The 144,179-nt window shown below is 42.6% G+C and overlaps 3 protein-coding genes across 3 annotated transcripts; all 3 read right to left on the bottom strand.

The window, feature by feature from the left end:
• Window positions 1-16,851: 16,851 nt before the first annotated feature.
• LOC137277894 (lactase/phlorizin hydrolase-like) lies at window positions 16,852-46,117 on the bottom strand. The gene is made up of 30 exons (XM_067809889.1): window positions 45,958-46,117; window positions 45,146-45,276; window positions 43,309-43,566; window positions 42,680-42,863; window positions 42,138-42,380; window positions 41,658-41,787; window positions 41,060-41,244; window positions 38,718-39,050; window positions 38,336-38,466; window positions 37,881-38,138; window positions 37,426-37,606; window positions 34,620-34,865; window positions 34,246-34,378; window positions 33,840-34,033; window positions 33,052-33,225; window positions 32,643-32,768; window positions 32,370-32,500; window positions 31,424-31,681; window positions 30,104-30,287; window positions 29,418-29,660; window positions 29,144-29,273; window positions 28,300-28,484; window positions 26,763-27,092; window positions 26,047-26,174; window positions 24,611-24,862; window positions 24,033-24,177; window positions 23,457-23,645; window positions 20,139-20,262; window positions 19,480-19,658; window positions 16,852-17,401 (listed from the first exon to the last, which is right to left on the bottom strand). The coding sequence occupies exons 1-30, from the start codon at window positions 46,115-46,117 to the stop codon at window positions 17,052-17,054; spliced, it is 5,895 nt and encodes a 1,964-aa protein (XP_067665990.1). The 3' UTR covers window positions 16,852-17,051.
• Window positions 46,118-48,524: 2,407 nt separating this feature from the next.
• On the bottom strand, window positions 48,525-51,652 carry LOC137277887 (acetylcholine receptor subunit beta-like). The gene is made up of 4 exons (XM_067809877.1): window positions 51,513-51,652; window positions 50,719-50,898; window positions 49,745-50,085; window positions 48,525-48,898 (listed from the first exon to the last, which is right to left on the bottom strand). Exons 1-4 carry the CDS (start codon window positions 51,650-51,652, stop codon window positions 48,525-48,527), a joined length of 1,035 nt encoding a protein of 344 aa, XP_067665978.1.
• Window positions 51,653-72,812: 21,160 nt separating this feature from the next.
• Window positions 72,813-143,289, bottom strand: LOC137277882 (lactase/phlorizin hydrolase-like). Its single transcript, XM_067809864.1, has 48 exons — window positions 143,047-143,289; window positions 142,540-142,723; window positions 142,100-142,429; window positions 141,270-141,388; window positions 140,510-140,767; window positions 139,642-139,828; window positions 137,845-138,087; window positions 131,325-131,463; window positions 127,897-128,081; window positions 112,710-112,876; window positions 111,802-111,961; window positions 111,235-111,347; window positions 110,681-110,932; window positions 110,422-110,596; window positions 109,627-109,866; window positions 108,447-108,582; window positions 107,887-108,071; window positions 105,571-105,902; window positions 101,242-101,359; window positions 98,330-98,460; window positions 97,244-97,498; window positions 96,596-96,770; window positions 95,860-96,093; window positions 94,963-95,095; window positions 94,421-94,569; window positions 93,787-94,125; window positions 93,409-93,539; window positions 92,719-92,979; window positions 90,596-90,779; window positions 90,217-90,462; window positions 89,820-89,952; window positions 88,838-89,022; window positions 86,344-86,673; window positions 85,610-85,728; window positions 84,849-85,106; window positions 83,062-83,248; window positions 81,616-81,858; window positions 80,823-80,961; window positions 80,278-80,462; window positions 78,897-79,063; window positions 78,461-78,620; window positions 77,362-77,462; window positions 76,977-77,228; window positions 76,718-76,892; window positions 75,272-75,511; window positions 74,596-74,731; window positions 74,035-74,219; window positions 72,813-73,426 (listed from the first exon to the last, which is right to left on the bottom strand). The coding sequence occupies exons 1-48, from the start codon at window positions 143,257-143,259 to the stop codon at window positions 73,113-73,115; spliced, it is 9,483 nt and encodes a 3,160-aa protein (XP_067665965.1). The 5' UTR covers window positions 143,260-143,289; the 3' UTR covers window positions 72,813-73,112.
• Between the last annotated feature and the right edge of the window lie 890 nt (window positions 143,290-144,179).

Below are 144,179 nucleotides of genomic sequence, written 5' to 3'. Positions count from 1 at the left end.
ATGGATTTGAAACCGGTTCCATTAATCTTGATGCCAAAGTTGAGAGGCTCCTGAAACAGTAACAACATCCTTGCTGAAAGCAACTGCACTATTCGGACCTGATAACAATCATACGTTTATGCTTCATGAACATATTGAGAAGACACCACGGGTTCGCGGAGGTAGGTCTCAAAGTATCTTGCTCTTGCGTGTCAGATGTTTAAAACATAAGACAAACCAAGTGCTGATTACACAATGTCAATTAGAAAGTGGTCTACTGTAACAGATGTCATATTTGGGGTACCACTTTCTCAGTAATGTACAAATTCTAGTACTTCTTAGTTGAGTCCCATCCGGGATTCGAACCCACACGCTCAGAGGCAGGCACCTAATCGCCAGAACACAAAGTCAGCCACCTAGCCCGCTCAGTGTGGAAGTCGCGGTGGCTGACCGGCTAGGCGGCTGACTCTGCGTGATGGCCATTAGGTGTCTGACTTTTGGGCTGCGGGTTCAAATCCCAGATGGGACTCAACCAAAAATGTACAAGAATTTGCACATTACGAAGAAAGTGTTATCCCAAATATGGCATCTGTTAAACCAAGTGCTGACCTGAAACAAAACACATAAAACATATGGCATTTATTGATATGGTAAACCGAATCAGATCCACTAAATATCTACATTAAAATCTCCCAAAACGGTTTTGAAAGACCCTGATGGTTGCAAAGTGTAGAAAGATCTCTGAAATCTTCGTGGAAAGAAAATGTTCGATTGTACCTCAACAGTTGCTAAAACTTGTCATGAAAGGGAACACTGACTATTGGAATGTTGTGAAGGTTGTTTTGTCAATGTGAATCTTCATGCATAGATCTTGATGAGGCAGTCTCAGTGGTCTCTTAATTTCACGTTCAGGTTGGGAAATGAGTGGAAGGGAATTGGCTATTTGACTGAAGGATATCGGATCAGCGATATAACTGAAGCTTAATTTAAACTTCTTAGCCAAATTGCCTTGTTTGGACTTTGCCTGTTGGTGCAGAAATTCCGGTTGATGCTCATAAAGAAACAGATCAGCAAGAAGGAGAAAGACTCTTTCCATAACAGCCGATACATGACGACTGGGAACATCAGGGATGAGATGGACATGTTGTAGCAATGTAGTATTAGAACTCGGGTTTTAGGAGTGTCACACCATAATCATTGTGCTTCATATTCTTACCACCATATGTGTGTCCATGCAATCATTGCACTCCCAATTCTTTTTACATTCAATTACAATCTCGATGTTGAGTCATTAATGACATTAACATTCCAATAATTTCCACACTTTACCCCGTCTTTTGTTGGCGGGCTCAAACACTAAGGTGGAATGATGTCATTCGACCTACAGTGATGTAATCTATTGATGATGGCATGTTGCATCGTGAGTGTCACGCTGTCCCTGGTTGTGTTGTTTGACTGGGTTGTTTTGGGGATGATACCGAGGACCACACTTCCGAGGACCAGTGAGAGCAGATGGCTCTGTCCCATACTTACATTCAGCGACTACATTCTATCCCCATCAAACCACGACTGGAAACAGTACATTGCGTCTCCTCACCAACACTGTACCACCTGTCACCTGTTACAGCATGCACACAGTGGGGCTGCTGGATCACATCGATGTTGGTGGATATGCTTGAGCTGGTTACAGTTGAACACGTGCTACATCTGATGCACATTGTCATCATGTAATACTATACTAGCCTCCCTCAGAGCAATTAACAATAACGATTTACACCTACCATCAGCAGCCTAAAACACGGAAATTCCATAAAAGCCAAGTGTTAAATTGCAGGTATTTTGTACCCAGAGGTTTTCGGACCACCGGGATGTAGTCGCACTTAATGTCGGTACGGGTGTCTCCGTGCTTCCTGCTAGGTCTTCAAACGGGGCAGGAAGCTGGTCGATTGCGTGAGGGTTTATCAGCTTGTGGGTTGCCAGCACGCTGCCTTGACCAACTGAACACCATGTGTTTTCTGTCTGTTCATCGTCGCGTGAAGATTATCAGTGTGGTAATGTAAAGAGAAAAGTAAATTTCTTTTCCAACTGTGAAATGTAAGCATGTTTTGTACAGGCATCAGTTATAACTCTGATGTCGGCGATGGGAATGCGATGTGATGGAAGGACGCTTGTTTTTCCAAAGAGTGTGAACATTTAACTTCATTACATCTCTGTTATGTCATAACGCTGAATACGATCTGTACATTATTGAGAAAGCGTTTTATGTGACCACCCTGGGCAATATCCAGATCAGGTCCCCTGTGGAATACATGTATGTTTTGTTGCCAAACGTGAAAGTAGGCTTCCTTTCCAAAATAATGTTCATGACACCTGGTGGTGTTTAATGAAAGCAAACTTGACTCCCCGAGACAGGAGAGTGCACAAAGTTATTGTTGAATCTTGAGTCGTGCCACTTGTGATTAAACGCCGACGTCCAATCAAATGGCTGTTGTTATGTTGAAGGTGTTTACAACTACTACAGCAGATCTTCGATCGGAGAAATGTCACGTACAAAAGAAGCAGTCATGGATATAAGGTCCTCTTGATCCTCTTTGTACACGTCACCAGATGTTGTTCTGACGATGTGTATGCTCAGTGTACTTGTGTCCTAAAAATAACAGTAAAATTCATTAACAGAGCGCCCCTTTTCAATGATCAATGGCCTCATCCACTCTTGGCCCAAGTTACCTCGTTAATTAAGTTATCATGTGAGAAGCAGAAACTGTTATAACAGCTGAGACATTTTCTAACTCACTAGCATACATTACATTACCATTATATCTTACATTACCATTTTATATTACATTACTAGTATAAATTACATTACCAGTATATATTACATTAGTAGCATATATTACGTTACCATTAATTATTACATTACTAGTATGTATTACATTACCATTATATATTACATTAGTAGTATATATTACGTTACCATTAATTATTACATTGCTAGTATGTATTACATTACCAGTATATATTACATTAGTAGCATATATTACGTTACCATTAATTATTACATTGCTAGTATGTATTACATTACCAGTATATTACATCACTAGTATGTATTACATTACCATTATATATTACATTACTAGTATATATTACATTACCAGTATATATTACATTAGTAGCATATATTACGTTACCATTAATTATTACATTGCTAGTATGTATTACATTACCAGTATATTACATCACTAGTATGTATTACATTACCATTATATATTACATTACTAGTATGCATCCGGTAATTAAACTACTTCAATGAACACTTGAATATCATCTATTGTCTTCGCTTAATTGTCGGGACAGTTTCATCGTGTAAAAAGTGACAAACGTTTGACAAACAACATGTGGGATATGAATATTCCATGTCCGGGTTTTAAGATGGCTAATGGCGCTCTCCATTCTCGCCCCAGACAGGTCACAGAGATAGTGGACCAGCGGAGCGGTAAATGAACTTGTCAATATTCATTGGTAAATGTCAATCCGGTAAGGGTCAATAGAAGCAGATGGCTGCAACTGGACAACACGTTTCCCCAACCGGAACTGGAAGCCATGACGAGGAGCTGTGTGGACAGACGACAAGTACTGTCTGCCTTCCTAGATGGCCAGGTAGCTCCGGTATGTGCGTCATTACAGATACCTCCATTACCGTCAATGCCAGGTCATACTCATATTATAATCTGGACGATACTTAATAGTCTGCATAATCTCTGTCTCACTTGTAGTCGGTAGAGTGTAGGTGAGTGAGTGAGTTTTGGTTTTACGCCGCTTTTAGCAATATTCCAGCGATATCACGGCGGGGGACACCAGAAAATGGGCCTCACACATTGTACCCATGTGGGGAATCGAACCCGGGTCGTCGGCGTGACGAGCGAACGCTTTAACCACTAGACTACCCCACCGTCCCGTAGAGTGTAGGTTGCATAGCCGCTTGTTACCAAGTCTTGGTGGCGTGTTGCACTTGAGGAGATAGGACGGCGTAGGTGTGAGTGTGTATGGTTTCACTCTTACTCCCAGTGTGTGCTGGGAATGTTGGTTTGTGACTCTGTCCCTTTGCTTTTATTTGAATCTGAATAAATGACGTATTTGAACACGTGGACCCAGCCGATGTAGATGACATTCCATCCAGTCCTCAGGTCAGAACTGTAACACAGCTGGGGCTTCACAGGGGAAAAACTGATTTGGAGAATACTTTTCGAAACTGGCCCTGACGTAAATTACAATATGGCAAGACAGGTTGGACATGGTTAACACATTATTGGAATCATTTAATCCACTGGCACCATCCTCATTTAACAAATGTGTTGATAGTTTCTCTTGTTCCCCTCATTACTGTCTTGTGTATTGGGATGTGGCCGCGCTGAAGTGGATAGTGGTCGCTCACAGCTCACGGAACTTAAAGGTCCCAATAAAGGAATTGCGATGTGATGGAGCATTTGAGCTTGAATAATACCGTCCTTTCGAACTTGAATTCCCACTTGCTGCGGTCGCTCGTTAATTGATGTTTCTAGCATAACAATTCAGTTAAAAAACTATAAACTAATTTCATTCTGGCTTCAAACGTTTGCAGCTCTGTCCCGCTGGTACAGTCACGCCACCATGGGGCTGTTTCGACGTTGACGACTGGAACTGTCGTGGACACGTCTACCACGTGCACGTGACCTCCCCACGTGACAGTAGTTTTAACTACTGATAGTGCGTCCTGGATGATGTAAAGGCTGGGTTTATGTGTCTGCTTCTGGCTGACGACTTTCGCAGGCACGTGGACCTCGCTCCATGGGTTTTACAGCGTTGTTATATTCCATATATTCCAGAAATGTGACAGCGGGACACCGGCAATGTGACAGCGGGACAACAGCGGGACACCAGCAATGTGACAGCGGGACACCAGCAATGTGACAGCGGGACACAAGAAATGGCATCAGTTTACGTATTGTATCTATGTAGGAAATCCAGCTTCAGCGCGTGAACCACCCGACTACCCTTCCTCTCCTAATCCAGTATGAGGTGGGGTAGCCTTGTGGGTACGGTGTCCGCTTCGTGCCAGGTCCTTTCAGCCATAATGCCTGGAGCCACTGTCGGGTATGTTGCCGGAGTATTGGTGTGAGCAGCCTTAACTTGAGTTTCAGAGAACGTGAAATCAAATCTGTGTAGAAAGACCACATATCTATGCAATCAGTTCTGTCACATATCTGAAAGAAGAACACATGTAAAATATACCTGGTTTGCTTTTTTTACGGATAAAACACACTCTGCAACCTGTTGACAACAGACCTGTCACCTTCTCAGCTATAATACCTGCTACGTCTGTCGCCTTCACTGTTGAGACGCTGTCAGAATGTACCACCATCTAAAATATTCCAACTCACAATGGAGGGCCACGTTGTCTGTCGTTTAAAAAAATGTACTGGATAAAACATAGAATATATGCCACTGTCCTGATTAGACTGAACGCTAGTTATTCCCCTGCTCAATATAACTTGCTGTTGTCTTACACAGTGCCAGCAATATTTAACACGAAGCATGCCAGAAGAATAAAACCTGCTGAAGGGCGGTCGGGTAGCCCAGTGGTCACAGTGTTCGCACATCACGCCGATAACTTCATATGTAAAGATTTTGTGATGCCCATTTCTGGTCTACCACGGCGAGATATTACTGAAATATTGATACAAGCAGCGTTTAACATCCTCACCCATTGTGGCGATGGGGTTCGGTCCTCACATGGGTTCAGTGTGTCAAGTCCGTTTCTGGTGTTCCCTGCTAGCGGCGTAAAACCAAACTCACTTACCTGCTTCGTCAACCTTGTGACGAAAAGAAACTAGAAATCTAATATCCCACTGATACATTCTATACGTTCTAACAGTGTTTGTTTTTCGCTTTTCGTGCAGTTGTTTTAGGAAACATGAAACCTATATCAAGTATCCTAAATACCTGCTGCAGATATTGATCTGTTGCACTTTAAAAGCCAGGAGTTACCGACACCGCCAAGTGCACCGCAAAGTGGACCCTAGAGACTCCAAGCTGAGATTAATCGATTTTCACAGTCCGTTTTATTTGTATTCCACAAAGTAACAGTTACAGTGGTTAATTCATTACTGTGGTGTAAAAGATGTTTCAAGGTACAAGAGTTGAAACTGACCTGTTTATTTTGCCATTGACAACAATTCTTGCAGAGGTTCGTGTATCAGGCAGTTGGAGGACAGCATATCCACTTGTAATTCCACATACCCCGAGTCATTGACGAAACAAACACACTGTGTTTACATCATTCAAACAAAATACCTGGTTCAACAAAGATCCACAGATTTTGCGTATTCTTTGTTTATGGATTCCTATTTGAAATAAACAATGATATTTACAGTGATTATTGAGTGTCCCCAAATGGGTTATGATTTCTGGTGACTATTATAGCGGAACGTTAGTATTCTGGGAAATCAATATATCATAACACGTCTATTGTTCTCGGAAAACAGGTAGTGAGCCATTTCCTTTCCTCTATGTGATTAAACAGCATGCAATGATCCAGTGCAATTCACCTGATTCTAAATCAGATGGAAATATTTAGGTAACTGCAGAATATGATAAGACAAAACACACTCGGCACACAATATTGTAAATGTACCATATATCTTAGGTGGTATCGTGATATCTCGAGTTCTAGCACAAAATCACGTATCTTATCCAGGCGTAATGTATGATAACGCAATATTGTGTAGTACTGCTAGATAACACCTATGTATACAAAATTAATGAATTTTGGGTGGGTGGGTGAGTGAGTGTGCTGTACTCTTTTTCGTCCACTTCTAACCGTGCATGGTTAAGACGTAAACCTGTAGGACCCAAATCGTAGTATAATATGCTTCTCATCTAAAGTTTAGATACACAAGCGTACATATGGCCACTTTCTTTAGCCAACTGTTCTAAACTAAATTTTGCAGAATATTTCATAATGTTTAAAGGTACAGGTTACACCTGAATTGATGTATTGTAAAACAAATTCAGACCATATAAACGAACGTTGAACACGAGTATCATTAAGTTCTGTGTTAGAAAATTATGATTGCGGAATTGGAATACTTGAAAACAAAAGGGTTTCATATACCTCCATACACGGACGCCTACATATATTTTCACGCTTGCAGGACATGACGCTAACACTGGTGATGCTTGGGGCTTGGATGCCCCTGAAGAGCTACAGCTGCTGCAGCTAGAACAAAAATGGAATTATCGCTTGATTCGGAGACTTTCCATTAAAATTAATCCAATTTGGAACACGCGGAGGCCAAATCTTGCACCCATGCCATCAATATGTAAATGAAAAATCTTGATTCAGTGCCCAACGATCACACCGAGAAAGGAAATCGGAGAAATACAGTCTTCTCTAGACCTTGGGGAAATGTACATTCATAACCGAAACAGTATCATAGGAAGGACCGAGAACAACGTGCTATAATTGGCCATTGCTTTGGTCAACTTGTAGTGGGTCTTCATAGCTGTCGGGACACACATGTTATTTATTAAACAGTTTGTTCTTCGAGAAGCGCTATCTTTGTGATGAGAGGGTGACGCAAGACGTAAGAGATTTAGTAACGTTTTCAATCTTCAACAGTACAAAATCACTGATTCTCTCACGCCATAATGTCCTTTTGCATCTTGAGGTTGATCGTCTGAAGGTGCGCCGACGTTAAGCCATCTGTTGCCATCGATGTAAGACTGACCAGATGACTTGTATAGTTGCTGGGTCGTATTTCACTTACATCACAACGCACCAGGAAGCCGGTGTGATGAAGAACGACTTTGATCAACTCAATACTCATGCATAAGATAGCAAGCCTGGAAGTCTAGGGCGACCGTGGAGTCCAACCCACTATCCCACTATCCTAGGCTACCTGGGCTACATAGGCCTCCGTGTTCCATCTCCATAATTCCTCTGAATACACGCGCGCTCTTTCAAAGGCAAACAAACACTAGTGTCTCTATCACTCTTCATTTCTCCTGGTGACCCTAGCACACATGACGCCCATTTCCGTTCCCCCGTCTTGTCAATGGTGGAATACTGCTAAAAGCGGCGTAAAACCAAACTCACTCACTCACTTACACTTCACATTTATATATTCAGCCATCACTGTCAATTCAAATTAAATTCGTATAATACTTATTTGGAAAAAAGCTATAGACTTATATTCTTAACTTATCAAGTAAAATAAAGTATACGCCTGAACAGCCGAGTATTTCATGTCTATTACGGCTGCAATCTAGCAGTAAAACACAGCCATAATACCTGTATGAAATACATCGACATAAAATAAGATTTCTCGTTTTGTCTCATTTCCATCCACCATCAGACCAGGAAGTATGTATGTTCTATTGGGCAGTTCAGTTCTGTTTGATGTTTTGGATGGTGCCAGGCCGGACAAGGAAACTATTAAAGTTTCTGAAACAAATGTGTCCATTTAGCATTCACGAAATCGTATTGTCCCCAAGCTCCGACAGAAGCCAATCTGTTGTGTATGAATGAGGTTTACGGTAGCTGTGTGTGCCAGGCTTATGTATGATCGCACTTGATTGACGACCTGCCGTAGAAGCAATGTAATTACCCTTCAAGGTCTATCCCAACACCACATGCCACACACACTCAGAACCAGTAGTACTTCGTCTGTGTAAAAAGTGTTATGGCCAGCTCCAAAACCAAAATGTTTTCGTGTCAGAGGGTCGGAATATTTCTCATTCCAAGGCCTCCAAATACGTCACATGTAAGCCGGATGTCGTCTGCACTAGTCGTAAAAATGGCTGTTATCGTCTGCTCGGCGATGGGGCTCAGATCTCAATTCGTTTGCTCATCAAAGCGTACAAATTGAATGAGTAATCAGTGACAACATATCACAGCGTTTCCTTTTGAATTAAGCAGGTCTACACAATGGAATGATTGAGAATTGATCGCAAGATCCCACAACGAATAGAGCCAATCTCGTCTGATCGATATCAGGACGTCTCCACCATCTTTTCCATATTCATACGCTTTGAGTGTGAGGGAGTTCGTCAGAAAGCACAGCTTTTGTCTAATACCGCTCAGCCTGCTAGAGGGATCCCGTCGAGTTATTTCCGGAGGACATCGGATTTCCCCGCTTTCTTTCAAAGACCGTTCATCTGTTGTATGACGGGACATTCCTAAACTCATTTTGATGTGATTTTGTCGATTGATTCCTAAGTGGGTTCGATGTGATTGTTCCATTAATGTCCGGAGGCATGGGTCGAGGTGACGAAACCTCAGTCTCCGGCAAAGAACGCTGTTAATAACACAAGCACGTAGCTGTCACACACAGACCGCAGGGGTCGGGACTCTATGACACAGCAAACTACACCAGATAAAGAATTTAGTGATACCCTTAGTAATAGCCCAGCATAAATTACACATTGTCTTACTCTCATGCAAGATACTTTAATTTCATTGGTCAGCGACTCTTTATCAAGTTTCCATGTTAACCCTTCCAGGAGAGTGACAACTGGAAAAATTACGGTAACGCCCAAACCCTTCACGAAGCTATATCGCTAACAATCGCATGACGTCATGATATGACGCATGCAGTGCCCGGACCTCGAAAACCGTTTGATTAGCTGTTGTTTACTTCATTATGCAGAGATGTATTTGACCGAGATTCACTGCTTTATTTAAACTATTTTATACATTGAATCGTTTGCATACTCAGCTTAAAAATAATTAACCATTTTTGATAGAAGTTTGAAGCCTGTCAGGATGTGTTTCACTGATTTTGAAAACTACTTGAGTGGCAGACGCCATTTTGTTTACATGTCATATGACCAGACCTCACTCCAGATCGCACACCTGACCGCACACCTGACCCCACACCAGACCGCACACCAGACCCCAAACTAGACCCCACACCAGACCCCACACCAGACCGCACACGAGACCGCACACCAGACCTCACAACAGACCGCACACCAGACCCCACACCAGACCCCACACCAGACCCCAACACCAGACCGCACACCAGACCGCACACCAGACCCTACACCAGACCGCACACCAGACCCCACATCAGACCGCACACCAGACCCCACACCAGACCGCACACCAGACCCCACACCAGACCCCACACCAGACCGCACACCAGACCCCACACCTGACCCCAACACCAGACCCCACACCAGACCCCACACCAGACCGCACACCAGACCGCACACCAGACCCCACACCAGACCCCAACACCAGACCGCACACCAGACCCCACACCAGACCCCAACACCAGACCGCACACCAGACCCCACACCAGACCCCACACCAGACCCACACCAGACCCCACACCAGACCCCACACCAGACCCCAACACCAGACCCCAACACCAGACCCCACACCAGACCCCAACACCAGACCCCACACCAGACCACACAAGCCGTACTGTTCCCGTGTAATGAATTAAACTGGTCTCATGGAACCACCTAGTCACCCTTCCTTCCCCGTGTTTCAACCTTTGTCAACCTCTTATGACACAGTGTGTGAGTCAAGAGTTCATCAGTTACAGCAATAAACCGGGGTTCGATTCCCACGACGGTTCACTGTTTGTAGTCCAAGCATGGGTACCGCCACGTGATATTGCAGGAAATGTGCCGGGCCTTTGAAAATGTATTCAACCATCTCAGAATACTATACCCATGAGTTCTAAAGCAAGATTCACACTTCATCAAACGAAGCTGGTGTTAAATTTCCAGATGGCGGTGAAGAATAGCAAGGGCGGGTTAAAGGTGCCCCGGTATGGCCCCAGGCAATGGTTTATTGTCTCTGGGTCTGTGGCGAACTTCACAAAGAAACCAATACTTAGTATAATTAGAACAAGTGCCTTTCTTCATGACGTCATACATGACGTCATAAAATCTGCACGACCTGATACCATCAGGCAAGACTTAGTGTTAAGTATTAAGGTACTGTAAAGAACTAATGGATCAGAGAGCTCCAGTACGATACTCAAATTAAGCTGTCTTTGTGTTTTGTCACTATCACTTTGCTATCATGTCAGCGATAAGACCGTGGTACATGATCCTATGCTGCTATACACTTGGCTCACCAGTATCAGGACCAGTAAATCGCAGACAACCATTCTCCTCATATGGCAGCACAAGTGGATGACGTAACAGTCGACGCCGTCACCTTGTCCACATCTTGTTGACTTCCTGTCTATTGCCTCATGCCTCTTGTCAGAGAAACTGCTTTTCATTCTAGGTTACTTCTACTCTCGGACTAGGGGCCTAATGTCCTGTCTATTACCTCGCGACTCTTGTCAGAGAAACTACTAATCCTTTTAGATTACTGCTTGTCTCAGACTAGGGGCCTAATGTCCTGTCTATTACCTCGCGACTCTTGTCAGAGAAACTACTAATCCTTTTAGATTACTGCTTGTCTCAGACTAGGGGCCTAATGTCCTGTCTATTACCTCGCGACTCTTGTCAGAGAAACTACTAATCCTTTTAGATTACTGCTTGTCTCAGACTAGGGGCCTAATGTCCTGTCTATTACCTCGCGACTCTTGTCAGAGAAACTACTAATCCTTTTAGATTACTGCTTGTCTCAGACTAGGGGCCTAATGTCCTGTCTATTACCTCGCGACTCTTGTCAGAGAAACTACTAATCCTTTTAGATTACTGCTTGTCTCAGACTAGGGGCCTAATGTCCTGTCTATTACCTCGCGACTCTTGTCAGAGAAACTACTAATCCTTTTAGATTACTGCTTGTCTCAGACTAGGGGCCTAATGTCCTGTCTATTACCTCGCGACTCTTGTCAGAGAAACTACTAATCCTTTTAGATTACTGCTTGTCTCAGACTAGGGGCCTAATGTCCTGTCTATTACCTCGCGACTCTTGTCAGAGAAACTACTAATCCTTTTAGATTACTGCTTGTCTCAGACTAGGGGCCTAATGTCCTGTCTATTACCTCGCGACTCTTGTCAGAGAAACTACTAATCCTTTTAGATTACTGCTTGTCTCAGACTAGGGGCCTAATGTCCTGTCTATTACCTCGCGACTCTTGTCAGAGAAACTACTAATCCTTTTAGATTACTGCTTGTCTCAGACTAGGGGCCTAATGTCCTGTCTATTACCTCGCGACTCTTGTCAGAGAAACTACTAATCCTTTTAGATTACTGCTTGTCTCAGACTAGGGGCCTAATGTCCTGTCTATTACCTCGCGACTCTTGTCAGAGAAACTACTAATCCTTTTAGATTACTGCTTGTCTCAGACTAGGGGCCTAATGTCCTGTCTATTACCTCGCGACTCTTGTCAGAGAAACTACTAATCCTTTTAGATTACTGCTTGTCTCAGACTAGGGGCCTAATGTCCTGTCTATTACCTCGCGACTCTTGTCAGAGAAACTACTAATCCTTTTAGATTACTGCTTGTCTCAGACTAGGGGCCTAATGTCCTGTCTATTACCTCGCGACTCTTGTCAGAGAAACTACTAATCCTTTTAGATTACTGCTTGTCTCAGACTAGGGGCCTAATGTCCTGTCTATTACCTCGCGACTCTTGTCAGAGAAACTACTAATCCTTTTAGATTACTGCTTGTCTCAGACTAGGGGCCTAATGTCCTGTCTATTACCTCGCGACTCTTGTCAGAGAAACTACTAATCCTTTTAGATTACTGCTTGTCTCAGACTAGGGGCCTAATGTCCTGTCTATTACCTCGCGACTCTTGTCAGAGAAACTACTAATCCTTTTAGATTACTGCTTGTCTCAGACTAGCGGCCTAATGACCTGTGGTCTATTACCTCATGCCACTTGTCAGAGAAACAGCTAGTCCCTTTACATTACTCTCGGACTAGCGGCCTAATGACCTGTGGTCTATTACCTCATGCCTCTTGTCAGAGAAACAGCTAGTCCCTTTACAGTACTTCTGCTCTCGGACTAGGGGCCTAATGACCTGTGGTCTATTACCTCATGCCTCTTGTCAGAGAAACAACAAGTCCCTTTACATTACTCTCGGACTAGGGGCCTAATGACCTGTGGTCTATTACCTCATACCTCTTGTCAGAGAAACAGTTAGTCCTTCTGGACTACTACTAGTCTCAGACTAGTGGCCTTGGACACTCACTCCCTGACCCCTTCAACACTATACCAGTTTAGCAGGATGCACGGGCTGCACTAAAAAGCCCCAGTAAAGATGGAGTTAGTCAATGAGTTTCGTTTAACGCCATACTCAGCAGTATTTCAACTATGTTGCGGAGGTCTGTAAATAATCACTACTGCACCAGACAATGCGGTGATCAACATCATGAGCATCGATTTGCGCAACTATGTTGACATGTGTCAACCAAGTCAGCGAGCCTGACCACCCGATCCGCGTTAGTTGCCTATTAGGACAGGCATGTGATACTTGAAATAAAATCTAACCTGGACCTTCATGTGTCCAGTTAAGTCGAAGGAAACCTCCATTGTGTAGCATTTGTCTAATATGTCCCAGGCTTCTACACTTAAAGGTCCCCCATTTATCATCAGAAAAGGTCAAAACAATTACCCATGTTTAATAGATATTCCCGACTTTACATTTACAATGAATGAATGCTGCCTTTTCTGCTGGTAATTAATAGCAAATTCTCACGTGTGTGTTCTACAATACCACACGCAGACAAGAGAAAATCGGGTACTTAGGATGTTTTTTGCATGGCACCGCTAAAACGTCACCACTCGAAAGGCAACGTCATGTTTCATTCCCCTACCTGGATTGTCAGCGTTTAAATATATACTCAAACAATACATAATCGTCTGTGGAACAGCTTTAATATGAGCTCAATATGATCTGTGTAATTCTCTTCATGTCTCGGGTGCTTCCATCGGGAACTTGACGAGGAATACTTTACGCTCGACAATCATTTGTCTACGATACTCCTATCCCGCTGTCAGTGACATCAAGTCATTATTTATAAAATTTACGGCGCTTGGCAATTCCCTTTGTGGGAGGTTAGATCGAGCGACGCCTACGAGGGGGCTGTGAGGAGCTCTGTGCCGCAAAACCAATCTCGTTCTTTCTCGGGAGTGTTTAATTACTGTGAAAGGAATATGGGGCAGACAAGTTTTATTACATTCGCCCTCCACAAATCCTAGTAATTGTAAGACGCCATTCTGTTGTGACGCCATTGGTGTTAAGCTGATAATCACGGGTATGTATTATGCGGATCTGATATTGAGACATATAAAAAACGACTGAATTATATTATAATTTTGGAATTATACTGACAAAACACCGCATGTCCATATATATTTCAGTATTCCATCTCGGAACGGCTGAGTGGAACATGATCCGCAGATTCATGTTCTGGCACATGTTACGGGACACCTTTAGGTTCTTTTTCGAGTTCTTACTTTCTTTATTTGTATGCATGGCACGCGCCAACCCCGGCACGCACGCACGCATGCACGCACGCACATATGGGTGTGCTTCAGAGGAACAAGGATCCACGGTATGAGGAGTCATGTTGTACTAGCACAGGGAACATCATTACATCTAATGATGTCCAGTGGAAGATAGAGGTGAAATCTGACCACAAACAACGAATTTCCGTGTCACCAAATCCAGCAGCTCTAGATAACCCCTAGGCCAATACTGCACTTGGTACCTACATTACCACGATGTCTTTCTGGACAACTGCCAAAGCTGGTACCTAGAAGTACAAACATGTAACCAGGTTATGTTGGGCACCTGGTCCTCCCTTAGCAAATGCCTCTATTCTGACAACACAATATGAGCAAGGTACAAGGTGAGCCGTTAAGTTCTTCAACTTTGACGTGACTACTTTCACTTTAACGCTAACTACTTCCACTCTTCCTCTCTGACGCTATCTACATCCACTTTTCCACTCTGACGCTAACTACATCCACTCTTCCTCTCTGACGCTAACTACATCCACTCTTCCACTCTGACGCTAACTACTTCCACTCTTCCTCTCTGATGCTAACTACATCCACTCCTCCACTCTGACGCTAACTACTTCCGCTCTGACGGTAACTACTTCCGCCCTGACGCTAACTACTTCCGCTCTTCCACTCTGACGCTAACTACTTCCACTCTTCCTCTCTGACGCTAACTACTTCCACTCTTCCGCTCTGACGCGAACTACTTCCACTCTTCCGCTCTGACGCTAACTACTTCCGCTCTGACACTAAGTACTTCCACTCTTCCGCTCTGACGCTAACTACATCCACTCTTCCCCTCTGACGCTGACTACTTCCACTCTTCCACTCTGACGCTAACTACTTCCACTCTTCCACTCTGATGCTAACTACTTCCGCTCTGACGCTAACTACTTCCGCTCTGACGCTAACTACTTCTGCTCTTCCACTCTGACGCTAACTACTTCCACTCTTCCTCTCTGACGCTAAGTACTTCCACTCTTCCTCTCTGATGGTAACTACTTCCGCTCTGACGCTAACTACTTCCACTCTTCCACTCTGACGCTAACTACATCTACTCTTCCTCTCTGACGCTAACTACTTCCGCTCTTCCGCTCTGATGCTAACTACTTCCACTCTTCCACTCTGACGCTAACTACATCCACTCTTCCACTCTGACGCTAACTACATCCACTCTTCCACTCTGACGCTAACTACATCTACTCTTCCTCTCTGACGCTAGCTACTTCCACTCTTCCACTCTGACGCTAACTACATCCACTCTTCCACTCTGATGCTAACTACTTCCGCTCTGACGCTAACTACTTCCGCTCTGACGCTAACTACTTCTGCTCTTCCACTCTGACGCTAACTACTTCCACTCTTCCTCTCTGACGCTAAGTACTTCCACTCTTCCTCTCTGATGCTAACTACTTCCGCTCTGACGCTAACTACTTCCACTCTTCCACTCTGACGCTAACTACATCCACTCTTCCACTCTGACGCTAACTACTTCCGCTCTTCCACTCTGATGCTAACTACTTCCACTCTTCCACTCTGACGCTAACTACATCCACTCTTCCACTCTGACGCTAACTACATCCACTCTTCCACTCTGACGCTAACTACTTCCACTCTTCCTCTCTGACGCTAGCTACTTCCACTCTTCCACTCTGACGCTAACTACATCCACTCTTCCACTCTGATGCTAACTACTTCCACTCTTCCACTCTGACGCTAACTACATCCGCTCTTCCACTCTGACGCTAACTACTTCCACTCTGACGCTAACTACTTCCGCTCTGACGCTAACTACTTCCACTCTGACGCTAACTACTTCCGCTCTGACGCTAACTACTTCCGCTCTGACGCTAACTACTTCCACTCTTCCCCTCTGACGCTAACTACTTCCACTCTGACGCTAACTACTTCCACTCTGACGCTAAGTACTTCCACTCTGACGCTAACTACTTCTGCTCTGACGCTAACTACTTCCGCTCTGACGCTAACTACTTCCGCTCTGACGCTAACTACTTCCACTCTTCCCCTCTGACGCTAACTACTTCCACTCTGACGCTAACTACTTCCACTCTGACGCTAAGTACTTCCACTCTGACGCTAACTACTTCCACTCTGACGCTAACTACTTCTGCTCTGACGCTAACTACTTCCACTCTGACGCTAACTACTTCCGCTCTGACGCTAACTACTTCCGCTCTGACGCTAACTACTTCCACTCTTCCCCTCTGACGCTAACTACTTCCACTCTGACGCTAACTACTTCCACTCTGACGCTAAGTACTTCCACTCTGACGCTAACTACTTCCACTCTGACGCTAACTACTTCTGCTCTGACGCTAACTACTTCCGCTCTGACGCTAACTACTTCCCCGAAGTCCGTGACTAGCAAAGATAAACCTGGACGTTTTTATAGGTAGCTTGATGTTTATATACATGTGACATTCAAACCTACATTCATTAAGAAAATTCGAACATTTTAGAACATCAAAACACAAAGGCAACATCAGGGTACAAATACTGACGATGTTAATGCAAAAAAAAAATAGATTACGAGAACAAAGTTCTGTGCTATATTTGTTGATCTGTGCAGTGAATATGAACTGGTCAGTGATATATAGAAAGGAATGCCAGAGCAAGAAGTATTGCAATGCACGTAATCCTCATTGGCAGGACACCCTCGACCGAGTTACAGGACACAGTTGGGAGTAGCGGCGCATGTGTTGCTGGCGCATGCGTAGAAGTAACTTGTGGCATATCATTTGGCTTGAAAAAGCCATTGTTCTCGATCAACATCCGGTAATGGTGGGCGGAAGTTTTTGCTGTCCTGCGGCGTTGTGGGTCAGTGAAGTTGACAGAAAATAGTCCCCATTTATCTTGGTACCCGTTCAGCTCAAAACTGTCCAGGAGTGACCGGACTGTAAACCCAGTCACGTGACATCCATCTAGTTCAATTGCTGTGGTAGAAACATAATAATAATAATCATAGTTATAATGTATCTGTTGTTATGTTGTTTTACACCACTTGTACTTACATTTTCTTCTCCATGCTGGTTCAAATCTATTTCAGTCAAAAACATATTAAAACTTCACAAAATTACAGCTAGTAAAATAGCCGGGGTCACTTCTCTAAGAGCTCTTCAAACTAGAAGTATAAGCTTAAATTGTACGTTGTGGCCGACGCTACACAGTACTGATCACCAACACTAATGAGTGCGAACGGCCTTTGTACCTCAACGTATTGCATGTTTGAACAAATGTTGACAGGCCAGTTATCATTATAATTACTTTTAAACACATGTTAACAGTAATTTCATATTTTATGCTGTTATTCATTTGTATGTTTCTCAAGCTCTGTGGTGTAAAGTTTAATCCTTTTGAGGCAATAAAATATTGTCTGTCTGTCTGTCTGTCTGTCTATACCATAATTGAAACCATGTTATATGATCAGTTACCATATCTATTTACTTGGCACATAGTCTCAGTCTGCTACTGAAACAACGACGTCAGCTCTGAATTTCATGACCAAAATGTAGACATTGAGACTAGAAAACCCCATGTTAAAAAGTTTCCGTTCACTACCTCTTGGTCAAATATATCATGCTATTTTAACACAATCTCAAAAATGAACGTTTTGTATTCAGAACAATATTGTGCACATGAAGATTTTTACTAAACTGGTTTTACACACCGATTTCCAAGAACGCTCTTATCATTCTGTGATTTGTTATGGAAATAACCGAGAAGTGAGGAATAATATACTGGTCGCCTGGTTACATACTGGTCGCCTGGTTACATACTGGTCGCCTGGTTACATACTGGTCACCTGGTTACATACTGGTCGCCTGGTTACATACTGGTCGCCTGGTTACATACTGGTCGCCTGGTTACATACTGGTCGCCTGGTTACATACTGGTCGCCTGGTTACATACTGGTCGCCTGTTTACATACTGGTCACCTGGTTACATACTGGTCGCCTGGTTACATACTGGTCGCCTGGTTACATACTGGTCACCTGGTTACATACTGGTCGCCTGGTTACATACTGGTCGCCTGGTTACATACTGGTCGCCTGGTTACATACTGGTCGCCTGGTTACATACTGGTCGCCTGGTTACATACTGGTCGCCTGGTTACATACTCAGAACTGTATAGGAGGTTTTCAAGATATGAGAAGCTAGTTTGGTGTTTTGAATACTTCACTCGCTCGTGTCGAGTAATTTGAAGCCTCGATGCTAATTTCTATGGGCCTACTGAGACCAAAGGGGGAAAATGTATATTGCAGGCATTCCTGAATTATTTCTATATGGCTGCATAGTGAACTACAAATGAGCTAACACGTTCTGGTGTTTACGCAGGCTGGAACGAAAATGAAGTGAACGGTGTTGCTTCTTCATGAACCCCTGTCACTATATGGATGAAATGTGTAAAACTAGGTGTTTGCCACCAATCACGATTTTAAAAAATATACATTAGCTGTAGGTAAGTGAGAAACCTACTGGAGAAATGTCACATTTTCTTTGAATGTCAATAACTAAACCTTCACTGCAGTGAGTACTGTACACGACGTGGATGGAAGAAATCTCTTTAATATACATAAAAAATCTCTCTGGGGAGCGTAGTTATTAGGGACTTTAGCACCTTGTTCTGATGCACGTGCAAACGTGACCTACTTGCTGGTAATGTCAGCTGAAGAATAGATTCATACAGGTCAGACGTGGGGCTTCTTTCATTGTGGCCCATATGTGGTGCCAGTGACAAAGGTGTTATTCAACATATAAACAACACTGTACAGTAGATTCACCCTTTGTGACCAAGACCCCAACCAGCTTTCTGCAGATGACCAGGCGATGGAACAACAGTTACGTACATGTGTGGTCACCTGATACAAATTACGTATTGTTTACCTTGTCACGTGACTGTTTACCTTGCAGAGATGGGCACGTTTAATGTCTTAGGCAGTATGGACTCCTTGTTAACACTGTGTTCTTTAATAAAACGATCCGATAAAGACATAGATTGTAACTGCATTACCTTTAAGTACCTCACCAGCATACATATCAATCAGCTGTGATCTAGTGGGCCCTCCCCGAGCTGTCTCCTGGTCAGATATACCCGTCTCAGTGATCAGTACTTCCGGGTTGTTGTACCTGTCCCGTATGTGACGTAGTAACTTCCGGACGCCGCTAGGATTATACAGGGATGACCGCCTCCTGGAAGTGGACACGGAGTGCGTGGGTGAAAACACATGATAGGTTAACTACTATACTACAGGTACAAATTGGTATTCAGTAACCTGTGATTGTTATGAGGCGACTGACAGGTTTGGAAGGTCGGGTTCGCTGACTTGGTTGATGCAGGATGTCGTACCTAAATTACACAGATCTATGCTGATGATGTCAACCACTTGGATGTCTTTTCCAGATACGATTATTTACAGACCAACATATAGCTTGAATACTGTCCAGTGAGGCGTTAAACTACATCAGTGTCAGTACTGGCATCGTGCTACAATCGACTTAGTACGTCAGCTAGAACCGTATCCAACCAAACGTCAGTGAGTGAGTGAGTGGGGTTTGCTCAACCTCATATCTGGCACTATTCCAGGAACTCGTCCCACTTTGGTATGGCGTAGGATGGGGCTGACACAATGACCCAGTCATGGCGAATGATCGAAGCCAGTGATGACTTACTCGGGATTCAGCAACAGCGTCAGATGTTTATCCTCTTGTATCCCACCGCCACGTGTTGTGTGGACGTCCACGTTCTGTACACGTGGTGTCACGTACACGTCTACTCCCAGGAAATCTGCCGTTCCTGGAATCACAATATCTGGCAGACACAACAACAACAATAACAACAACAACAATAACAACAACAACAACAACAACAACAATAACAATAAGTACAACTGAAATTCAGGAAAACTACTCGCGAGCCTTACACACATAACCCCGGTAAATGGACCGATGTGCACTCGATGTTCATTGCCGGTGTTCATCTGTTGGTAAGAATTAATGGTAGCAGCCACAATACCCATCCCACCGGGTACCCATTTATTGTTGTTTACAGTGTTGTTGCCCTTTCAAACACGGAAAGCGTGCTACTTCAGCCAGTTGTCATGGTCGTGTGACAGCCCACGTGGTAGATGCAACGCGGAACCCGAATTACAAACAATACTAAAAATTCCTTAAAATGTTTGGGTGAATGAATTTACAGATGGAATACAACTGGACAATATCAGGATGGTTCTGTTGTTTCGACGTTTCCACAACCATGGTCAGTTGGACTTATAGCTCCCTTATATAAACAAGGAGATTTGAATAATGAGGATAACTACAGAGGCATCACCTTAGTAAGTACAGTTAGCAAAGTGGTCACTTCGATTACCAATAATAGATTGATTGAGGGAACAATGAATAAAATAGTCCCAGGCAGGCTTTATTGATAACATGTTCATACTGTAGAGTGTTGTACAAAATATCTTAATATCCATGGAGGTAAGGTCTATACACCATTTGTTGATTTAGGAAAAATAATGAAAGATCAGACTTTGATGTAGAAACTGGCGTTAGACAAGGCTGTGCACTCAGTCCTTTCTTATTCTCCTTTTTATCAATGAACTAGCAATTGAGAACAATTATAGAACTGATATTCACTTACATTAAGATGTGTTACAACTTTTTCTCCTATTGTTTGCATATGACGTCACTCTTATTTCAGGACATTACTCTTATTTCAGGTAAAAATGTTGGTCTATAGAAGCAAATCAACGAATTGGGAAGCCATTGCGAACAGTCTAAAGTGAATGTGAAAGGAGGTAAATTATTTCGACATGAAAAATGGTATTACAAAGGCAATCAGACAGCATCAACAACCTTTCCTGGTCAACCCATGCAAAATACGCATCTGTTCAAGCACAAAAAGTGTTGATAGGTATACTGAAAAATCTAGAAACACTCAGAGATTTAAATTTAGCATCCTTTTTCAGTATATTTGATGTTAAAATTAGTCCGATTCTATTATACGGGGCTGAAACTTGGGGATCTCAGTACTTTGACCAAACAGAAAGAGTTCATGACGTTTCTTGGAGTAAAGATGGGCACCCATAGTGTAATGATTTATATGGTGAATGTGGTAGGTTTTCTCTTACTATAGATTCGGTAATTAAAGTAATCAAATATTGGTTAAGACTTTTACGTATGTCCTCACATCGTTTACCAGAGACATGTTATGAAATGATGATTGTATTTGATAGAAATGGGCACACAAATTGGATAACGAATGTAAAAAATCATTTGTTTACAACAGACTTTAGTCACATGTGGTATGAGCAATATGTTGAGTTTTCCTACACGTTTATTAGTTTATTCACACAAAGACTGAAAGATATATATCGACAAAACTGGCTTGGAAAAGTTTCCTTTTCTAGAAATTGTGATTACTACAAATCCATCAAGCCATACATTTATACTGGATATTTTCTGTCGAGTAAGTTGTTAGCACGTTTCCGCTGCTCATCACATGATTTGTGGATAGAAAGGGGTAGATATGTGAAGATAAAAAGAGAAGATAGATTATGTAAATCATGCAATACTAATGGCTTAGTTAAAACGAATATCATTTTGACTTGTATGTGCCCATTATATGATAAACTACACAAAAAGTACCTGAAATAATTCTAATATGTCCATCCATCCCTGGATACATTTTACTGCTTATTAAGCTGCAGTAACCATGATACGATTCAGCATGTTGCTATGTTTGTATATCATGCTGTGAAACTCAGATAAGAAGATTCGCCATTGAGCATCGTCTGAACGTCACAGTTGTGTAAAACATAATATCATATAATGCTTTATACATGTGTATAATTCTTCTATATGCTACTACCATATATTGTAGGATAGGCCTGTGACCTTTGAGAATTGAATAAAAGACTGAGACTTAAATACGAGCAGTAAAAGTGGCAATATTTTCAGCTGTCTGAAACGTTTGTATTTTACTGTTGAACTTTCCGTTGACAAGTCTGGTTCTCCTCCAAACGCCGCCACGTTATAACGGCTGACGGACAACTAAAGGCGATGGTTGTTTAGATACATAATGCAACTGGCCATGCCCATCCGCCAATTTGTGACAAAACGCAAACACGTTGACCTTTCACCTCGATGTCTGATTCAGATCATAAATCCCTTCGTTTTTGTTGTAGGAAAGTATGGAAGTCCTAGACTCGGGCACGCTGACCAGTACAACCACAACATGTTGTTCCATGCTACATAGGTTGTGAATGATGGCGTAGACAAGAGCAGATGTTTGTTGTGGAGATGTACATGTCACACAGCCAGTGTCACCTCACCAACTTTTGCACACTTCTGCACACACCGGCTCAAGAGGCACCAAGCCATGTTGCCGACGTCAGTGTGAAGATTTTATGTGACCTTCAGTCAGTGCTCGTGTGACCGCTTTCATGATACCTGAGGTTTATGACGTTGTTTAGCAACAAGAACGAGTAAGTTTAGTTTTACGCCGCAACCAGCAGCAATGTTCCAGCTATAAGGCGGGGGTATGTAAATAGTCTAGTCTTGACCAGATAATCTAGTGATCAACAGCATGACCATCGATCTATGGAACTGGGATACATTGACATGCGTCAACCAAGTCAGCGAGACTGACAACCCGATCCCATCAAACATGTGTTGCTTAGACCTGTTCTAGCCCTGATTCGTTTGGCAACTAGAAAAGACATACACAGCCATAAGCAAATATCTGATACCTTAAATCATTTTTGTTCCTGTAGAGAATTGAAGAACAGAACAAGTCCCCTGTGAGTAGCACACCTGGGTGCGTTCACCCTGGTAGGATTAAAGTCGAATTGATGACCGGTCTACATTCATTTCTCGAGTTAATTTTGTAAATATTCAATTATTATTTTTATTTAAAAAATATTTTAACACATTTCTGAAACATTTGGTAAGTACGTACACCAAACGTAATTGCATAAAGCGTCTCACTTCCTATCTGTCGTCGGTCGTGTTCGTTCATGCCTAGGAGGCGGTTGCTGGAATTCCCCGTGCTAAATATAGGGTCCATCATGAGACCGAGGTCAAAGTCCATGTTTCTGTCCGACGCCTCAACGTCGGCGGGGTCGCGAGGGTCGGCCGGCTCTGTCCACATCGCTGACACCGAGATGCCGACCTTTCCTACAACACAGAGTGAGTGAGTGGATCAGTGGGGTGTGGTTGGCGATTGCCGTAACGTTACTCCGATCTCAACACTCAAGGGAAAACGGATACTGAAGATGTACGGTATTTACATCGTGGAACGTCACCGCAACGTCAAAACACATGCGACACAGCAACAGTTGAACAAAGAGACACAACTCTGCATAACGAGCACGAGACTATCTGCTTCTGATACTGATAGTTAGTCATTCATTCTGACTGTCGTACCACGTGGATACCACCTTGCTATATCAGAATAATTAAAAGACAATTTTGTTTTCAGTTTGTCAGAAAGCATTGCATAACCGTGTTGTGGGACAGGGCGATTAACTGAAGTATATATACATTCCAAACACCACTCCTAACCTCTCTGTAGTGTCCTGTATCTCTCCTGGTACAGTCTGTAGGTGGCGGCGTTTGCTCGCAGCATTGTAAGCAGGGCCCTGTAGCCGTCAGCACCGTACTTAAAGGCCGCCTGATAGGGCTTGCTGAATGTTATCCACGACTTAACCTGATGGAAATTTTGAGTTTTACTGGCAGTGACAACATAGGAGATTGTGTATAGAGCGATTATTTTGTTTATACAATCTGCTTCGTATTTCATATTTTCAGAGGCTTTTGGAGTGCTAAGGAATAAGATATAAGGATGATGTCGAAGCAGGGTTAAACACAGTTTTCATGCGGGATTGCAGCCACTGAACGTGCTTCTTGTAATAAAGAAATTATTTATCTGTATATGTTATCAATACGCATATCTCATTTCTGTACTCCGACTATACGATAACAACCTGTAGTGTTTAGAATACAAACATACCCCATCAACACCGCCAAGGTCGCCTCGAGACGACCCCCGTGCACCATAACCAAACCAACATACGGCGGATGACGTCACTTCTTGAAAACAACCCTGATGACCGCCCATGAACAAGCTAGGGCGTACTCACCCTGTCTCCAAACTGTTGGAAGCACGTGGCTGCATAGTCCACATAGACGTCGGCGGTCGTGTCGTTTGTCCAGCCGCCGTTATCAGCCAGCCACAGTGGGAGGTCCCAATAATGAAGGGTAGCCACTGGGCGGATGCCGGCGTCTATCAGGGTGTCGATCAAGTCGCTGTAGTAACCCACTCCGTTGTGGTTGACGGCGCCTGACGCGGTCATGATGCGCGACCAAGACACCCCGAACACATAGTGCTGAACCTGAAACAGTCAGCACGCAATCATTGTCAAACGGCACTTCAGGCTTATGTAGCAACGGAATCTCACGTCTCATAGTAAATTCTGAACTATATAGAAATAAATATGATGTTCAGCTTGAAATGGGACGTAGAGCTTGACGTCGCCGGTTGTCATATTGTAACAAATTCTAACCTAGCGGGAAAAGTGTTCTACTTAATAATATTGCCCCGATTCTGTTCCGCTTACCCGTCGTTGCCTAAACAGTCAGTATTGTCAGTGTATATGAACATTTAGGCAGTGTATTGAGTTAAAGAACCATGAAAACAACACTTTAATACTACTTATGAAATACGCGATATACACGGCAGGTGCCAGAACAGCCTCTAGACCATTGACCTTCTCTGGGTATCCATGGTTACGTCCTCTGTGTGTCTAATGTAGAACAGTTGGCATCCTCTTTTTGTATGAAGCAGAGTAGTCTAGCCTCGGGGGCACCTACAGCCACTATGTAGTGTTATTAGGTAAACATACACCCCTAAAACCATGAGAGAATTACATCAGATTCAGTATTTAGAGTCATAACGGTTAGGCACGGTATTTAGACAGGAACTCTGCACAGAATGGCGTTTAGCCGTAGGCTATGGAAAGAGAGACAGACCACCTTCGTCCTGAAAAACACAACAGATTAATCTTACTGCAAACAACAGCAAATCAATTAAAGGAGGTGAGTCACTGAACAGTGCTGCTCAGTATTCATCAGACATAATATTCACGAGGGCAAGGTCGGATACAGGATTAAGGAATCAAAACGATCATTTGAAACCTGAGATCAAGATCAGGTCAGGCAAGAACCATATAAAAACACAGGTTTGGTGTTTGTCTTAAAATGTATGTAGGCCAGTATATGAATGTTTTGTGGTTAGTTAGGAGTCACGGTCGCCCGACCCCAAAATCCGGACTTCCTGCAACGGACCAAGCGAGTGGAGCGTTAGAGCTCCCCTGACTATGTGGGATGACCATGAGCCGTGGCGAACTGTGGTATGCTTTACTGAAGCCCAGTCGCCAGGAACGATGGAGGAACTGTGCAGTAGTCTGGCAACCTTGAGAGTACCTACACTGTCTATGTGTTTGGGGTAGAGTAGTCTCACCTTGTTGGCCTTGAGAGTAAAAAAAATGTCTATGTATTTTGGGTAGAGTAGCCTCACCTTGACGACCTTGAGAGCACCCACATCTTCAATGTATCTATGGTAACTGTCAGCCGCAACATCCCCTGTGGAGTTATCAGGGGTGTGACCCGCGTGGGAATATTCATCAATAACACTTTCTGTTCGTCCTGTAGAACCCCAAACAAACCGTGAGATACCCACTTGAGATTGTTTTCCAGAGCAAATATTTTAAACTGTTGGATTACGAGTGTTTTATACTGTGATGTGATTATGTTAAGGCAAATGGTGGTGTTTTAAGGCGTAATGTAACAAACATGGTGAAACTGGAGGTAAGGTCCAGTTAATCCTCAGGTCCGTTGACTTGTTTACTGGTGAAAACCTTCTCTCGTAAAATGAATGGCATAGGTTTGGATGTTATCTTACTACAAGACGAAACAAACGAAGACTGTTTTTACCAACTGACAACACTGAATGATCACACCATTTTTCATTCACTCTCTCATCATGTCAACCCTGCACACTACTCTCCCTCTGTCATCAACTTTCACAGCGAACCTATCCAACAAGCATTCCATAAAAATCGAGTTGAGAGACAGGGCGATTAACTGAAATGGATATAAATTCCAAACACCATTCCTAACCTTTCAGCAGTGTCCTGTATCTCCCATCCACGCACGAATACAGCTACCCCGAAATACATCCTCCATCACCCCAATCTACTAACCCCCTATTTGTACCCCCACTTCCTTACTCACCATCCTCATCCCATGCTCCTTCTATCCCAAAGGCAGAACTCGCCACACCCAACGAGAAGCCCGCAGGAAACGACCCATACAATGGCTCATTTTCAAACGGAAGGAATGGAGGCACGTTCGGATCCGTCCTTGACCCTCTCACGAAACCATTGTCCTTGATGACGTCATGGTAAAAAGCAGCTGAGGCCTTCGGCGTCCTTGATCTTGCTGGGTCTGAGAAATTCACGGAGTACAGGCCGAATTTTTCCGAATATCCCCGAGCCCACTCGAAGTTATCCATGAGGGACCAAGCTGTGTAACCTTTGACATTGACTCCGTCAAGCTGCGAGGCTATAACATAATTATAGCATATACTCTACAGTCATGTTGTGAAATCAGTCATTTCACTTCATTTCACAAAAGTGGATCACAATTTCAACAACACTTATTTGAACAGTTAAAACTATTGTGGCAGCGACTAATGCAATTCAGCTTGCCTTTGAAGCATCTACAGCCGTTTGTTTGATACCTGCTGTGACCAGAGCAGGCACACCTCACAAACCCCTGGCCGCCACATATTGATGAAATGAAATTTCATGAAATGACTGAAGTATGTTGATTGTTTTTACACAAAATGACGGGGCATGGTTGGCCCTGTTTTTTATTTCACAAAATGAATGATTTCACAACCTGACTGTAACATATCCAAGAGAAGTCGCGGTTAACACAGGTTTCAGGTTTATACAGGAATGTGGGAGTGTGGCTGTTAGTGGGCTCTGGGCTATCCATTGAGCTACCCTACCGCAGTACTGCTCTAGCTTTCTTATGGTCTCCCTTGAGTGAGTGTTAAGACAAGCACGACTGCTAATCATGGGGCGCTATCTTATAAATGGGGTCGTTCACTGGCACACTGACGTGGTACTGACATTCGTTGCGTAGAAATACGTCATGTAGGCACTGCTTACTGAAGGACACTTCATGGTTCCGTGATAAAGGATATATGTGATATAGGATATATATATGATAAAGTATAGATGTGATAAAGGATATATGTGATATAGGATATATGTGATATACTATGTATGTGATAGAGGATACATGTAATATAGTATATATGTGATATAGGATATCTGTGATATAGTAAATATGTGATACAGGATATATGTGATATAGAATGTATGTGATATAGGATATATGTGATGTAGGATATACGTGATGTAGAATATATGTGATATAGTACATATGTGATATAATCTACATGGGATATAGTATGTATGTGATATATGTGATATAGTATGTATGTGATATATGTGATATAGCATATATCAGATATAATATATACGTGATGTAGTATGTATGTGATATAGGATATATGTGATATAGTATGTATGTGATATGGTATATATCTGATATAATCTATATGTGATATAGTACGTATGTGATATAGGATATATGTGATATAGTATCTATGTGATATAGGATATACATGCGATATATGTGATGTAGGATGTATGTGATCACCACACAGTGGCACACATGGGTAATGATTTGTACGAACCTTTTAATGCCTCGTTGATATATGCCCGATAGTAAGAAATACGGTATGTGTCATCGAGGCTTCCATTTCTGTCTGACACGCCGTTTTCAGTTACATAGATCGGGACATCACCGTAGCGATTCCGGAACCAGTTCAGTGTTTTTCGCATGGCAAAGGGTGTGACCTTGAGCCAGGAGGAGCCTGATCTGAACAGGATTAGAATCATAGTACAATGCAAGGTTACACATAGCAGCATTGTAAACATAGGACAATACAAGGCTACGCATAGCAGCCCTGTAAACATAGGACAATACAAGGCTACACATAGCAGCCCTGTAAACATAGGACAATACAAGGTTACATATAGCAGCCCTGTAAACATAGGACAATACGAGGTTACATATAGCCGCCCTGTAAACATAGGACAATACAAGGTTACATATAGCAGCCCTGTAAACATAGGACAATATAAGGTTACATATAGCAGCCCTGTAAACATAGGACAATACAAGGTTACATATAGCAGCCCTGTAAACATAGGACAATATAAGGTTACATATAGCAGCCCTGTAAACATAGGACAATACAAGGTTACATATAGCAGCCCTGTAAACATAGGACAATACAAGGTTACATATAGCCGCCCTGTAAACATAGGACAATATAAGGTTACACATAGCAGCATTGTAATGCTATACATTCTAGAGCGTTGAATATTACAGTGGGTTGAACAGTACAATGTGTTGAACATAACAGTAAGTTGGACATTACAGCATTGAACACTACAAACATAATAGTATGTTGAATATTACAATATGTGATACATTACAGTATGTTGAACATTTACATAAGTGTGAATACCTACCCCAGCCAGGCGGGGTTCTTGCCCGTGTGTACAAGGCTGTCGGTGGAGAAGCTGGGAGGAGATGGGACACCGGCAGCAGGCCACGCCTCGTCTGCTGAATAGATGTTCATTCCATAGAAGTCCGCCGAACCTGGGAAAACAGTCAGGAAGATTCCGTAGCTCACCTTCATTTATCAGAGTTCCATGGCGACAAGGCCACGAGTGAACTCTCGGCAAGATTATAAACAGTTTTAGAAGTCCGTGAGACATGGTGAGAATCTGGGTTTGAGGTTACCTTTATTTTTCGAGATTTCTTCAGGTGTAAAGACGGGCAGCCTGGAAGTAGTGCGATTTTCTGCTCTGCTCAGATCTCGGATAACTGTCTTCATATACTCTGGATAATCTCCATCCCCAAATATGGGATCAGAGAACCAGCCTAGGGCGAACAACATCGCGTACTCTGACGCCTGGATGTCGCTCAGACTAAGCCGGTCACGTGGCTTCATGAAGTTTACGTTCAAGACAATACCCACGTGACCTACAAGAAGAAGCGTCAGTAGTCTAGTTTTACGCCGCAGTTTTGCAAATACAACAGATATGTTTAACATCAAACGGTCCAGAGTAATTTTGTACATACATACCCAACTACAGACGACTATTTACAGACTGCTGAAGGGATGAGCGGAGATAATCATATTTCAAAACAATTCTCTTAATATTCAACTAACCCAAATGCAAAAGCGTACACTTTCTTTCGCATGTGTGGTTTGGTTTTCAACAAGAAACATAACAATTTTACAATGGACTATCAAATAGGACATCGACATAAGAATTTAGTTTGGGGCACACACATCTGGCATGACGGTTTAAATGGTTAGTAGGAAAACATAGAGTGTATTACACTGAAGGGTGTAGTAGGAGGCTACGTGTTGGTTAGATATCATCATCCATTAGTATTTGCGGTAATAAGCTACGCATAACCTTTCTGTATTTTCCTGAAGTCGTCGTTGTAGAGGTGGTACGCCTTGGCGTGAGACTTGATGATGTTGTGGGCGACAATGTAGGGGTAGGTCGCCGGCTCCTTCAACCCGGGGGCCATTTCTCCCGAACCGTGACCCATGAATGAGACAACCCAAGGTTCATTGAACGTAATCCAGTACTTCACCTGCAACACAGACACACGGGTCATTGAATGTGAACCAGTACTTGCCCTAAAACACAGACACACGGGTCATTAAACGTGAACCAGTACTTGCCCTAGAACACAGACACACGGGTCATTGAATGTGAACCAGTACTTGCCCTAAAACACAGACACACGGGTCAATGAATGTGAACCAGTATTTGCCCTAGAACACAGACACACGGGTCATTGAATGTGAACCAGTACTTGCCCTAGAACACAGACACACGGGTCATTGAACGTGCAACAGAACTTCCCCTACAACAGAGACACACGGGTCATTGAATGTGAACCAGTACTTGCCCTAGAACACAGACACACGGGTCATTGACCGTGCAACAGAACTTCCCCTACAACAGAGACACACGGTTCATTGAATGTGGACCAGTACTTGCCCTACAACACAGACACAGGGGTCATTGAACGTGAACCAGTACTTCGCCTACAACACAGATTCGTGATTCATTGAACGTGAACCAGTACTTGCTCTACAACAGAGACATATAGTTCATTGAACGTGAACCAGTATTTCACGTACAACACAGACCCGTGATTCATTGAACGTGAGCCAGTACTTTACCTACAACACAGGCCCTTGATTCATTGAACATGAACCAGTACTTCACGTCGTACAAAACAGACACACGGGTCATTGAACCTGAGCAAGCATTTAATCGTGAGGCCTGAAGAATGAAAAGACAACGAAGACGATATGCCTCATGTAAATCTGACCAAATCTCGAGGACAAATATATTAATACGCATTTGACATTAAAATTCTCCCTTTGCAAAGTACAAAATTATATAAGGTAAGATAACACCCAAATTTTTAAAAGTAATTACACCGAGTATCTAGAAGCTGACAAAATCTTGCGTAACAACAGCCTCAAATGACATGTGGATGAATCCCTGTAGTCCACTACGAATTGTATTTCCAACTCCAAAATATATATTAGCTGGGAATTATCCATTTTATCTGAATATTTTCGATAACACATTTCTTTCTTACGAGTGACTTAGAAAAGTGATCGTGTCCACTGCATATGAACATTACTTTGATTGACAGAATCTCCCCTATTAGTGACGGAAGAAAATTATGTAAGGGAGATAACTCCATACCCTCGTTCCAAACTTCCGGAAGCACAACTCGGCATACTGTTTAAAGTGTTCAGTGATGGACTCGTTTAACCAGCCACCACGATCCTGAAGAGCTTGGGGAAGATCCCAGTGGTACATGGTGATCATCGGCGTGATGCCCACTGCCAGCAGCTCGTCAATCAGGTGGTTGTAGTAGTCGACGCCCTTCTGGTTGACGATGTCAGGCGTTCCGCGTGGTAGAACACGTGACCAGGCGATAGAAAAACGGTAGTGCGTCACCTGATGAGATTGTGAGTTAGTGAGTCAATGGGCTAAGAGGTTGGTGAGTCAACGAGTTGGTCAGTCCATGGGTCGATGGGCGGTGTGCCGTACCCAGGCTAAACTACTGAAGAGACAACTTAAATTGTGAACAATTAACCCTTAATCGAAGGTTATGAGTGTATATTGAAACATACTAAAGTTTGGAAACAGTGGATTGTGTAGTGGTTCACATATATAGGCCTGCGAACGTTCTACGGAGAACGTAAGTCCATGTGGTCGCCATGCGGCGGCTGGGGTCGCCTTGGGGCGGCGCGCTGCGGCTGAGGTCAGCTGGGATCGCCGTGCGGCGGCTGGGGTCGGCAGGGGACGTTGTGCGGCGGCTGGGGGCGGCTGTGTATCATCATACCATTCTACGGGCGCCGGAGCCTCTACGATGTGGTCAAACAGCGAAGTTTGACAAATGTTTGAAAAAATCGTAAGCTTTCGTCGGCTTTCTGTGCAATTGTAAACCGATGACATATGTCAACCAAGTCAGCGAGCCGGACCACCCGATCCCGTTAGTCGCCTCTTACGACAAGCGTGTGGGTTTATGGCAAGCATGTGTTGCTGAAGGCCTATTCTACCCCGGAACTTCACGGGAACCACTCAGTAAAGCTTGATTATGTAGTGTATTAAATATCTGCGACCAGGGCAGGTGTATATTTACCCCCAGGTGTGAAAGCATGCGGACATCGTCCTTGTATTTGTGGTAGCTGTCGCAGGAGACTCGACCAGTGTCACTGTTGTCGATGTTGCCGGGTATGCTTGTGAAGGTGTCCCAGATACTTGGTCCCTTACCTACAGCCCAGTTGACATAGCAGAGGATCAAACTGGCAGTGCGATTTATCAAAGAGTTACAAGTTGAAATGAGTGTGACTACAGTTCCGCAGATTGTACGCGTGCTTCTACCAATGCTGATTCTGCTTCCAGCACAACTCACCGTCTTCGGAGTAGGCTCCTTCAACCTGGTAACTGGCAGTGGCGGCACTCCACGCAAAGCCTTCTGGGAACGTACCGTAGAAGAACTCGTCCTCATACTCCGGTGCAGCGCCCCATCCTCCGAGTCCTCTATACCCATGTTTGAAACCATTGTCCTCTGAAGGGAGTCAAATGGAGAAAGGAGCTTCGGTGCTATTACTGTATACATACTTTGTTATGCGTGACACACAGAAAAGGAATAGTTCTACTTGTATAAAGAAAAGTCATTAACATAAATAAAGCATTCACACAGAGTGACCACCGGATTCTCAGTGTCAGTGACAGGCATGTCACATATGGTGTCCTCTAAACCATAGCTTAGATCTACCATCAACATATCTCATCACTGTCTTGGAATTTGTCGACTTTACCTACAAGCTGTGAGTACCACCTAGCCGATGTTTTGGCCTGTCTGCGAAGCTGGGGGTCGGAGAAGTTGACGCTGAAGAGACCAAACTTCAGGGAGTATCCGTATGTCCATTCGAAGTTGTCCATGAGAGTCCAGGCGGAGTAGCCTTTGACATTGCACCCATCCAAGGTCATTGCTGAAAGGGGCGATAATACATTGCGTAAACCAGTGAGTTCCATCCCAAACGCAATTCCACCAGTACCTTTTTAACTTAGTATAACAAACACCAAATCATGATACTCTGGCCCCGTGCTGGATCTCAGGTCAAATGGCGAACCATTGATGTTTGTGCTACAGTCCGTTTGATCTCATTTGAGACCGAAGAATTACTCTCTAATATAAAATCTTATAATTGAAACAAAACCACCGACCAACCCTGGCAGCTTGACAAATAATTTAGGACAACAAGAATAAAAAAAGTTGTTAAACAAATTATCATCATTTTGGTGTCACTCTTCGCTAATTTTCACGATGGTGGCGGGGGGCACTTGCTTGTAGAACAGCTAGGTAATCAACAAGTGTGTGCCGTGAAATTGCAATTGCACCCGTCCAACTCGCACACCTGTGTGACCTACGTGATGTAGTTTTGTCCTTATGCAATGCTTGAGAGCACGTATTGTGAACAATACAGGGTGTAAGCTTGGACACTGCTGATGTCTCCAGTATGCTGAAAATGATATACTAGACATATTCATTCGCAGTGACACTGCTCTTCAGTTACTTGTAAGGAGTGTTAAAGAATTTTACAACCTTTCAGTACTTCGTCGACATAGTCTCGGTGGTAGTCTACCCTGGCGTCGTCGTCGATGTCGCCTGTTGTGTCAGGGATACCGTTCTCTGTGATGTACACGGGGATATTGTTGTAGCGGTTCTTGATCCAATTCAGTATTTTGCGCATACCCAGTGGAGCCACCCGGAAGTCGGTCATGGCCTTTGTCACGGGACTGCAACAAAAACGTTTTGTAAGTGGCCAGACTGGCTGGCATTTTGTACCAGCTTTTATTAAATGAATGTTTACTATTGTGATAAATTTGGAAGTGATTATTCCTTGTCGTGCTTGGGTCCGGAGTGTGTGAGAATGGTTTCATATCGTTCATCGCGCCTTAAAGTTTACTGACGCACTCGCCTTGGCACCTTGAAGCTGACTGGTACTGACCTTGGTAGCAAGGGGTCTGCGGTAATTGTAACGTCCATGTCATTATGTTGTGTCGGGGGATCAGATGCCGGCAGGTTGCCACTGGTTACCAGTGAACTCGTGAAATGGTTGAGACCAAAAAAGTCCGAACTGCCTAGAAGAGAGAGTAGGGAAAGTTTACAGGACGCATGCATGTACAGTAATTCTGCAAATATCTCAGGATCAAGGGTACTTTTTGGATAGCCTGATTCAAAATGTACAATCTCATGTGAACCGTTGCAAAGGTTTAGCTCATATCTGAATGTGTTGTGGTTTTAGCTAAAAAATTGTACTATTATTCTCCGCTCAAACGTGTCTCTTTATGTGGTGAGGTATGAACTCTACTGTTCCGGCACCTTTGATGATGGCTTGCTCCTGCTTCGTGAACGACACAAGACGGTCACAGTTGGTGATGTTCCTCTCTCGACATCGCTTCTCTACCTGTGACATCACGACATCCGGGAACTGTCCGCTCCCGAATATGGGTTCCGCAGCTAGACCCCCCGTGAACTGCATGGCTCTGACGGCTGCATCGACGTCATCCACGTTGTCAGGTTTCACGGGTTCCATCCAGTCGAAACTGACGCTAATGCCAACTTGTCCTGAGACACAGCGTGACACAGTATGTGGTAAGATCTCAGTCAAGCACCCTCCAGCAGATCTAACATTTCAACCAATTCGGAATACATCCACACTAAGCAGCAACACCGCAACCAGCCTTCCAACCTCCAAACCATCACATCACACAATTTTCACACACCAACCAAGTCATTGTGCATGTGATGAACCGTTGTGAACATGGAGTAACTTCCTTTACGTCGCATTATCTGGCAAATATACTCATGGAAAAATTTAAGGGAACGTATGAAATAGCTGTGACTCTTAATCTTTGAATCAGTAAGAGAAACGTTCACACAGATGACAAGGCTTATGTCAAGTGATAAAAATCTATATCGGGTGTGTCCCCCGTGTCTCTGGAGAACTGCTTGGCATCGTCGTGGCATGCTGCGAATGAGTGTACGGATGGTACCAATTGGAATTCTACGCCATTCTTCCTGGAGAACCACGAAAGGTTCACCCAAATTGTTGGGTTGAACTGGTCTGTCCCGAACATTGGGGCCAAGAACATCCCAAAGATGTTCGATGGGGTTAAGGGCAGGACTTTTAGCCGGCCATTGCAGCACCCGGACACCTGCAGCCCTCAGTCTGTCCCGACAAACATGAGCGATGTGAGGGCGGGCATTGTCATGCTGGAACTCGAACATTCGACCTGCTGTACGCGCAAAGGGGATCACAACAGCGTTCAAGATCTCGTCACGATATCGTACACCTGTTATCCTGCCATCAACACGCACAAGATCTGTTTGGTGGTTAAAGGTAAACCCACCCAACACCATAACAGAGCGCCTCCATAACGATCATGCTGTTTGATGGTGCAGGCACTGTGAAATTTCCCCTACGCGTCTCCAAACTCGAATTCGACCGTCATTATGGTCTAGTGTGTACCTGCTCTTATCACATGGTGTTACTAAACATGGTGTTTCTCCATTGACGTACGGTTCTTCCTCCATGGTTCCGTGCCCACTGCAGTCTCAAGCGCTTGTGTTGCTCAGTCATGTTGATTCCACATGACGGGGGCTTTTTAGACCAGCCGATTTAAGACGATTACGCACTGTACGTGAGCAAATTCTGCCGTTTCTTTTTCCGTCCCCGCATACGCCTCATTTTGACGTCACCAGTTGGTCTATAGAGATTCCAAAGTCTGGATGTCACGCTAACAGACTTGTGAAAAGTTGTTGCAACCTGTCGTAATGAGTTTCCACAATTAACCATGCCAATTGCCTCCCATTTCTGTGCCAAAGTTAAGTACTGCCTCGCCGGTCACAGGCAACCAAAAAATCCAACATCATTAAAACACAGTTATCACTTGTTCGTGGTATATAAAATGCATTGGTGATTGTGAAAAAACAAATCTACAGAATTATAAGCGTATAATCGCAAATCAAAAGAGCAATATTTTGTACTTGTGTTTACCTTCCTCGAAACGAAGCAGCCACGATACCGAACCCAGTCACTCCTGCTGGGTGTGCAGTCAAGTGTATAACGGGGCTTTCTCATTGGCCACTGGTTCATTTGCTGATACGCTTTGCCGGCTCTTTGTTTATTGCTTGTAAGCCCGACAGGTGTTAAATTCAGATTGTAAATGGTCAGTAACTGAAGATGTGCATGGCATACTGTAAGGCAGGCAGACATATAGGTGTTAATAAACCAGACATTGTGTTTTCTCTCTGACAGAGTCCGCTTATCACAATCAATATGTTTGTTTTGTGTAACGAGTAGATTATTTACTTGTTTATGTACACAACTCCGCGAACCTACTCCCTGCGCATGCGTTATAAGCGCTGTGCAGCATAGCTGTTGAAATCAGTTTTTCCCCCAGCGCTGGGGGAAAATTAGTGATTTGTTTGAACTCAGATTTCGCGGGCTTGTTTTCATCGTGTTTTTTCAAGTTTAAAGGGTGTATTGACATTTTTGATGATTTATTTCGGTATGTGCATACCGAAAGGTATCAGAATCTGCAAAGTTGTGTTTTACGTTGCACGTGACCTTTAACCGTAGTGTTTGACAGTACACATACATGTAACGTGTAAATCGAAGTGCATGTAACTTTAGGAGCATGTAGTGCACGTGCATGGAAAGCATTATGGTGAGTTTGAGTGAACTGCTCTTCACGAAAATGGTAATACACGTGAAGTTGGTAAACAGAAATTTTGAATTACCCTAAGAAACATGTGTTCCTTTAAAGTCTTCCATGAGTATATTTACGGCTATATCCTCTCGCTCAAGTATACTTCCATATTTTGTTACTGGTATACTGTCCTGACGGGAACCTCGCGTAAGGTATAGACCAGTGTACTGCTTGTGGCATAAGAAGACTACAGTATGAGAAATGTGTTGCACTTCCTAAGAAGTTGAGTTAGCGCATGATAGTAACGTCGAGTATGTATAAGTCGTTGTATAGTCATGTAATGTAATGTTGAGAACCTGTGTTAATAGTCAACCACATGGATGCTGCTATATAATGAGTACACATGAACCTAATCTACGATCTTTATTAAACTGCACAGATGGATATATAACAAACCGTTGTGTCTGAAGTACCTTTCTGGTTGTTGAAATCAGCATTGTACATCCTGTAAGCTTTGGCGTGGGCAAGAACCAGGTTCCTGATAGCTGTGTATCCCCCAACCCCTGGCAGTGTTTTCCCAGGGGCTAGTCCACCACGCTCGTAACCATATGTAGCAAAGTTCACCGACTCACTCATCGTAATCCACATCTTCACCTGATGTAAAGTGATTGAATATCTTCTGTGCAACTGTGTATAACACTGTATAACACTGCTCCGACCAGTAAAAACACTCACACCATGGCGCATCATCTTTACTAGCGCCAGCATGGGGTTCAAACCCAGAGACACTGGTTTCTCTACACTGCCGCATGATACCAAGATCAAAGTAACAAACCTCCACTTTTTCAATATAATAAGCAATATATGCTCAATACACATTGATACCATGCAAAACTAATAAACTGGAAGTAGAATTATGAAATCTTACCCGGTCTCCAAATGTTTCAAAACAAAACCTAGCATAATCCACAAATAAATCCACAGTGGAGGTATTAAGCCAGCCGCCATGTTGTTCGAGGACTTCTGGGAGATCCCAAATGAAGAGGACGACGATTGGCTGAATTTTGTTACTATGTAGTTCGCCTATGAGGTTGTTGTAGTAGGCCACGCCCAACTGGTTCCTACTGCCCCTCCGACCGGAAGGGAGCACGCGCGTCCAGGAGATAGAAAACCTGTAGTGCGTGACCTGGTGGCCCATTAGGAAAAACAAAACGCAGTGCGTAATGACGGGTCTAATGAAGGAAATAAAAGACAAAACTTATTAACAGTAAACACCTAGGTACCGCTCAGTACTCTGCAGGAGAAGTAAAATTAATTAACACCTTGTCAGCTTTATTGAGACGAAGACTAAACAATGCTCAGTACGGCATATCGCAGACTCACTTTCAGCTCCTTCAGGATCTCAACATCGTCCTTGTATTTGTGGTAGCTGTCGGTAGCAACGTCCCCCGTCGACCCGTCGTACACGTGGCCGGGCGTGTGGCTGAACACGTCCCAGATACTCTCGGATTTGTCTTAATGAAATAGAACCGTGAGCATGAACACGACCATATTTAGCATTTCTTACCCCGTAATATGAGTTGTGACTCAGCTGTGTCGGTAATTCTACACAAATCTAATGTATGGATAAGTGTAACAATTTTTGTTCTTGATATCCTCCCAATGATGTAATGACAAGGTTTCACCAAATATAAGAGACACTGTAATGCGCATACTTAAATATCAGTTCCAAAAAACCTTCATTCTGCAATGGTACGAAACATACTATCTTCTTTGGCTCCGCCTTCTATCTCATACGCAGCAGTGGATACGGCCCATACAAAGTCATCTGGAAAAGTTCCGTACAAAAATGTATTCTCATATTCCACAGTTCCGGTTGCCTTCCCCCCTGGCAGGTGGTATCCCTTCTTAAAGCCGTTATCTGCTATGACACTGGCCAGATACCGCGCTGAGTCCTTGGGTATGCGTGGCCGAGCTGGGTCGTCGAAATCTACGTAATGTAAACCGAATTTCTCTGAATATCCACGAGCCCATTCGAAGTTGTCCATGAAGGACCAGGACGTGTGACCCTTAAGGTTACAGCCGTCAAGTCGGACAGCTGGAAAGCAAAAAAGCAGTTTGATTAAGATTTGAATGTATTCACAATGTTACGATGAGAATAATCAATAATGTGTATACATTTATATCACCAATGGCATGAATAAAGGTCAGATAATGTTTGTGTGCTTCCGGGTCAGAGTTTCGACGTAGTAGGTCAACACGCGTGAAAGTCACTTTTGTATTCCTTTTGTATAACCTACACGCATACGGCATCAATTGCCAATAAACTCGATAGAGTGATGACTTCAGTATGTCCAAAACCTTGTCGTTATCTCGAAAGAAATTATGAATGTACGAGAGTACACCAAAACAATTCCCACATTGGCTCCTGTTATTTTAACAAACCTGCCAAACACGGGAAATGATTTATGCATGGAATGGATTGTTTCCATAATGTATAGGGTGCTGTCCGAGTAACCTCAAGCCGACGCCATGTTTGGCAAGGGCACATTATCTTTAATAAATGGAGATTTACGAGGATATTATCCTACTTAAACTATTTTCAAAATATTGGTAATTCTATAAGCCAAGTGTAATGCAAAGAGTACAAACTATCCAGGTCCTACGACTGAAACTGGACCACATACGAGGGTTGGCTGAACAGTTCTCAGCCTGAGTGGTTCTTCCCCACCAGGTAGAGACAGGTGTTTGCCACCAATGAGGACAATCATTTAGTGAATCATAGACACAAGAACTACAAACGTACTAATAGTTTTATCTCAACTACAGCTCTTTTGGTAAACCTACCCTCTGAAATCATCAGAAATGGACAAAACTGAATACAGGGCAGTCATCAAGTACTTGCAAAAGAAAGGGATGTCCCCAACACAGATACATGCTGACATGGTCTCCACTCTAGGGGATGATGCTCCTTCATTTTCCACAGTAAAGAAGTGGGCTGCAGAATTTAAGCGTGGCAGACAAAGCCTTGATGATGACCCATGCTCAGGAAGGCCATCAACAGCAACCACTCCAGAAAACATCACGCGAGTGCTCGATATGTTGATGGATGATCGACGATTGACTACTCGACATATTGCTAGTGTAGTGGGCATCTCTCATGAGAGGGTTGAGCATATTATCACCAACGAATTAGGAATGACTAAAGTTTCTGCAAGATGGGTGCCAAAGCTCTTGACAGCAGAACAGAAACGTGTCAGGTTCCAGACGTCCCTTGACAATTTGCGTCGTTTTGAAGCAGATCCCGATGATTTTGTGGCACGATTTGTAACCATGGATGAGACCTGGATACATCACTTTCAACCAGAAACAAAACTACAGTCAAAACAGTGGAAGCATCCTGATTCACCAGCTCCGAAGAAAGCCAAGTCTGTTCCTTCAGCTGGAAAGGTGATGGCATCAGTCTTTTGGGATTCCAGGGGTATTCTGCTCATTGATTATCTTGAAAAAGGTCAAACTATCAACGGCAGATACTATGCTGATCTACTGAACCAGTTGCGAGAAGCAATCAAACCCAAACGACGAGGGATGATCGCTAAAGGTGTCCTCTTCCACCAAGACAATGCGCCTGTTCACAAATCGGTGGTGGCCATGTCAACAATCCGCGATTGTGGCTTTGAACTCATTGACCATCCTCCTTATTCACCTGATTTGGCTCCTTCTGACTTCCACCTGTTCCCCAAAATGAAAAAGGAACTCGCCGGTCGCCATTTTGCAAGTAATGATGACGTCATTTCCGCCGTGACTGATTTTTTTAGGGTAGCTGAAGAAGATTTCTTCCTGACCGGGATTCGGGCCTTGCAGCATCGCTGGCAAAAGTGTGTGAACTTGGAAGGGGACTATGTAGAAAAATAAATTACAAACGTGGACTTTGTAACTTTTTTTCACAGTGAGGCTTAGAACTTTTCATCCAACCCTCGTAGCTCCATTCCTGCAAAATATTGGGCTGACAATGGAATGACGTCACAAAAATATTTTAACGTTTCGATAAAGACTGTCTCCTCTTATGACATCTACTTGTCTGTTCCAGACAGATCGAGGTTCTACCTTTAAGCATTTCGTCTAAGTAGTCCCTGTAGTAGTTGATTCTGTAGAAGTCGTGAAGACTGCCGTTTCTGTCGGAAACGCCATTTTCAGTCACGTAGACGGGTATGTTTCTGTAAGTGTCCTTGATCCAGTTCAACACGTCACGTGCTCCTTTCGGCGTGTAGAACAACCAGGAGGACCCGGATCTAGAACAGGTGGAGATGGATGACGGAGGCAGATGATGTTAGATTTTTGCTATTAAAATAGAAGACAAATAAGAATGAAAAAACACCAACAACCCAAACAAAGAGAATGATGTAAGAAACATTATGTCTTGGTGTATTGTTGATAGTCCAGTGAAGTCCGTACGACCCCAGAACACCAAGAAACAGTGTAAAACACACAAGTGAAGATATGGTTACATAACTTGTAGATATTCTTCAATACCGAGTTTCTCATTTTTGTCTTGTCGCTGGACAAAGAAGCAGGGTGTTCGTGAAAGGGGTTTCTCTTGAAAGAGTGGCCGAAAAATACATTTTTTCAAACAAAGACTTTTCTAGCTTGCCTGTCGCTCTCATCAGTTTTTGCCAGCCCCGTGCTATCTAAAAGTGAGACTTACATGGGCCAAGTAGGGTCTACTGATTGCTCCACGTCCTGGTCCGTGTCGTATCTCGGTGGGTCATAGGGCTGCACTCTGGGGGTTGCCAAGACAGAGGTGTAGTAGTTCAAGCCCAGGAAGTCTGCTGTACCTACAACACACAGACAGCAGCTTCATAAGCAATCCCCAGGTGGCATATGGTCCATGACAATACGTATGTTAACACATTGCAGATGTAACACAAACACGTTGATCAACCTTCCTGCCGGTGCCGCTATTCAAGAGAATAGAAATATTAAACTTCATGACAAATACACTGAAGATAAAGGACACATATCTGGAACAGGAATTTCTGGCATATTTAGGTAATTAAGCTATTGAAATTAATTGTAATTTACCCATCCCAAATCATCTATCATCCCACTAACATCTACGTTCATGACGAGATGGCACACAGACCATCTCATGCAACTGTGTACATGTATGTGATCTGACTCCTACCTCTGTTCCGCAGTTTCTCAGCGTCAGTGAACGAGGGCAGTCTTGATCTTGTGACCCCCCCCTGCCGGCTCTTCTTATCGACCTGTGACCTCATTATGGGGGGATAATCTCCGCTCAGCACTACCGGGTGGGCAAACCACCCAAACGCAAACTGATTTGCCTTCTCCGCCGCAGCCCTGTCCCCGGGATCCTGGGGTTTCTTGGCGACATTGAAGCGGATACTTAGCGTGATACCGATAGTGCCTGTCAGTTGGGGAAAAACATTGTTACAATGTTAGTCAGGCAGGTAACTCAAGACAGGTGTCGGGTGTCTTTGGTAAACTGCTACATAACCAGAGAATCCCCCGCTACCCGCTTCACCCACTAATACGGCAAGATGAAGCCACGTCTATATCAGAATTCTCCTCTACAGGTAAAGGTTTAACTCGCAAACACACTCGCACACGCACGCGCTCTTAATGTCAAATATTGTCATGAATGTATTCAATGTACCTTTGGCGTATTTATATTCACAAAGGGACGTTTGTTGAGTCTATTCCTACCTTTCTGCGTGGGTCTGAAGGCCTTGTCGTACAGGTGGTATGCGTTTACGTGGGCTTTGATGAGGTTGTGGCCGGCGATGTAGGTGTACGTCCCAGGTCCCCATCGTCCTGGAGCCTTCTCGGAAATCCCATAACCGTGCCAGGCAACCACCCAGGGCTCGTTCAGAGTGATCCAGAACCTGACCTACAGCACCATACATGAAGAAGTATATTGAGACTGGTGGTCTCGGAGTCTGGGATCTGGGAGTCTGGGAGTGCAAGGATGATTTACTTTTTACCTTGTTAGCATTGTCATTCATTGTAGACGATGAAACACTTTCACCATTAGGGTATCTATCTGTGGTGTCTAAATCTACCAAACAAAAGGCAGTTATCTATTGCTAAAGTGTCAGATGCAGGTTTCCTATCTCTGTCTGTCACATGAAACTTGTGTTTCAGGGCCTGTTTCAGGGCCTGTTTCGGGGCGTGTTTTCAGCCAAACTAATAGCGAGACGGTTTGTAATAACTTAGTCGCATCAGTGGAGCGTACGGTTTCTTTTGCCCATCAAAACACTGACTGGATGCATCGTTTTGGGAGCGAATAGTCGCGTGCAATACATTTTACCAAAATTCACGGGTTCAAGACTTACCCTGTCCCCGAACGTCTGGAAACACAACCTGGCATACTCCGTGAACAGTTCCGCCGTGTCCTCGTTTAACCAACCACCATGTTGTTCCAGACTCTCTGGCAGGTCCCAGTGGTAGAGGGTCACCATGGGCTGGATACCGTTGGCCAGTAGCTCATCAATCAGGTTGTTGTAGTATTCCAAACCAAGGTTGTTGATGGTGTCGTTTCTCCCAGAGGGCATCACACGCGGCCACGATATAGAGAAGCGGTAGTGAGAAACCTACAACATCATTGAGCAGAGAAACGGTAGTGAGACACTTACTGTTATGAAGATGTGAATAACGTTTAGTTGTTTTGGGTCACACACATTTAAAGCGGGGAATGTGGATTTGAACCTGAACTTTGGTTGTGTCATTTCACCCGTTAACAGTGGGCTGAGAAGTTTCCTCCCTTTGATTTGTTTCCAGTTTGATTCTGGAAGCGCGGAGGAGATGGTTGTGTGGCGTAGGTTTTGTTACACTGTAAACTGTGTGACAGGTATCTGTGAGGATTTGTAGGTGATACGAACTGGGGGACGACTTTGGATTTACGCTCATCTGTCTGCCAACATCTACGTATCAAGACCGTCAACTCAAGAGACATCGTCTGCATGGAGTTTTCAACAGCTGGCAACAAACTACAATCAGTACATTTAGAAGGATCAAGACACTGGTGACAATAGACATTTTGTAAATAATCGGGATTTGTGACCCAGTTGTATTGCATCAGAAATCACTATTCTCATTCACTGTAACCTTGTTTATCTTTCCTCCGATGTATACGAGAATATTACAGATTTGTGTTTAGATTGTTTGCTGGTTTCATATCTACTCACTCGTCATGTCTAAAGGGTAGCCCTATAGCCTCATGTGCATCTTACAACAGTGGCAGTCTAGACGTCCACAAACTTAACACACATTTGGTTTTGTGTATTCATCAGTCTTTCGGACATCGCATTCTAAAAGGTCTTACAAGCACGTGATGAGGAGAAGCTGGAAGTCGTGCAGCGTTACGTATATAACTTGTCACCAAACTGAAACGTTATCATCATGAGTTGGGTTTGCAGATGTTGACGGCACCACGTGACCAGGAAGGTGCAGATATGGTGTAACTGATAAACAAGACAACATAATGTCCACTCTAAGATACAATGATCGGTTTCCTTAAGGACGCAATCAGACGACCTGACTCATGTCACTTCTGGAGGCATGTCTATTTCAAGACGTATTGCATATTGATTCTCTGGCCAGTCGTGTTTACTTTGGCTTGGAATTCAACGCCGGGTCATCTTGACCTCGACTCGACAAATACTGCACAACGAAGCACTCCTTGATTGTCCGCGATTAACGGTTGGGTACAGATATCTCCATGTTTTGTTCAGGCTAAACCGCTCTGCTGTGGGAACACTCGTGTGGAGATTTTCATTTCTCACAAATTGATAGCGTGCAACAATTAGAAATGAGGCTCTGATTCTCTGCCCCACGGACTGAAATGACATGACTATATCCATTGCACCATAGTGCGTAACGCCTTAAGTGTTGCCCCACTTACTCACTCTCACACTCAGATAATGTCGGTCTCGTCCAGTGATTTCAGCATCTACTGATTCGATCACTCAGGTTCTCAGGTGACGCTACCCACCCCCAGTGATTTCAGCATCTACTGATTCGATCACTCAGTTTCTCAGGTGACGCTACTCACCCCCAGTGATTTCAGCATCTATTGATTCGATCACTCAGTTTCTCAGGCGGCGCTACTCACCCCAGTGATTTCAGCATCTACTGATTCGATCACTCAGTTTCTCAGGCGACGCTACTCACCCCCAGTGATTTCAGCAGCTGCACATCTTCCTTGTATTTGTGGTAGCTGTCGCACGCAATGTCTCCAGTACTACTGTCGTCGATGTTGCCAGGGCGACGCACGTACATGTCCCAGATGCTCGGACCTTTCCCTGTACGAAGCATATTCAATATACAACACCGTTACTCACAGGAAACTAAAATACACATGTAGAGAAGCTTACTTTACTGTAAGTGATAAACAATACTTATGGTGGCAATCTGTTGTAATCGTAAACACACAAGTAGAGAAGCTTACTTTACTGTAAGTTATAACAAGCACTTATGGTAAGAATCTCTTATAATCAGCAAACAACTATTATATGATACACAATGGAATCTATACTGGTAGCTTGTAAATGCCGGGATTAGTTATATTTTACATCCAGCAAGTAGGCGAGACCCAAACTAATACTTCCTTGTATCCTGCTGTAACTTTAGAAACTGGAGACAAAATTAGCTTGAGAGACCTGTCCCATTACAGACACATACCAGCACATGGCTTCCATCTTGCACATAATCAGGTTTTATCCAAACACACAACCTCTATACTTATTGCACACAGTCGGTGTTGTGATGGGCAAGAAAACAGACTATCTATGAAGGAAGCCTGTCAGCAGTTCATGATCACATGTGAATATTCAAGGTGAAGATATCAAGGTCATGGATTCAGCCCAGCAATGCCACAGTCCACTAGTCGATACAACAGAATATTGTAGCCCATAGACCATCGTCCCGCCACGCCCTTTTCTGTCCAGTATTTGGTACAACAGAATATGCAATGTTTTACGTACCATCGTCTCGCCACGCCCCTTCTATCTGATAGGCTGCTGTGGCAGTGCTCCACACAAAGTCATCCGGAAACGTTCCAAAATAAAAGTCGTCTTCGTGGGGACGACTGTAGCAGCATCTACTGAGTGACATCAGTATCAACGTCACAGCAAGAGCATCCATTGCTCAACGCCTTACGATGCAAACTTTCAAAACCCCTTTTTGTAAAGCAAAAACTGTTATGTTGCACAAAACATAACAGTATTAGTATAATTTAAAAACGCAAGTCCTAATTTCGCCACTGAAGTCGGCCACACGGACTCCGTGAACGCTGTCCTTGCTGGAGCTGGAGGAAGCAGCAGGGCCCATGTGTGTGACGACCCCCACGTGAATGAGGATGTCTGTGTCGCTGTGTACACTGAGGCGGACCCCGATGTGGGGACAGCGACGCAGTAATGACCCACCTGAGGACATGCGTTACAAGGTTACCTGCTAGGTTAGCGCTGACCTGGGTTATACTGTTGGTTCTTGTCTGAAGGTATCCCTGTGGTATTCCACGTCATCAGTAGTAGAAATATTAAACTGAATAATGAGATATGAAGGTGTTTGAAGGGTGTATGGGACTGAAAGACCCTAGTAAATTCCTCAGGAAAATCGATATTAAGATATCGCTTACGGAGTAATGCATCTGTGGTTCTGTGTAAGTTATTTGAAGATCTTGAATGTATTTATTCTAATGCAACTGAGTACATCGTCATAGTTTCTTTGATATCTTAAACACGGCGATCGATACCACAAAATATCATCTTGGCATGTCAGTAACAATTTACGATATCAGTGATTCTATTTCAGATATGAATTAATCAAAGATATTATGTTCAATCTTTTTCCAATATCTTCAATGCATTATTTATATCTTCAAAAACAATAAAGATATCTATGAAACAATTGAAAACATCAGTAATTCCTTTATGGATGTGAAAACGTCTTGCTACCCGTTCTATCCGATAGTTCGTGTGGCTGAAGCTGGTGCCGCTCCAGTGCTGACGGTATGGACAATGGTGAGTTCCCCGTATTTCCATGTCCATTCGTACAACACGCGGAACCACACAACCACTTTCAACAAAAACAAACACACAAATGGGAAATGGCGATATCATTTTCATGACATCTTTTCAATGATACCATTACACATCATAGAGAAACGCCGCATAGATAGCTGGACAGATGTGGCTTATAATGGCTATTCATGATGTCCATTGTGACCTTTGCACTGCCAATCAACAGTAAACCTGCCTGGGGTATCACGGGTTACACTCAACAACAGTTCAGTTATGTTTGTCGGTTTGTAAAATTTTAGTAATCGAGTTTGGACCAGACAACTCAGTGACCAACATCATCAACAGTGATCTACGCACATGGGTATGTGAAATTAATGGTATGCAAAAATAATGGCATTTCTAATGTTTTTCACATTCTATGAAGGGTCATATATACTCTGAAAAAAAAGTAGGGCGACCTGAAATTTCCATTTGGATAAGACGTATAAGCTTTGACAAACGTTTGAAAGAGAGACATTTTATGAACGCATCATCGCAATCCTTCATTACCACCCCTAAACACAATGCATCTGAACAACGCTGAAACCCCATACACGTACATGGGACGTCATTCTTGACTTCAAGAGATTACTGTACAAAGTGCAAGTGGTGATACATTCCCAAAACATTCATTGTTGACATATCAACATTGATTCACTCCCTGATGTTTTCATTTGTAAGTTTTCCTATTTGTTTGAAGAGTTGGATATAAGTATTTAAAATAAAGGAGTGGGGGTATGATATGCCTGTTAATCGATGTTATATTCCTGTACCATAAGTAAGTTTATTCTTACTTTTTCATTTACTTCTCATGTTACAGAAAATGACAGTAATGAACCCCCATGACTCTCCATGACAGCAACCCCTACGTCAAGGTTACAACAAGTCGCACCGTCATCGGAAAGTCCTCTGAATGTTATCTATAACTGAGTGAGTCAACATTTCAGTATTCTAGTGCATTAGTTATTGTTGTCACTGTTTACAGGAAATGACACAGGAAGATTATCCATCGTCTCCCACAGGAAGATTATTCATCGTCTCCCAAAGGAAGATTATCCATCGTCTCCCACACCACAGGGAACTTATCCATCGTCTCCCATACCACAAGGAGCTTATCCATCGTCTCCCACACCACAGGGAGCTTGTCCACCGTCTAACCACACCACAGGGAGCTTGTCCATCGTCTAACCACACGACAGGGAGCTTGTCCATCGTCTAACCACACCACAGGGAGGTTGTCCATCGTCTCCCACACCACAGGGAGCTTATCCATCGTCTCCCGCAGGAAGGTTTACTATTGACTCCAGTAGGAAGGTTAGCCATCGTTTGTCGCAGGAAAGATGTCCATCGTTTCTCTCAGGAGTGTTGTTTATCGTTTCTCGCAGGAGTGTTGTTCATCGTTTCTCGCAGGAGTATTGTTCATCGTTCGTCGCAGCAAGGTCCAGCAGGAATGTTGTCCATTATTTCCCGCAAGATATCGTCTAAATGTTTCACAGAGAGATGAGCACCGCGAGGAATGACATATTGAGGCAGAACATCATTAGCATGAAGATGCGCCTAAAAATAACATCTGCTCTCAAAGCCAGCTCCTTCCAGGACATTTGCTGCATGTTCTTCCGAGAACACTGACTGCTCACGTCCACGCTCCTGCTACCAATGGCAGAGTCGTTGTCATCTTTGTCCTCTGAACTGTCGTGTTTATGCCTGTCTGCGTGGGAGGTACGACATGGACACAGCTGTAGGATGAGTGTCATTAGCCATCTTTGTTTCGGAGTGCTTTCGTCTTGGCGATAAAGGGAGGTCACTGTTGTTGCTAGGGTTACGTTCAGGGTGCACATAGTGAACATTACGACCAGGTACACAGCTGAGAAAAGAAAAGAGAGGTTTTCATATATCCATCTTAGATGTGTATATTTCCAAGATGGAACACTCTTGGCATAAAACATCATGAATGACTTTGAACAATCCACTACCATTTCATTGAAACATGGAGAGTGACAGATTCAGTGTTCAATAAGTGCAAAGAACAGTCAATAGCAACTCGCCCCTTCCCTTCATCACTAAGTCACAACAACCAACCCTCCATTCCCATTAATCACTCTCTCACCCAACAGATAACGCGTCCTCTCTCCTAGTCAATCGCTCAGAACAACAAACTCGTCCCATCCCGCAATCACTCACAACAACCAACCGGCCCAACCCCTTAATCACTAAGTCACAACAACCAACCCTCCATTCCCATTAATCACTCTCTCACGCAACAGATAACGCGTCCTCTCTCCTAGTCAATAACTCACAACCAACTCGACCACTCCCTTGATCACTCACAACAACCAACTCGTCCCCTCCCCTAATCACTCACAACAACCAACTCGTCCCCTCCCCTAATCACTCAGTCAGAAGAACCATCTCATTCACTCACTCAACCAACCAACCAACCTTCAGCCTACCATATATGTATACATCTCGAGTGTGACGTTTCGATATAGGTTCCGTGTACCGTTGTCAAGTAGTCCTTACCGTTTGTTTCCATTGCACTTCCCAACTTCGAAAATGTCACTCATAAAAGTTAACCAGACTACCAACTCCGTTACTCACTCACACAACCAGCAGCCAACGCAACAGTCAACCTGGTCACACCCTTACTCACTCAACCATCATCCAGCCCGTTCACTTCCGTGATGACTCATCACTCATCACTCTCACTCACCCATGGCAGATACCTCCTTGGATGTCTCTGGGATGTCATCAGAAACGACTGACAACAGAAGAACATATGACAGCAACATAGACAACGCGTAGCTGATCTTCTCGCCGGTGTCAGGAGGGACGTAGAAGACGAGGGTGCTCGCGAAACTGAGCAGCATGACGGGGATGATGGTGCTCACAATGTGGAACATTGGTTTCCTCGTGAGACTGAGAGTGAACACTGTCTGGTAGGTATGGGGGGTCTTCAGCTGTCGCTCCGAATCATGACCGGTGACCCACCATTCACTGTTCTCCAAAAACTCCCCCAGGTCCATCGTGTTACTTCTGACGTGTAACAATAGCCTGGGGACAGACAATGGACGTACAACACGGGGCTGGCATCCATTCCCAAATACAAGACATAGAAATCGGGAAATCTCTTGGGGAGGATTCAGTCGCATCTCTACTGAACAGCGAAACAAACGCAAGCTTCGAAGGAAAAATCATAAAAGTAAACGTCGTGTGTATGTCTTCTATTCTAAAAATTGACAAAAAGAGAGAGTTTCCTTTCTTTTGCTGCCAGTATTCCTTGATATCTACGACGTGAAGATTTTCATTTGACACTTATAATTTATATTACAAAAATTCTAATGAAGTAAAGGTGCCTGAGGTCGTATTTGAATTTACTCTAGGTTTTATTCGGGTTATTCAGATAAGAATGATTCATGTGGTATTTTATTGTGGAGATCGATTGCTGTGAGATCAGGGAGTTTTATATCGGCGATCTGTCATATCGTCACAATGAAGGTCCAGGGTACAGTGGAGACAATCCCTTAAACCTGGCAGTATTGGATGTTATCATCTTTTAGATCGGCATCAAGCCTCACTCACTCACTCACATCACTCACTTGCGTTGACTGTGACGAGACAGTGAAATTTGACAATGAATATCTGGTGGAGACAAAAGCGTACACAGCGAGCTAGAGAGACCCGTACCCTTCCTCCCAGGTGATGACGGTGATGTCGCACACTTGGTCGTCAAAGGGGTACGTCAGGATACTGACGTCACAGTATGTCATATGGACGACAGGAATTTTCCAAGTGATGTTCCCGTCGCTCGTGACGTCTAGTGGCACCGCGGGGTCATGTGTTCCCAGCACGCTCATATCCTCAACTCTGCAGAAAGTCATGTCACATGTCAAAGCACGCATGTCATGTGCCTGTAGTATTCTGTGAAGACACAACCTTTAGTGTTAAGCTGTTACTGCTAAACTGTTATTACACGGAAAAGAGAACTAGTTTAAGGTACTGTAACGATCAACAGTCAATAACAACACCACACCTGACGTGCCAAATTTGTTCAAGAACAATAAGAGGGGTGATTTTCTGACACCTACACATCCTGTCAAAGTGAACATTACTGGTCTCAGATATTACCTGCCTTTATCAAACTTCGTGCAGTTAGATCGCCACCAGCTGCAAGGTTGTGTTTCTGCAGTCAATTTAACACATTCTTTCTCGTGTTAAAATGCAAGCGTACATTTACAAGATTACCACAGAAAATAGTCAATGTGACAATAACGTTTGTCTGAATATGTATCGCCAATTTAGATTGAAACATTACCACTACCCATTCAAACAATGTATTGTTTACAAGTGCAATGGTTTCTTTCCTGTCGGGAACCAGAGTAACCTACGTTGATATACATACATTCATTGGTACACGTACATTGTTTGTGTCGTGCACGTCAGAGGCCTGTCCCGCTGGACAGACTCCTATGGAAACTCACGTGTTTTGTACAACCACTGTCGGCGTCCACACCTCCAGACTGGTCACGTGGACGGTTGACTCACCCCCATGTTCATCCGGCTGCCAAGACACCCTCTCATCCTGCCACTCCTGGTACACCCAGTAGAAATACAAGAACATCCGGTAAGAATATAAGTACAATCAGTGGGAATACATGTACAGTCAGTGGGAATACATGTACAATCAGTGGGAATACATGTACAACCAGTAGGAATACATGTACAATCAATACAAATGCAAGTACAATTAGTAGGAATACAAGAACAAGCATTATCAGTAGAAATACATGCACAACTAGTAGAAATACAAGTACAGCCAGTATAAATACAAGTACAATGATAAAAATAAAGTACAGTCAGTGGGAATACAGTTGCAAGCAGTAGGAATCCAAGTACACTGTGTAGGCTTACAATCTACAGTCAGTAAGAATAGAGGTACAGAAAGTAAGAATACAAGCAGTGTCAGAAGGAATACAACTGCAATCAGTAGGAATACAAGTACAGTAGTAATCAGGTACAAGCATTAGGAATATTAGTACGACCATTAGGAAGAGAGATAAGGAGAGAGAGTGATATACTGAGCCAAGTTGGTAACTTATGTACAAACTGGACGTGGAGCAAACGTGGCTTCAGGCTTTCATGCGTACCGTCTAAATTACACGCATTGACACAACGAATAGCGCAGCAGTGCAGGGACAAAATTCATGCAAGTGTCAGGGTCTTTCTCTCTCGAAAGGGGTTGACAGGAGACATCTATCTTAACCTTACCTCATAAATTCTGATTGGTTGAACGATCTTCTATCATTTCAATGTACCCCGCTTACAAACGACCAATACTTTCCACGATACCCGCTAGGAATACTGAATTGCTTGAATTCATTTGGTACTTCGTGTTATCTCAAATAAATTAAATCCCGAATGATCTACGGAAATTACCGATAACTGCTGGAAGGGAGATAACTCTATAAAACATTTCTTGTCTGCTACATTCTGTGTCATTTGAAAATCTAGTATTGGCCAGTTTCCTAACTCTGGTATTTCTTATGTTCCGACACCCATACTTCAAACACTTCAAAATTAACATCAATGTGTTCATTAAAACAAAGACGTTGTTCACTGGTCCACAGTAGTTCATGGATTCACGTACCCTCTATGTTGGTTTATGTTCTCCTTGACCTAGGAAACAGCAAACATCGAGAGTACATTAACCAATCTGCCCCTCTGGACCAGTAAATAGCTTAAAGTGTCTACATCAAAATGTGTCTCACATATACAAGACTATGTCTACCATATACAGAAATGGGTCTACCACATACAGAAATGGGTCTACCACATACAGTAATGGGTCTACCACATACAGAAATGGATCTACCATGTAACGGAGCGGCTACTTACGAGCGTAAACCAACCTGACGTAACAAGTGTCTGCGTGCGCATATTCTGTGTGAATACAAAGCACAAAAACCCACAATGTGTTGTTACTCATTTGCAGTGCAACTCGCAATATTGTTATCACTCTTTGAACTTTATTTGTCTTCACGATATATGACGTTAGTGTGTTTTTAAGAACTGATGGGGTTTTTTTATACATGGGGGTGCGCCATGTTACTTGTTTTTTTAGATATTTTAGATCTACTTTGTGTGTTATGACCTTAAACAGAGACCAAAGCACTAACATAATTGTAGAACTAATCATATCATTATAATAGAAACACATTCATAAATTGTCATCAGTTGACTTTAAACATTAGATAATCTTCGTGTTGTGTTATGGATTGAAGGCAAGCAGAATGTGTTACCAGCCTGTGGATGTGGAGAAGGTTGAAGCTCACGGCCACGTTAGTGACGTTTGAAGGTCTGACCAACGCGTCGTCATAGCTACCCAGGAGCGTCTTCCGCAGGCTCGACGTGGTCTCGTGGTAGCTGTTGCATGTCCCTGATACGACTGACGTGAATAAAGGAATAAATACATATACATATTAAAGAATACAGCAACAAAACATGAAGCAGTCACAAATGGAAGCAGTCACAGATGGAAGCAATCACAGATGAAGCAGTCACAGATGGAAGCAGTCAAAGATGGAAGCAGTCACAGATGGAAGCAGTCACAGATGGAAGCAGTCACAGATGGAAGCAGTCACAGATAGAAGCAATCACAGATGGAAGCAATCACAGATGGAAGCAGTCACAGATGGAAGCAATCACAGATGGCAGCAATCACAGATGAAGCAGTCACAGATGGAAGCAGTCACAGATAGAAGCAATCACAGATGGAAGCAATCACAGATGGAAGCAATCACAGATGGAAACAGTCACAGATGGAAGCAGTCACAGATGGAAGCAGTCACAGATGGAAGCAGTCACAGATAGAAGCAGTCACAGATGGAAGCAGTCAAAGATGGAAGCAGTCACAGATGGAAGCAGTCACAGATGGAAGCAGTCACAGATAGAAGCAATCACAGATGGAAGCAATCACAGATGGAAGCAGTCACAGATGGAAGCAATCACAGATGGCAGCAATCACAGATGGCAGCAATCACAGATGAAGCAGTCACAGATGGAAGCAGTCACAGATAGAAGCAATCACAGATGGAAGCAATCACAGATGGAAGCAATCAAAGATGGAAGCAATCACAGATGGAAACAGTCACAGATGGAAGCAATCACAGATGCATTCAATGAAATGACTATTGCCTTTGTTTCCTAGACAGGTAATGCCGAAACAAATATACTTTCCTCTCGTTAATGACTCGTCAATGTCATCAAAAGTCTTCCACATTTCTAGCTATACGTTTCATTAACACAACACTCACACACAAGCTTTGGAAATACATTAAAATATTAAAGTGAAGCATACAGTTACTTACAGAACGTAATGAAAACAATCAGGAACATAATTATCTTGTTGGCATGTACCAGGGTTGTTCAGTTGGACGTTGTTCAGCTGCACCTCACATGGCTATGTAATACATCTGCTATATCGATCCCCAGCTCCACATCTCCACAAGGCCGGGACAGTGTTTTACGTAAGAGTGTAGGTATTTCAAGTCTCCCTGTGTCAGGTCTTTGGCGGCTGTTGTTAATCACCATAGTCTCAGGATGGGGTGAAGCGGAGGAATCACATCACGAGGAGCCCTCAACCCATGTTAACGAATAAAATACATATGCGGAATTCCACGGTCATCGTAAGAAGCATGGGTTGACCAAACACCATCAAATAGTGATGTTGCCAGTAGCTAGACATCAAACAACCATGATCACATTAACGGGGTGTAGGGTGTGTGTGGGAAGGGTGTTGATGGGTGGACAGGTTAGTCGACAACACAATACATACTTCTGGTTTCCTGCTGTAGTTCTGCCAACTGCGATTAACCGTAGGAATTCACTTCTTCAAAAACAAAACCCTGTTATATTCGGTCTTTCGTCTGTCGATAAACAAAGCCTACATGAGAAAACGCCGTTTAGACAGTGGGCGCCACGTCCCGATCAACATCACCACATCTCATGTAACAGACTGATTAATGAATGTCAGGTAACAGGGAGAGTATAAAGAGTAGATACCGCTAATGAGCAAACAGGCTGCATTACCCATGTGTGTTTGACAACACAGACCTATCAGATAGCAGCACCGTATTCAGCTAGATTTGTTTAAAGTAAAAACAGTCATCATCACTCACGTCCTGTTTAACTTAGGATGAACATACACATTGATTTCGGAATCAATATAAAATATGATTGACCATTGTTTGAAAGCTAGTGCAATGCCACCCAAATTCGAGTACACTTTACCTGAATATGACTGGGACAAGAAAAAAAATACTTTCTCCAAAATTAACGGAAATATATGTGCTTTGTTGAAATGAAAAGAGAAACCAACAAACATAGTCTAGGTTATTAGTGCAGAGACAGCTATAACTTCTAGCAAACCGTTTAAGTCCACTGACGTAATGCATTAGGCAGCAGAGGCCATGGATAGCTCACACCATCCTTCTACAATAAGCTGTTCAGTTCCAGTCAGTGCTTAACGTGATCAACAAGCACAGCTTACTTTCTCCAGCTGTCACTGTATTTCACATATATCCACAAGATACAAGACCTGTATCATCATGGCTTTAAACGGAATGAATGACGGTTAAATTCATGCTTAGATTGGAGTTGGTTGAAATTAACGAGTAAAACGTACTGACTCTTGACATCATTCTGGTTTGACAATGGAATACACAACTAAAATGTATTATAAAGAAGCTGTCATACAGGTAAACATATTTTGTTGTCACTCATTGACTTATGAAATGCTGGTCTTAGACAGAAAGGAAAACGTGACTAATGTATCGAATGGGTGACGTAATATTGACCAGAATGGCAGGATGTCCAAGACAAACAGCAGTCAATGCTTTTCAAGAAGATTGTATGTGGACACATCCCCTTTGTCATGGGGAAACATGGCTGACATCCCCGGTGAACGATGAATGTCCTGCAGTAATAACGTTACTCGTTGTCAAATCAGCGCTTGGCGATTGTTAGTTTATGTTACTCATGCTTTGCTAAAAAAAGTTCCAAAAGTTTTTTATTTAACTCAGAACCCATGAGCTAAAATACTGAATGATAAAAACGAAAGTTACAAGGCGAACAAAGGCAAAAGGTAAATGATTAATATAAAAACAATCAAATTGTAATGTAATAATAATATCATGACCTACTTCTCGCGTCAGTCGGAAATCGACAACTCCTGTCAGTCATCTGACGCTACAGGTGCGCCGGGAACACCTGTTCTTAATCTACACAATACACACACGATGTTGATAGTCAGCTGTCTTTTGTTTGTAATTTAAGAAGTTCTGTTATAGACAGTTTTGATGACTTTTACCCCATAAATGCCGAGTGTGTTTTCATAAGGTTTGAAAAGTGAACGTTGTGCGAGAATTGCAGTGGTCCTGGATCTGCGTACAGCTATACTACACAGAAATGTCGAATATTTAACTTCCTATCCGTTAGTATAAGTATTAGTGAGACAGTAAAAAGTACAAAATGCACATTTTGCAAAGTGTTCTGGAAATATAAACTATTTTAACATGTCTTGTCTTATTTATCTATTTCGGATCAATTCATAGCACTTTAAACAATAATACAATTGTCAGTGAACAGGTTTACATTTTCACAAGTCCATGATGTATTCAAAGTCACAACTGGGTCATGGGTTGAAAGTAGTTCCTATGCAAATTAGCCAAGTTTTAATGAGGTCAGGCCTGCTCTCTTATCCTTGGTTTCCATTGGCTGAAGATGAGCAGCATGTTGACTGGATGTTGAATTTAGTTGCATTTGGAAAGTGTGAAGGTGGTTCACTTGCTGTGTTTTTCCCAACTGGGCAAGGTGGTTTGAAAGTCACGAGTAGATGATTTAGACTTTGGTGGATTTCAGGTTAGTTATAATTGATTTTATTAAAAAAGGAATAAAGTAGAAAAATATGTTTGATTGTTGAAAGGTTCATTCCGTATTTATTGCAGCTGAATGCACATATTTGGTGGAGGCATTTTTTGACTCAGGGTTTGATGTTGATGGTGTCAATAATTTCACTTACAATTGATTCAGATTACTGTTTGAGTCCAGATTTTACGGTCACTTTATTGCTGGGAATTAGCATTTCCGTGCTAATTAAGGCATGCATACTTAGGTCCTTGGATGGTGTATATTTTTGGTGCCTCACAACATGTGGTCAGTTTGATGCAAGTTCTGCCATAAATGGTAAGACACGCTTATATTCCATTATGTTTGGAAGATTGCAAATTGCACTTCTAAGAATCTCATTATGTATCTGAACCATTAATTTTGTGATGTCCATTTATCTTGAGTTCTTTTTATATGTTCAGAGGTAGTACAGCAATTGTTATCTTAACAATATGCAATGAATAGAATGTGGTAAGAAAGGTAAGTCTGATGGTGATTTATATATTCATATACACTGTTTTAGATTTGTATTATACATGCAAACCTACAGTAAATAAATCAGAACTACAGCCTCAACGGACCTAGGTCTTGTGTTGTTGAGCCATCCCCGTTACAAGACGACCTCAGCGGTTTGAGAAATAGACCCTACTAAATGTTGTGAAAAATGTTTGTATGCGCTAAAAAACGGTAAATGTTTCCGTTTTTTATCGTGCACCGATAAAAGCACTCTTCGGTGTCTTTAATCTGGCATCTTTAAGGAAAGTGTAAGCGAAGAAAGTACAGCCTGATGTCTGAACGACATAAGTGTACATGAAATGGATTCATGTGCTAATGCATGTCGTACAACATGATAGTGCATCATTTCTGCAGGAGGTCTTTTTTAAATCTCTCATATCTCTTCCCTCAAACACGCATATCGTTATGAATAGTAACACTAATACTTAACCCCCTTGCTTTGATAAAGACTGTAAGTCGGCTAAACAGATGAAATAAAAAAAAAAAACTAAACATTTTAAGAACTAGTGCTGAACACCATCATACAATTGAATTAAGAGAAGGATCTTTGTAAGGAACATTGTAAGGAAAAGAAGGCAGTCTACGAACATACGACAACCAATAAGATAACTAAATCAGCCAGTCTACGAACATACGACAACCAATAAGATAACTAAATCAGCCAGTCTACGAACATACGACAACCAATAACATAACTAAATCAGCCAGTCTACGAACATACGACAACCAATAACATAACTAAATCAGCCAGTCTACGAACATACGACAACCAATAAGATAACTAAATCAGCCAGTCTACGAACATACGACAACCAATAACATAACTAAATCAGCCAGTCTACGAACATACGACAACCAATAACATAACTAAATCAGCCAGTCTACGAACATACGACAACCAATAACATAACTAAATCAGGTATTGATAAACATTGTATATCCTTTTTGAAATTAGTTAAAAGCTTTGGCAAGGGTGGATCACATTAGGTAAATAGTATCTCACCGGTAAATAGTATCTCGTTTGGATATTTTATGGATCTTCTTAGAACGATGTATCTAACAAATCCGAGTTTGACCATGAAGTTACATCGTGTTTAGCCAGCCTTGACATACACACGTACATGTGAAGCGAGCGGTGATCGTGACGACATTCTAGGAAGTGAAGTAACGTCGGATGAAATGACATAAACTTAGAACAACACGAATCCCATAGATGGGATACTGCCAGATGCTACTGAAACCGTATTGGACGTCTTGTTGCCTTAGTTGACATTATTGTTGAGTTACATTTTAGAGAAGGGTAAATTCCCGGACGAGTGAAAATAAGTTTAATTGTCCTAATATAGAAGAAAGGAAGCTATGCTGACCCAGACAATTATCGTGGCATTAGTCTCTTGAACGTCATGGAAAAAGTGTTTACAACTATTATCGATTCGCGCCTCAAATTATGGGTCGAGCTGCAACATGATGTACTTGAATCTCCAGGTGGATTCCGTGAACATTATTCCACAACAGTTAATATGTTCATTCTCTACAGTTTAGTCAATAAATATTCAAGGCTGAAGATTTTACTGTTTGTCGACTTTTAACAGCTTTTGACTTGATTGATAGAGCGAAATTAATGTAAACAAATCGCAGGACGAATGCATTCTGTTATCAACAATATATTGTATGAAAACGATTGAAATTGATATCCTCTAACTAGCAAGTTATTGTGTGAAACTGGTACTTACTGTTTTGTTTTAAACATATTCGTGAGGAAATGATTGGGTACAAGGTATACTTATACAAGGTATAACTTAGAATACTTTCTCCGTAGTATTTACATAATGTTATTTACATTCATTATACAAGACGGACAGGCAAGAACAGAAAGATGGGAAAGACTGGGGCAATTGCAATAATTAAGAAAGTCGTTTTGATTGACAAATATATCTTTGAACAATTTTAAATATGCTTTGATTGACATGATCAGTCAGATCTGCATTGCCACGTAGTAGTAACTCAGAATTTATAGTAGCATTGGTAACACTGCGTACATTAGCCATCATGGTAGATCTCTTTTGAGTATACAGTTGACAGTCAAAGAGGCAATGGCATGAATTTTCACAAACAAATCCACAAGAACATTTTGGATTATCTATTATACCAGCAAGGAATAGATCCCAGCTCAGTTGACTACACATGTAACGTAGTTTTGTAAGGATGATATTAGTGATTCTCGGTCCAAAATCAAAGTATTGGGGAGCTGTGTTTTGTGTTACAACAATATTAGATTTAAAAGAATTCAGTGACGCTTCTTCTAACTTCAACTGGAAATTCATTCCACATTCTTCTTGTGGATGGCAAATACGAATTATATTAAAACTTTAAGCGAGATATCGTCAGAGATTCCCAACCAGTTTCATAATACAGATGTTCATGATGAGTATATTTCAGCAAACCTGTTACAAATCTTGCTGCTTCTAATTGCAGTCGTTCTAATTTATTTGCTTAGTATTGAGCACACCCATCCCATACTTCACATGCATATTCGAAACGGGGTCTTATGAGCATTACATGAATTCTATTCAATACGCAGCGCGGTTATAAAAATTTGACATTACGTAGACAAGATTTTGAAGTTGTTTTTACAATATTGTCAATGTGGTCAGATCATTTACAATCTTAAAATGTTAATCCCAAATGTTTATGATTATCAACGGTTTTGACCCGAACCACGTTGAAGTAGAGACTGAGTGCCTCAACATTCTTATGCAAAGTGAAAATAATTGCCTGAGTTATACCAGGATTAGATATTATAAGTCACCGCTTTGCCCAAGCGCGCAGCCTTTCCAAGTTGGAATTCAGTTCAATGAATAGATGATCATATGAAGATAAGCCCAGCGACAGATCATCAGCAAATAATCGCGTCAAGCACTCTAAGTCATCAGCAATGTCATTGACATAAACAAGAAATAAGATTGGACTGAGGACTGACCCTTAAAGGACACCAGCTTGTAAATACCTCGGCTTGGATGGGGCTCCATTTAAAAAAAACGCTTTGTGAACGATTACTTATGTAATCAGCTGGCCCATTTAACAATGAACCATGAAATCCGTACTTTTCTAATTTCAACAATAAACCTTTATGCCACACACGATCAAAAGCTTTTGAGACTTCACAAAAACATACAGTAGTGGTTTTTTTTATCATCTAAGGCCTCACATATTTGGTCATAAATTTCAATTAATTGATGGACATTTGAATGACCGACTTTAATCCTGATTGGCACTTATATAATAATTGATTTACATGAATATAGTTGTACAGATGTTTGCCTGTAAGAGAAAAGTATCATGTTATGAAAGAGGTAACTGTGAGAAACTCATTGCTATGATTAATGGGACAAATTAGAAACACGTATTTATTTGCTGAAGGAATGTTAATGAAACCTGTGCACAATTTTACAAGCATCTCAACCGCTTTATTTCAGTGTGCATTCCTTCTAAAACGCTCACCGTTCGACCAACTGATAAACCTTGATTTAATTCAGAACTGCGAAGGGAAGGTAGTAACAGAGAAAGAGAAAAAAGGCCAAGAAAACAAACCGTCTAGTAGATATCTTGGCTTACAAGAAACAAAGAAAAAAAATTAAATAATATGAAATGTTGTGCAAAGGATTCATGTCAGTCTTACAAACGATTTTTTACTTGATTTGTATTGCAGTAATAACAATATCTATTGGAAATTACTTCGGTTCCCGATTAAAGATTCAGGATCCGTCGCTTGTCTTCCGCTTTTGAAACATAATTATGCTGATGAAAATACAACCTTATTCACTGATATGCAAAAAGCAGATAAACTTCATCAGTGTTTTGAGTCTATCCCTAGTATTAACGAAGTAAACACTGATATGCCATTCTTTGACAAACGCACTCATTCTATTTTAGATTGTGTAACTGTTTATGTAAATGAAGTGTCTGATCAGTCATAAATGTGTTAGAACTGTAGTACATTCAATAAGTACACCACTATGCATGCTATTCAGTCAGTCATTAAAGACTAGTATATATCCAAGTGTGTGGAAGGGAGCAAATGTAATGCCCTTATTTAGAAAGGGCGGTCGCTCAGTGGCCTCTAACTATCAACCTATCCTTGATCAGTTGTGTGGGCATGGTGTTTGAGAGAGCGATGTTAAAACATTTGCACTTACTGTTAATACTAAAAAATGCAAAATCGTGGTAGACTCTCGAAGTATGAGAGATTGTGACTAAGCGGGGAAAACCTTGATAAATATCTTGGTGTAGTATTCTCTTTTCTAAGGCATGTTATACCTTAGCAAAACAGACAGATAAAGCGCTAGGCCCTATTCGTAAAAGGTACCATCGTTTTCCTGATTTATCAATGGACACTCTTTTTCAGCATGCCTGACAGTAAGACCTTACCTAGCAGAACAGTTTATTCTCGAAAAAGACCCACCTACGGTGGTACATGAGAAAACATTGTGGATGGAAATGTATCTTCAATCAAGATAGCGGATAAAACATCTCATAAATTAAAGTGCAATAACTACAATTTGAGCATGCTAGAAAGAGTATTCAAAAACTTAGAGAGATTTTTAATGTGTTTTGTTTTCTGTACTGAGAATAGTTTTTTTAGTTTGAATGCATTTGGCCATTTCTAGAAGTATTCTGGGATGTACATCACCCGCTGTTGGAGAAGAGCTTCGCATTTAAAAAAATAATGGAATCCGTCCCCAACAGACGGAGAATCACAAAGTTTGCAAAGTCTATTTTCTTTTGGAGTATTGGACCAGCGTCCTGTTTCGATGGGTAGATTATGGTTAGACAGCTTGAATTTAAGAATCGGTATACATATATTTCTTTAGGTAGAAACAGATAGTTATCAAATAATATAGTGTCTTTAACAGTTTTATAGAATTTACCTTTGGAACTGGAGGACAGTTCAAAATGCCAATATTGTAGATACCTATTGTCCTATATGGTAAAGACATTTGGGGAGTGGTTGTCAAGAAACCAGTTGAACGAGTCCATACCAGGTTTTGCAAATATATTTTAAAAGGTAGTTCGTGTCATTAAATATTGGGTAAAATTATAAGAATGCCTGAAAATAGATATGTCACACATTGTTCTGCTATGTTGAAAAACTTTGATGCTCAAGGTTCTGCAACTGACTGTCTTGTGTTCGCCACATCCTATTTTCATATGACTTAGCTTTTGCTCATGATGGCGATAAAACTGAACATTTTAATGTTGTATTTAAGCAGCGTTTGAAAGATGCGTATACAGGAATGGAATGCATTAATGACATCCGCATGAATCCGCACTGTCATTTTCTTATTGAACCTTCAAAAGCATCCTTCACTCAGAACCTTATTTACATCTCGTTATGTCTGCTAAATTACGCCATGTTTTAACTTAATTTAGCTTTGCATCAACCGATTTTAATATCTAAGCGTATAGACGCGGCGTTTCTGCTGGTTCCGAAATTCCGTTAACGGATGTAATTTGCCCCTCCTGTACTCATGGTTTTGAAGACAAATATCATATCTTGTTAGTTTGTCCTCTTTACATCAGCGAGAAGTATATACCACCTTATTACTTCACACCCCACACAAGGTTTATATTTAGAAACTGATGTCCAGCCTACATGAATCTGTATTGTTTAATACTGCCACCTATCTGACCAAAATGTTTACTCTTCGAAACTGTGAAAGGGTGCTCATGTCATGTACTGTCGACTTCCACGCCCATCATCCACGAAATAGAGTCTAAGTCTGAGGAACGCATCATAATTAAATACATTGTCTCAAATGATGAACAACATACAGACAATTGGAATCAGTCATCGTATAAACAGTTGCGAATCATCTGCTTGCTGATCATCAGGTTATATTACCCGTGGTCGGGTCAGTGCTTGCTGATCATCAGGTTATATTACCCGTGGTCGGGTCAGTGCTTGCTGATCATCAGGTTATATTACCCGTGGTCGGGTCAGTGCTTTCTGATCATCAGGTTATATTACCCGTGGTCGGGTCAGTGCTTGCTGATCATCAGGTTATATTACCCGTGGATGGATCACTGTGTGTTTGCTATTAGGTTATGTTACCCGTGGTTGAGTCCGTCCTTGCTGATCATCAGGTTATCTCATTAAGGCCGAGAGCCGCGTATATGCGGCAAATTAATTAGCTTCTCACGGCGAGAGCCACGTATTGGGGGTAATAAAAAGCACCTCTTATTCAGCGAGAGCCGCGTATTGGGGGTTTTACATTTTTTATTCGCACTGTACCTATCATTTCAATCAGTTTAGCAGTAATGATCAAAGATTAGCCTTTCTTAGGAGAGAGGTTACTTTCTGTGTTAATCAGAAGAACTATTAATGTGTTTTGATAACAATTGCTTGCAATGTCGGGGGCTTATACAGGCAAATGAACACATGTCTGCAAGAAAGGGGATTATGAGATGTTGTTGCAGGAGGTAAGTGTTTGTTATTCGTCATTGGGAGTGAATACTAAGATACTATGTTTGCACATTGATTGAATTAACGGTGACAAGCTTACAAAACGTTCTTCTAAATTAAATCTTTCATTCATTCGTTGTGATAGTTCATATAATGAATCGTAGACATAAATAGCAATACTGTATTACACTCATGTTCGTGTAGATTTGAAATAAACCAAGTTACTAATTTAGACCTAAATCATTTGCGACTACTGATTTTTAAAGTTGACAATAATACATAATCGAATATGAAGTGATACCTCTTGCATCTACTCATAATATACATATATTGTACACATAAATCATACAAGGGTAACTGGGGTATTTTGTTCAAGCTGTTTCATGCTTATATGAAATGTGATTTTTCAATGCAATTTACATGAGCATTGTGTAAGAAAGGTTTGTATTTGATCCCTGTAATTATCTTATCCTGTGTAATGATCACGTGTATCAGATCCATCGTCAATAAAAGGAGGAGAATATATCAGTTACGGAATTGATGCGTGTAATCATTCAATCAGACAACACTAAATATATGAACACCTCTTTCAACCTCAAAATAACAGCCTCTGGTTGAATGCATGTCCAGGTAAACTTTTGTCCCGTGACAAGTGTAAAACAAACTTATGCGCTGTTACATCATTGGACAAACAGTTTTGTGGAGTCACGCCCATTGCCAATCTTCTGAACCTCGTTTGCTTTCAAAACAAATATAAATATGCCCATCTTCATAAATATTTGGGGAGATTCAACTACAAGTGTATACATCACAATAAATCAGTATCGTGTTACTTTTTTGTAATTCTATAATATATGTACTTAAATTATGATATTTATTCGTAACAATGTACAGATTATATTGAAATATTCAGCAAGCCATTATGTTTGATGTACAAGTAGTGTGCGCAAAAAGTATATGCAAATATATAACATCTCTACTCAATGATTGGATTGGGTTATCTGGGGTAAAAATAATCGGATTGTAGCGCTTTGAACGCTTCAAAAAAATAAACTCGTCAAAGTGCTTGTTAGTCCTACGTGTACATTTCAGGCATCCTTACGATTATGTATGTTCACGATACACACAGTTTTTCATGATAGCTAGAGTTGATAAAGCCGAAATCTAGCATATCGATTGGTCAACGATCAAACCAATGGTCAATCTGTATCCAAGTGTATCGGTCTAGTGACCGAACGTACTCTTCAGAAATTTAGCCCACGCCCCATCACCTGTCATTTCCAATGTGACAGGTATCTCATGATACGATTGGTCATAGATAACAAATCAGGGACTATATTGAACAGTTAAGATACAAAACGTCCTAATCGGGAACTTTGATGACGCCCATCCCATGACCCTTTGTCTTATGTATGTGCAAGGAATGCATTATACAATATGCATACATGGATGTTCGTGTGATAACGTATATTTTCTGCGTTAAATCTAGATGAACCAAAGCGACAAACTGAATCTGTTATATGTAAATCACAGACTAGCTTATTAGTACTTTCCTTTAAATATTCAGTATACACTAGCAATGTATCAGCGAAAACGCTTCTTTCATAGATTATTATGCATGTGCGTAAATTCGTCTTTACTGTCATTGACATAGATGTTTTGAACAATTTAATCTCTCACAATGATATGAGAGGGCCATCATTTGGTTTAAGTATGTCTTACATACTATGAAACGGACTGGCAAACGTTGAGACATCAAATGCAGATGTTCAAGCTGTGATGTGTTTTTGTACGCTGACTGTTTAGAGGCCTACCATAAAGACTTGTTCCAAGGACGATAACGCTTTATGCACTAGTTGTGTTGTACAAATGGTACTTGGGCACAATGTGTGAAGCCCGCGCGATACTGCTGGAATATAGCTAAAATCGCCGTAAAACTAACTTCACCCATTCTCTTCAATTGTTGCTTTTCAGTCGTTATTCTTTTACATTTCCAAAATACTAAGACATGTGTGTTCACCATCTGAGAACAAATACACTCATCATAGTGTCAGTCTACTCCCATATGTCTTATGTGTTTCTTTCATACATCATTACAGTAACTGATGTTATGATTACAATACACAAATTGTTGCATGATAATTGATACAGCCGAAACACAACATATAGCAATTGGTCAACGATAAAGCCAATAATCAATCTCTACCCTATCACTTTGAGTCTCCAAACGTGCTCTTCAGAAATTTAGGCCACGCCCCATCACCTTACCCTTCCAATGTGACAAGTTCTCACGATACGATTGGTCAAAGTATCAGCCAATATAATGAGTAAGTGAGATATAATGCGTTACATTCGGGATATTTTATCCCATCACATCACGGGAAGCTTTGTTTAGCATCGAGTAATGATAAATGTTTCATGCAGTATGTATGTGTATGAATGGTGATTTATGTTTGCAGCGTTAAGTTAAAGGTCACATGCAACCAAAAAATCAAACATAATTAAAACATATTTATCACTAATTCATGACACATAATATACACTGCTGCTTTAAAAAAAACCAAATAAACAAAATTATAAGCGTACAATCGCGATTCAAAATTACGATATTTTGCACTTGGGCTTACTTCCCCCGAAACGAAGCCCTCGGGACACGGAACCCAGTCACAGCGGGTGGATATGCACTCAAGTGTAACGACGGCTTCCGATTGACTGTTTCATTTGCTGATATGCTGAGGGTTCATTGTGTGTACAGAAAGATGATCTGTTTGATGGGCATTTTAGAAGTATAGCCAGTCACAAGAAAGTAAGATTCTTTATGGATAACAACTTCTTTTTGTGTACTTGATGCGTCGTTTCAGTATGGATTCATAAACTGTTGTCAAACAAAATCATATACACTAAAAGAAGTCGTTATCCATGAAGAATGTATATAGAGATGTTGGGTTTGGAAAATACATGTTCTCTGAATTTGCGTTTGATCCAATCAAAAATCATGTCAGTAGAGATGGTAAACTACTGCGTGGCTGGAATCTGTCATTCGTCCAAGTACAAAGCAGGACTTGAAACTGACAAGAGTTTACACCAGTTTCCGACAGATTCAGTCATCCGAAAAAATTAATGTAGTTTGTTTGCAACCCACAGACATAAAAACATGTCATGTGTATCACACGTGCCTAATTACATAATGTAGCGGACACGGGACTCGGGTACACGAGTCATAAATCAACTTATTTTCTTTATGTCGTATAGTCTGATAGGTGTTAAGTTCAAATTGCACGTGGTCAATGATTGAAGCTGTGTATTGCATGTTGTCTTTAGCAGATAGGCAGACAGACATATAGGTGTGAATAAACCAGACACTGAGCTTTCTCTGTGACTGAGACTGCTTACCACAATCAACAAGTTTTTTTACGTAACGAGTAGATTATTTACTTGTTTGTGTACACAACCAAGATTAGACTACTGCTCACGACCTCAGACTCTGGGCATGCATACTGTTTCAAGCTCCGCGAACCTATTCACTGCGCATGCGTTATGGACGCAGCGCAGCACAGCTGTTGAAACCAGTTTTCCCCCCAGCGCTGGGGGGAATTTAGTTGAACTCCGATTTCGCGGGCTTTTTTTTCATCGCGTTTTTTTTCAACTTTATAGGTTGAATTGGCATTTTTTATGATTTGTTTCGGTAACTGCATACCGAAAGGTACAATAATCTGCCAAGTTGTGTTTTACGTTGCATGTGACCTTTAAGATGAACAAAGTGACAAACTATAGATCTCTATATGTTCCATGTTACTTACACAGCTATTGATACACCCTTACACACCTTTGAAATAGTCAGTAAGCACGAGCAATGTATTGGCAAAAAATATAGACGATTATAATGCAAGCCCCCCTCTTTTTAAACTGTATTATAAATAATATATTATACTTCAGTCCATACGATGACAGAGACAGGAGGAATTTGTATATTTGTTCATCTCGTACGTACAAAGACCGCGTAGGTGTTGATAATAATACGACACACACTGGCAAAGGGGTATGAGAGACACAGGCAATAAATTACATGAAATGCTGTAATATATGTATTCACATCGGCCTCTTTCCCATTTACATCTTTACGACACAATTAAATAATCAGTACTTGTTTGTGAGACTAGACAGTTTCCTGTCATATCCGAGACCTGCCAGGGAAATCAGGCATGATTAGCACTAATTAGCCTCGTCGCAGCAATCAGGCCGTCAGCGAGGGGTGCCAGGTGTTGGGCAGTGGAGCGGCTCCAGGGCTTAATGAGTTATATTACCCGCGGTCGGGTCAGTGCTTGCTGATCATCATGTTATATTACCCGTGGATGGATCACTGTGTGTTTGCTATTAGGTTATGTTACCCGTGGTTGAGTCCGTCCTTGCTGATCATCAGGTTATATTACCCGTGGATGGATCACTGTGTGTTTGCTATTAGGTTATGTTACCCGTGGTTGAGTCCGTCCTTGCTGATCATCAGGTCATATTACCCGCGGTCCTGTCAGTGTTTGTTGACCATCAGGTTATATTACCCGTGGATGGGTCCCGGCTTGCTGATCACCATTAAGTGTTACCCGCGGTTGTGTCAGTGCTTGCTGATCATCAGGTTATGCTACCCGCTGTTGTGTCAGTGCTTGCTGATCATCAGGTTATGCTACCCGCTGTTGTGTCAGTGCTTGCTGATCATCAGGTTATGCTACCCGCTGTTGTGTCAGTGCTTGCTGATCATCAAGTTGGATCTGTGCTAGGGAATACTAAGTACCCATAGATTAGTTCTAAAGGAATTGATCCCATTCCTGGGTGTAAACTTACTTTGACGAATCCGGAATTTGTAAATACCGTTTTTGTGAGTCGATTAGACGCCAGGAGGTGTGTGTTTGCATTTTTCCCAAGAGCTGTGAGTTCCATGGAATTGTGTTTACAGTCGTATCACATCTTTCTTGTGTATGCAGTACCGCATGTCTAAAGAACAGGAAAAATGGCGTGTTATATAACTCATGATATCAGCGTTATAAACTGCACCATGACAAACATGAAAGCTTACCTAGACCGAGACCGGTCTCCACCAGATTATATTAAAGAGATAAAGAATCGCTTGTCGCCGATGTGGCGGGAATGAGTTTCTTTGATGTTAATTAGCAGAGAAAAACCAAATACCTAAACTACTGACTCCAAGTGGCACGCCCCATTACTGTGCCATCAGTGTTACAAAGTAACAGATTGCTAGGAGTGATTTAAGAACATAAATTGTTGCATATGGTTTAAACATAATTAATTATGTATTTCCACAATAGGTACCGGATTGGTAAACTAGCAGTATGCTGCCTATCTGACACAGTCATGAGGAGAAGAAAACATGTCATTAACAAACAAACGAAAGTGTTATACTCATAACATTAGAACTAGTTAGTGCCATGTCGTATTTACTGCTTACAATTCAAACCTGCCTGCAACTACAATGAAAGAATGGAGAGACTCTAATATTTCAAGATTATCTTTAGTACATCCATTACTGTGACCGCACAGCAATGAATTACTGTCATATTCTTTAACATAAAAGTACACTTTGTTTCGTACATCATTGCAATTAACGCATGAAAATAAATATCCATTTTTGCTCATACATACATGTGTATGTGATATCACCATGGCTCTCTTACGTTTACCGAAATCTTATCTTGCACATTACGCCATGCTGCTAAACACAACGTAACCCATTCTAAACTTACGCATTTTCATGGACATAAGCAAATTTTTTTTTGTATAATCTGCGAAGTTGAAACCATTCCATCAATGTTTGTTAACGTCTGTGTGAGCAATACTGATTAGCTGATATTTTCAGAAAATGGCAAATGGATCTGTCTGGGGCATTTACACCAACCTCGCCAAGAATTCCCACAAATAAACATACGTTTGTTTTATTGACAATGTTGATGGAGAGATAGATAACAAACTTATATTTAACTATTCCCGACCATTAGTTGTAGATCAATTTATTTGAGTGTTTAGCAGGTGTATAAAGCGGGTTAACTTTCATCCCATTAGTGATGCACAGAGTTATTGTTCTGTGGAAGTCCCACCAACAGCAACAGTTTGCGAGGATCTGGACAAACCGATGACACCATGCAATGTTTACTTGCGTGAACCTAGTTTAATGCAATGTTGACAGAATCGTTCCTGTGAATAATCTATGTTTAGCATCACACCCACTGTTCTGTTGCCAGTGTGTCATTACAAGTCCTTCACTGGGTCTTCGCATTTCACATGAGTGAGTGAGTAACTTGGGTTTATCGCCGTTTTGTACTCCAGTCATATCACGGTGTGTCAGCTCAATGTTGAAGGATTGCACGAAGCTATGTTGTTGGCAACCTAGAAATATGGGGATAGGCGAAAAGGCCAACAAAGAGTGGTAGTATGTTGTGGAGAAAGATCTGGGCCTCCTTTCACAATGCACTAAAAGCTGTTTCATGAAAGGAGCCCCTGGCCAGTGGCTGACCAGTCCTCACACGATATGGAGTGGTAGCTGCTCAGTGACGGGAGCGCTAACAGTTCAGACAATCACAAACTGCACGTTTTTGTCACTGCATCCTGACGTGTGACGACAACAACGTCTAGATGTTTGCGCGGTTTGCCGACAACTCCTGGATGTTCCCTCGTTTTGCTACCAACCTCTACATATTCCCGTACTTTGCCAATTATGACTAGATGTTCCCTCTTTTTTCCCCCAAAATACACTAGATATTCCCGCACTTTGCCAACAAGCACTAGATGTCCCCTGGCTTTGTCAACTAATGATAACTATTATGGCATTAGACGAGAACTATTGGGTGTAGATGCCAGCACAGTAGTATATATGATGGGGGTACGACATATAAAGCCGTGTAAAGCAATATTTTTTAAATAAAGCTTTAGTCAGCCCTAACCTCTCCCCAGCTAGTGTGCATACCACTTATCATTTTCCTAGGTTGTTCCCGAAGTTTTGGTCTTCTTGGAAAATGATTTTCCTGGTCACTCGAATCAATTTATTGTCAGTTTATAGTTTCATATGAAATGTGAGTTATTTATATTTAAATGATCTTCGTTGTCCTCGGTGTAACACTTAGACTAAATATTCACATAAATATAACAAAGATGAGACCCGATCTATATAGTTGCCAGTACTTGCTTTTGGGGAAAACCGAGATTCGTGCTATGAAATGCAGGGCTGAAGGGTACTGCAGCATTACAGTGAAATGCCACTACTGCCAATGTAAAGACCACGGGCCAAATGCATTACGACCTCACCTTATGTACAAGAAGCAAAAAGATAATCGGAATGAACCTAAACGCCTTTTTTGACGCTGACGGGGTTACCTCCCTTTCCTAGCCAGTGACCCAATTAGAGCAATTTGTTACTCAAGTTACTCAAGTCAACTAAATCACATTCTCTTCCTACAAATGCTACTACAGTCATACCTTCCTACGTAGCCTCTGTTCCAATATGGCCATATTTTACGTTTCTCGCAAAGTCGACCGGCTGCCAAATCTCGCAGTACGGTTTATATTCCTTCCTTCTAGCAATCCGTTTACGTGTTACGTCAACACACAAAGGGCAGATTTCATGTTTAACTAAACAACAAAAACTAGCGCAAAAGAGAGTGCAGTAATCAACGGTGTTGAAGTGACACTTAAGACATTTAATGGATAGCTGGTCCATTGTCAACGAGGGGTGCGAAGACGCCATTGATCCTCTTGGCGCATCGTGCTTCGTAATGGGTTCTAGTTTTCCTGAAACTTACGGAAATGACCGAGCCTATGCGAATGATCACTTTTGAAACAACGTCGCTGATTGCACAAATAAATGTGATTGTAACCAATCACGAATCCAGAACACTCGCCCCATGAAAAGGCTCCATTAGAACAGATGTTGTGTAGATAGCTAGTAACCTCTGTGGGAAGAGAATGGCTAAATCACTATGACACCCCGATTGTCTTTGTGATTCTTCAGCATTCGGTGAGAGTCGTCGTCCGGCGTCATGTGTGGACATCTCGCCCTCTCTTGTCGGTGACTGACGAGAACACATGCTATTGTGAGAAGCCACAGATGACTGCTTGTTGATATGCAGGACCAGGTTAACACAGTCATTCCACTGTGTGGTCATGTAGATAGCCACAACCCCGGGACCAGCACTGTCACATCTGGACGGTTTAACATTGACCGTGAACCATGAACAGTTTAACATAGGCCGGTGACCATGGGTAGTTGACCATGGCTAGTTGGCCTTTGGAGGTTTACCTTGACCGTTATAACTTCATTATTCGTTTCAGTATTATCCCTTTACATGTTTTCCTATCATAAAAACGTAACCCAGATAACTGACGTAAAACGTGGCACAAACTATATCAACTCTAGTCTAGGTATCTGTTGAACTATTTCTGATCTGTTTCTGATTGAAATCAAAATGGCGTGGTTTGACAAACCCTGTAGCAGGACAGCAGGGTGAGAAGTGCTGTAAGCAAGCAAGCCTGACAGCCATTGTTTGGAAGGTTCTAACACCTGCATCACAACAGTCTGTAGATAGTATCCGCTATCCGGCCACGTGCTGTCCTGTCCGATGTCGCCCAGTATGTTTGTGTCTCTCATACTATGCAGAGATCTGCCGTACACTGATTAATGAAAGTGGCAGGACAACGGTGGATGAATCCGACAGACGTCACAACCTGTCGAAACTTGGACTGTAGGATGTTTAATATAGATACATTATAGTATATCACGAAATGTGTTTACATATCTCTACAGATATGCTGTAAATGGAAATTTAAACAAACAAATAAATTACAAAATGTGCATACATATGTTTACATATATGTTTTTAATAAAACTTTATAAACAAATTAACATCCTACTGAATGTGTTTCTATATCTGTCTTCACTGTGTTAATGTGCATGTCTCTACAAACAGGAGACGAGCGCAACGAGTGTCTACACAATCACATGACGTACACCGTTGTGCTGGAACTCGTGGTCTCTAGGAGCTCAATGGCAGCTTCTCGTAGAGAGAACTGTCACTTAGTCACTTCTTCAATAGAATTCGTTTCTTCATGTTCTGGAATATGATATCATATTGGTAATGACCTGTATTTATAACCAAGGCTACAGCGCGGATGACATGAACAGCAGGAGTAAAACTACTATTGGAGAGAAGACCACAGTTGTCCCCAGCGATGTCGGACAGTTTCTGTATATGATCACTGGCGGCTCCGTAGTAGGGGGAGTCATGAAGCCGTTGTTCTTGATGATGTCGGTGTACCTGCTGGAGGAAAGTTTGGGGATCCTTGCTCTGTCCGGGTCTGTCTTGTTGATGGCGTACAGTCCAAAGCCGACGTTGTAGCCGTCTTTCCATTCAAAGCCGTCGAGGAGGCTGTAAACTACGTAGCCACGGACGTCCACGTTGTCAAGTTTTATAGCTGAAAGGAGTTATGGATGTATATTTCCTTACGTGTATCGGTGTCCTTATGCTCTTACCGCCGCATACAGAAACCTGGTATCGTGTATTTTCTGAATGTCTTTCATATCCGTTCACAAAACTGTAGTACACATAATGGACAATTATTATTTTATACTCTAATTTGTATGCGTCTTTGCAACACGTGAACAAGTGACACACAGACTTTGAGGTATTGTGTGGAGGACGTGACTTACATACATGTCCGCCCGTGTAAACCACGATTATCATAACTGTGGTTCGATGCTGGTGTTCGTCGTCGCACTCGGCAATATTCCAGCTATATGGCGCCAGTCTGGTGATAACCTAATACGGATGAGACAACCGAGTCGTCAATAGTATGGGCATCGATCTATGCAGTTGGGATACGATGACATGTGCAAGAGCGAGCCTGACCACCCATAACTCGATTCTTGTGACGGTCGATGAACACTTGATTGTACTCATGTTACACATATTCTGGACAATAACACCTCGAAAGCTTAAAACTACATTGAGTTACGCCAACTGACTCTCGATCAATGATTGTAGAGAAACTGATCGATCGTACAAAACGATCTGTTCTCTTACCTTTCAGAACTTCATTGGTGTGGTCCACGATGTATGACGCCCTGAGCTTGTCGTTGATGGTTCCCGGGTCGTCGGACACGCCGTTCCCAGTGACATATATCGGAATGTTGCCATAGCGTTCTTTTGCTCGTCTCAGGATGTGACGAAGTCCCGTGGGATAGACTCGCAGCCAGTCCAGGTTTGTCCTGCAATCAGTACAAGGGGAGGTTTGGAGGGGAGACGGATTACAAACATAGGTCAAGAAATACAGGCCAACACGTGCAACAAGGTCAAGATAATGTCTGAATCTGGACAAAGGGGTGTTTAGAAGGGAGGATTACAAAAAAATTTCAACAAACATAGGCGAACACGTGCGCTGCACGGTCAAGATATTGTGTGAATCAGGACAAGGAGAGGTTTGGAAGGGAGAAGGATTACAAATGTAGGTCCTCAACCTAACCCGTCCGTAATCAACTACTAACAAAATATTTAATATTCTATGACCATCCTGCTGACACCTATACCTTCATTCTCCCCTCTGAGTTAAACAGCATGTGATCTGTTGATTCATGGTGATCCTACCTGGGCCAAGACGTGTCGGCGGACGTCGTGACGGAGATGTCGTCAGCGATGCTGGCTGCTGCGGTCGGGGGGTAGTTGTTGACCCTCTCCACCTGGTGAGCAGTGAAGTAGCTGATACCCAGGAAGTCCGCGGATCCTGGTGTACAGGCGTGTATCACAGCACTTAAGTAACATTGGTCAGCTTTATGTAACATCGTCACATATTGTATATCACGTAAGTCAATCAACAAATGTCAATTTTTATGTGATGTCATATGACATATTTTGTCATCGCAATAGCACCATATACTGTATATCACTGAAGTCATCGCCATAACAACTGACATCAGACTACAGGTTCATCGCCATGACAACTGACATCAGACTACAGCTACACTGGTGCCAACTACCCGCCGTGTAACAACCCAGAAGCGCGATGCTGTTTTGTAAGGGTCTTCTTCTAACGTACAACGTCTCTTTTAGAGATATCTGTGACAGTTTACCAGGTCTACAAATATAGCCGTTCTGTCAATCATGTCGACTGTCTGCTTTGTCAGATACAACAAAAGATTTCAAAAGGAATAAGTTACTTTCTGGAAGCAGTCCAATTCGATGTATATATTCATTTGATCAGTTGTTTAGTTAAAAAGGAAGTGTTAGCGGGTACATTTATGTTTATAATTGTGTTGTAACGAACCTTTTATCATTTTCTGCTCTTCCCTTGTTAGAACAGGCAGCCTCGATGACATGTTACGGTATTCGCTCCTCAAACGGACTTCCTGTCTCATTACAGCCGGGTAATTTCCATCTAAAAATACTGGATCAGCCAACCAATCAGACTGGTAAGCAAACGACAGGGCTTGCCCGAACCAGTCTCCAGGGTCACGTGACGTCTTCGGCATGAACCACGCGGAGCGAACTGCCAATCCGACCTTGCCTATAAAGGCAAACAACAGTACATTCAATAACTAACATTTATTTTGTACTGGTCTGCTGTTGTGTAAACGGAAATTAGCATAGGTGAGAGAAGAGTGCAAAACATTACAACAGAATCCTTGAGTATCCTGAAAGCAAGTACCTCACATGTCCAAACACGTGTTAACACTTATTGCAATTAAATACTATCACTGGTATCACTCACCTCCCTAGTGTTGTCTGAACTCACGCTGGTATCACTCACCTCCCTGGGACTGTCTGAACTCACGCTGGTATCACTCACCTCCCTGGGACTGTCTAAATTCACACTGGTATCACTCACCTCCCTGGAAATGTCTGAACTCGCGTCTGTATCACTCACCTCCCTGGGAATGTCTGAACTCACGTTGGTATCACTCACCTCCTTGGGACTGTCTAAACTCACGCTGTTATCACTCACCTCCCTGGGGATGTCTAAACTTGCGCTGGTATCACCTATCTCCCTGGGAATGCCTAATCTCAATCTGGTATCACTCACCTGCCTGGAAATGTCTGAACTGATATCACGTGCCTCCCTGGAAATGTGTAAACTCACGATGGTATCACTTACCACCCTGGGAATGTCTAAATTCACGCTGGTATCACTCACCTTCCTGGGACTGCCTAAACTCACGATGGTATCACTCACCTCCCTCGGACTGTCTAAACTCACGCTGGTATCACTCACCTCCCTGGAAATGTCTAATCTCAAGCTGGTATCACTCACCTGCCTGGAAATGTCTGAACTGATATCACGTGCCTCCCTGAAAATGTGTAAACTCACGATGGTATCACTCACCTCCGTGGGACTGTCTAAACTCACTCTGGTATCACTCACCTCTCTGGGAATGTCTAAATTCACTCTGGTATCACTCAGCTCTCTGGGCATGTCTGAACTCACGTTGGTATCACTCACCTCCCTGGGAATGTCTAAACTCACATAAGTATCACTCACCTCCGTGGGACTGTCTAGACTCATGCTGGTATCACTCACCTCTCTGGGAATGTTTAAACTCACATACGTATCACTCACCTCCCTGGGAATGTCTAAACTCACACTGATATCACTCACCTCCCTGGAAATGTCTAAACTCACGCTGGTATCACTTACCTCCCTGGGAATGTCTAAATTCACACTGGTATCACTCACCTCTATTGGCATGTCTGAACTCACGTTGGTATCACTCACCTCCCTGGGTATGTCTGAACTCACGCTGGTATAGTCGGTACACAGAAGCGTGAGCCTTCAGCATGTTGTGTGCAGCCGCATAACCTTGACCTTCAATACCTGGGGCGTGGCTACCCTGCTCGTATCCTTGCAACGCTATTTCGTTCGGATCATTCAGAGGAATCCACATTTTCACCTGTTGGGTAGACAGACACTCATCACAGATTACTGGCATGAACACTATTATCATTAATAGTATTATCATCATTATCCGACTGACCTTTCTGCCGAACTCTCTAAAACATATCCGTGAGTAGTTCTCAAAGGCTTCTACAATATCTGCGTCAATCCAGCCGTTGGTGTAGACAGCTGGGACGTCCCAGTGATGTAGGGTGACAATAGGCTGGATGCCCGTCTCCGTGATGGCCTTCAGCAACATGTGGTAGAACTTGATGCCGTCACGGTTTATGTTCCCAGAGTCTCCTTGCGGTAGGATCCGAGGCCAGGACATAGACAGGTAATACACCGTGGCCTGCAGACACATACACAACTGAGTCAGAAAACCTTGTCGAGAATGTCATTATGTTTAGAACTAGGCGTCGATGACACAATGCTAGTGGGACGTTGAAATGTGTTAGTCGTTACACAGATGATCCGTCCCTTACCCCTGTATCTTTCAGAGCCTGTACATCTGCCATATAGTGTTGGTAGGACATGGGACCGTCTTCAGCTGAGATGAACCCGTCCCATAGACTGTTGCCTCTCCCTGTCAGATACAGATACAGTTCTGGCTATAACATACATACATACGTCTCATAACAAAGGTACTGTATACACATGCAAATAACTCTCTACTAAATACATGGTCACATATCACAGATACCAATCCATGCATATATGCACAAGTATAATGAACAGCAAAAGAAATCTTTATGTAATTTTCAAAAAATAAAATCTCACAAAAAAATAGCGTTCGTGTTCATGTATTCTATTTAAAAAATCACAAAAGGCGAGGTGCGTTTCTTTTCGTGATCAGTATATACGCATCTTTTCCCTTGTGTACCGTTGTACTCAGCAATAGTCCAGTTATTTGACAGTACCTACCTACATGAGATGACAAGATGGTGTTATTAGTGAGTGAGTGAGTTTAGTTTCACGCCACACTCAGCACTATTCCAGCTGTATGGCGGCGGCTTGAAAATAATCGAGTCTGAACCAGAAATCCCAGTGTTCAAGAACATGAGCATCGATCTGCGCAATTGGGAACCGATGACATGTGTCAACCAAGTCAGCGAGTCTGACCATCCGATCCTGTTAGTCGCCTCTTATGACAAGCAGCGGTTGCTGAAGGCCTATTCTTGCCTGGACCTTCATGGGTCTCGTGTGTTATAAGGTACAGCTGGGGCCACAGCGAATGCTGTCCAGAAGTTGATAACCTGAGACTTGACAAAATATGGAGCAACTCTTCGTTACATCGTCACATAGAAGGCCCTGCCGTGTGAGGTACAGAAACTCGCACCTCAGGGTTAAGACTCCTGCACGTCCCAGAAACCTGTGAGAGTGATGTCGAATCCCGACTGATTAAGGTGTGTTAGCAGTGGGCAGTTGGTAGTGTGCTTCACCACTGTAATTGTCGGAGAGCTCCCCACCCACATAGTATTCTGTGATTATATTAAAAATACTATTCAAAAGGGTGTAAACTCATGCTCTGTTCTTGAGGCTAAAGAAATTCTTATGGCACCATACAAACACAGAAAGTTTCACCATGCAAGTTTTGTCCACCCTCCGTCTGCAGAGAGGAACTGAAAGCACCCCACGCAAATTCTTCTGGGAAATTTCCATACAGGAAGTCGTCTTCATGCGGAAGCGGTTGTCTGTTGGGGTCAGTGAGTGCACCTTTCTTGAAACCGTTGTCTTGTATCACCTGTGAGTAGAAGATATATAATATGTTTTCCTGTTACCTGGAGACTTATCATATATAGAAGCTGTCTGTGGAATCAGTAATTGGAAGAATTTACACACCCAAAGATACATTACGTTCCATTCATTATAGTGGTGATGTGTTTTGGCAGTGTTTTGGTTGTGAGAGCTGATTTCATGTGTTAAGACCCTGGAACACGCCAAGTGTGCTCTATGGGGATGGTTGGGGTGGGTAGATGTGGGTGTTGCAATTATTATCTCAGAGTACGAATTATCTCACATGTCTGTAGAACCCTGCTGACGCCTTTGGTATACGTGTGAGGTCGGCGTGGTCGAAGTCGACGTAGTGAAGACCAAATCTCTCCGAGTATCCCCTAGCCCACTCGAAGTTGTCCAAGATGCTCCACGCCGTGTAGCACCGGACGTTGACCTTATCCAGGTTGATTGCTGCAACACAACATGGGCTTCAGTCTGTAACCTGCAGAAACTTCATGACATCTACATGCAATGACAGTAACGGTGAAGCTAGTTTTCTACAAAACGGTTTCATCTCACACATCTGAATGTTGATCAAGCGTAGTTCAATAGCGCCTTTGGACAGTTAAACTGGATATCGTAGAAATGAATATTGACGTGATAGACATGGGTGATGGTGAGCATGACAAACGCTATCCCATGGATGCCATTGAAAGGATTTGGAACTATAATAGTTCTGGTCATTTCCCGGCGACTGGAATCTTGAGGCGCAGTTGGTCAGTGATTACGAATGTGATGAATGCCCAGAGGTTGAGCAGTATCGGTAAACCAGGTGAAGTTCATGGAATCTGCCCACGGGCGTCTTTTGTGTTAAGGTTTTCCTGAGAAACCACTGCATCATATGTACATGCAGTGTGTGGAACAGAATAGCAATTCAATCGACTCCTTCGCCCGGATGAAGTTGTCTACTCTTATATGTGAAACCGAGGGCTTTCCTTTTGCTGCCCAGAACCAGTCAGAATATCGTAAATATTTTTTTTCCTTTTTGATAAAGCCAATGAATTCATTTATATCATTGAATGAATTTTCTGTCCCTTTTGACAGCAACGTGATTGGCAAGATTCAGGAAATGCATGCTAAGTATGCAGACCTCGCCTTTGAAATGTATCACTTGCATCCCAAATACACGGTGCCCTTGGTTTGGTACCTGTCCAACGAGATCACAGCCCTTCTGACACTCCGGGTAATGCAGAAAGCTACAGTTTTGTGAAGTCTGCATATTCTGCGTGAGTTCTTGGTGAGTTCTACTAGGCAGCGTTTCCTTGGAGAAGTCCCATGCTCTGTCTGGGCAGCGTGTAGAGAGGTAAGGCTCCTGAACTGATGGTGAGCCGTACCCGACTGACTGTGACACGATCACCCAAACCATTCCTGCTGCATATTTATCGCAATCTGTAAAATTATTATTAAATTTGATTGGATGTTGTCCTACACCAGGGCATACACTGATGGTTTGCTAGTGGACACGGAATATTCGTCACACCATCTCGTCAGATCTATTGCCTTCATACTAGCGGTGAACAATACCTTCTAAAGACCTTGAAGACAGCAAGACGGTCTGACGCTAACGTTCTGGGCAGTCAGAGCTACTGAATCTTCTATCATTCTGGTCGTAAGACTGATCTCACCTTTCATCACCTCGTTGATGTAGTATCGGTAGTAATGTATGCGGTGCTGGTCGTCAAGGACGCCGCTCCTGTCTGAAACGCCGTTCTCCGTGATGTAGATCGGTACATCTCCATATTTGTTTCTGATCCAGTTCAGAAGCTTCCGTAGACCCCATGGAACAACTCGCAACCAAGTGGAACCCGACCTGTGTGGGAACAGTCTAATAAATTGGGTGGAAAAACAATACTGTTTCTTGATATATTTCATTCATAATTTGCTGGATTCAAATTTGTACCAACGTTCTGTCCAAGGTCCAAACTGTCTTTCTACTGATTCGATGTTATGCTTCAAAGTAAGCTGAACACAGACTGTTTCTGACAATGAATCTGGGTAGATGCCCGCTGGTTAAAGAGTTCGCTTCTCCATATGGTACACAGTGTGAAACTTATGTGTGGTGTCTTCTGTCGTGACCGTGCTGAAATACTGCTAGAAGAGGCATTAAACCCAGCTCACTCTCGCTCACTCACTCACTCGCTCAGTGACAAAGAACTCCATGGTGTCTTACTTGATCCATTGGGGATCGAACTCCGTGTCCACCCCTCTGTCGTTGAAGTAGTTAGGGTCCTTCTGTGCAGCTAGACTCTCATTCTGTTTGCTGACGTACTGGGAGGTGTAGTGGTTCAAACCAAAGAAATCCGAGGTGCCTTGGAGAAAAATAGCATATAATTATTATGAGCCCTGTCCCACCCCGTGTCAGGTGGAACATGGCTAAATACAACATATGACCACATAGTGGTACACTCAGTACTGACGTCACCTACACCTGCACGTGAGATACACCTGGTACCGCGATATGTACCGTTATCCATAGGTTAACACCAGTGACTGACTAATTCTGGTTATCTTAATCCTGTCTGGATATCGGGTGATATGATAGATCACCTACGGGTCTACATTTCAGTTTTGTTATAGAAATATTCTATATTGGTCTTCTGTAGGGGTTTGGAATAATGGTTGCTTACAACTGATCAGGACGTTCTTATGTAATGCTGGACCTATGTTTGGCCAGGGGCCTATGTTTGGCCAGGGGCCTATGTTTGGCCAGGGACCTATGTTTGGCCAGGGGCCTATGTTTGGCCTGGATGCATCAGAGTTGGGAAGGACATACAGAGGGACAAGGTGGCGCTCACAAGTACCTACAGAAACAGGGCAACTGACACTCATTTGGACTGTAAAAGACGGTCACTAGTAGTGAAAGCTCCATTCATCTATAATGAAACCAAGAATCAACGGTCTTTTAACCGACAAGCAAATATAATTATGATAAGAAACTTATATCACACGATAAGTATAATCACCATTGATAAACGCCTTCTGTTCTTCTGTGAATGCTGGAAGTCTGGACTGGGCTAATCCTTGCGCTGCACTGACGGCAGCAATTCTCCGCTTCATCACATCCGGATAGTCTCCATTACCAAATATGGGGTTAGCAAACCATCCCAAGAACATATGTATTGCCCATTCCGATGCTTCTATGTGTGCAGGGTTGAGATGGTCTTTAGGCTCGGCCCAGTCAATGTTGAGGGTAATACCAACTTGGCCTTGAGATGGGGGTAAGAGCAATGTACATGAATATATTTACCTTGGACAACGGCGATTGTGCAGTGTGTTGTGTTGTCACACCAGTGTTGTGGCAGTTGTGACTGTGTTACTAGTCACTGACGATTCAGATGCGGTGCTATGAAGTATGATGCCGTGATTGTGTCCCTGACACGCTATGAACGCTAGCAGTGATATGGACCTAAGTATGGTTTGATGCTTTTGGAGTCTAACGCAGCCTAGTATTGGACTTCCTGCAGGCTTCCCTCCCATTTACATTATGTAATAAAGCAAGGGTATGAAATCTCACTTATTGCCTGTGAATATGGAATACGACAACACTAGGAATACGTTGTTGTGTCAACTGGACATGTACTACACCACCAATTACTACTACTACTACTACTACTACTACTACTACTACTACTACTACTACTGTCGCTTCTACTGCTACTACTACTGCTGGTGCTACTACTACTACTTCTACTACTACTACTACTACTACTGTCGCTTCTACTGCTATTACTACTGCTGGTGCTACGACTACCACTACTATTATTACTACTACTACTACTTCTACTACTACTAGTGCTACTACCACTACTGTTCGTGTCGTGACCAAACAATCCAATGATCAAGAGCATGACCACCGATCTACGCAAATGGGCACCGATGACAAGTGCCAACCTGGTCAGCTAGCCTGACCACCCGATCCCGTTAGTCGCCTCTTAAGATACGCGTGTGTTGCTGAGGTCAATTCTAACCAGAATCTTCACGGGTCTGGCCAAGTTCAAATAATACTTACCTGGAGACAGCGAATTCCTGCTAGTTTGGTTTGGTTGTGAACCTAAATCTTGCTGTTTCAATACTTTTTTTATTATTCACTGACCATGCATGGTCGTTCATGGCAATATATATATTTTGGTATATACGTTTGTAAGGTTGCCGAAGCGGCGTTATACGCTACCTGGCAAGTCTGAACACCACTTATTCTCCAGGTTTAGCTCTCTAAACACCAAACTTACATAAACACTAAGTCTGTATACAGATCTACCTTCAATCTGGAGATTACCCGTATCAAACAACCACCATCTATCAAACACAAACATGTACTCGCATGCACAGACCGTGAAGAAGTTGACAGTTGACACTAAACATACAAGCGACATTAACCGACAAACATCCACCCAGGTAAGCTTGTTTACCTGTCGGATACTGTGCTCTATATTTGTTGTCAAAAAGGTGGTATGCCTCGGCATGCGCCAGCAGCACGTTGTGCCCCGCCTGGTAGGGCTCGTCACCGATATTCTTGTGCCCCGGAGCCATGTCACCTGTCCCCAGTCCCAGGACAAGAAATACCCATGGCTCGTTGAACGTGATCCAGAAGTCTACCTGCAGTGAACGGTGTGATGAAAGGAGTTACTTTAGTTAGTGTTCGAATGACGGGGTGAGATGTGTTCACTGTAATATGAAACTATTAAATATTACAGAAGCTGGAATCCAAAAGTATTCCTAAAAAGTTTCTGGTCTGGCTGTTTAACCGACAAACAAACAATTTTCACTTCATGTCGAGCCATATTGCAACAGGTACAGCCTTTGGTGTTGACATTACTCGACTGACTGACACACTCAAGCATTGGTTGTCTGAGGAGCAACGTTACAGTATTAAAGCCCCCTGAAAAACATATATATGGAAGACGTGTGGAGGACATTTAGTACATTAACGACAGTGATGTCTCGTGACATTCTGGGTCCTGTGTTGACTTGTACCATTGGTTTCCAGTTGTTTGTCAGGTGAATAGTTTACTAGACTATGCATGTGTATCGCGGGTGTCACCGTCGGGGCAGGATCCGCTGACCTTTTGGCGAATGCCTACTCTTGACACTATCTGACCGTGATTCATAAACGCATGGTGTCGTCACTCTCTGATCGTGATTCATAAACACATGGTGTCGTCACTCTCTGACCGTGATTCATAAACACATGGTGTCGCTGCTATCTTACCGTAATTCATAATCACCTGGTATCGTCACAATCTCACCGTGATTCATAACCACCTGCTGTCGTCACTATCTGACCGTGATTCAAAAGTACCTGGTATGGTCACAGTCTGACTCAACATGGGATTCATAAACACGTGCTCCTCATAGAGCGGAAACGGCACTGTCAACCCTATCTAGAGTATAGAGGTCATTGGTGTGGATGTGAAAAGCAAACTAGCGGCGGCAACTACAGTCATGATGACACGGAAAGGGCGTCACTATGTATGTCGTACCCAAGCAGTCTGCCAGGTAACGGTGGGGCAGTCTGCCATGTAACGATGGGGCAGTCTGCCATGTGACGGTGGGGCAGTCTGCCATGTGACGGTGGGGCAGTCTGCCATGTGACGGTGGGGCAGTCTGCCATGTGACGGTGGGGCAGTCTGCCATGTGACGGTGGGGCAGTCTGCCAGGTAACGGTGGGGCAGTCTGCCATGTGACGGTGGGGCAGTCTGCCATGTGACGGTGGGGCAGTCTGCCATGTGACGGTGGGGCAGTCTGCCATGTGACGATGGGGCAGTCTGCCATGTGACGGTGGGGCAGTCTGCCATGTAACGATGGGGCAGTCTGCCATGTGACGGTGGGGCAGTCTGCCATGTGACGGTGGGGCAGTCTGCCATGTGACGGTGGGGCAGTCTGCCATGTGACGGTGGGGCAGTCTGCCATGTGACGGTGGGGCAGTCTGCCATGTGACGGTGGGGCAGTCTGCCATGTGACGGTGGGGCAGTCTGCCATGTGACGGTGGGCTGTCCACAAACAAGAATCAAGGAGGTGGACAATCATGCAATAGCAATTGTTATGAAACTGTTTTGACTTGACTGGTGTGCAGGTGTGCAGGTGTGCAGGTGTGCAGGTGTGCAGATGTGCAGATGTGCAGATATTCTGCAGACTATTCAGAACGTTAAAAAAAGTAACAACTTTTGAAAAACAACACCAGACCAAGCAAATATACCTTGCTGCCGTATTCTTCAAAACACACGTCTGCATAGTCCTTGAAGTTGTTGACGATGGAGTGGTTGGTCCAGCCTCCCCAGTTCTGTAGAGCTTGTGGCAAGTCCCAGTGGTACAGCGTTACCATTGGCTTTATACCCGCCACCAACAGGGCGTCTATCAACCGGTGGTAGTAGTCGATACCACCTTGATTCTTGGACCGGAGAGTTCCATCAGGAAATATTCTAGCCCAGGCGATGGAAAACCGATAATGACTAACCTACAACAAAGATTAGGAAAAGAGGAAAGTATAATTTAAAACTACCCGAATATGAGCCAATACTTGTAGAGTACCGACATGTTCAGTTAATAAATATATCGCGCCAGGAGTGATAATATCGGTGTCTATGTCTACAGACCCTCAAGCTTTGGATATGTTGGAAGGATGGCGTTTGGGTTATTTGAAAAACTTTTTTTTGTTAGGTAGAAAACGTGGCTCACAACCGCCTCCACAAAATATTCCCCAAAACCAAAGCTGAATGTTCTTCAGGAGATTGACGTCCTGTTGGCATTTGTGATAACTGTAGATCTACTTACCCCCATGTTCTTCAGGAGATTGACGTCCTCCTGGTACTTGTGATAACTGTAGATCTACTTACACCCATGTTCTTCAGGAGATTGACGTCCTCTTGGTACTTGTGATAACTGTAGATCTACTTACCCCCATGTTCTTCAGGAGATTGACGTCCTCCTGGTACTTGTGATAACTGTAGATCTACTTACACCCATGTTCTTCAGGAGATTGACGTCCTCCTGGTACTTGTGATAACTGTCGCATGCGATTCTTCCATTGTCGTTGTTGTCGACACGAGCGAAGTTGTCCCAGATGCTCTCACCACGGCCTAGACATAGAAACAAGTAGTAAATAAATAAGATAAATAAGAAAACATATTCAACATCAGAAAACGGCTGCACAATCTCAACGTGGTGAGAGATGGTTTCCATCTATCCTTGTGCCACTACAGAACACATATTTACCAGCTTAAGACATACGTGTAAAACTATCATTGTAAATTCAAGAGTTAGATTTAGTCCCTAAGCAGACAATTCCCAGCCTGGGGTGGCAAACAGATAAATCAACTGACTAAACTCTTTGTCTTTGATGTCAGCTCGGAATTGTGCCCAGTGAGTAGACTGCTATTTAAGATATCAGACACTGTCCGTTCTGTTTGAGATCTGATCAGGGCCTCCTGACGATGTAGTCATCGTGATATGTAGTCAACTACACTGACATCCAGGAAACACGAGTAAACCTGGTCGTCAGGTAAAGATGTGACATTCACGTGCAACACCGGTTCCCAGGTGATGGTATGAAAATCACCGTGTACCACTGGTTGCCAGTTATAGGCATGACATTCACGTGCAATAGTGGTCGCCAGGTGATGGTTTGACATTCACCTTGTAACACTGGTCGCTAGGTAATGGTATGACATTCATGTGTAACATGTACCGCTCACCATCAGCATCAAAGGCTCCTTCAATCTGGAAGGACGACGACGCTGCTGCCCATATGAAGTGTTCAGGAAATGTACCGTAGTAGAAGTCATCGATTTTTTCCACAGCAGTGCCCTGACCCCCGGGTCGAGTATATCCTGACTTGTAACCGTTGTCATCTATTAAACCCGTGTACCATTTAGCAGAGGACTTTGGGGTGCGGGGTCGGTCTGGGTCAGAGAAGTCGACGTGATGGATGCCAAACTTTTCGCGATAACCTGCCAACCACTCGAAGTTGTCCATCAGAGACCACGCCGTGTAGCCTTTCACGTTGCACTCGTCCAGCTTGATAGCTGAAGATGGAATACGATATTTGGTAATTATGATAACTGCATGATGACTGACTAGAAAGTGTGACGTGCAACAAGCCCTAATGTGTTCAGATATACAACAACGTGAGGTCTGTCAACCTTCCCAGCATTTGCCTATAATTCTATGATACGTCTATCAACCTTCACGGCATTTGCCTATAGTTCTATGATATGTCTATCAACCTTCCCAGCATTTGCCTATAATTCTATGATACGTCTATCAACCTTCACGGCATTTGCCTTTAATTCTATGATACGTCTATCAACCTTCACGGCATTTGCCTTTAATTCTATGATACGTCTATCAACCTTCACGGCATTTGCCTATAATTCTATGATACGTCTATCAACCTTCACGGCATTTGCCTTTAGTTCTATGATACGTCTATCAACCTTCACGGCATTTGCCTTTAATTCTATGATACGTCTATCAACCTTCCCGGCATTTGCCTTTAATTCTATGATACGTCTATCAACCTTCCCGGCATTTGCCTTTAATTCTATGATACGTCTATCAACCTTACTTGCATTTCCGTATAGTTCTATGATACGTCTATCAACCTTCCCAGCATTTTCCTATAGTGCTATGATACGTCTGTCAACTATTTCTGTGTTCAGTGTACTAGTGTATACCCTGCAGAAACATTCTCAGTGTGAAAATGATGCTATAACAACTTGCTTAGCATGACCTGAGCTGCTTGACATATACATGACCAGGGAACCTACGGCACAAACGCCAGGTCGTATTAACTTCATTACTGGTAGACACATATTAGATGATCCTGCGCACTAAACGCATTTGTGACAAGAGAGGCGGTACAACGAATTGGGCGAGTACACTTGGCTGCTACAGGTAGCTTGACGATTATGCACGTGCAATACATGCTAACCGTGACATGAAATCAACACCGCATATTCCTTCGAATGATAAGACTGCAATTTCAGGCATAAGATACTGATATTCCACGCTAACCTTTAGTTAAGACGACGACAAATAGATGATTAAGGCATTGACAAGCATTTTAGATATTCAACAATTTTGTTTTTAAAAAAAACAGGAAAATGTCATTTGCTTCGTGAAATGGATCGGTGGTCCTAAACATATTTGCTCAGTATATTGTGTTGATTCAATTCGTTGGGATTGTACCTGTTCCCAAATCGAGTGTGCTATAACAATTCATGCGTGAAACGCACGGGGAAAATGAATTTCTCGTTATTTATCAGACAACCTGTCTCCCTCTTGTTTCATGTGGGTCGTTCTGTAGGGCGTTCCCAAGTATGCAAATTGGGGTCATGTGTCAGGTCGTGGATGATCTTATATGTGTTTACCAGTAGTTCCCTGCTGCTGCTGCTGCTGCTGCTCGCTGCCTATGAACCAGACTCAGAAACATTAAACCATCTGTTGCTTCTGTTTTAAAGAGGATTGGACATTGCTGATGATTCTCGATACTGACATGTCAAAAGGAAACTTTGTCTCAGCTGTTTGGACATGTTCACAACCAACTGACAAAGGTGCACACATCCACAAAAATAGACCCAAGCTAATGTGACACGGTCGCCATGCATTAGGATATACTTGATCACGTCAAGCTGAACAAGCTATAATATGAACCATTTTCGTCTTCATTGCACACCGATGGCACCTGTGAACCCTCAGGTGTTCACTGCACACTGATGGCACATGTAAACCATCAGATGTTTACTGCACACCTATGCCATAAATAAACTCTCAGGTGTTCACTGCACACCGATGGCACATGTAAACCATCAGATGTTCACTGCACACCTATGCCATAAAAAAACCATCAGGTGTTCACTACACACCTATGGCACCTGTAAACCCTCAGGTGTTCGCTGCACACCGATGGCACCTGTAAACCCTCAGGTGTTCACTGCACACCGATGGCACCTACAAACCCACAGTTCAATACTACCTGCCTAACATTGCCTGTTCCAGTGTTAACGTCACTACACTGAGCCCATCAAACGACACAAAGAGTGTGTCTGTCAACCGATTTATTACGCTAAATGACCCTGATATCCTAATCTCACTTGTCCAACAAGTCTCACTGCCACCAACTTAGAGTTATGAGTTCTCGTCGAAGACAATGTAACTCTATTTCTGACCAGCCTACGAGAAGCCTACCTTTCAGCACTTCGTTGATGTAGTGGCGGAGGAATCGAACACGGTGTTCATCATATAGCGTTCCATTCCGATCTGACACACCGTTTTCGGTTATATATACCGGTACGTTGTTGTAATGGTACTTGAACCAGTTCAGCATTTTCCGGAGCCCAAAGGGCGTGACCTTCAGCCAGTCGGACCCAGATCTGTGGGAACACAACGCCCATTACAATCTCCAAATCTGTTAATTACTAGACGTCACGGTAGAGATAACACAGAGAGAGCGTTTTACGCCAAACTCAGAAATATTACAGCTATATGGCGATGGTCTCTAAGCAGTTGGGTCTGAACCAAGAGGTAATTTAGGACTGAACCAGGACCTCGTTACTATTAGCCGGGGTAGGAAGGTCCTGGTGGCAATCACGGCCAGGAGTACTCAGTTTCCCATGGCTGTGGAAAACTACCAGCGCGTGGTCCAGCCTTGTTGACTGCAAGTCGCCGATCCCAGACACTGATGGTCCATATGCATACCACTGACCACCACCTCTGAAGATCCAGGTTCGGTAACACGTATACCACTTTGGCACTGTGAGACAGCAAAGTAACAACACCTTCTCTCACTGAAGGCGTCCAGTATGTCGTGTGATCTGTGATCATCGTCAAGGCAATTTATCACCACAAATCCCATGGTTACCATTGAAACACTGCTCTCAGGACACTCTTGACGGAGCCGACCAAGCTTATAACCATATACATTTCTCTTTTTCTTGTAATGGTCTCAGTCCAGAGGCTTCTCTGGATGTGTACCATTCGGATTATTGAGGTTACATTGTATATGCTCTTATTTCAATAACCATTTTAAAGTCTCGTTCTTTCTAAACGCTCTTATTTAGGGAAAGGCGTATATTATTTGTTTTGCGAAAAGATCGAAGCAGTCCAGATAGTTCTAGTCACGTGACCACCTTGTGGGGGCTGTGATATAGACGGGATGCATGCTTCTCACCCAAGCCAGCTGGGGTCCGCGTATGCACCGTTGTCTTGGTCGTTGTAGATGTTGGGAGGGTCGGTGACGTTCTGTACGTTGTTGTACACGATCGTGGCCGTGTAGAAGTTTAGGCCCAGGAAGTCGTATGTCCCTGCAATATGCAAGTGTTCTTAAACCGAAGGCGTTGTTTTACTTAATTTTGAAGCAGTTCTTTTCGTACTTGCGTATTTCCGGTGTTTTATACAACGTAAGAACTCATCAATGTTGTAGGTTTGAGACACGGTACTAGTGCTGGCAAGGATTTCTCGGCAGGGAAGTTCGGACCAAACAATTCAGTGACCGATATTACTGCATCGATCTAAACACTTACGAGACTCAAGATAAATCTTGAGCAGCTTCCCGGATGTGCACGTACCTTTGATAAGTGTCTTCTCCTCCTGGGAGAAAGGCGGCAGTCGTGGGGAACTGGTCCAGTTGGCTGCCTTGTTCTTCATAGCCACCTGCTGCTTGACAACAGGGGGGAAGTCGCCGTCGATGTAGATGGGGTGGCCGTAGATTCCCCCGTAGAACTCGACCGACCTCTCAGCTGCATGGATGTCCGCCAAGTCTAGCGGGTCTCTCGGCTCGGCCCACCCGTAGTTCACAGTAATACCCATGACGCCTTTTGCCCAGAAACAAATAAATTTGTATTTCACCTCACTAAGGTCACAGAAAGGTGGGTTAAACTATATGTCCAGAACTGTTACGGTGACTCTGATGAATGGCTGAGCGACCGACCGAATAAACAAACTTACCCTTCTGGGAGTCTTTGTAGGTGTTATTGTAGAGACGGTACGTTTTGGCGTGTGCCAGGATGAGATGCCTCGCCACGATGTAGGGGTTCTGGGTCAAGTTCTTCTTCTGGGGTGCAAACGCCCCCTCACCATATCCGAGGATGGAGATAATTGGCGGCTCGTTGAATGTGATCCAGAACTTTACCTGTCGCCATGAGAAACACCCACGTATCAGGGCTGTATATCGTGCGTCATCACACGCGCGTAACCACCTACCTTAGTGAATGTATCTTGCCCATACATGTCAGTTCATCACACGTGCGTAACCAGCTACATTAGTGAATGTATCTTGCCCATACATGTCAGTTCATCACACGCGCGTAACCAGCTACCTTAGTGAATGTACATTGCCCATACATGTCAGTTCATCATACGTGCGTAACCACCTACCTTAGTGAATGTATCTTGCCCATACATGTCAGTTCATCACACGCGCGTAACCAGCTACCTTAGTGAATGTACATTGCCCATACATGTCAGTTCATCACACGCGCGTAACCAGCTACCTTAGTGAATGTATCTTGCCCATACATGTCAGTTCATCATACGCGCGTAACCAGCTACCTTAGTGAATGTATTTTGCCCATACATGTCAGTTCATCATACGCGCGTAACCACCTACCTTAGTGAATGTATCTTGCCCATACATGTCAGTTCATCATACGCGCGTAACCACCTACCTTAGTGAATGTACCTTGCCCATACATGTCAGTTCATCACACGCACGTAACCAGCTACCTTAGTGAATGTATCTTGCCCATACATGTCAGTTCATCACACGCGCGTAACCAGCTACCTTAGTGAATGTATCTTGCCCATACATGTCAGTTCATCATACGCGCGTAACCACCTACCTTAGTGAATGTATCTTGCCCATACATGTCAGTTCATCACACGCGCGTAACCACCTACCTTAGTGAATGTACATTGCCCATACATGTCAGTTCATCATACGCGCGTAACCAGCTACCTTAGTGAATGTACATTGCCCATACATGTCAGTTCATCACACGCGCGTAACCACCTACCTTAGTGAATGTACCTTGCCCATACATGTCAGTTCATCACACGCACGTAACCAGCTACCTTAGTGAATGTATCTTGCCCATACATGTCAGTTCATCATACGCGCGTAACCACCTACCTTAGTGAATGTATCTTGCCCATACATGTCAGTTCATCACACGCGCGTAACCAGCTACCTTAGTGAATGTACATTGCCCATACATGTCAGTTCATCATACGCGCGTAACCACCTACCTTAGTGAATGTACATTGCCCATACATGTCAGTTCATCATACGCGCGTAGCCACCTACCTTAGTGAATGTATCTTGCCCATACATGTCAGTTCATCATACGCGCGTAACCAGCTACCTTAGTGAATGTATCTTGCCCATACATGTCAGTTCATCACACGCGCGTAACCAGCTAACTTAGTGAATGTATCTTGCCCATACATGTCAGTTCATCATACGCGCGTAACCACCTACCTTAGTGAATGTATCTTGCCCATACATGTCAGTTCATCATACGCGCGTAACCAGCTACCTTAGTGAATGTATCTTGCCCATACATGTCAGTTCATCACACGCGCGTAACCAGCTACCTTAGTGAATGTATCTTGCCCATACAAGTCAGTTCATCATACGCGCGTAACCAGCTACCTTAGTGAATATACCTTGCCCATACAAGTCAATTCATCAAACGGCTTCGGTTGTATTGCCATTTGTTTCTTAACAGTTGTAGAGAATTAAATTGCTTCAACTGTTCTGAGCTAACTGTAAGATCAAATGCATTTACCATTTAAGAGCATGTCTTTAACATTCCAATTTAGAGATAATGTTTTTATGGTGAAATTCAACCTATACCTTGAAGAAAACACAGTCATATCCGTCTCGTATCTTGATTTCACCTGTCAATCCAGGTTCGAACACCAGACCTCATCTGTTGGCAAAACTCATCTGCTCCTGTGCAAAGCATAATCTGCATCGCTAATACAACATTACGTCATCCCCCCCCCCCCCCTCCATGATTTGACAGTAGTGGCATCTGAGTTCACTTACTCACTGACCCCAACCTTACCTTGTCACCATATTCAGAGAAGGTCAGGTTTGCATAATCCAGGAAGTCGTCCACAATCGACTCGTTTAACCAGCCACCACGGTCCTCGAGGCCTTGAGGCAGATCCCAGTGGTACAGAGTGACCATGGGTTTAATCCCGTTTTCAAGAAGCTCATCAATAAGTCTGTGGTAGTAGTTGATGCCTGCGGTGTTGACACCGTCAGCTATCCTCCCCGTGGGAATCAGGCGAGTCCAGGCAATAGAGAACCGGTAGTCGGTCACCTACAAACAACATCAAAATCAGGACAATCGGTAGTCGGTCACCTATAAAGAGTATCACAGTCAGGACAACCGGTAGTCGGTCACCTACAAACACCGTCAGAATCAGGCAATTGATGAACAATGTGGACTTCTGTCCATGACACGTAATGTCAGAACCTAACAGACTCAGCTCTCGAAGTCGTATACGTGTACGGCATGAAGCTGCAGTAGTCGTATCGCAGACCTGGACATCAAGTTGGTTTTAACAGAACACACGTGACGAAGAAGAGGCCGGATACGTCAAACACACGAGAAGAAGAGGCCGAATACGTCAAACACACGAGAAGAAGAAGAGACCGGATACGTCAAACATACGTGACGAAGAAGAGGCCGGATACGTCAAACACACGTGACAAAGTTGCCATGAATCTGACTATCAGGTCTTCTTACATGCAGATCCTTCAGGATTCTCACATCCTCCCTGTATTTGTTGTAGCTGTTGCAGGCGATGTCGCCGGTGTCGTTGTTGAAGACGTTGCCAGGTGCATGCACGAGACGGTCCCAAATACTCTCCCCCTTACCTGGAACAGATGCCACACAGGTAAAACTAGATATACAGCGCTTTCATTCTGCCATGTGTGAAATGGTGTGAGAAACCGAAACAAAAGAAACATTAGAGTCACGTAATGTGAAGGCGTCGTCACTGAATTATATAATTCTCTGCAACCTTTACCTTTTAGAGCCACAATAAGCTCTCTAGTGTGATAGGCAAGGCAACATCTTCTACTCCTGTCAAACCATTCATCATACATATATCGTCACACCTACCGTCGACATTCCACGCCCCCTCGATCTGATAAGAGGAGGTGGCGGCAGCCCACACAAAGTCGTCTGGAAACTGATCAAAATATATCTCAGTGTCATCCTCATACGGCACGATCCCCGACGCCACGCCCCCGAGACCACTATATCCGGGCTGGATACCGTTGTCTTGTACTATCTGGGAGTAATGGCGGGAAGAGGCACGTGGTGTACGTGGTCTCGCGGGATCTGAGAAGTCTACCATGAACAGTCCTCCTCTAGAATGGTATCCTTCAGACCACTCAAAGCCATCAAGCAACGGTCTGGAGATATATCCCTTGATGTTGCAGCTGTCCAGGCTAATTGCTGAAAGAATATTTCAGACGGTGTCGTTAAAGTAGTCGTTCAAGATAAAGCTTAACAAGCACAGACTGAAGTTTGATAATATACTAATATACGGCATATCTGCTGGCCATTTGAACCACTGTCATGCCACCTCGCTGCTCAGCGTACTTTCTGCCATTGCTATGAATGTACGCTCTAACAACTGCACATTAGCATTTCTGTTTGTCAGCTTACGGCTATCAAATCTATTTCATTTTGTGTACATTGGATTTAACCACCACAGCCTGTCGGTAGAGTGCACAGAAATACAATTTACCTTTCAAAACTTGATCAATGTGCCATTTGAAGTAACGGATACGGTGGGCATCTTTAAGAGTAGCATTGCGAGAGGCGTCACCTCCGGTTACGTATACTGGGACGCTGTACGCACCGTGCAACCATTTTAAGGCATTCCTCACAGCGTCTCTGAAACATAACATCGTGCACACATGACTCTAACTATCACCACTGTACAAACACCTTTATCTGGGACTCTGACATCTTGGCAAACACCCGGTTCAAGTCTGATGATCAGTGAGCCATTCATACATTCCTCATAAATAATGGGTTTCTGGCGTGATTCCCACCCACTACTGTGCTCGTCGTGTTATCGTATCATCGCTCCCATCGCCCAAACATTCAGCGTATCCCCGTCCTCACCCCCACCGCCTGAACACTCTCGGGCACTACCCTCTCTTCTTGACGCCCCGCTTGTCTCCCCATATTCCAGTAGTTTCCAATGCCCCACTTAGCCATGTGTTCCAGGAGTGGATCCTGCATGTGGAAGACCTTACACCACACAGTCAGAAGAAAACCTACTCCGACCATTTTTCCGTCACACGGATGTCCTGATCGAAGTGATAGCTCGGTCCGATGCTGCTTGGTCGCTCTTCGCTGGTCACGTGATATGAGGAGTTGAAGGTGACGACAAAAAAGTCAGTTTCATTCGAATCTGTTAAAAAATTTAAAAAATGAAAGTCACAGAATAAGCAGGAAATGAAACTTTAATTATGTAAGGTGACTAGCCTTACGTCAACTGCGACCATATACGGATTTATAAACAATATCAATTATGTCAAAGCGTATTGCGTAAAAAAGATCAAATCGTGAATAGCCTGAAGAAAGTCTCTCAGAGTGGGTAGAATCGGCGCTTAATATTGTCGGTTCTATCAGACAGTCGGCTACAGCTGTGCCAGAAGGCATTCCAAAGGCATCCACTGTTTGTTTCTTAGTGTCACGCGAGCATGACTTCACCTGATGAAGGACCAAGCGCATGCTCAGAAACGTCGTGTTATCCATAAAGAAGTTGACATTCATAAAACTGGCTTACATATGCTTTCCACTTCTAAATGCCCTTCAAAGATTTAATGAGCATCACCTATTGAACGGTCGTACTAATGGTTGAATGTTGAATGACTGTAAGTTGAATAGTTGCATGTTGGAAGGTTGTATGGTATGTCCAATGGTTGCATGTTGAATGGCTGTGTGTTGAATGGTTGTATGTTCATAGGCTGTATGTTGAATAACTTATGTTGAATGGTTGTGGGTTGAATTATAGCGTCACCTGCATCATCCATTTGTTTGAGAGCACTCAGTAAGCATGATGTGTAACTGAATGGTGAATGATTGTATTTTGAAGGATTCAATAACTGGGAAACACACAGTGATGTGGAACTCACCTTGATGCATGAAGGAAGTGTGTGTAGACCTACTCACGTGGAATATTCTGAAGAGCTGTCTGGATGTCAGGGAGGCGAGAGGGTATTTGTGCCTGGCTACTCTTAGCCTCAATTTGAGATATCATCACATCCGGGTACTGCCCGTACAATATTGGGTTGGCAAACCAGCCAATGTGAAACTGTCGAGCTCTCTCAGCACTCGTAACGTCATCCTCTTGTGCCGGGTCATCGGGGTCGAAAACGTGCGTGGTTAAGGAAATGCCTATTTCACCTGTCAGACAAGAGTATAAAAGACATGACTGGACCTGAGTCGTGTTTGTCTGTCTGCCTAAAATAGGTGCAGCTTTACCCCAAATGTAACTGTCATTTATTATTAAATGGATAGTTTCCTATGCAGGATAAAGCCAGCGGATATTTTCAGATAGGGATATCGAATTAGAGAGGTCGTGTGCGCATTTACTGCTTTCACACTGTAAACAAACAGGCGTCACGTGTCGACGACGGAGTCGGGATTGACGACTACTGACGGGTACTGTCAGAAAAAACATTATGTCCGGTCATGATAGATGGAATGGAGTACAAGATAGAAACTGCGAAGGCCTGCGAAGATACCGGCCGATTATCTGGGTTAGCAAGCAGATGGCACAGGAATCCAGATGTAGTATGCCACGCGTACACTGAAGTGTATTTGTTGTACAAAAGTGACGTCTTAACGTTTATATTCTCTGGGGACATATATGCTGTAAGGTGTATGGGCACACAGATGGTCGTACCTCCAGAAAATGAACTCTTATATGCACTAACCACACGTGCATGTGCAAGGATGAGGTTTCTTGCGGCGATGTAAGGGTTGCTTCCTGGCTCAAACATCCCCGGGGGTGCTGACCCCTCGCCGTATCCCCTCCAGGCCACAGTGTGGGGGTCATGCATTGTGATCCAGTATGTCACCTGCAACCATGACTACAGTTTAAAGGAACAGTCATTGGGATTTCCACTACTGTGTCATGATTCACAACTCGATTCTTGTAATGCAATATTATGCAGGTATCGGAAATCGCCATATACGATCACGTATACGACACACAGCGTCTCAAATGGACGACTCTTAAAGTAGTGAAAGAACATCCGGATGATAAAAGGTAATCTGTCATGACTTATGGGTATTGCAACGGACAAGTTTCCAGTTGTTGCCATTGCTTAATTTGTTTGGGTTGGGGTAAGTATATACTGGACTCTAAAAGTCTTGTGATTACTCCTTATTCCGTTGCAAAGAGAAGCCTGCAAACTCAAAACTCATGATACGCATAAAACATTAGTCAGTTGCATCACATACATGTTTTTGTTGCGTATATCCTGACAAAGTGGATTGACCCGGACTTATCTCCTGAAACAGCCGTCTGTTAAATGTGGAGTCGACTTACATTGGATCCAAAGAGAGTGAAACATTCTTGTGCATACGCCGTGAAACTGTCCACGGTGTCCTCGTTCAACCATCCACCTTTCCTCTCCAGCGTCTCCGGAAGGTCGAAGTAGTACAGCGTCACGTAAGGCTCAATGTCGGCGTCTCGCAACGCCTGCAGCAGCTGGCTGTAGTAGTTTACGCCATCTGGGTTGAGGGTGCAATCTCCGTCCGGGAAGAGACGAGACCAAGACAACGACAGGTGGTAGGATGACACCTGCACTAACAGCGAGTGAGTGAGTGAGTGAGTGAGTGAGTGGGATTTAACCTCAGTAATAATTCTAAATGATAAGTTTTAATTATGCACACGTGATATAAGTTTACAAATTTACGAATATACAACATCCTTATCAAGAAAGTTCTGGAACTTGCTACAGGTTCCTACACCCATATGGGATGTTGTAGATTCTTTTGTGTACAGATGGAACTCCCTCTTGCAGGTCACCTCACATAAATACATATTGGATAGTGATGCTTGTGTTTGATTGAATAGGTTCACTAAGTGCTCTGCTATAATGTACTATATTATAATTAGGCTGGTATTTATGACCTGACTTGCCTATATATAAATTTACGTATCCACGACGAGGGAAAATATACACTTAGAAAATAAATCTCCAAACATCTGCGTTGGCTGGTTAAAATAATGTGATACACGGAACAAGGAATAACCCATTTTGCAAACCTGGCCTACATTCCTCCTTCCACTGAACGTCATCTACATTCTCACTTGGAACAGAAAAGCTTATTGTCAAGACAATATTGTCTTTCTGTTGACATGATCGACATGTTCGGGATCGAGGATATATTACATAACGTAGAACCACAATCGCCCTGTGTGGCGTTCAGACCTCCACATGGCACTGCAACATTGCATATTTGACCCAGTGTGTCCGCGTGTTTACCGACGACTGTTTACATCACAGGATCAGGTTTCCTATATCTGACCTAGATCGCACAGAAAAACATACACTATTCACATAATACGGTATTTGGGTGGCGGAGCACGACTACAGCACCGTGCTGTTATATGACACTGTGCACACACCCCCAGACTCTTCAACAGATCGATGTCCTCCAGGTAGTGAGAGTAGCTGTCGGCGGCGACGTCTGGTGTGGCGCCCCCCTGGGTGCGACCAGGCGCCCGGGAGAAGGTGTCCCACACACTAGTGCCTCTCCCTGCAACATTACATCAACTGTGGTATAACATTAGATCAACTATGGTATAACATTAGATCAACTATGGTATAACATTAGATCAACTGTGGTATAGCTCTAGGTAGCACTATTTCTGTAAAAGTACCTCTGAAATCTTTGAAATATACACAACTGAATGTTTCTTACCAGTATGGTAAACAGTATGAAATGTCATGATTACTTTCTTTAACGTCTTACACATTCTGTAACAAATGACACATATCTTTAACGTCTTATACATGTACATTCTGCTACAGATGACACATATCTTTAACGTCTTATACATTCTGTTACAAATGACACATGTCTTTAACGTCTTACACATTCTGTAACAAATGACACATATCTTTATAACGTCTTATGCATTCTGCTACAGATGACACATATCTTTAACGTCTTATACATTCTGTTACAAATGACACATGTCTTTAACATCTTATACATTCTGTTACAAATAACACATTTGCCATTCAAGCTGTCAATATGGAAATCTACCTGTTACTTAATGTCAGTGGTTTGTGGCAGGTTGCTGACCGCTTCAATCTGGCAGATATTTCAAGCCAGTGGGTCCGTGTAACATGCACGTCGACATTGTCTCCTCAGAGTTACAACTATCCAAGATGATAGGCACATCACTAACACTGCGCTACGTAACATATTCTTTAACGGAGCATGTCTTCATAGATCGATCACGGTTGGTGCAGGTGTAACTGAACGCACTGCACGGGTCGACTGTAAGCTTACCGGACAGCATTTTGGGGACGAGATTCGGGCTCCTATAGCAGTACCATATTCCCGCAGACTATGCATGGAGTTTCTGGTCTACCCTCTTTACCGCTCGACGACAGCGTTGGGTGTCAGAGGGCCAGGATTGTCACGGAATGTAGGGTGTTTAGCGGACTGAGTGACAGGCATGCTCACCAGATCAACTCAATCGACGTTTGCAAACACGTCATCCAGCACCCGACGGACTCCCAGGACTCCGAAAAGCTGTAGTAGAGGAATGGAATGCGATTCCGCAAACCTTCTGTATGAACTTGATAAGAAGCATGAAATGAGAACTACCTGTGCCTTGGACACGCGACGAAAGTACTCGAGATACTGAGGGCCCGGGTGCTTGTTATACAGCCTTAATATGTAGCACCCTGGTTTCTTCTGTTCGCAATGATGCAAGAATCTATATCGAAACGTTGCGTCACCCCAATAAAGAAGTTCTTCATCAGTAACGTTTGTCCCTAACTTCTAAAGATGCCACTACTGTGCTCAACAATCAGACTTCAGAGATAGCGTGATACTTGCTTGCACACAATTCTCAGCTAGAATCCCGAATGACGCTATTACCCCGACGTACGAGGCACTAGTATACTAGCACCGTATATCGAGTCCAGTTCCCAACATACAACGGCTAGTCTTTGTTTCGGTACGTGATGACCGTTCGTTCTTTAAGAGTCCCAACTTGCAAGTGTAAGTCTTTCATTCTGTTATTTATCACCGCTCGTAGTTCAAGGAGAAATGTTATGCAATTGTCCTTTGACCCTTCAGAAGAGGTAGCTGAGCTGTTCCTTAAACCTAACATTACTCCACAGAGCCAACCACAAGTAGAGACAAGATTTATGTATGCTTGGAAACACTGAAGTCTCGGGATTCAGTGTGAGGCTCATTGGCTTAGTTGTACTATCACTGCGATGATTTCCAACACGAGTAGGTTCAGACTAGAACCACTTTGTACGTCATCCCGGAGTGCAGCGTATAGCCTTGCCTTGGTGGAGTGATGGTTTTCCACGTTCACTACTTGGGTCAAATTACAAACTTGAGATGCTGAGAAAGATATATTCAGAATGAGTCGGAATTCGAATTACGATGACAGTTTCCTGTCACCCCTGAGGAGCACAACGCTGTTCCTCAGATAACTTGGCCCCCTGCGTCTCACTGAACCAGCAGTCACATATCACTTACATTCAGGTCGTAATAACATTGCCATTTTCCTCTCGTGCTTGTGTTAAATTGAAATGATCTCCAGGGTGCGAGTGTAAACTCTCACTCAACTGCAGGTGAAAATTCACCGGAAAACTAACACTGAAAGCCGACGCGCACATCTCCACAACTATGTTCTGGCAATGATTAAAACCGGTCTAACAGTGTGCTGCTGTTGTCAGCTTGTATACCCAGACATGTGCGGAAAAACACGTGCAAACGACAGTGCTTGAAGCACTTAAACAGTAACACTGTAACATCACGACAGCAATAATGTGACAGTAACCGTGCACTGTACACCATGCACTACCATCGTTACAGTATCAGTGGGGCAGTAACAGTGTAACAAAGTGACAGCAACAATGACAGTTACTGTTTGAAAGTAACACTGTAACGGTGTTGTAGTAAGAGAGACAGTGTGACACAGATTCTAATGTAGTTATCAAGCAGGTGTCGTCATATTAGAATCAGTGCGGAAACGTCGCCTACAGAATAAAGAAATTGTACATCCAAATAATTAGTCCTTATTTTTCAATTTGAGTGCTTTCATGCAAAAGCACTCATTTTAGATTTGTTTAAAAACCTTTTGCACAAGCGCATGTTTTTTAACCAAGTTAGCTGTCTGTGTCAACATGTGTTGATCGACACATGATTCCCACTACATCGTCGTAGTCCAAAAAGAAGATAACCTTCTAAACTGAACTCTGTGCTCAAAATGGTGATTAATAGTTAACACGGAACCATCAATTGTATTGCGATTTACTATAATTCTATTCAATCCGAACTTACCCTGCGTTCTCCATGCTCCCTCTATCTGGGTGGCCGAGGACCCGGCCCCCCACACAAAACCCGCTGGGAACTGCCCAAAGTAGTACTCTTCATTCATGTGACATCCCACGGCGACAAGCTGACAAAGGACAAACAACAGCGCAGTTAAGTCCATTTTTTCGAATTTTGTAAAACAAACAGCCCCTTGTCTCTCGGTTTCAGAATGGTGACATGACGGCAGTGGTTACGTGATGAACACTGTGCTCCTGTAGAGATGCCCTTTGGTAACACCCAATGACCTCGACCTTTGGTCACGTGGATGGGTAGGGATCCCTCAAACACGACGCGTTATTTGATGTTTGTTAGTCGTGCTTCGGGTACGTATTATATTAGCATATTCATCGACACTTGTATTCTGCAGAGGCAACTCGATCCCTGTGGGGATGGAACTTATCCCTTGACTGTCAAAGATGACCGCCTGGTCCATGTACACGTGGCACAGAAAATCTGGTAGGTTTCCATTAAGTCACGTGATCTTGTTCCCACGATTGTTCCCTTGTTGAACTCCATGAGTTAGATTATGGGGTGTTTAAATAATCCAACCTGGGACAGACAACCCAGTGATCAACGTCATGCACATCCATCTACGCGTATGCAATAAAGATACGATGACATGCAACTCACCGTACCCACCTGTTCACGTTAAACGTATCTTACAACAAGTATTTGTCTCCACTGATGGTGACAAACACAGGAAGCCGAAGACCGTATGTTCCCCGGGGGGTGATGCCTAGAACATCCATGTTACACGTAGTCAACGTGCGGTGTGTGCCCTGATACTAAACACTGATGTAGTTTTATAAGGAGTCGTGTTGAACATTATTTAGGTCTGTGTACCTCAATGGCAAATGTGCTAAACGATGACACCTCCGTGATCTGTAGAAATTGAATCAGTGTAGGTATGTTATGGCTTTGCCTGAAATATTAATCTGGCAGTTAGAATCAAGAGAGCTACATGCTGTGGTAATAGTATACCCCTCTGTCTGCAGTCAAGCTTCTATACATTTTCTGGACAAAGAGCTTGGTCATATTCAACGTTGTGGGACTTCTCATAGCAACATGCATAATTGTGACGAATAAGCTTTTGCAGGCGAAACGTCGCGAGGTCTATATTTGTAATGACATGCAGGCCCGTATACCCTTACCAGAGTATACGGGTCTTACAAACTGCTGTCGTCATTCGACCTTTATTGAAGCTGTTTTAATGGCACAGCGTTTGTGTACAGATGGTTCCATTTCGCTCCCAGTCTGTTTTCTACTCAAGAACCTTGCTCTCTCCTCTCGTTGTTCACATATTACAGATGTTTGTCACGGGTGACGCAGTTAAACCGTCCAAAGGTGTTTGTGGGTTATCCATTAAAGACAAAATATGTTTACCATTGTCAAGTTGGAGTGATAGGTGCTCAGCGTGGGTATTTATGCAAAATTCAGTCATGTCTGGTGAATACAGTGAATTTCTGTATAGCATTTGAAAGCGGGACCGTAGATGTGTAAACAGTATCAACAGGACACACAAAGGGTCCTGTGTTAACTGACCTGATACCTTTCACACCAAAGAGTGACTAAGGTGATTTCTCAGAAATGATAATTACCTATATGGTTAACTTTGTCGTTCATAGCCAAGGGGTACACACAAGACATGTGGAGTGACATGCATAAGGTATTTGCTCACACAAAAGACTTAGTGAGTGAATAGGTAAATATCGCGAGCAGTGTTGCGGGTATTTGAGGCTACGTTTGTCAGAATGTATGACGAAACACCTGATCCAAAATGTCCACTGGCGGAACTATGGAAACATAAACGACCCGCCCTACTAAAATGTTGTGTATGAAAAACACATGTGTGTAGAATATATTGTGCAGCGGTCGTTACGGTGTGCATATCCGCCCGTGTTTTGGAGAAAAAACTAACACAATCGCTTGATAATAATTAATGTACATATTCTATTCTTTATTTTATTTTTTTCTGCTCTCTGCCGTTACATAATAAACCTGACGGAATTGTACTTTCAAAGCTGCTACTAAGCGCTAAGCGTGACCGTATACCTCCCTGCATCCGTCCCTCAGATACCCATTTTAAAAAGCTGGGTCTACGAGTGCAATGTGGACGAGGTGCCTTGCCCACGGACACAACACAGAGTGAGATCCAGGTCACAATTTGTTGGGTGTTTCCACCGGGATTTTAAACCGGGATTTTAAACCTCTCTCCGATTTTGTCTGCAGTAAAGTAGGTTCCTTCCAGAACAGGGCAAACGTCTGCCGCGACTTTGCACCGATCATTCCTAAACCCAGGTTCAAAGTTGAAGTGAGCGCAGGTTTATATTTCGAACCTTTCAATACCTATGTTTTGAGCTGACCATTATTCGTGATTTACACAAGTTTGTCATTCTATTGCTGTTTGTAAAATATCACACAACTGAAAACTTGCTATATGTATTCGATATAACTGGTTTCGAATCGCAACCGTTTGCTCTCTAGCTTGGCGGTTTTACCCACTAGGCTACGAAGGGTCGCTGTGAAGAATGAGATTGTTTGTCAGCATAAACCTTGTGTTCCTCACATGACGGGGACTTCGGTTAGGGCAAGACACAGGTAGAACGTGCATTACGTGTAGAAGGCAAGGTGGTGTCTACAAGCCGTATTCCAGTTGACACCGGCTGTTCCATCATTTGCGGGTTTTCCATCAAAGCTGTTCTGCTCAGTGCGTGTACACGAAACATTTGCACAAATTGAGACAAATATACGTTTGTGTTATTCATTCATGAAGTTCAGAAGTCGGACAAAACACTCCTCGGTTTGGGTACCAAATGAAAACCATTGGAACCAGGAACATCATTTCATTTTCATTTTCAAAATATCTTTTTCATAAATAATTCTGTGAAAAATATGAAAAGAAAATCTTTCAAATTCTTTCCGCAAAAAATAAGACTCATGCGCCAAACAAAATCAACATAATAACTAACATAAGTGTTCCCATTTGTGGCAGATATAAGGTTTGATATTGTGAGATAAGAGTTAATCATAAAAAATATCTTGAACCTTTTTCGCAAATCCATAAAATCGTTATGATAAAACGTTATCACCCAGATCATTGTTCTAAGTAGTTCTATGTAGTTCTATGTAGTTCTATGTTCCTTCCCATGATTCAGGTATGAAATACAAACGTATCTAAGATCCAAACATGCACATCTAGTATCAAAATAGACCTTCAGATCTTCAAAAGACATAAAACCGTCTTCATTAGAAAGGTCCTAAATTGTTAAAATTCCATTTTTGGCCAATTCCTAATGAAATGATTTGGGTTTTTGAAATTATCATCATGAAATAAAGTCCGGGCTTACAAATGATTTTAAAAATGAAAGTTGTTCAAGTCCTCAAAACTCAAATAGACGTAAGGTTTGCAACCTACCGGGATTTCACGAGACACTGGCTTGCTACGCCCGATAATACCGGTTCTAGGTGACGGACAGGCATATATATTATGTGGAAGTGCCAGTGCAGCATGGCAAAATGGGCAACACGTACAACACAAATGAAATATGCAGGCTTTAGTGAATTTGATTTAATTCTTTATGGACACTGAAGTTTTTGTATGTCTGGGATGCGAATGTACTGATACATCAAAGGTTAAAAATGTCAAGGTTCGTATAAAAATGTGGAATGTATATCCAGCGGACACTGGAATATAGTTTAATAGTGATTTTCATCTTCAGTATTTTTACATCTTTGTAGTTGTATTGTTGATAGCGTACCCACCGTGCCGTGTCCAAATATTATCTGTAAGCCAAGGGAAACATACTGAATTTCAGAAGAAGTTTTGACCGAATAGTAAATTACGTATTTAGTAGCGATTCAACTATTTTATACACTAAGATCCGCATTTGTTAAAACATATGTGAACGCCTGAGATGACTACAAGAAAACTGAAACAGAAAAGTGCGTCCTAGGACCTCTGGCCTCCGATTCTATATATAAGACAGTCTCGCTGTACGACAAACTATACTAAAACAGGTAGATACAACGCTAGGGCGATGTCAATCAGGTCAGTCACATTCTATCGACACATATACCACAGGACCTGTCCACCGTGGCTACATAGATGATCACAAACTGACATCTCCTCCACTGTTTGTGTATCCAGCGTCCTACTACGGCTGTGAAGAGATCTGGTTACACTGACTGAAGAGAGCTGACAGCTGTGGGGGTAACACTCAAGTCTAGACTTCATATCCATCATTTACCAAAACATATCATCCAGCAAAATGCGTGTTCAGTTTCCTAGTAGCGCACTGCTAAACTTCCGCAACTTCTGACCAAAAGCCAGAGTGCTGACGGCAAGAATAGTACGAGTAAAATCGTTATTGGTGATAACGTCTCATTCGTTCCCGGCGATGTCGTTGATGACGTGTCTCTCTGAAACATCGTAGTGCGGATGAAGCCGTTGTTTGTGATGACGTTAGAGTAATGACAGGATGATAGTTTGGGGACCCTTGCTCTCCCGGGATCCGTCTTGTTGATCGCGAACAGGCCACAGCCGACGTTGTAACCGTCTCTTCTTTCAACGCCGTCCATGAGGCTGTAAACGACGTAGCCACGGACGTCCACGTTGTCTAAGGTTATAGCTGAAAGGAGGAATCAGAATACTTGTTTTATATTCGAGCAGACTAATCTTGCAGCTTAAACCATACAACATTCTTTGGTGTTGATATCAGTGTGTCTGTCTCCACAGACATGACCACAGAAACACCCGTATAGATGAAAGTTAACTTTATTCATAAACACCTGATTCCATTACCGACAACCAGTCATACAATCACATGATTATTGCAATCGCTATTTTCTAGGACTGGCTAACACGATCGATAATCGGAAATATCGATAGGAAAAATTGAAGTCATCATCGATGTGAAAAGTGTGTTATCAGTAATAACCTACAATATCTTTGTGACAGAAACGAGTTATAATTTTCTAACACAACAAACACATTTAGCAGTTTATTCACACTCGCCTCCCAAAATGTACCACAAACAAGAGGTATGAGAACACCCTATTCTATAGTGTGGTATATAAACCTAAGCCTGTACATTTATTCTCTAAGGTAAATGCAACCTTCTGAGTGCTTAATGGGTGAGTGAGTGAGTTTAGTTTTACGCCAAACTCAGCAATATTCCAGCTATGTGACGGCGGTCTGTAAATAATCGAGTCTGGACCAGACAATCCAGTGATCAACAACATGAGCATCGACCTGCGCAATGGGGAACCGATGACATGTGTCAACCAAGTCAGCGAGCCTGACCATCCGATCGCCTCTTACGACAAGCATTGTAGCCTTTTATGGTAAGCATGGGCTGCTGAAGGCCTATTCTACCCCAGGTAGACCTTCACGGGTCCTGTGTTTGATGGGCATTTCAAACGGCATAACAGTAGTTGCAGTGAAGCAACCGATTCAATATTCGTTGAATTTGAGTGAAATGAAACATTTTGTTTTTAAAAAAAGCAGCGAAAAACAAGGGTACTGCAATACACCAGCACCACGGTTGATTCAAACGCTGAGACGCAACAGACTAGCGGAAACCGTTAAGCACTCCTGACGGTGCTGCTCGCCGTCGTCAGGCGTCTCCCTCTGCCACTCACAGACTGAGGGACAGGTTCCAGGCCACTGGCAGAATACAGGACGGGCCTGTACGCTCTGTAACACCCAGAAAAACATCAAGCGCAGGTGACCGACGTGTTGTGCTCTAAGCCCGTCGGAACCGATTCCCAACTGTCAATGTCCAGTTAGCACAAGCTGCATGGGAGGACGGTTATATGTACTAGGCTGTTGTGTTTGGGTGTTTGAATCAAACATGGTGTTGGTGTGTCTCACCACCCTTGTTTTTCGCTGTTTTTGACAATGTTTCATTACACTCAAACTCAGCCAATACTCAATTAGTGTATTCACTGTATGTTCTAACATGTCGTTTAAAGTGCCCATTAAGCACACACAAAGTTGATTATAGATCTACCTGAGAGTATAAATGACCTCATCACCAATAAGTTCGTATATGACCATCAAATTTTAGGTGTTCCCATATTCAAGACGCTGTTTTGTTTGTAGTCCATATAAAACATTTTACTATTCACACTTTTGCTCAAAGTTATTGATCGATAACTGATCAACATTTAGTAGACCATTATTAACTGCATGGTATATACCGACAGACAGACAGACAGACAGACAGACTGAATGAATGACAGACAGACAGACAGTCAGACAGACAGACTGCCAGGCAGACAGACTGCCAGACTGACAGACAGACAGACAGACAGACAGACAGACAGACTGACAGACAGACTGACAGACTGCCTTAATATTTTACCAGATGAAGTCTTTTGTACTAGGTGTTAAATGTAGGCTGGTAATTAAAAAGCGTTACAACCATATTCACATCGGCCTCTTTAAGAAATCTTATAATAGAAATACAGCAACAGTATCATTGACATGATACACTGCATATTTTATACTGACAGACTGAGTAGTCAGTTGTCAGTCCGTGATAATAGAGAAACCATCCGATGACGTCTACGCAAAACTGTTCAGTCTTTCATGACGATTTGTTCTCTTACCTTTCAGAACTTCGTTGGTGTGGTCCACGATGTATGACGCCCTGAGCTTGTCGTCGATGGTTCCCGGGTCGTCGGACACGCCGTTCCCAGTGACGTATATCGGAATGTTGCCATAACGTTCTTTTGCTCGTCTCAGGATGTGACGAAGTCCCGTGGGATAGACTCGCAGCCAGTCCAGGTTTGTCCTGTCCGTACAAGGGGAGGTTTGGAGGAGAGACGGATTATAAATATAGGTCAAGAAATACAGGCCAACACGTGCAACAAGGTCAAGATAATGTCTGAATCTGGACAAAGGTGTGTTTAGAAGGGAGGATTACAACAATATGTCAACAAACATAGGCCAACACGTGCAACAAGGCCAAGATACTGTGTGAATCAGGACAAGGAGAGGTTTGGAAGGGATTACAAATGTAGGTCCTCAACCTGTCCCGACCGTAATCAGCTACTAACAAAATATTTAAACCATTTAAATATTCTGTGACCATCCTGGTGACAACTATATCTTCATTCTCCCCTCTGAGTCAAACAACACGTGACCTGTTGATTCATGGTGATCCTACCTGGGCCAAGACGTGTCGGCGGACGTCGTGACGGAGATGTCGTCAGCGATGCTGGCTGCTGCGGTCGGGGGGTAGTTGTTGACCCTCTCCACCTGGTGAGCTGTGAAGTAGCTGATACCCAGGAAGTCTGCGGATCCTGGTGTACAGATGTGGATCACAACATTCAAGTACCATTGGTCAAACTTTATGTAACATGATCATGTACTGTATGACTGTGTGGTAGCCTGGTAGCTCATGTGTTTGAAGACCCAAGACGCGTGTTCGATTCTCTACATGGGTACACTGTGTGAAGCCCATTTCTAGTGTAATCCGCTGAGATATTGCTGCAACATTGCATAAAACTTTACTCACGATATACTGTACATCATCTCGGTCAAGCAACACTGGTCAAACGTTATGCACTGTCACCTCGGTCACATGTAAAGCAGTCATAAATGAATGTCTTCACTGTAAGATTGTTTAAGTAAGAATCGTTTTGCTGTGACGTGTGAAAGCTCATGAGTTCCGGTCAACATCTGTTTATTACAGTTCATCATGTACAATCTGGACTTCAGGTCCGCTCGAAATTAAGCCCACAGGCTTCAAACTGTATAATCTTCCGCTGTAAAGCCCATAGGTATAATTCATAGGTATAATTCAAGATCGAAATTATATTGTTTAGAGTCACGTCGTTTGCAAAACTACAAGGCAAACGTCGGCATATAAGACGGTTGTAGTTCAGTTTACACAGAGACAATGCTTTGGTGTCTCAAGAGAGGTCAGGTGCACTATACTTAAATAGACAATCTCAATCCATATGACACGTTGTCTCAATAAAATATCAAAGTTCAAAGTTTCTATTTCATTTTGTTTTAGAATCATGCTCTTCAGCTGCATTGGTTTCCCGGATTTAAGCCCTGGGTTTCATCATGTTTTTTATTATTATTTGCTCACGAGGTGGGTCATTTTCCGCTACTAAACCCCGGGCTTAAAAACGGGAAATCTCGGTAGGCTGATCTATAACTCGTGTTAGCTGCTGATCGAAAGGTTACACAGTCTTCATTATCGGAAAACATTTTAAATATATATTTGAAAAGAAATAACTCACTCTTCAGAAGCAAGCCAATTTGAAGTACACTCTAATGTGATCAGTTGTCTAGATACTTTTAGCTGGGACATTTATAATTGTGTTGTAACGAACCTTTTACCATTTTCTGCTCTTCCCTTGTTAGAACAGGCAGCCTCGATGACATGTTACGGTATTCGCTCCTCAAACGGACTTCCTGTCTCATTACAGCCGGGTAATTTCCATCTAAAAATACTGGATCAGCCAACCAATCAGATTGGTAAGCAAACGACAGGGCTTGCCCGAACCAGTCTCCAGGGTCACGTGACGTCTTCGGCATGAACCACGCGGAGCGAACTGCCAATCCGACCTTGCCTACAAAGGCAAACAACAATACATTCAATAACTAACATTTATTCTGTACTGGTCTGCTGTTGTGTACACGGAAATTAGCATAGGTGAAAGAAGAGTGCAAAACATTACAACAAAATACTTGAGTGTCCTGAAAGGAAGTATCTCACATGTTCAAACACGTGTTAACACTTGTTGCAATTAAACAGTATCACTGGTATCACTCACCTCCCTAGTGTTGTCTGAACTCACGCTGGTATCACTCACCTCCCTGGAAATGTCTAAACTCATGCTGGTATCACTCACCTCCCTGGGACTGTCTGAACTCACGCTGGTATCACTTACCTCCCTGGGCATGTCTAAATTCACACTGGTATCACTCACCTTCCTGGGACTGTCTAAACTCACGCTGGTATCAATCACCACCCTGGGACTGCCTAAACTCACGATGGTATCAATCACCACCCTGGAAATGTCTACATTCACACTGGCATCACTTACCTCCTTGGGAATGTCTAAACTCATGCTGGCATCACCCTCCTCCCTGGGCATGTCTGAACTCACGTTGGTATCACTCACCTCCCTGGGCATGTCTGAACTCACGCTGGTATAGTCGGTACACAGAAGCGTGAGCCTTCAGCATGTTGTGTGCAGCCGCATAACCTTGACCTTCAATACCAGGGGCGTGGCTACCCTGCTCGTATCCTTGCAACGCTACTTCGTTCGGATCATTCAGAGGAATCCACATTTTCACCTGTTGGGTAGACAGACACTCATCACAGATTACTGGCATGAACACTATTATCATTAATAGTATTATCATCATTATCCGACTGACCTTTCTGCCGAACTCTCTAAAACATATCCGTGAGTAGTTCTCAAAGGCTTCTACAATATCTGCGTTAATCCAGCCGTTGGTGTAGACAGCAGGGACGTCCCAGTGATGTAGGGTGACAATAGGCTGGATGCCCGCCTCCGTGATGGCCTTCAGCAACTTGTGGTAGAACTTGATGCCGTCACGGTTTATGTTCCCAGAGTCTCCTTGCGGCAGGATCCGAGGCCAGGACAGAGACAGGTAATACACAGTGACCTGCAGACACACACCGCGGCGTTAACATCAGATACACTGCTCATATCAATTTGTGACATATCAATTTGTCTCACGTTCCGCTACAAATCTACGTAAAGTCGCGTTTACCATTACTTCCGTTTTAGGTACAAGCAAAAAATATCCCAGTCTAATAACCAATGTATATATGCCATTCTGTTCAGGTGAGCTAGACGTCTCTGACACAATGCTGTTGGTCGTTACGCAGATGATCTGGCTAGCTATTCTCGAGGCCCTACTTAATGCATTGGCTACGACCGAACTTAAGAATTCTTAGGGCTTACCCCGACATCTTTCAGAGCCTGCACATCTGCCAAGTAGTGTTGGTAGGACATGGGGCCGTCTTCAGCTGAGATGAATCCGTTCCATAGACTGTCGCCTGTACATTCATGGTTACCTTAGCACAAGGACCTCTCATTTATTTACACTAGTCATACCTGTAGGACAGTTTACACTGAGGCTTGGGTAAGTGAGAATGTTTTAGGCCGATTCTAGCAGTATTCCAGCAATATGACGGCGGGAAAACACTTGAACCCATGTGGGGAATCAAACTTGGGTCCTCGGCGTTTCGAGCGGGCGCTTTAACCTTTAGTCTATCCCACCGTCCCTTTGGGAAAATAAAATTTGATTAAGGAATTCAAAACGTCATCGATCAGCCTGCACCAAGCATGGGTGTGGACGTTCTTCGCCCTGCAATTAAACTAGCTTTGTATTTTGCCAAAGTTGTAAAAAACAGGGATCAGTGTCACTTCCGGTCTACCCTACAATTGTTCGCAGGGGCGTCACACCCATTCAGTTCTCGGTACCTCGCACACTCTCTCATATGACTGTAGAATCAAAGAGAACATCACCATGTAAACTTCCGTCTCCCTCCGCTTGCAGAATGGAACTGGAAACGCCCCACGCAAAGTCTTGTGGGAAATGTCCGTACAGGAAGTCGTGTTCATACGGGAGAGGTTGTCTGTTGGGGTCAGTGAGCGCACTTTTCTTGAACCCGTTGTCTTGTATCACCTGCGAGTAGAAGATATAGCGCAACTTCACCTTTACCTAGAGAGTTGTCAGACATACAGCTACTTCACCATTACCAAGAGGGTTGTCAGACGCATCGCTACTTCACCATTACATAGAAGGTTGTCAGACATGCAGCTACTTCACCATTACCAAGAGGGTTGTCAGACGCATCGCTACTTCACCATTACCTAGAGAGTTGTCAGACATACAGCTACTTCACCATTACCAAGAGGGTTGTCAGACGCATCGCTACTTCACCATTACCTAGAGGGTTGTCAGACATGCAGCTACTTCACCATTACCAAGAGGGTTGTCAGACGCATCGCTACTTCACCATTACCAAGAGGGTTGTCAGACGCATCGCTACTTCACCATTACCTAGAGGGTTGTCAGACATGCAGCTACTTCACTTTTAGCTAGAGGGTTGTCAGACATAACGCTACTTCACTCTTACGCTACCACGGTTGCGAATGTTTAACTGCAAGGTACAGATTGTATTTTCTTTTCATATTCTGTTCTATTCAGGACTTGAGCACAGAGTCAGACGCCAGCACACCAATCAACAATCAATAATTGTGTTAATCAAGTTAGTGAGCCTGACCACCTGATATTTTAACGTCAAGCATAATGTTGGTGAAGACCATTTCTCATCCGGATCTTCAGGTGTCTGATTATTACTAACACGGGTTTGCTCGATGACGTCATTGCATTCGTCAGCAATGGGTGATGATGCCAAGTGTAAACTTACATGTCTGTAGAACGCTGCCGACTCCTTGGGTATGCGTGTGAGGCTGTGGGCGTCAAAGTCGACGTAGTGAAGTCCAAATCTCTCTGTGTATCCCCACAGCCACTCAAAGTTGTCCATGAGACACCAAGCCGTGTAGCTACGGACGTCCACCTTATCCAGGTGAATTGCTGCAACATGTCATGTCAGAGTACAATCTACTGCGTTGGCAAATAATGCTGAGTCATTCACCAGTTGTGACCAACAATGTTCAAGAGTTTATCTTCCAGAGTTTTATGACTGGTAAATGTTCCCATGATGTAAAATGGTATTCTGTGCTGAAGGTTTGAAGAGCTACTGGCGGTGGTATCTGCCTCAAGGGGACCTATATAGAGGGGGAGAAGAACCTTCTCGAAAAGCCGCTGAACGTATGTCTCGGGTCGTTACGTAACCAATGTAGCCAATATGATGGCTGCGTAGCATTTAAGATTGAGGTCGGGTTATTTTCAACAGCTGATTAAGTTCGTTGAGTGTTGTAACAACTGAAATCCAACATGTAGAGGATAGGTTAACTATTTTGTCACTTCAGTTTAAGTCAAATAGTTGGTATTAGTGTCCGTATTAGGACAGTAGATTTGTAGTAAAGTTTTAAGTCGGTATGTTAAAGCTCACAGGCTTCTATTCTCGATTCACTGCGAAGATAGACTAAACCTTCTTTCACACATTCGTTCAATTCTTAGAAGGAAAACATACCTTTAGTTAAAAAGTATTAGCATGTAATAGTGACAGTTTTATGACTTAAGAAATTGTTAGGGTGTGTTTGAGGTGTGTGAAAAATATGACATTTCGCCGATCAGTTCTGATCCGCCATTGAAATGCTACACGCCATTGTTTGAGTGTTTCTAGTTATTTCTTCAAAAACATCTTTCACATACACCTTTAATTCATATGAGGGGAATATGCTATCAGGTGAAATGTGTTTGCAAGTAATAGTGATAGTTTCAAAATCAAATACAAAATGTTAGGATGAATTTGAGGTGTGTGAAAAATATGACACATTGCCGATCTGATCTGTTTCGCCATTCATGCTTGAGGGTTATAGTTCCATAACTTCTTTCTTTCTTGTGGATCTTATTATTTGACAAAACTGGAAAGGTGTTTTAGAACGCTTTGTGACAGTTTTACACTTTATTTTTTAGCGCAGTGTGACAGTGTCAGTTAACATATTGTTGATATCCATTCCATTCCCCACAAGATATCTAAATTATTCATAATTAATAATTAATAATGTAAACAAAATGTTTCAAAGTAGATTTTTAAAGGACAGCTGATGTTAACACGTGTTCTCGCGATACTTTTGCGTTCTTGAACATGTTTTGGGAGGGAAGGCCGCGGTGAATCATGTATTCTTTCATTCATTCACATATGTACGTCTTTCTTTTATTCTTTTTCTTTATTTCTTTCATTCATTCACATAATTCTTGCTCTTAATTCTTGCTATAATTCATTCATTCATTGTAAAATTCCGACTGATACAATAAACTGACTGAAATTCTGTTAAACACAGCTGAAGGAGCGCTGGGAACAAGCCAAGTCACAGTGTGCGTTGGAGCATGACGAGGAGCACGTTAATTAGTACATATGGTAAAAGCAAGTGAGTATCCCTGCTGCCACCAACGGAGAGATATTTCCCTTTGACAGTGGAATACCAGATCTGTCTCATTGGTAGTAATCATATTCATGAGCCTAACTTTCGATGTACTTTTCAGCACCTCGTTGATGTAGTATCTGAAGACATGTACACCATGTTGGTCGTGATAAAGACACACATACCTTTCATCACCTCGTTGATGTAGTATCTGAAGAAATGTACACCATCTTGGTCGTGATAAAGACACACATACCTATCATTACCTCGTCAGTCGTGATAAAGAAATACGTACCTTTCATCACCTCGTTGATGTAGTATCTGAAGAAATGTACACCGTGTTGGTCGTGATAAAGACATACATACCTATCATCACCTCGTTGATGTAGTATCTGAAGAAATGTACACCATCTTGGTCGTGATAAAGACACACATACCTATCATCACCTCGTTGATGTAGTATCTCAAGAAATGTACACCATCTTGGTCGTGATAAAGACACACATACCTATCATTACCTCGTCAGTCGTGATAAAGAAATACGTACCTTTCATCACCTCGTTGATGTAGTATCTGAAGAAATGTACACCGTGTTGGTCGTGATAAAGACACACATACCTATCATCACCTCGTTGATGTAGTATCTGAAGAAATGTACACCATCTTGGTCGTGATAAAGACACACATACCTATCATTACCTCGTCAGTCGTGATAAAGACACATGTACCTATCATCACCTCGTTGATGTAGTATCTGAAAAAAATGTACACCATCTTGGTCGTGATAAAGACACACATACCTATCATTACCTCGTCAGTCGTCATAAAGAAACACATACCTTTCATCACCTCGTTGATGTAGTATCTGAAGAAATGTACACCGTATTGGTCGTGATAAAGACGCACATGCCTTTCATCACCTCGTTGATGTAGTATCTGAAGAAATGTACACCGTGTTGGTCGTGATAAAGACACACATACCCATCATCACCTCGTCAGTCGTGATAAAGACACACATACCTTTCATCACTTCGTTGATGTAGTATCTGGAGAAATGTACTCCGTGTTGGTCGTGATAAAGACACACATACCTATCATCACCTCGTCTATGTACTACCTGAAGAAATGTACATCGTTTTGGTCGTGATATAGAGACACGTACTTTTCATCACCTCGTTGATGTAGTATCTGGAGAAATGTACACCATCTTGGTCGTGATAAAGACACACATACCTATCATTACCTCGTCAGTCGTCATAAAGAAACACATACCTTTCATCACCTCGTTGATGTAGTATCTGAAGAAATGTACACCGTGTTGGTCGTGATAAAGACGCACATGCCTTTCATCACCTCGTTGATGTAGTATCTGAAGAAATGTACACCATCTTGGTCGTGATAAAGACACACATACCTATCATTACCTCGTCAGTCGTGATAAAGAAATACGTACCTTTCATCACCTCGTTGATGTAGTATCTGAAGACATGTACACCATGTTGGTCGTGATAAAGACACACATACCTTTCATCACCTCGTTGATGTAGTATCTGAAGAAATGTACACCATCTTGGTCGTGATAAAGACACACATACCTATCATTACCTCGTCAGTCGTGATAAAGAAATACGTACCTTTCATCACCTCGTTGATGTAGTATCTGAAGAAATGTACACCGTGTTGGTCGTGATAAAGACATACATACCTATCATCACCTCGTTGATGTAGTATCTGAAGAAATGTACACCATCTTGGTCGTGATAAAGACACACATACCTATCATCACCTCGTTGATGTAGTATCTCAAGAAATGTACACCATCTTGGTCGTGATAAAGACACACATACCTATCATTACCTCGTCAGTCGTGATAAAGAAATACGTACCTTTCATCACCTCGTTGATGTAGTATCTGAAGAAATGTACACCGTGTTGGTCGTGATAAAGACACACATACCTATCATCGCCTCGTTCATGTAGTATCTGAAGAAATGTACACCATCTTGGTCGTGATAAAGACACACATACCTATCATTACCTCGTCAGTCGTGATAAAGACACACATACCTTTCATCACCTCGTTGATGTAGTATCTGAAGAAATGTACACCGTGTTGGTCGTGATAAAGACGCACATGCCTTTCATCACCTCGTTGATGTAGTATCTGAAGAAATGTACACCGTGTTGGTCGTGATAAAGACACACATACCCATCATCACCTCGTCAGTCGTGATAAAGACACACATACCTTTCATCACTTCGTTGATGTAGTATCTGGAGAAATGTACTCCGTGTTGGTCGTGATAAAGACACACATACCTATCATCACCTCGTCTATGTACTACCTGAAGAAATGTACATCGTTTTGGTCGTGATATAGAGACACGTACTTTTCATCACCTCGTTGATGTAGTATCTGGAGAAATGTACACCATCTTGGTCGTGATGAAGACACACATACCTTTCATCACCTCCTTGATGTAGTATCTGAAGAAGTGTACACCATCTTGGTCGTCATGAAGACACACATACCTATCATCACCTCATTGATGTAGTATCTGAAGAAATGTACACCATCTTGGTCGTGATGAAGAAACACATACCGTTCATCACCTCGTTGATGTAGTATCTGAAGAAATGTACATCATTTTGGTCGTGATAAAGACACACATACCTTTCATCACCTCCTTGATGTACTATCTGGAGAAATGTACTCCGTGTTGGTCGTGATGAAGACGCACATGCCTTTCATCACCTCGTTGATGTAGTATCTGAAGAAATGTACTCCGTGTTGGTCGTGATATAGAGACACGTACCGTTCATCACCTCGTTGATGTAGTATCTGAAGAAATGTACTCCGTGTTGGTCGTGATATAGAGACACATACCTTTCATCACCTCGTTGATGTAGTATCTGAAGAAATGTACTCCGTGTTGGTCGTGATATAGAGACACGTACCTTTCATCACCTCGTTGATGTAGTATCTGGAGAAATGTACACCGTGTTGGTCGTGATAAAGACGCACATGCCTTTCATCACCTCATCTATATACTACCTGAAGAAATGTACATTGTGTTGGTCGTGACATAGAGACACGTACCTTTCATCACCTCGTTGATGTAGTATCTGGAGAAATGTACACCATCTTGGTCGTGATAAAGACACACATACCTATCATCACCTCGTTGATGTAGTGTCTGAAGAAGTGTACACCATCTTGGTCGTGATGAAGACACACATACCTTTCATCACCTCGTTGTAGTATCTGAAGAAATGTACACCGTGTTGGTCGTGATAAAGACACACATACCTATCATCACCTCGTTGATGTAGTATCTGAAGAAATGTACACCATCTTGGTCGTGATAAAGACACACATACCTATCATCACCTCGTTGATGTAGTGTATGAAGAAGTGTACACCATTTTGGTCGTGATGAAGACACACATATCTTTCATCACCTCGTTGATGTAGTGTCTGAAGAAATGTACACCGTGTTGGTCGTGATAAAGACACACATACCTATCATCACCTCGTTCATGTAGTATCTGAAGAAATGTACACCATCTTGGTCGTGATAAAGACACACATACATATCATCACCTCGTTGATGTAGTATCTCAAGAAATGTACACCATCTTGGTCGTGATAAAGACACACATACCCATCATCACCTCGTCAGTCGTGATAGAGACACACATACCTTTCATCACTTCGTTGATGTAGTATCTGGAGAAATGTACTCCGTGTTGGTCGTGATAAAGACACACATACCTATCATCACCTCGTCTATGTACTACCTGAAGAAATGTACATCGTTTTGGTCGTGATATAGAGACACGTACTTTTCATCACCTCGTTGATGTAGTATCTGGAGAAATGTACACCATCTTGGTCGTGATGAAGACACACATACCTTTCATCACCTCCTTGATGTAGTATCTGAAGAAGTGTACACCATCTTGGTCGTCATGAAGACACACATACCTATCATCACCTCATTGATGTAGTATCTGAAGAAATGTACACCATCTTGGTCGTGATGAAGAAACACATACCGTTCATCACCTCGTTGATGTAGTATCTGAAGAAATGTACATCATTTTGGTCGTGATAAAGACACACATACCTTTCATCACCTCCTTGATGTACTATCTGGAGAAATGTACTCCGTGTTGGTCGTGATGAAGACGCACATGCCTTTCATCACCTCGTTGATGTAGTATCTGAAGAAATGTACTCCGTGTTGGTCGTGATATAGAGACACGTACCGTTCATCACCTCGTTGATGTAGTATCTGAAGAAATGTACTCCGTGTTGGTCGTGATATAGAGACACATACCTTTCATCACCTCGTTGATGTAGTATCTGAAGAAATGTACTCCGTGTTGGTCGTGATATAGAGACACGTACCTTTCATCACCTCGTTGATGTAGTATCTGGAGAAATGTACACCGTGTTGGTCGTGATAAAGACGCACATGCCTTTCATCACCTCATCTATATACTACCTGAAGAAATGTACATTGTGTTGGTCGTGACATAGAGACACGTACCTTTCATCACCTCGTTGATGTAGTATCTGGAGAAATGTACACCATCTTGGTCGTGATAAAGACACACATACCTATCATCACCTCGTTGATGTAGTGTCTGAAGAAGTGTACACCATCTTGGTCGTGATAAAGACACACATACCTTTCATCACCTCGTTGTAGTATCTGAAGAAATGTACACCGTGTTGGTCGTGATAAAGACACACATACCTATCATCACCTCGTTGATGTAGTATCTGAAGAAATGTACACCATCTTGGTCGTGATAAAGACACACATACCTATCATCACCTCGTTGATGTAGTGTATGAAGAAGTGTACACCATTTTGGTCGTGATGAAGACACACATATCTTTCATCACCTCGTTGATGTAGTATCTGAAGAAATGTACACCGTGTTGGTCGTGATAAAGACACACATACCTATCATCACCTCGTTCATGTAGTATCTGAAGAAATGTACACCATCTTGGTCGTGATAAAGACACACATACATATCATCACCTCGTTGATGTAGTATCTCAAGAAATGTACACCATCTTGGTCGTGATAAAGACACACATACCTATCATTACCTCGTCAGTCGTGATAAAGACACACATACCTATCATCACCTCGTCGATGTAGTATCTGAAGAAATGTACTCCGTGTTGGTCGTGATAAAGACACACATACCTATCATCACCTCGTTGATGTAGTATCTGAAGAAATGTACATCATCGTGGCCGTGATGAAGACACACATACCTTTCATCACCTCGTTGATGTAGTATCTGAAGAAAAGTACATCATCTTGGTCGTGATAAAGACACACATACCTTTCATCACCTCGTTGATGTAGTATCTGAAGAAATGTAAACCGTGTTGGTCGTGATATAGAGACACGAACCTTTCATCACCTCGTTGATGTAGTATCTGGAGAAATGTACACCGTGTTGGTCGTGATAAAGACACACATACCTTTCATCCCCTCTTCTATGTAGTATCTGGAGAAATGTACATTGTGTTGGTTGTGATAAAGACACACATACCCATCATCACCTCGTCAGTCGTGATAAAGAAACACGTACCTTTCATCACCTCGTTGATGTTGTATCTGAAGAAATGTACTCCGTGTTGGTCGTGATAAAGACGCACATGCCTTTCATCACCTAGTCTCTGTACTACCTGAAGAAATGTACATTGTGTTGGTCGTGATAAAGAGACACATACATATCATCACCTCGTTGATGTAGTATCTGGAGAAATGTACTCCGTGTTGGTCGTGATAAAGACACACATACCTATCATCACCTCGTTGATGTAGTATCTGAAGAAATGTACTCGGTGTTGGTCGTGATAAAGACACACATACCTATCATCACCTCGTTGATGTAGTATCTGGAGAAATGTATACCATCTTGGTCGTGATAAAGAAACACATACCTATCATCACCTCGTTGATGTAGTATCTGGAGAAATGTACTCCGTGTTGGTCGTGATGAAGAAACACGTACCTTTCATCACCTCGTTGATGTAGTATCTGAAGAAATGTACACCGTGTTGGTCGTGATAAAGACACACATACCTTTCATCACTTCGTTGATGTAGTATCTGGAGAAATGTACTCCGTGTTGGTCGTGATAAAGACACACATACCTATCATCACCTCGTCTATGTACTACCTGAAGAAATGTACATCGTTTTGGTCGTGATATAGACACACGTACTTTTCATCACCTCGTTGATGTACTATCTGGAGAAATGTACACCATCTTGGTCGTGATAAAGACACACATACCTTTCATCACCTCGTTGATGTAGTATCTGAAGAAATGTACTCCGTGTTGGTCGTGATATAGAGACACGAACCGTTCATCACCTCGTTGATGTAGTATCTGAAGAAATGTACTCCGTTTTGGTCGTGATATAGAGACACATACCTTTCATCACCTCGTTGATGTAGTATCTGAAGAAATGTACTCCGTGTTGGTCGTGATATAGAGACACGTACCTTTCATCACCTCGTTGATGTAGTATCTGGAGAAATGTACACCGTGTTGGTCGTGATAAAGACGCACATGCCTTTCATCACCTCATCTATATACTACCTGAAGAAATGTACATTGTGTTGGTCGTGACATAGAGACACGTACCTTTCATCACCTCGTTGATGTAGTATCGGGAGAAATGTACACCATCTTGGTCGTGATAAAGACACACATACCTATCATCACCTCGTTGATGTAGTGTCTGAAGAAGTGTACACCATCTTGGTCGTGATGAAGACACACATACCCTTCATCACCTCGTTGTAGTATCTGAAGAAATGTACACCGTGTTGGTCGTGATAAAGACACACATACCTGTCATCACCTCGTTGATGTAGTATCTGAAGAAATGTACACCATCTTGGTCGTGATAAAGACACACATACCTATCATCACCTCGTTGATGTAGTGTCTGAAGAAGTGTACACCATTTTGGTCGTGATGAAGACACACATATCTTTCATCACCTCGTTGATGTAGTATCTGAAGAAATGTACACCGTCTTGGTCGTGATAAAGACACACATACCTATCATCACCTCGTTCATGTAGTATCTGAAGAAATGTACACCATCTTGGTCGTGATAAAGACACACATACATATCATCACCTCGTTGATGTAGTATCTCAAGAAATGTACACCATCTTGGTCGTGATAAAGACACACATACCTATCATTACCTCGTCAGTCGTGATAAAGACACACATACCTATCATCACCTCGTCGATGTAGTATCTGAAGAAATGTACTCCGTGTTGGTCGTGATAAAGACACACATACCTATCATCACCTCGTTGATGTAGTATCTGAAGAAATGTACATCATCGTGGTCGTGATGAAGACACACATACCTTTCATCACCTCGTTGATGTAGTATCTGAGGAAAAGTACATCATCTTCGTCGTGATAAAGACACACATACCTTTCATCACCTCGTTGATGTAGTATCTGAAGAAATGTAAACCGTGTTGGTCGTGATATAGAGACACGAACCTTTCATCACCTCGTTGATATAGTATCTGGAGAAATGTACACCGTGTTGGTCGTGATAAAGACACACATACCTTTCATCCCCTCTCCTATGTAGTATCTAAAGAAATGTACATTGTGTTGGTTGTGATAAAGACACACATACCCATCATCACCTCGTCAGTCGTGATAAAGACACACATACCTTTCATCACTTCGTTGATGTAGTATCTGGAGAAATGTACTCCGTGTTGGTCGTGATAAAGACACACATACCTATCATCACCTCGTCTATGTACTACCTGAAGAAATGTACATCGTTTTGGTCGTGATATAGAGACACGTACTTTTCATCACCTCGTTGATGTAGTATCTGGAGAAATGTACACCATCTTGGTCGTGATAAAGACACACATACCTATCATCACCTCGTTGATGTAGTATCTGAAGAAGTGTACACCATCTTGGTCGTCATGAAGACACACATACCTATCATCACCTCGTTGATGTAGTATCTGGAGAAATGTACACCATCTTGGTCGTCATAAAGAAACACATACCTATCATCACCTCGTTGATGTAGTATCTGGAGAAATGTACTCCGTGTTGGTCGTGATGAAGAAACACGTACCTTTCATCACCTCGTTGATGTAGTATCTGAAGAAATGTACTCCGTGTTGGTTGTGATAAAGACACACATACCCATCATCACCTCGTCAGTCGTGATAAAGAAACACGTACCTTTCATCACCTCGTTGATGTTGTATCTGAAGAAGTGTACACCATTTTGGTCGTGATGAAGACACACATATCTTTCATCACCTCGTTGATGTAGTATCTGAAGAAATGTACACCGTCTTGGTCGTGATAAAGACACACATACCTATCATCACCTCGTTCATGTAGTATCTGAAGAAATGTACACCATCTTGGTCGTGATAAAGACACACATACATATCATCACCTCGTTGATGTAGTATCTCAAGAAATGTACACCATCTTGGTCGTGATAAAGACACACATACCTATCATTACCTCGTCAGTCGTGATAAAGACACACATACCTATCATCACCTCGTCGATGTAGTATCTGAAGAAATGTACTCCGTGTTGGTCGTGATAAAGACACACATACCTATCATCACCTCGTTGATGTAGTATCTGAAGAAATGTACACCGTCTTGGTCGTGATAAAGACACACATACCTATCATCACCTCGTTCATGTAGTATCTGAAGAAATGTACACCATCTTGGTCGTGATAAAGACACACATACATATCATCACCTCGTTGATGTAGTATCTGAAGAAATGTACACCATCTTGGTCGTGATAAAGACACACATACCTATCATCACCTCGTTGATGTAGTGTCTGAAGAAGTGTACACCATTTTGGTCGTGATGAAGACACACATATCTTTCATCACCTCGTTGATGTAGTATCTGAAGAAATGTACACCGTCTTGGTCGTGATAAAGACACACATACCTATCATCACCTCGTTCATGTAGTATCTGAAGAAATGTACACCATCTTGGTCGTGATAAAGACACACATACATATCATCACCTCGTTGATGTAGTATCTCAAGAAATGTACACCATCTTGGTCGTGATAAAGACACACATACCTATCATTACCTCGTCAGTCGTGATAAAGACACACATACCTATCATCACCTCGTCGATGTAGTATCTGAAGAAATGTACTCCGTGTTGGTCGTGATAAAGACACACATACCTATCATCACCTCGTTGATGTAGTATCTGAAGAAATGTACATCATCGTGGTCGTGATGAAGACACACATACCTTTCATCACCTCGTTGATGTAGTATCTGAGGAAAAGTACATCATCTTCGTCGTGATAAAGACACACATACCTTTCATCACCTCGTTGATGTAGTATCTGAAGAAATGTAAACCGTGTTGGTCGTGATATAGAGACACGAACCTTTCATCACCTCGTTGATATAGTATCTGGAGAAATGTACACCGTGTTGGTCGTGATAAAGACACACATACCTTTCATCCCCTCTCCTATGTAGTATCTAAAGAAATGTACATTGTGTTGGTTGTGATAAAGACACACATACCCATCATCACCTCGTCAGTCGTGATAAAGACACACATACCTTTCATCACTTCGTTGATGTAGTATCTGGAGAAATGTACTCCGTGTTGGTCGTGATAAAGACACACATACCTATCATCACCTCGTCTATGTACTACCTGAAGAAATGTACATCGTTTTGGTCGTGATATAGAGACACGTACTTTTCATCACCTCGTTGATGTAGTATCTGGAGAAATGTACACCATCTTGGTCGTGATAAAGACACACATACCTATCATCACCTCGTTGATGTAGTATCTGAAGAAGTGTACACCATCTTGGTCGTCATGAAGACACACATACCTATCATCACCTCGTTGATGTAGTATCTGGAGAAATGTACACCATCTTGGTCGTCATAAAGAAACACATACCTATCATCACCTCGTTGATGTAGTATCTGGAGAAATGTACTCCGTGTTGGTCGTGATGAAGAAACACGTACCTTTCATCACCTCGTTGATGTAGTATCTGAAGAAATGTACTCCGTGTTGGTTGTGATAAAGACACACATACCCATCATCACCTCGTCAGTCGTGATAAAGAAACACGTACCTTTCATCACCTCGTTGATGTTGTATCTGAAGAAATGTACTCCGTGTTGGTCGTGATAAAGACGCACATGCCTTTCATCACCTAGTCTCTGTACTACCTGAAGAAATGTACATTGTGTTGGTCGTGATAAAGAGACACATACATATCATCACCTCGTTGATGTAGTATCTGGAGAAATGTACTCGGTGTTGGTCGTGATAAAGACACACATACCTTTCATCACCTCGTTGATGTAGTATCTGAAGAAATGTACTCGGTGTTGGTCGTGATAAAGACACACATACCTATCATCACCTCGTTGATGTAGTATCTGGAGAAATGTACACCATCTTGGTCGTGATAAAGAAACACATACCTATCATCACCTCGTTGATGTAGTATCTGGAGAAATGTACTCCGTGTTCGTCGTGATGAAGAAACACATACCTATCATCACCTCGTCTATGTACTACCTGAAGAAATGTACATCGTTTTGGTCGTGATATAGAGACACGTACCTTTCATCACCTCGTTGATGTATTATCTGAAGAAATGTAAACCGTGTTGGTCGTGATAAAGACACACATACCTTTCATCACTTCGTTGATGTAGTATCTGGAGAAATGTACTCCGTGTTGGTCGTGATAAAGACACACATACCTATCATCACCTCGTCTATGTACTACCTGAAGAAATGTACATCGTTTTGGTCGTGATATAGAGACACGTACTTTTCATCACCTCGTTGATGTAGTATCTGGAGAAATGTACACCATCTTGGTCGTGATAAAGACACACATACCTTTCATCACCTCGTTCATGTAGTATCTGAAGAAGTGTACACCATCTTGGTCGTCATGAAGACACACATACCAATCATCACCTCGTTGATGTAGTATCTGGAGAAATGTACACCATTTTGGTCGTGATAAAGAAACACATACCTATCATCACCTCGTTGATGTAGTATCTGGAGAAATGTACTCCGTGTTGGTCGTGATGAAGAAACACGTACCTTTCATCACCTCGTTGATGTAGTATCTGAAGAAATGTACTCGGTGTTGGTTGTGATAAAGACACACATGGCTTTCATCACCTCGTTCATGTAGTATCTGGAAAAATGTACTCCGTGTTGGTCGTGATAAAGACACACATACCTTTCATCACCTCGTTGATGTAGTATCTGGAGAAATGTACTCCGTGTTGGTCGTGATGAAGAAACACGTACCTTTCATCACCTCGTTGATGTAGTATCTGAAGAAATGTATACCATGTTGGTCGTGATAAAGACACACATACCTATCATCACCTCGTTGATGTAGTATCTGGAGAAATGTACACCGTGTTGGTCGTGATGAAGAAACACGTACCTTTCATCACCTCGTTGATGTAGTATCTGAAGAAATGTAAACCGTGTTGGTCGTGATAAAGACACACATACCTTTCATCACTTCGTTGATGTAGTATCTGGAGAAATGTACTCCGTGTTGGTCGTGATAAAGACACACATACCTTTCATCACCTCGTCTATGTACTACCTGAAGAAATGTAAACCGTGTTGGTCGTGATACAGAGACACGTACCTTTCATCACCTCGTTGATGTAGTATCTGGAGAAAAGTACATCATCTTGGTCGTGATAAAGACACACATACCTTTCATCACCTCGTTGATGTAGTATCTGGAGAAATGTACTCCGTGTTGGTCGTGATGAAGAAACACGTACCTTTCATCACCTCGTTGATGTAGTATCTGAAGAAATGTACTCGGTGATGGTTGTGATAAAGACACACATGGCTTTCATCACCTCGTTCATGTAGTATCTGGAAAAATGTACTCCGTGTTGGTCGTGATAAAGACACACATACCTATCATCACCTCGTTGATGTAGTATCTGGAGAAATGTACTCCGTGTTGGTCGTGATGAAGAAACACGTACCTTTCATCACCTCGTTGATGTAGTATCTGAAGAAATGTATACCATGTTGGTCGTGATAAAGACACACATACCTATCATCACCTCGTTGATGTAGTATCTGGAGAAATGTACACCGTGTTGGTCGTGATGAAGAAACACGTACCTTTCATCACCTCGTTGATGTAGTATCTGAAGAAATGTAAACCGTGTTGGTCGTGATAAAGACACACATACCTTTCATCACTTCGTTGATGTAGTATCTGGAGAAATGTACTCCGTGTTGGTCGTGATAAAGACACACATACCTTTCATCACCTCGTCTATGTACTACCTGAAGAAATGTAAACCGTGTTGGTCGTGATACAGAGACACGTACCTTTCATCACCTCGTTGATGTAGTATCTGGAGAAAAGTACATCATCTTGGTCGTGATAAAGACACACATACCTTTCATCACCTCGTTGATGTAGTATCTGAAGAAATGTACACCGTGTTGGTCGTGATATAGAGACACGTACCTTTCATCACCTCGTTGATGTAGTATCTGAAGAAATGTACATCATCTTGGTCGTGATAAAGACACACATACCTTTCATCACCTCGTTGATGTAGTATCTGAAGAAATGTACACCGTGTTGGTCGTGATAAAGACACACATACCTTTCATCACCTCGTTGATGTAGCATCTGGAGAAATGTACACCATCTTGGTCGTGATAAAGAAACACATATCTTTCATCACCTCGTCTATCTAGTATCTGAAGAAATGTACACCGTGTTGGTCGTGATGAAGAAACACGTACCTTTCATCACCTCGTTGATGTAGTATCTGGAGAAATGTACACCATCATGGTCGTGATGAAGAAACACGTACCTTTCATCACCTCGTTGATGTAGTATCTGAAGAAATGTAAACCGTGTTGGTCGTGATAAAGACACACATACCTTTCATCACTTCGTTGATGTAGTATCTGGAGAAATGTACTCCGTGTTGGTCGTGATAAAGACACACATACCTTTCATCACCTCGTTGATGTAGTATCTGAAGAAATGTACACCGTGTTGGTCGTGATACAGAGACACGTACCTTTCATCACCTCGTTGATGTAGTATCTGAAGAAATGTACATCATCTTGGTCGTGATAAAGACACACATACCTTTCATCACCTCGTTGATGTAGTATCTGAAGAAATGTACACCGTGTTGGTCGTGATAAAGACACACATACCTTTCATCACCTCGTTGATGTAGCATCTGGAGAAATGTACACCATCTTGGTCGTGATAAAGAAACACATATCTTTCATCACCTCGTCTATCTAGTATCTGAAGAAATGTACACCGTGTTGGTCGTGATGAAGAAACACGTACCTTTCATCACCTCGTTGATGTAGTATCTGGAGAAATGTACACCATCATGGTCGTGATGAAGAAACACGTACCTTTCATCACCTCGTTGATGTAGTATCTGAAGAAATGTACTCGGTGTTGGTCGTCAAGAACACCGCTCCTGTCTGAGAATCCGTTCTCGGTCATGTAGATGGGTATATCCCCGTACTTGTCTTTGATCCAGCCGAGTACCTTCCGTACACCCCATGGAGTGTCCCGCAGCCAGGATGACCCGGACCTGTTAGAGAAGAGTGCCACTTACTTGACAACAACAGTGTCACTTACTTGACAATAACAGTGCCACTTACTTGACAATAACAGAGCCACTTACTTGACAATGACACTGCCACTTACTTGACAACAACAGTGTCACTTGACAATAACAGTGCCACTTACTTGACAACAACAGTGCCACTTACTTGACAACAACAGTGTCACTTACTTGACAATGACACTGCCACTTACTTGACAACAACAGTGTCACTTGACAATAACAGTGCCACTTACTTGACAACAACAGTGCCACTTACTTGACAACAACAGTGTCACTTACTTGACAATGACACTGCCACTTACTTGACAACAACAGTGTCACTTGCTTGACAATAACAGTGCCACTTACTTGACAATGACACTGCCACTTACTTGACAATAACAGTGCCACTTACTTGACAATAACAGTGTCACTTACTTGACAATAACAGTGTCACTTACTTGACAATAACAGTGTCACTTACCTGACAAACTAAAGATCGGTATTAAGAAAAGGAGAATAAACAGATTAAATTCATTGTTCTGCTGCTCATTCTAGTCTCTGATCTGCTTGCATGTTACGCTTCTTTTCTTTTGTCTTTTCCGTATGTTAATGTTTTGAAACTCTCCAGGTGAGAGATAAAAAGTGATCGGCCAGACCGCATGGTCTCATCGGGTTTCTGTTTGGGAGCCAGTTCTCCCAAACGCATGTCCAAAAGGCAGAACATATGGCTTGCATAGAGTAAGTAAAGCGTTCCAATGACCATACTTATGTATCTTGATAATATACGAATTATAAAGTACAATTTACCCGTCCCAATATGCGCAATATATGTTTATTATTGTTTGACCATCACCGTCACTTTCACTGATTTGCGTATGCTTTTCAGTTCACGAGGAATATGTATGTAGAAACTATTTACAGAACTTGTATTGTTTTGCAGTTTTTTACCGCTACAAGGAATAAAGTCAACATTCCATGGGTTAACTTATTGTTGTATCATCTCGGATGAGATTGACACAGTACATTCATATTGTCAAAGTGGAAGTTGCATATTAATATTGAGAAACGTAAAATAATTGTAATTAGGAAAGCTGGCAGATTAAGTAAATATGAGATGTTCTATTTGAATGGACATGACGTCATTTAATGACTATTTAGGCGTTCACCTTTCGAGGAGGAATTGTACATCAAGCAGAAGTACGATCAAAACGGGCATGCATGTTTTTGTCACTGGCCAGATCAACAATCAATAATTTCTACAGTTTACCATTGAAGGTTTTACTGCATATCTTTGATGTTAAAATCTGACACGTTTTGCTGTACTTTGGGACTTCCGCCCATCGCCAAATACTCTTCATGTTCATGATAAACCCTGTAGGCGAATACTAAGGCTGTTTGTTACTACACCCAACATAGAAGCTCGGGGAGAACTTGCAAGTTATTCTTTGAGTGTTAACAATTATATTAGGATAATTAAATATTGGATTAAATGTACTCAAGGGAAAATAAAATCATGTAAAACATATATGAGTATCATTTTATATTAGTTGAGAAAAACCTTCATCGCTGGGTATTAAAAGTTATAATTGTATTGATTACTAATGGTTTTGGACAGGTGTGGATGGAACAGCGTGTCGTCAGCATGTAGCAGGTTAAATTGAATTTAAACAGAAATATATCAACGTTCAAAACTGGCTTCCAGACCTTCGTAACTAATCCAAACTTGCGACAAATTATGTTACATTTTTTCTGAAAAATATTATTATTACTTTGTAGTCAAAGTAAAAGCTTATAGCATTGCAGGTAGTAGGTACATTCCGCTATTCCAGTCACCTAGTGATGTATGGAAGACATCTCAAACTTGACCGCAAAGGCTGTCTGTATTGGCCATTCTGTGTTAAATCTAGTATTGAATCTACATGACGTCTTTGTCTAGAATATCCATTTCATCACCATCTGCGGCCATAATTATGTCCGGCAGGAACAGCAGAATGTTTTTCCTTCTAAGAATAAGATTACCTCATTATTTACATGAAAAAAACATGGTATGAAAAAATATTGCTATATTTATTTGTTTTAGTTCAAAAGAATTGAAATAAATACTTTGCATTATGTTAATGCTATCAATGTCTATCTTGACATTGCACTAACCGCTGTACCTGTACATGACATTGCACTAACCCCTGTACCTGTACATGATATTGCACTAACCGTTGTACCTGTACATGACATTGCACTAACCGCTGTACCTGTACATGACATTGCACTAACCGCTGTACCTGTACATGATATTGCACTAACCGCTGTACCTGTACATGATATTGCACTAACCACTGTACCTGTACACGATATTGCACTAACTGCTGTACCTGTACATGACATTGCACTAACCGTTGTTCCTGTACATGACATTGCACTAACCGCTGTACCTGTACATGATATTGCACTAACCGCTGTACCTGTACATGATATTGCACTAACCGCTCTACCTGTACCTGACATTGCACTAACCCCCGTACCTGTACATGACATTGCACTAACCGATGTACCTGTACATGATATTGCACTAACCGCTGTACCTGTACACGATATTGCACTAACCGATGTACCTGTACATGACATTGCACTAACCGTTGTACCTGTACATGACATTGCACTAACCCCTGTACCTGTACCTGACATTGCACTAACCGATGTACCTGTACATGATATTGCACTAACCGATGTTCCTGTACATGACATCGCACTAACCGTTGTACCTGTACATGACATTGCACTAACCGATGTACCTGTACATGATATTGCACTAACCGCTCTACCTGTACATGATATTGCACTAACCGTTGTACCTGTAAATGAAATTGTATGACTTTTCGACAACTCCTAGCATCACCAAAGTGTATGTACAACCAGGCCAGCGGTCACCTGTACAATTGAGTAACTTCTATTTATGTATTTCCTTGTTTGAAAATTTCACACATATTCAGATTACTGTCCATCTGTGTTGTCAACTGTGGCAGGTTTTAAGTACTGTGACCACGGGCAATACAACACTCAAAAGGGCCATAACTTTGAAGGGATTTGTAAACATGAATCCGTTCACAACTGGAAAACGACTGTACAAATTCCGTTTTGCTGACTTCGTTTTCAAAGAACAATAGTACGTCTTATTGAAAAGATGGAAAACTATCCTATCTCGAACATGTACATTTCATCTTTTCTTACTTGATCCACTGGGGATCGAAGTCCGTGTCCACTCCTCGGTCGTTGAAGTAGTTAGGGTCATTGTGTCCAGCTAGACTCTCATTCTGTTTGCTGACGTACTGGACAGTGTAGTGGTTCAGACCAAAGAAATCATAGGTGCCTGAAAAATAAACAATATGGGTTCAGACACATCATTTTCCATTGTATATCTGATTTCTCACACCGAGATATTGCCGGAATATGAATGTGATAAGTCGGTGGCAAAGGTAACATAAAGTACATAAACCTCATTCAGTCATGTCACGTGTATCTGACGAAGACCCGGGGGAAGGTCGATGTATACAGTTCTTTAAGGATTGAACACCACATGTTTGCCGTGCAAAATGACAGTAACAGGCTCCCTCGACTTCTGGGAGTTCAGTGGGCAAGATGGAAAACAAACATGTCCAGTATGACTCGTAGATGACCAGTAGATGACCAGTGTTACGAGTGTGTATTTTCTGTATATTTTGTATTAATTCAGTAATAATTGTTATTGGGTCACAATGTTTAGTGTTTTGAATAATAAATATGGTGGGTCGCATTTCGTATGATTGATGATCCGCATTTTTAGGATTCAGGTTTTCCGGGAATTATCTGCCCTTGACTTCCTGTTTGTATACTCCCGGGAGACTGAATAAATTAAACGAGACTTACCTGGAAGTTGAAGTTTGATTGTAGTTCTGCTACGTCACTGGAATGCTGGAGGTTTACTTGAGATTGCGCAGAGCGATCGAGGGTCAGTCTTTAAAGCATCTGTGCCATTGTGACACCTGGTATAGAGTTTACACTCAGTGCATTATGGGGGGGGGGGGGGGGGGGGGGAGCGGAGGGCAAGTAAACCTCCAGCATTCCAGTGACGTAGCAGAACTACAATCAAACTTCAACTTCCAGGTAAGTCTCGTTTAATTTATTCATTCTGCTACGTCACGAATGCTTCCGGTTCACTTGAGATTTCAAAGCCATAATGGCACAGATCCAAGAAGGAACAAACTCAAAAGAAAAATACTATATCTATGTTTATTAAATGGAACTCGAACTTTCCTGAAATTAGTCAGTTTGCATCAGCAGATGCAACTGTATTATTATCACACTAAAGTAACCATTATAAAATAAACATTCATTAACACACTAAAGTAAACATTCTAAAACAACATTCTGCACTGAGATTCCAGAGTTTCCCAAACATTCAACACATGAAATGAGGTTTTGCACTAGATTACTAATCACTGTATTGGTCCAGCACTGTGGCCGAGAAGGGATTCTTGTGAAGTACTGGCAATCTATAATGAGTTGCAAAAGTCTGAGCTGAGGACCAGCCTGCTGTCTTTAAAATGTCATCAATTGGCACATGAAAGGATTGAGCAGCAGAAGTGGATGCTGCTCTGGTACTGTGGGCACCAAATGTCTGCACATCAACACCAGCTTGTTGCATCACAGTCTTGATCCATCTACCAATGGTATCGGTGGTTACCTGTTTATGTGGGGACTGGTAACTAATCAACAGTTGAGTAGTATCCCCTCTAAGGTTTGAAGTAGCACCAAGGTATAAGCCCAAAGTTGTAAACACACATAGTCTCACATTTCTGGGATAAAGAACAATTTCAATAAACAAGTTGTTCATAGCAGGGCGAGACTGCTTTAGCTTGTCTAATCTAAAAACTATCTGAGTACTAGATTTCTCCATAAGGGAGATATCCAACAGCTTCAGTGATTGCAGTCTTTGAGCTGTGGTCAGAGCCAGTAACATGGTCAATTTTAATGTCAAATCTTTCAGCGACAGGCCTGTAGTCTCCCCCATACCTTCTATGTATCGCAACACCACTGATACATCCCAAACACTTGAGTATCGAGATCGGGCTGGTCTGTTTTGATATACTCCACGCATAAAACGTGTTATAATTGGATGATTGCCAAATTTAATGTCACTGTTTATGGCTAGGAGAGATGAGACTGCTGACCTAGCAGTGTTCAGAGAGCTATACCCATATCCTTCACTGAAAAGTTCAGTCAAAAACTCCAACAAAGTATTTACAGAGGCACAAAGGGGATTAACTTTCCTTTTATCGCAGCACACTTCCCACTTCTGAAGGAAGACTTGATATTGTTTTTGAGTGGACTTCCGCCACGAGGAAAGGATGATGGGGCGAGCGTCAACCGGAATTCCTCTGATTTCCATTGCTTTCCGGACAAGAGGCAAGCCAGCAGTGTCATTTTCTTCCTGAGAGGGTGGAGTTCTGAGTTGTGAGGAAGTGTCAACAGATCCATTCGACGAGGCAACAGGCGAGGGTGGTCTACTAACATCCCCATCAATATGGCATACCAAAACTGTGTTGGCCAGTCCGGGACTATCATCAACACTGCTGTGACCCCTTCTCTCTCTATTTTCTGAAGACACTGGCTGATGACACTGAAAGGAGGGAACAGATAACAGTAAGAAGTGTTCCATGGTTTGCTAAAAGCATCACAATAGAAAGCCCCAGGGTCAGGTCTCCAAGACACATAACACTTAAGCTGTGCATTCAACCTTGAAGCAAAGAGGTCAATGTCTGGATTGCCCCATAGATGTAACAATTGTTCAAACACAGACTGATTAAGCATCCACTCTGTCTTGTCATCAAATAATCTTGACTCCTTAATGTGTCAAATGTGATTTGCACTCAGCCAAATATTTCTTGCACAGGCCCAGTCCCACAGTTTCCTAACAAGGGAGGTACAGTTTCTGGACTTGCTACCCCCCATAGCATTGATGTAAGCCACTGCAGTGGCATTGTCAACTTGAAGTCGGACATGGCAGTTTGATATGTCAGAACCTAAAGCCTGAATCGCTAACATCACTGCTAAAAGTTCAAGCTCATTTATGTGTTTTCCCCTTTCTGCCTGGGACCATCTCCCATTTGTTCTCAATCCACCTTGTCTCTCCGCCCCCCAACCAAGCTGGGAAGCATCAGTGAATATCACTACAGATGGATCGGGCTGAGCCACAGGTTAGAAACTGTGAGAGATATTTTCAACCCACCAGGTTAAATCCAGTTTCACCGAAGTAGAAATTCTCATGAAGGCCTGAAAATTTCCACAGTGAACTTTCAATGCATCAATCTTCTCATTTTCAAGAGTACGATAATAGAGGGGTCCAAATAACACACCTGGAAAGCTGCTCACTAAAGTCCCTAGGAGCTGGGCCACTTCCTGAATTTGAGCATATGGTTTTCCCCTCAGAGCTAAGCAGGAGGCTTTAACTTTCTCTATTCTTTGAGGTGTGAGTCTCACAGTAATAATGTGTGAGTTCAAGACAAATCCTAAGAATTCCAGTTGTTGGCTTGGCTCTAACTGAGATTTGTCCAAATTGATCACAAAACCTAAACCTTGCAACTGTGTAACAGTTGCTTTCACCGTGAGGCTACATTCAAGTTTGTCATCCCCTTGTAGGTAAGAGTCATCCAAATAAGGTACGATTGTACAACCAATCTGTCTAAGGGAGGCATACACCGGTTTCAGCAGTTTAGTGAATTTCTTGGGAGCACACGCCAGCCCATTGGGGAAACATGTATACTCATATAAGGTACCTTTCCAAATAAATCTCAGATATTTCCGATGTTCTAGAGCAATAGGGACCGAATAGTATGCATCCTTCAGGTCAATGCTGGCCATAAAACAGTTTGGTTTCATAAGCCTTATAGCTGAAGATAAAGATTCCATCTTAAAATGTTCATAGATGACATTTTTATTGAAGTCTTTCAGGTTCAGAATAATTCTGTATGAGCCGTCTCTCTTAAGTCTTGTGAAGATGGAAGATATACATTCTCCCTGACAATGTGCAGTCTCAGTGATTACACCGTTTTTAAGCAACCTGTTAATCTCCTGATTGATAAACAGTTCTTCCTGGCTGTTAACTTTTATAACCCTGGGAGAAGGTAAAGTCAAGGCACCTGGAGCCGGAATATCAATATGCGAACCAACAACTGTGTCTAATACAGAGGGGTCTGAGGTGAGCATTTCCCAATTTTCCAGAAACATTTTGGTCCTGCCGGCAAAGAAAACAGAGGATGGGAGGATACTAACAGTCACCTGAGAACCACATGCAACACTTACTTCAGTTAATGTGTCCTTTTCCTGTTCTGGGTGGGAATCTGGCTCCTGCCTAAAAAAGATCCCCTATTTCCCCGACTCTGGGGATAACGTGGGAAAGCTCTGTCCCTCTGTCGAAAGCGGCCTCTACCTCTGGTACTGTATCCACCACGACCTGGATGAAGTTCTCTAAATCCACCCCTCTGCTGTGGGCGAGCCTTTGCCACTGCCTTGTTGGACTTGTCAATATCCTCAAGACGTTTTCACCACCAAACAGATGGGAGTTAATGGGAACTGTGGCAGAAAATAGAGGCATATAACTGGTGTGTATATCTGGCTTGATCAAATCCCGTCGACGGGTGTTGAGATCAAAACTTGCCATGCTGGCCATTTCAATTGCAGAAATACCATCTTTCATGATGTCTACCACTGTGTTTACAGCACTACCATGCACTTCCTCTTTAAGTGTGGACAAACTGTCAACGACCTTAGTCAAGATACACACGGTTTTGACGATCAGTGTTTTTGTTTTTTGTAGTTTCTTGTCCATTGTCTGGGTAGTGGGTTTCATTAAGGTCCATATTAATTCATCGACCCTTGTAGGTACAAGTGAGGCGCAGTTGATCGGCCTTAAAGTTGTGTCCATTTTTTCCTTAACTCTAGAGTCATCGGGACGACTGGTTTTGAACATCAAATCATCAACGATACCAGCCAACAGGGTATTAACAGGCTCAGCAGTTCTTTCCTTATCTACAAGTTGGTCATGCATTTCTTGAAAAAAGGCAGAGCTATGCTTTGAACATGAATGTCTTGGTGATTCTGCAGTGGAGGATCCACTGTCACACAACTGTGATAACAAGTCACCTGTTTTCACCATTTTATGCTGCGGCTCTTCATCATGTTCATCATGTTCATAGTCTTCATAGACTGACTCATCAGTGTAAGTGCCATCAAGTTCTGGGTCATATCCATAGTTGACTGTTTGATGTGACACATCAAACGAGCGTTTCAGGTCGCTGAACCCATCACAGATCGTCTCTTTCAAATCCTTAATAGTGCTAGTGAGCGCACTCACCAGATCAACCTGTTCACTGTTTGGCACAGAGTCCGTGACAGCTGAAGACCGTACACTTTGTTTGGTCATAGTGACAATGCGTGGGCCACATTTGGCATACCCATGCTCCAGAGGCAACAGTTCCACGTCTGCCGCCGATCTGTCTTTCTCCCTGGGGTCAGATGGGTGTCTGCTGGCAATGGGCACGGAATCCTTCCGCGAAGGCGTGCTTTTTTGCATATCGGCTTTGTCCGCCATGTTGTCTGATCAGGGCAGTGGTAAACACTACACTGTTATAACCATAGGCCAGCCACGCTGGTCGTCAACCCGTGCAATACGTTTCCAGAGCATCGACAGAGTACAGTTTGCAACTGATACTAATTAACAGACTCACTTCACAAGTCAGTCACAAGCGTAAGACGGGATTTTTCTGACACACGATAGACTACGTCTATCTGCTCGAAGCAATATGGCGCACTGACCCTCGATCGCTCTGCGCAATCTCAAGTGAACCGGAAGCATTCGTGACGTAGCAGAAATTGTTTCGAGGGCATTCTACAGTGTTGGCGATGGCAGCAAGTGCTCGTACTTTCGGAAAACGACTGAAAATTTATATAAATGCTAGCTGCCGTGTTGTGAGTGACACGGACACACACTGGAGTTACGTCATCGTCAACATATCCGTCAACGCCTAAAACTGCTGTCAGACCGCTCACCGTGTTTCACTCCACATAACTGTTTCCCCCTCGTACTAAGACTGTGGTGAGTTTGCTATCTTATATTTTTTTACCCATTGCCTTAGATTTTGTCTCACTTGTATTGTATTTGAAATCGATATTGTAATATTGACTTAATATATATATAGCGTGTGACTTTGTATATCTTGCTCTCATTGCCTTAATACAAGATTTGAATATTTTAAACTTGTCTTTGTTCTGTTTTGCTGGTTCACAGGGGATTTCTTACATTGTTTGTGACGGTCAATTTTAACCGTAACACCAGTAGATGACCAGTAGATTACCAGTATTTTTGTTGTGACGAGCGAACGCTTTGACCCCGAGCCTAACCCTAGTGCCACCGTTGATTACTAGAGTATTGAAATATAGGTTGATGAGCGTTATCATTAAAGTGTTCGTTCGAAACCCAAACACCCGACTTCCAGTACAGCATAACAGACACTGAAGTCCTGTATCCAAGACATCGGTGTCGTCGCCCGCTGCTACTTTAACCGACACTCACAAGTACTGAAAATGACAGTCACTCGTACTGACACTACCACTCGGTGTGTTTTAAAATGATGCTTCACTAATTTACCTAAAACCAAATTTGAAATAATTTTCTGATGGTAAATTCATGTTTTCCAATAAATATAAGCAGTACCTTTGATGAACGCCTTCTGTTCATCTGTGAATGCTGGAAGCCTGGACTGGACTAATCCCTGCGCTGCGCTGACGGCAGCAATTCTCCTCTTCATTACGTCCGGGTAGTCACCATTACCATATATGGGGTTAGCAAACCATCCTAAGAACATATGCATCGCCCACTCGGATGCTTCTACGTCCGCAGGGTTGCGAGGGTCTTTTGGTTGGGCCCAGTCGATGTTGAGGGAGATACTAATTTGAGCTGAAAGTTGATGTACACGTCTACACGCATCTACACACATCACCATAATCAAAGACTTCATGTGACATGTGTTCATCTATTCGGTCGAAATGTTCTTCATGTGAATGTATTTATTAGAAATGTTCATCTAAACGTGCCCATCTGAATGTGCATTATTTACCATAACACATGTAAGTGGGTTTATCTCAATGGGTTCATCTAAAGTCTGTTTGCAGTGAAAACGTGCCGATGAATTTCGATTTAAACAAAAAAGTAAATCCAATAAAGTGAAATTAATATTGCGAATCCTCATAATTTTACCTTGCCAATTGAACATTTACATCTCAGAATTTTAGTTAACTAAGGATAAAAGTTGTTTAGCAGACGATCATAGATTCAAATTTTATCATTGGTTTGTATTACAAGGGGATAAGTTAAGTAGTTGGAACATTGAAACAAAAGCACGTGCAGTACGCGTTGAGTGTTCACTTAGACAAGCCCGCCTTGTTATCGGTGTTTCATATAATGTGCATACTCCCATGTACTACAAACCAATAATAGCGATTTGAAACTATGATCGTTTATTAAACAACTTTTATCTTAAGATAAATAAAATTCCGAGGTTTAAATGTTCAAGTGGCAAGATAAACCGTGAGGACTGGCAATCTTTATTTATCTATATTTGATTTACTTTTTGTTTTAAGTGAAATTCACCGGTATCTTTTCACTGCAAACAGACTAAGAATACATTCATCTGAATTTGTTGCTCTTCTTATCGTTTTGTTGTAACTTTACTGTTTCTGGCTTCAGTTTCTCTACACCCTCATATGACTGACAGGTACAAACACAAGTGTGTTGCCTCGTATTGTCTGGCAGTGCTCTTGGAGAGTGTGATAGTGAAAGGGAAAAGAATGAAACGCCCGTAAAATATCGATCACTATTCAAACTTCGAAAAATGAGATACCAGAACAAAGTATGTTCCCCTAAATATCTACGAAAACGACTCTAGATATACTAGTATTTTGTAAAGCGCCAGTACGCAGCTCAGCTGCAGAAAGGTGTTTTGTAATTCGTCGATTGTTGGATGTCAGTCTCAATGGCACATTGTATTATCAGTGTATCTCAACTCCATGAGGGTCACATAACCGTTGCAGCCATACACCAAGTTGATGTGGCTTTCCCATCACATTCACAGCTGGTCAAACTGGAACACAGAATTACAGTCCTTTGTCACAGTTTACTGCACGTCGCTGTAACTGCAACTATTTGTCAATGTAGCCACCGTAAACATGTGTAAGTGGAAAGACCAGTATTGTTGCAGCACCTACCAAAACTGTCTAAGAATAGAACACATCACTTTTCTCCACTTACGTGCATCAGGTAAAATGTATTGCACCACAGACAAACATACATCCGCATACACAATTATCATCCACAAATACAGAAACATACAGGCATACAAACATACACATACATGGGCTTACAGACACGCATACACGTTCACAAACATACACAGGCACACACAAGCATTCAATGCCTGTTTCCTTAGACAATACACAGGTGTATCCTTATTACCATCGGGAAACTGTGCTCTATATTTGTTGTCAAAAAGGCGGTAGGCTTCGGCATGCGCCAGCAGCACGTTGTGCCCCGCCTGGTAGGGCTCGTCACCGATATTCTTGTGCCCCGGAGCCATGTCACCTGTCCCTAGTCCCTTGATTAAGAACACCCATGGCTCGTTGAAGGTGACCCAGAAATCTACCTGCACCGGGGGTATAGTGACCGTCTTTACTTCATGTGGCAAACAGGTCGTGGTTTCTAGTTGTATTGTATCCCCAACGTTCTAAAAAACACTTATGCCCTTTAAAAAGTGGTTAACCGTGGCACGTGTATTTTTGCATTACGCTATAGTTTACAAAAGAAATTAATTCAAAATATAACATTTAACCCCTCTCCAAAAGGAATCGATTCGTAAAACGAGTCGACATCAAAGAATTATAACCATTTGCGACTTACAACAAATATTCCAGTGAGTTTAAAAGCTGAAGTAGAAGTACATAATGTATGTATTTATATGTATGTATATATAATGTATATATGTATATATAGATGCATGAATCCGTGAAGACAAAGACAACTGGTGTTAAAAAAATGGTAATGATGCCCTGCCCTACCAGCAGTCGATATATAATAGTGCTTGTTTGTGGCCGGACGACGCTCCACGGTAGAAGTAAACAAACCACACAGTTAAAAACCAGACATCTAGTCACAAAAGAGAGCAGTTATTGCTTTTGTTGAAAATAAAACCGATATGATAATTATTAACCACGACTGATGTGTATAGAAGCAAACGGCTTTAGTGTAAAAACAAAAATGGGAAAACAAAAAATTCTGAAAATCAACATTTGGAATAAAAAACAAGCAAGGAAAATGAAATGCCGACCTTATTGCCGTATTCTTCAAAACACACGTCTGCATAGTCCTTGAAGTTGTTGACGATGGAGTGGTTGGTCCAGCCTCCCCAGTTCTGTAGAGCTTGTGGCAAGTCCCAGTGGTACAGCGTTACCATTGGCTTTATACCCGCCACCAACAGAGCGTCAGTCAACCGGTGGTAGTAGTCGATACCACCTTGATTCTTGGACCGGAGAGTTCCATCAGGAAATATTCTAGCCCAGGCGATGGAAAACCGATAATGACTAACCTACAACAAAGGTTAGGAAAAGAGGAAAGTATAATTTGAAACTACCCGAATATGAGCCAATACTTGTAGAGTACCGACATGTTCAGTTAATAAATATATCGCGCTAGAAGTGATAATATCGGTGTCTATGTCTACAGACCCTCAAGCTTTGGATATGTTGGAAGGATGGCGTTTGGGTTATTTGAAAAACATTTTTGTTAGGTAGAAAACGTGGCTCACAACCGCCTCCACAAAATATTCCCCCAAACCAAAGCTGAATGTTCTTCAGGAGATTGACATCCTGTTGGCATTTGTGATAACTGCAGATCTACTAACCCCCATGTTCTTCAGGTGATTGATGTCCTGTTGGTATTGATCATAACTGTAGATCTACTAACCCCCATGTTCTTCAGGTGATTGATGTCCTGTTGGTATTTGTGATAACAGTAGTTCCACTTACCCCCCACGCTCTTCATGTGATTGACGTCCTATTGGTATTGGTGATAACTGTAGATCTACTTACACCCATGTTCTTCAGGAGATTGACGTCCTCTTGGTACTTGTGATAACTGTCACATGCAATCCTTCCTGTGCGGTTCTTGTCGATAGCGGCGAAGTTGTCCCAGATGCTTTCACCTCGGCCTTGAGACAGATGGGTAAGGGAGTGAGTGAGAATTGTTCTGTGACAGCATTAACGTAATATCTCACAGAGTGGGACACCAGTAAATGACCGTGGATCCTTGTAAGAATCGCACTAACACATTCTCTTGCATTCAACGTCAAATGTATAACGCTCACCGTCAACGTCAGTCATGACACTCCACCGTCAACGTCAAATGTATAACGCTCACCGTCAACGTCAGTCATGACACTCCACCGTCAACGTCAAATGTATAACGCTCACCGTCAACGTCAGTCATGACACTCCACCGTCAACGTCAGTCATGACACTCCACCGTCAACGTCAAATGTATAACGCTCACCGTCAACGTCAGTCATGACACTCCACCGTCAACGTCAAATGTATAACGCTCACCGTCAACGTCAGTCATGACACTCCACCGTCAACGTCAAATGTATAACGCCTACCGTCAACGTCAGTCATGACACTCCACCGTCAACGTCAAATGTATAACGCTCACCGTCAACGTCAGTCATGACACTCCACCGTCAACGTGAAATGTAAACGCTCACCGTCAACGTCAGTCGTGACTCTCTACCATCACCGTCAAAATTATAACGCTCACCATCAACGTCAGTCGTGACTCTCTACCATCACCGTCAAAAGAATAACGCTTACCACCAACGTCAGTTATGACACTCCACCGTCAACGTCAAATGTGTAACCCTCACCGTCAGCATCAAGGGCTCCTTCAACCTGATAGGCCGCTGACGCCACCGCCCAAATGAAATCGTCAGGAAATATACCGTAGTAAAAGGTATCATCTCCCTCCACAGCAGCGCCCTGACCCCCGGGACGAGTGTACTCTGACCTGTGGCCGTTGTCATCTATTAGACCCGTGTACCATTTAGCAGAAGAATTCAAGGTGCGGGGTCGGTCTGCGTCAGAGACGTCGACGTGATGGATGCCAAACTTCTCGCGATAATCTGCCAACCACTCGAAGTTGTCCATCAGAGACCACCCCGTGTAGCCTTTCACGTTGCACTCGTCCAGCTTGATAGCTGAAGATGGAATAGGATATTTACCCTATGGTCGACAGGAATGTAATAATTTCAATATAAGTATGATATGTACACTCTATATCATCGTGTTTCTGTGTGAACGAACTAACCGTCTTGTGAGACTCTGTTGGTGTTATTGTAGAGACCAAACATTTTCGCATGTGCCAGGGTGAGAGGTCTCGCTACGATGTGAGGGTTCTGGGTCAGATTCCTCTTCTTGGGTGCAAACGCCTCCTCTCCGTACCCCAGGATGGAAATGATTGGCTGCTCGTTGAATGTGATCCCGAACTGTACCTGTCGCCATCAGATACAGCCACACATCACAAACTAAAGTGTCAGCATATTCCTGCATAATTAATGCCATTAAAGTGTACCTACCTTAATGGGACTCTTTACTAGCCGTGAGAACTTTTTCATTTACTGGCAAATGACTTTTGATGTATTGATTCTTGCTTTTAACAGCAACACCTTATTCCAGTCTGTGTGCCTTGACTGGACAAACATGGCAAAATTACACAGATACAGAGAGAATTTCGGGTCTTAGATCATCTCAAGCCACATCGCTCTGATCTCACAGGGTTGTCCAACTCACTCACTCGCCGACCCACCCATGTTACCTTGCCAAAACATTCACAGACGGTCAGATTGGCATAATCCAAGAGTTCGTCCACAATCGACTCGTTCAGACAGCAAACACTCTCCTCGAGGCCTTGAGGCAGATCCCAGTGGCACAAAGTGACCATGGGTTGAAATCCGTTACTGAGAACTTCATCAATCAGTGTGTGGTACTGGCTGATGCCGGCTTCAGCTATCCTCGCAGTGGGCACCATGCAAATCCAGGCACTGAAGAGCTGATAGTCGCCCACCTGAAAACATCATAGCCCACTTGCACAAAATGATCTTAGTTACAATCTATCTTAGGCCTCTACAATCGACTTCACAATCAGCATACAATATGACTCGGGCTGAATCATCACACCAGTGTTGTGGCAGGATTCAGATACTGTACGGACTGAAGTTATATGTTATGGTAACTATGTATAGCTAGATGAACCCTCACTCACACACTTTGAGGTAGGTGATACTTTAATGAACATTAAGCGAAATTCTCCAAGTAAAAAGCAGGAGCGTAGCATGTCTAGTTTTTCGCATAAGCTCGATAGGTTGCAAAGATTTATATTTCGATAGTACTGAGGTCTGGCTTATGCCTTTCAGTTATAACCATGTGTAAGTCCAGGCTTTTTCTATAAACGTAGCTACGCCCCTGACAAATAATTATGATGCTTTTTCCTGGGCACTAATGATCTCAGAACCTAACGCGCCCAGACAGCTCTGCCACTGTCGTTCACGTATACGACATTGAGTTGAAGTAGTCGTAGAGGAAGGAACTGGGTGTAGATGGGGCCTGGGTGACATGGCCAGACACGAGGAAGGAGCCAGGAGCAGCAGTGATACGCCATTACAAACAATCACGGAAGCGTGAGGTCTTCTGACATGCAGATCCTTCACGATTCTCACATCCTCCCTGTATCTGTGGTCGCAGGTGATGTTGTCCGTATAGATGTTGAAGATGTTGCCAGGTGTGTGTACGAGACGGTCCCAGATACGTTCTCCCTCACCTGGAACAGATGATCACACAGGTAAACCTAGATATATATGAAGGATTACAGTCGGCATGATTCACCGTTCATGTCGTGTGTGCAGAAACATAACTTCAAATAGTGAATGATACCGTCAGATAAACGTACAA

The sequence above is a fragment of the Haliotis asinina genome, chromosome 1 (assembly GCF_037392515.1).
Source record: "Haliotis asinina isolate JCU_RB_2024 chromosome 1, JCU_Hal_asi_v2, whole genome shotgun sequence".
In the NCBI taxonomy this organism is placed as follows: Eukaryota; Metazoa; Mollusca; class Gastropoda; order Lepetellida; family Haliotidae; genus Haliotis; species Haliotis asinina.
Note: the sequence above shows the minus strand (reverse complement) of the source record. Positions and strands in the feature narration are given on the sequence as shown.

What these genes read in the sequence shown, in the direction of transcription:
- LOC137277882 (XM_067809864.1), bottom strand. Translation starts at nt 143,259, where the DNA reads ATGGTGCCCACTGCGAGGATAGCTGAAGCCGGCATCAGCCAGTACCAC. An exon ending in CACCAACGAAGTTCTGAAAG is followed by an intron (nt 105,903 to 107,886) that starts GTAAGAGAACAA and finishes TCCTCCTTTCAG; the next exon opens with CTATAACCTTAGACAACGTG. An exon ending in GCCGACACGTCTTGGCCCAG is followed by an intron (nt 74,220 to 74,595) that starts GTAGGATCACCA and finishes TACTGATTGCAG; the next exon opens with GACAAACCTGGACTGGCTGC.
- LOC137277887 (XM_067809877.1), bottom strand. Translation starts at nt 51,652, where the DNA reads ATGTTCTTGTATTTCTACTGGGTGTACCAGGAGTGGCAGGATGAGAGG. An exon ending in GTCATCACCTGGGAGGAAGG is followed by an intron (nt 50,086 to 50,718) that starts GTACGGGTCTCT and finishes GTCTGTCCCCAG; the next exon opens with GCTATTGTTACACGTCAGAA. An exon ending in CAAGGAGGTATCTGCCATGG is followed by an intron (nt 48,899 to 49,744) that starts GTGAGTGAGAGT and finishes TTCTTTTCTCAG; the next exon opens with CTGTGTACCTGGTCGTAATG.
- LOC137277894 (XM_067809889.1), bottom strand. Translation starts at nt 46,117, where the DNA reads ATGGATGCTCTTGCTGTGACGTTGATACTGATGTCACTCAGTAGATGC. An exon ending in TGATTTCAACAACCAGAAAG is followed by an intron (nt 34,866 to 37,425) that starts GTACTTCAGACA and finishes GCTGTGTCTCAG; the next exon opens with GACAAGTTGGCATTAGCGTC. An exon ending in AGGAGCATGGGATGAGGATG is followed by an intron (nt 26,175 to 26,762) that starts GTGAGTAAGGAA and finishes GGGGTTCTACAG; the next exon opens with GACGAACAGAAAGTGTTATT.